At 54.2% G+C, this 114,679-nt stretch overlaps 10 protein-coding genes and 2 long non-coding RNA genes across 29 annotated transcripts in view; 5 read left to right on the top strand and 7 right to left on the bottom strand.

The window, feature by feature from the left end:
• Nucleotides 1-3,527: 3,527 nt before the first annotated feature.
• SAP25 (Sin3A associated protein 25) lies at nucleotides 3,528-5,205 on the bottom strand. The gene is made up of 6 exons (XM_008018533.3): nucleotides 4,903-5,205; nucleotides 4,603-4,706; nucleotides 4,414-4,520; nucleotides 4,162-4,315; nucleotides 3,956-4,053; nucleotides 3,528-3,873 (listed from the first exon to the last, which is right to left on the bottom strand). Exons 1-6 carry the CDS (start codon nucleotides 5,046-5,048, stop codon nucleotides 3,574-3,576), a joined length of 909 nt encoding a protein of 302 aa, XP_008016724.1. The 5' UTR covers nucleotides 5,049-5,205; the 3' UTR covers nucleotides 3,528-3,573.
• Nucleotides 5,206-5,334: 129 nt separating this feature from the next.
• LOC119621368 (uncharacterized) lies at nucleotides 5,335-5,932 on the bottom strand. The gene is given in 3 exon segments (XM_037990424.2): nucleotides 5,335-5,543; nucleotides 5,545-5,824; nucleotides 5,827-5,932. Coding segments are annotated over 3 exon segments (576 nt in total). The 3' UTR covers nucleotides 5,335-5,353.
• Nucleotides 5,933-5,953: 21 nt separating this feature from the next.
• LRCH4 (leucine rich repeats and calponin homology domain containing 4) lies at nucleotides 5,954-16,929 on the bottom strand. The gene is made up of 18 exons (XM_008018535.3): nucleotides 16,656-16,929; nucleotides 13,027-13,171; nucleotides 12,753-12,879; nucleotides 12,488-12,593; nucleotides 9,942-10,078; nucleotides 9,691-9,803; nucleotides 9,454-9,553; nucleotides 9,102-9,192; nucleotides 8,950-9,026; nucleotides 8,783-8,844; nucleotides 8,559-8,675; nucleotides 8,372-8,440; nucleotides 8,191-8,294; nucleotides 7,983-8,066; nucleotides 7,535-7,620; nucleotides 7,168-7,305; nucleotides 7,002-7,079; nucleotides 5,954-6,601 (listed from the first exon to the last, which is right to left on the bottom strand). Exons 1-18 carry the CDS (start codon nucleotides 16,873-16,875, stop codon nucleotides 6,404-6,406), a joined length of 2,052 nt encoding a protein of 683 aa, XP_008016726.3. The 5' UTR covers nucleotides 16,876-16,929; the 3' UTR covers nucleotides 5,954-6,403.
• FBXO24 (F-box protein 24) lies at nucleotides 13,179-33,033 on the top strand. Of its 6 annotated transcripts, none has more exons than XM_008018538.3 (10): nucleotides 17,001-17,437; nucleotides 20,750-20,848; nucleotides 20,948-21,131; nucleotides 22,758-22,993; nucleotides 23,892-24,126; nucleotides 25,882-26,040; nucleotides 26,596-26,717; nucleotides 27,078-27,209; nucleotides 31,931-32,101; nucleotides 32,434-33,033. In XM_008018538.3, the coding sequence occupies exons 1-10, from the start codon at nucleotides 17,399-17,401 to the stop codon at nucleotides 32,797-32,799; spliced, it is 1,743 nt and encodes a 580-aa protein (XP_008016729.2). In that variant the 5' UTR covers nucleotides 17,001-17,398; the 3' UTR covers nucleotides 32,800-33,033. The 6 variants fall into 6 exon arrangements, with proteins under 6 accessions (XP_008016730.2, XP_008016729.2, XP_008016731.2 ...); XM_037990421.2 differs by having other exon boundaries at nucleotides 17,430-17,522; XM_008018539.3 differs by lacking the exons at nucleotides 17,001-17,437; nucleotides 20,750-20,848 and adding an exon at nucleotides 13,179-13,507.
• LOC119621369 (uncharacterized) lies at nucleotides 20,997-35,904 on the bottom strand. 2 transcript variants are annotated; one of them, XR_012091711.1, is made up of 4 exons: nucleotides 27,875-27,945; nucleotides 26,627-26,757; nucleotides 23,934-24,180; nucleotides 20,997-21,105 (listed from the first exon to the last, which is right to left on the bottom strand). It is a non-coding gene; the product is annotated as an uncharacterized lncRNA (long non-coding RNA). The 2 variants fall into 2 exon arrangements; XR_012091710.1 differs by lacking the exons at nucleotides 26,627-26,757; nucleotides 27,875-27,945 and adding an exon at nucleotides 35,825-35,904 and having other exon boundaries at nucleotides 23,934-24,183.
• Nucleotides 34,207-40,410, top strand: PCOLCE (procollagen C-endopeptidase enhancer). The gene is made up of 9 exons (XM_008018542.3): nucleotides 34,207-34,426; nucleotides 35,306-35,414; nucleotides 35,843-36,101; nucleotides 36,978-37,102; nucleotides 37,559-37,695; nucleotides 38,640-38,854; nucleotides 39,679-39,756; nucleotides 39,871-40,041; nucleotides 40,175-40,410. The coding sequence occupies exons 1-9, from the start codon at nucleotides 34,332-34,334 to the stop codon at nucleotides 40,339-40,341; spliced, it is 1,356 nt and encodes a 451-aa protein (XP_008016733.2). The 5' UTR covers nucleotides 34,207-34,331; the 3' UTR covers nucleotides 40,342-40,410.
• A 3,710-nt stretch (nucleotides 40,411-44,120) lies between these two features.
• MOSPD3 (motile sperm domain containing 3) lies at nucleotides 44,121-47,641 on the top strand. Of its 3 annotated transcripts, none has more exons than XM_008018531.3 (6): nucleotides 44,121-44,301; nucleotides 44,671-44,938; nucleotides 45,147-45,222; nucleotides 45,438-45,667; nucleotides 47,126-47,290; nucleotides 47,411-47,641. In XM_008018531.3, the coding sequence occupies exons 2-6, from the start codon at nucleotides 44,734-44,736 to the stop codon at nucleotides 47,440-47,442; spliced, it is 708 nt and encodes a 235-aa protein (XP_008016722.1). In that variant the 5' UTR covers nucleotides 44,121-44,301; nucleotides 44,671-44,733; the 3' UTR covers nucleotides 47,443-47,641. The 3 variants fall into 3 exon arrangements, with proteins under 3 accessions (XP_008016722.1, XP_008016723.1, XP_072868842.1); XM_008018532.3 differs by lacking the exon at nucleotides 44,121-44,301 and adding an exon at nucleotides 44,374-44,442; XM_073012741.1 differs by lacking the exon at nucleotides 44,121-44,301 and adding an exon at nucleotides 44,457-44,474.
• A 5,295-nt stretch (nucleotides 47,642-52,936) lies between these two features.
• Nucleotides 52,937-75,515, bottom strand: TFR2 (transferrin receptor 2). The gene is given in 20 exon segments (XM_008018525.3): nucleotides 52,937-53,686; nucleotides 58,733-58,834; nucleotides 58,836-58,874; nucleotides 59,228-59,455; nucleotides 59,541-59,625; nucleotides 59,708-59,784; nucleotides 59,871-59,938; nucleotides 60,037-60,100; nucleotides 60,188-60,270; nucleotides 61,254-61,373; nucleotides 62,908-63,071; nucleotides 63,844-63,983; nucleotides 64,120-64,236; nucleotides 65,049-65,171; nucleotides 65,277-65,388; nucleotides 65,462-65,602; nucleotides 73,408-73,594; nucleotides 73,698-73,941; nucleotides 74,218-74,507; nucleotides 75,436-75,515. Coding segments are annotated over 19 exon segments (2,397 nt in total). The 5' UTR covers nucleotides 74,251-74,507; nucleotides 75,436-75,515; the 3' UTR covers nucleotides 52,937-53,416.
• A 311-nt stretch (nucleotides 75,516-75,826) lies between these two features.
• ACTL6B (actin like 6B) lies at nucleotides 75,827-88,107 on the bottom strand. Of its 2 annotated transcripts, none has more exons than XR_502539.3 (14): nucleotides 87,979-88,107; nucleotides 87,471-87,547; nucleotides 87,089-87,254; nucleotides 86,686-86,786; nucleotides 82,514-82,611; nucleotides 81,478-81,572; nucleotides 81,305-81,411; nucleotides 80,200-80,289; nucleotides 79,980-80,041; nucleotides 79,728-79,842; nucleotides 79,510-79,590; nucleotides 79,309-79,404; nucleotides 79,007-79,110; nucleotides 75,827-76,055 (listed from the first exon to the last, which is right to left on the bottom strand). XR_502539.3 is itself a non-coding variant. In XM_008018528.3 (14 exons), the coding sequence occupies exons 1-14, from the start codon at nucleotides 88,001-88,003 to the stop codon at nucleotides 75,975-75,977; spliced, it is 1,281 nt and encodes a 426-aa protein (XP_008016719.1). In that variant the 5' UTR covers nucleotides 88,004-88,106; the 3' UTR covers nucleotides 75,827-75,974. The 2 variants fall into 2 exon arrangements, 1 of the variants encoding a protein (XP_008016719.1); XM_008018528.3 differs by having other exon boundaries at nucleotides 79,007-79,093; nucleotides 87,979-88,106.
• Nucleotides 88,108-88,130: 23 nt separating this feature from the next.
• On the top strand, nucleotides 88,131-99,953 carry LOC140710610 (uncharacterized). The gene is made up of 4 exons (XR_012091709.1): nucleotides 88,131-88,341; nucleotides 91,311-91,385; nucleotides 99,132-99,410; nucleotides 99,451-99,953. It is a non-coding gene; the product is annotated as an uncharacterized lncRNA (long non-coding RNA).
• Nucleotides 99,954-107,919: 7,966 nt separating this feature from the next.
• GNB2 (G protein subunit beta 2) lies at nucleotides 107,920-113,326 on the top strand. Its single transcript, XM_008018524.3, has 10 exons — nucleotides 107,920-108,097; nucleotides 110,334-110,479; nucleotides 110,706-110,744; nucleotides 110,863-110,969; nucleotides 111,514-111,577; nucleotides 111,660-111,822; nucleotides 111,914-111,980; nucleotides 112,259-112,460; nucleotides 112,553-112,769; nucleotides 112,851-113,326. Exons 2-10 carry the CDS (start codon nucleotides 110,423-110,425, stop codon nucleotides 112,955-112,957), a joined length of 1,023 nt encoding a protein of 340 aa, XP_008016715.1. The 5' UTR covers nucleotides 107,920-108,097; nucleotides 110,334-110,422; the 3' UTR covers nucleotides 112,958-113,326.
• A 334-nt stretch (nucleotides 113,327-113,660) lies between these two features.
• Nucleotides 113,661-114,679, bottom strand: part of GIGYF1 (GRB10 interacting GYF protein 1) — a 14,779-nt gene continuing 13,760 nt past the window's right edge. For all 9 annotated transcript variants that reach the window (XM_037990427.2, XM_008018521.3, XM_008018522.3 and 6 more), the window contains one exon: nucleotides 113,661-114,679. This exon is cut by the window's right edge. The gene's annotated coding sequence lies outside the window, so the exon portion shown is untranslated.

Genomic DNA, 114,679 nt, shown 5'->3' with positions numbered 1-114,679 from the left:
GCCCTGCCCGCCCTGCTCAGGCTGCCCTGGCCCTTGCACTAGGTCTGGGTCCTTGCTTCTGTTCTCTTGTTATGTCTTTGTCATCTCTTGTCCCTTCCCTGAGGGAGCTCCTCCCTGAACGCCATCTTTATGGGGGCTGCACGTTGGCCTCTCCTCCCTGACTCTCAGCTTCCCCCTTTAGGCACCTTAGTCGCCTTGGGTGATATCTCAGGGTCCTCTAAGTTCCCACCAGGTGTCACCTGCTGGTTTGTCTTGTGCACCTTCACCCCCATCCCCCTGGGGGGGGGGCGGTCAGTGGTCCTTGGATCAGAACTGAGTGCAAAAATGTCCAGTCCCCAGCCCAATTGCAATTTTTTCAAGAAGCAAAGGGTACCTCCACCAGGAAGTCCACACATCCATGGTCAGAGCCTTCAGGTGGTCCTGGGGTGGCATTTTTGGGCAATGGTGGTGAGGAGGGGCCCAGAGCAATGGGGCAGCCCGAGGGGGTCTTCCTGAGAGATGGCCTCTTCCTCTGAGGTCTCCTTCAGTGGCCACCTGACTGGGTTCCAGTGGGTATGGTCTGTGCACAGGGAATACCCCCTGAACCTACTTATTCCAAGTCACCTCCTATCACCCCAAACCCTCAAGAAACTGAATCTCCAGCTCAGAAATAATCCAGCGTAGTGTTCAGTGACGGTGGCTCCTTGGGTTACTTGGAAGGGCACAAAACCACTCCTGGATGGGAATGGGTTACACACAGGAAGGACACCTATAGGCCGAGGGGGGCGCGGCAGGAGCCGGCAGGGTGCGTGGAGGCCCCGCTCCACCGCCCTCTAATCGCCAGCGCCACCACCGCTGCCACAAGTCCGATCACACTGGCCTCACACGGAGGCTTTCTCGGTTGCCCGGACGACGTGTCCGGACCGCAGTCAGCTGATCGGTAGAGACGCCCCCACGCTCCCTGCCCCTGTAAAGGCTCAGTCTTGGGGTCGAGGCCGCCTCTCTTGGACTTCCCTACTCAAATTCCAGCGCCCGGGCGACGTGAGGATTCGTCTCGTGGGGTGGGGGTTCCGGAGCGGTCGGCTGAGGGAGGGAGGTAGTGGGGAGCCCAGGCCACGGGCAGCAGCCACCGGGACACTCGCTGTGCGCAGAGCCCTTGCCCCAAACTTCCAGTCAGGAGCCCAGGAGAGACGCTGGACATTAAGACGCTGGACTCCCTGCCCGAGTTCACCAACTCACCCCCACCCCTGCTGGCCTCTCTCCGCGCTCAGGACACGAGACCCAGCCATGTCTGCCTCTCCTGCAGCCACTTTATTGCCTTCGGCCCTGAATGAAGCCCACGGGCGGCGGCCCCGGGGAGAGCCGGGAATGGCCGCCATGCCCCTCAGCCAGCCGCTGCCCTGGGCCTGCCTCTACTCTGCCGCCACCTGCGCGCAGACCCGCCGCGTCCCGTCTTCTGAGAGCGAGCAGAAGTTTCGCGCGGGCCGAGCGCGGCCCCAGCACAGCCTGAGCCTAGCGGGCGCGTCCACCATCAACAAGCGCGCAGACGCGCCAGCACCACCTGATCCTCCTCTACACCCACGACAACAGCCTGCGCGTGGCGGCGGCAGGCGAGGCGGAGCAGCAGGCGTGATACAACGCCCTGCTGGAGGCGCGCGGTGCCGCCCAAGCCCCGGCTTGCCAGGGACCCCGGGGGCTTGTGGCTGTGGTTTCTCCCTGGCTCGCCCCTGCCCCAGGTCACCGAAAGTTCAAGCATTAAAGGGTTTGCAGGTTTAGAGTTCTCCCGGCACAGGCCCGGCGCGGTAGCTCACGCCTGTAATCCCACTACTTTGGGAGGCCAAACGCGGGCGTATCGCCCGAGGTCAGGATCGCCTGAGGTGAGGAGTTCGAGACCAGCCTGGCCAACATGGTGAAACCCCCATCTCTACTAAAAATACAAAAATTAGCCGGGCGTGGTGGCACATGCCTGTAATCCCAGCTACTCAGGAGGCTGAGGCAGGAGAATCGCTTGAACCAGGGAATCGGAGGTTGCAGTGAGCCAAGATCAGCCACTGCACTCCTGGGTAACAGAGCTAGACTCCGTCTCAAAAAAAAAAAAAAAAAAAAAAAAGTTCTCCGGGCACAATGAGGCCCAGGCCCTCAGGGACCCTCCTATGAGCATCTTCAGACTCCCCATTCCTGAGACCCCAGCTTCTGCGGCCCAGTCAAGTGGCCTGAGCCATCAGGGGTGTCTGCAAGAGGGGATCGAGCAAGCAGCCCTCAAGACCTTGGCAAGGCTGGGGGCAGCAGCCTCCTACCCCAAGGGGCAGGGTGGGGGCTACATAACCAAGGGAGTGGGGAGTGACTATGAGCCCATGGGGACCATTCCTACAAGTCTGGGCTCAGGAGCCTGGACCCAGGCCAAGGAGCGCCCATCACAATGTGGGGGCTGGCTGGGGACGGGTAGGGGCTCAGCGCTGCTCCTGCCCCCCTCGGAGCTGGCTGGGGAGGAAGTGTGCATCAAGTTATCGGCCCGAGAGCCTCCGAACAGTCACTGCCAGGCCAGAGCCCCTGACGAGCTGCCTCAGCTATGTTGACCTGGACCTGGTCCTTTCTCTGGGGGCACTTGGTGGCGTCCCCAGGGCCTGCACGCTCCACCCGCGTAGCTACACGGGCATTGAGTTCTAGAACTCCCTGGAGGCGCCGGTGAGGAGACCTGAGACCCAGGCAGCTCTCTCCTGCTGACTGATTGGGGGGTGGCTGAGGCAGGGATAGGAGGGAGTGGTATTGTAATGCCCCCACCCTGCCTCCTAACCCCCCACCACGGGAGGGGCTTTAAGACCCAGATGCCACCTCGGACAAGTGACCTGCAGGGCAACAAGCTGGGGTCTCTGCCCGCTCTGTCCCTTCCAGCTGTGGCACCTAAGTCTTGAGTAGGAGGTTCTCCAAGAAGTTGGGCTATTTTATGGGAGAAAATTCTAGAACCCATCCCCGCCCAAACCACCAAAACTACACACTTTGGGCTTTCTCAGCTGAAGCCCTGATCCTCTGTTTCTCTGCAGAGTTCGTGCAAGAATCTCTAGAGTCTCAGGTCGGCTGTGGTGGGGCCACCTTTCCGTCAATGGTGACATTCATGTGGACTGGCATCCTCCCCCACACACCTGCAGTGCGTTCTGTGTCTCCTCTGAGCCAAACAACTACCCCACCCAGCCCAGAACTGAACTCCGGGAGCCCCAGCACAAGAGATGTGGGAGCACAAGAGATGTGGGAGCACCAGGGATCTTACCGCTAGTGCCCCCTAAAAGTGAGGTGCCCCTACTTACTCCCCCACCTGGCAGTTTATGGCTCCTTGTTTCCTATAAATTCAGCTCTGCACTGCCATGCAGACCACCCACTCACTCATTAAAGGGGCTCTGTCTGGTCAGCCCAGAAACGCCTTAGGTCATGGATACCCCCGTCCTCCGCCTAACACAGCAGGGGGCGATCTATAGTGGGACAGAAAGAGACCCCATTCCTGCCTCTATGCCCTACTCTGCTCCCAGCCACACGGAGCCTGTTTTGCAAACCAACACTGCTTTATTGTCAACACAACCAGCCCACTCTGCCCTGAGAAGGCTATGGACAATGGGTGTCTGGGGTCTGTGGGAGAGAGAGGTCAGCACCCTGAGAACTGCCGGGGCTACCACAGGGGCTTGGTGGGTCAGAGGTAGGGTCTGGGGGGCCAGCAGGGGGCGTGGCAACCACGGAGGAGCTGCGCCTGGGTTCCCCCTGGCTCATCTGCAGCAGGCCAGTGAGAGCGATCAGCTCCGGCCCACTGAGCCAGGCGGTGGAGGGGCCCCGGGAGGGTGACAGGCGGGGGAGGACCCAGGCAGACATAATGGGGGGCGGCGGCAGCAGTTTCAGGGAGCCCATCACCTGAGGAGAGAGAATGGGACGTGTTTCCTGCCAGGCACGCCTGGAGGCTGGTGTAAGGCCAGGGAGGGGGAAGAGCTCTCACCTGCTGGGGGGCCTTGGACAGGTACAGGGGGACACGCTGCCCCCGGGGCAGCAGAGGGTCCGAGAGGAAGACATCTTCACAGCACATCACCGGGAACCCTAGAAGGAAACACCACTAGGGTGGCAGGCTGTGGGCTCCCACCCCTGGGCACTGGTTCCGGGAGGAGTTGGGGCAGCCTTGCACCCCCAGAGGACCAAGGGAGGTACCTGCATCTGGGTGCACCTGCTGTCCATTCCAATGCCCTGTGGCAGGGGCCACGGGCCTGAGACCCCTGCCCGAGGCTGCCTCATACAGCGGCCAGAACGAGGGGTGACACAGCGTCCGGCCTGAGAACGAGGCTCCTGAGCTACAGTTGGCCCCCTAGGGTGAGGAGGACAGACCACTGGAGGGAGCCTCAGGCCACCGCGCAGCTCCCTGAACACCCCAGCCAGCCCCACAGGTTTGCCCTCACAACTCACCCACACTGGCTGAGGGCCCGCTTTCGCTTCGTACTTGGGGTCCCAGGGCGCTAGTGGAGTCATCCTCGAGGGGTCCACCTCCCAGGCCACCTGGGGGGAACGGGGAGCTGGGGGGACACTTGGGGATTAAAACAGGCTCAGAGTCAGAGAGGCTCTTGGCGGTAGTAGAGGCAGCAGGACCCGTCCTACCTGGGGCTCCCGGGGGCTGCTCAGTGGCTGGGCCTGGCGGGTGGTGGGGCAGCGGCAGCTGCTCTGTCCGGGTCCAGGAAGGGCTACGGGATGGGGGCCGTGGGCTGGAGGGGCAGGGACTGAGGCTGCAGTCACACTGCCCCCACGCACCTTCCCCTGGAGCCCAAGGGTGCCTGGTGCAAGGGAGGCCGAGGGACCCAAACTCCGGCAAGGACAATGGAGAAACCTCCGCAGAGCGCGTAGTGAAGGCATGGAGGTTCCCAGTCGTTGTCCCCCCGCGGCTCCGGCCGAGCCCCTCACCTGTCCCATGGGGATGTCCCCAGATCCCTGGGGGCGTCCGCTCCGGAGCTCCAGGGCTCGCCCTGGTCCTTGCCCGCCGCAAGGCCTGGTCCCTCGGGCGCCTCCTCCGGGCCCACGCCCCACCGTGGCGGCGACCAGGGCAACATTCCGCGTTCCGGAGCGCAGGGCTGCACCGCAGTGTCCCCGCCGCCCGGCCCGGCCCGCTCAGCCTCCCTCTAGGCGCGGCGCGAACCAGCCCTCCTGGCGAACCCACCCTAGAGGCCTCGCGGCGACGCCGGCGCCCTGTGCGTCTCCCGGCCACGTGGCGCGTGCCCCCGCCGGGCTCCCGCGGGCGCCCCCTGGCGACCGGGCGGTGAATTCCGGATACAGAGGCCCCCCCACAATCCCGCGACGCGCGTGTTCTCAGACACAGTTACACCTGAGGGCCACCCAGAGGGCTTCTGGCTTCTGTTTATTGCAGCTGACACGACACCTGCGACACCCGTGGTCCTTCCACCCAGACCCTCGGTCCCAGAGGCAGCCAGGCCCGAAGGCCAAGGGGGCCCAGGCCCAGGCCGCCCTCACCGAGTGCTTGTCTCAGAGCGTGCAGCCCAGGCGCGTCTTCTGCTCCCGGGGTCCCGGGCGGGGTGGGCCCTGTCCCCACCTTCACCCCTAAGGCCGGTCCAGCAGGGCGTGGACGACAGCAGCGATGTAGGGGAGGCCCCTTCCCGGGGCCCCCTCCTCTTCCAGGATGTGGTGGGGCTGGCACAGTGACTCCTGGGGGAAGGGGCCGGGTTAGCTTCCCCAGGGGGCCCCCCGTGGCTTCCGGCCTGCGGCAGGGGGTCGGGAGCAGACCCGAGCATCACCATGCGCTCAGGGTTCGGTGACAAATGAGACGCAAGAAAGCTGTCAGCGATAACAGAAGGGAGATGACACGGGGGGAGGCAGAGGCTCCGGGAGCATGAGAGGCTGGCATCTCAGAAGGGCGATGCTGGTGGGCACAGAGCCATGGCCACAGCCACCGCCACGCGGAGCAGACGCGCGCACACATACACACACACAGGCAAGGCGGTCACGGTCTGTACAGTTTATACACAGAGACAGGGACCCGGCCTGGGTCCCACACCCCTACAAATATAGATCCTCTCTACAAAATAGAGATAATTTAGCCCCCGCATAGCAGCCGTTGGGGGGGGAAGGGGAGGGCACAGGAGGAAAGGGGAGACTCTAGCTCCTGCCACCCCTCACGGGGCACAGAGGGCAGGGGCAGGGCTGGCGGGGACATGAAGGCACCGTCAGCACTGAGAGGTGGGGATTCATGGGGCTACCGGAGGGAGGCCAGAGGCTGGGGGCCCAGGGTCTGGGGGCACCAGAGTGGGGCCTCTGAGGTCAGTGTCTGTGAAGGGGGTGCACTAGTGTCTTTGGTTGGGGCTGAAGGCACCGAAGGTGGGGTTGGGTGGAGCAGGGGCCTTATAAATAGAAGAGGGGAGGGAAAGGGGTAAGGGAGGGCTGATTTTGGGTCCTAGGAACCCAGGAGCCGAGTGTAGGAGACATAGAGCAGCAGCATGAGGACCACGTAGAAGATGACGAAGCCGCCCAGACCAGAGGGGGGCCAGAGGGGCGGTAGGGCCTTGCCCCCCACCCGCTTCACGGCCTCCAGCACGGTCCGCAGCCCCCGGGCAGTGCCCTGGAGGAGATCCAAGGGCGAGCACAGGTCAGCCTGGGGGAGAGGAGAGCAGATGGACAAGGACAAGGGACAGATGTCAGCAGCAGCAGCAGGACAGTCCCTCCCACCCCTGCCCTCACGTGCTGGGGCCAGAACCACGCCCACATGCCGACGTGCTGGGCAGCGGGAGTGCAGGACAGGCAACATGCAGGGCAGGGGGCATGCAAAGCAGGTGACATGCAGGACAAGATGGGGCCTGCAGGGCAGGGGACGTGTAGGACAGGCGACATGCAGGGCAGGGGGCATGCAGGGCAGGGGGCATGCCGGGCAGGGCAGGGGCAGCCTGTGCCTCCATCTGAGAGCAGACACCCGCTGCGAATGGAAGCCCGCCATCCATGCCACACGCTTGGCTGAGCCCGGCATGCCACCACTCTTTAGAAAGCGGCCCCCATACCTCAGGCACTCCCATTTTTCGACAGGCTTCTAGGAAACTCTCCACATTCTTCCGAGCCTTGAGGGCACTGAGTTTTGGCTGGGGTGGGTGAAGGAAGAAAACGTGGTAAGGGAGAGGCCACAGGTGCCCCAGCCCATCCCCCACCTCCTCCCCGGCCCCAACTGACCACAGCAGGAGAGGGCACATGGATGAAGGGCACGGAGCGCGGCCGTAGCTGGTTGGCCAGTTGGCACAGGATGACCCCGCTGGCCAGAGCCTCGGCCAGGTCCTCGGGCAGGGGCCGCTGCAGCCGGGACTCAAGGACCTGGGAGTGTAGACCGCATAGAGCAGGGGTCAGGGAAGGAGAGGTATCTGGGAGGCAGGGAGAGTGGGGGGCTCAGGGCCAGCAGGGAACTTGTGCCTGTCCCCTTCTGTCCTCAGGGGAGGTGCCAGAGTGGGCACAGAGGATGTGGAGGGAGGCTGGTCCCAAGGACAGCAACACAAGGAGGTGCCCGGCCCAGGTCCCTGCCCACACAGCTCCCAGCTCTGCTCACCTGGCGCAGCTGAGTCATTAAGTCCTTCTCATCTGGAATCTGGGGGGACCGCCGAGGTCTCAGGACAGAGTCTGGTGAGGAAGGGCCTAGGAGAAAAAGGGGGGCATGGGGCCGCCTCCACTGCTCACCACTGACTCTGTAGCTGGGTCCCAGTGGCCTGGCACCCACACCTCCTGCCTCTGCTTGTGGGATTTTCTTTTACTTTTTCATGGAGATGGGGTCTCGCTATGTTGCCCAAGCGGGTCTTGAATTCCTGGGCTCAAGCAATCCTCCCACCTTGGCCTCCTAAAGTGCTGCAATTACAGGTGTGAGCCACCACACCCAGCTTATTTGTGGGATTTTCAACACAAAGGTACAACAGACCCAGAGGGCTCCCAGGGCAGAAGGGTGATGTAGCAGTTGCTGCTGGCAAGCACTGGGTCAGCACTGGGGAGGGCGGGACACCCACCTGAGCCACTCTGAGAGGAGGAACGGAAGAGGAAGCTGTTTGGTCTCTGAATGGAGCCAAGTGGCCTCGGAGCAGGTGCTGTTGCTGGGGCCAGAACCAGGGACACAGCGACAGGGACAGATGAGACAGGCATCCCCTCTGTGTCCCTCTCTCCCAACCAGCCCTCACCAACACAGGCCCCATCCTCCTCCCAAAGTCCCTGTCCCACCTGGTATAGCTATGGGAAGGGGCTCTTGGGAGGCGGGGGCAGGGGCGGGGGCTCCCTGCCCCACTGTAGCTCCCGCTTGGGAGGCACTGGACTTAGGCGGGCCACTGAGGAGAGACAGAAGGGAGTTAGAGGGATGGGCATGGGAAGAGGAGTGGGGACCGGATGCTGGCAGGAAACCTACTTGTGCGTGGCTTGAGTGCACATGGCGGTGGCTCCTCCCGCAGCAGACCTGAGCCCTGACTTCAAGAGGCTGGAACAAGGAGAGGTGAGGTCAGCTAGCCCCGAGGCAGAACGGCTTAGTGGGGCTCGGTGGCCCCATTTCCAGGGCTCAGTGTCTGGCAACAGCCCCAGGTGGCCCTGGGTCCCACCTGTCCTTCCTGGGGGCCCCCCATGCCCCACTCTGCTGCTGCTGCCGCCGTTCCCGCTCCTGCCACAGCTGCAAGGTGTCCGGGCGCCGCCGCTCCTCCCCTGCCGGCTCCTCCCGCCTGAGGGACCAAGACAGGGTGAGAGGGGCAGACCCTGGGGTCAGGGAAGGAGGGGTCTTGGGGGTGGGAGGATCAGGCAGTGGCGTCGGTTTCAGGGCTTGGGATACCTGCTGCTTGGTGCCCTCTCCCTGTCCCCTGCCCCGGGGCTTAATTCGGGTGGTCGCTGCTCCTAAGGAGAGAACAGCAGAGCAGCTGAGAGCAGGCCTGTGCCCACGCCTGCCCTGTCCCCTGATCTAGCTCCCCTCCCTTGGGAGAGGCACAGCTGGGCTCTCACCTCCACAGTGCCTCGCTCTTCATCCTCCCCCGGGACGTGGCTGTCGATGAAGTCAATCTGCTCAGGGTCTCCGTCCGCTGGGGAGGCCAGCATGTCAGCAAGTGAGTGGGGACCCTGGTCCAGCCCAGCTCCCAGCCAGCCCTGCTACTCACCTGAGCCGTCCTCCCTGCGTTCTCTGGGTCCCCGGGGCTCCCGGGCCAGCTCTGAGATCCGGAATGACAGCTCTGAAAATTCATCTGTTGACTGTAAAGGCAGAGGCAGAGATGGGAGATGGCCTCTCTGCACATGGGGGCATGGGGCCTGGGGGGTCCTGTGTGGGACTAAGCTCAGGGTCTTTGCTGAGCCAGCCCTTCCCTGGGACGCTGGGCAGAGGGAAGGAAGAGGACAGCTGCAGCCTCTGCCTGGTACCCTGCAATTTGGAGGTCCCCAGTTCGGAGGTCCCCAGTTCAGAGGTCCTCTCCCAGGGCTGACACCCCCAATTTCCCATGGACAGGAAGCCCTCACCTCATTTCCAGACCACCTCTTGCTGCCACTATCAACGCTGTGGAAGCCTGAGTCCAGCCCGCCATCATACCGATGTCCCGGAAACAGATCCTCTGCAGGACTGGGGCCAGCCAGGGACATCTGGTCAGCCTGATGCTGGACAGCAGCCCCCCATCCTCCCAGAAAGCAGGGGGTACCTGGGGCCAGGAAGGGGCATTCAGTATCCCAGGGCTTCCTTCCTCCCCACCTAGGACTTACCAGGGACTGAAACTCGGGGGCCGAGAAGGGGCCAGGTCCCCCAGGGCTGACCCACGCTGCCCAGCTTCTGTGGACAAGTACTTGAAGATGTGAAGTTTCCCCTTCAGGCAGACCTGTGTGCGCGGCAGCACACGCTGGGGAGCTGGCAGGGAGGGCAGCTCCCCGGATCCTGCTCGGCTGCCCAAGGGGACCAACCCCACTCCTGCCCAGCCACACCCCTGTCCCTGTGGCCCCCCGGGCCCCCGCCTCACCTGGGCAGGCGGGCTCTGCAGGGGGTTGCTGTCCAGCAGAATGACTTGCAGGTGCCTGAGGCGGCAGAAGGAGACCGGGATGCGGGAGATGCGGTTACAGGAGAAATCCAGGCGGACCAGAGGGAGGTCCCCCAGCTCTGGAGCAGGTGGGCAAGGGAAAAGTCAGGAGCGTGCTCAGGCCTGGGGCCTCATGCTCACTCCCTTGCCCTTGGCTCTGGCTGGCCAGTCACCCAGGGCCTAGCACAGCCTCTCCCCTGGGTGGCTCAAGTCATTCCCCGGAACAACCTCCCTGCTCCTCTTTCCACACGATTCTGGTCCACAGTCTAAGCGAGCTTCCCTGAGAGGGCCCATCCGGACATTGGCTTAGCCTCCAAGGGAAGGCCCATCGGATGTCAGGTCCCGCCCAGCCCTGTCTGACCCTCCTCGTCTCCTCGCCTGCCCACTCCACACTCGAACCCACCCTCCATTTTCAAATGATCAGCACAAGACACAAACCCTGCTCAAACGCCTTCTGTGACATGCAGCCAGGGCTGCCGATGTTGAGCAGGTTGTGCCTGCCCGGGAGTCCCCTCTCCCCAGCATGGGCCCAGCACTGCACCCTATGTGAAGCGCTGCCTGTCCACAGGGAAAGATGCCTTTTGCTCATCTTAAAAAGGCACAGTCTGGATTCATGGTGGCCCTAGGCACAGAATAAAAACCACAGCTCCCTAACCCAGCACGAGCAAGGCTTCCATGACCCGGCTCCACGCATGTTTCCCACCTCACTGCCCACCCCTCCGGGCCCTTGGCTTCTGAGCCTTCCCAGGTGCTGTTTGCTCAGTTGGGAGAACTCCATTTTCCCCATCCACGCATCTTTCAAGGTTCAGCTCAAGCGTCACCACCTCGGTGGATCTTTCCAGACATCCCAGATTCATGGAACTCATTGCTCTTGCCTCTGTCCCCAGGGCATCTTGCTGGGATTTTTTTATGGCCCAGAGAGAGCCCTTCCTACCACTTTTGACTGGGAAGGAAGAGGGCAGGTGCAGAAAGGGTCAAGGAGTGGGGAGACAGGGAAAGTGGATGACCACCTCACTCCCTCCTTGTTCTTCAAAACCAAGTTCACACTCGAGCACGGCACAGGCCTTCCTGCCATACCTGGCTCGCCTTCCTAACCCCATGCTTTGCACATGCTGGGTCCTCTGCCGGGATGCAGAAGGGTGGGGAATTCTCCTTCAATGGCTGGCTCCCACCGTGCCTGCACCTCCGGTGAAGTCTTCCCCAAGCCCCCCAAGCAGAGTCCAGTGCCACCTCCCCCTAGCCCCCGTCCGGGGAACCTGCCCACAAAACTTCCCTATGACTGTTTGTCTCTCCTCATGAAGCCATTAAATCCCTAAGAGATGGCCCCAGATCTTAGTCACATCACCCGCATCTACCTGGTCCCAACCTAAAACATAGGAATCATACACACACACACACACACACACACAGACACAAACACAACACAGACATAAACACACACAACACACACACATACACAGAGACAAACACACACATACACAGAGACAAACACACACAGACACAACACAGACACAAACACACACGCACAGACATAACACACACAACACAGACATAAACACACACAACAGACACACACACAACACACGCACACATACACATACACATGCACACAGACACACGCAAAACATAAACACACACAACACACACAGACACAAACATATGCTGCTGCCTGCTGAAAAGGCATGCCTGCTTTGGAGTGGCATTATAGTGAGCTCATTAAATCGGCCCCTTGGGCCCTGGCACTGGCCCCGGCATCTCCGGGCAGAGTGGCAGAGCATCCCCTGACTCAGGTGTTTGAGAGCCCCTGCTGGGGTGAGCAGGGCTGCTAGGTGACCTTGAAGGCCCCTTCTGACCTTGCCAGTCTACCTGGAGCTGATGCACCCACCAGCTCCCCTTCTGTGCCTGTGTCCACATTTCTAACAGAGCTGCTCATCTGCGCCCTGCCAGCCTCAGAGGGTCGCTAGGTCAAGATCAAATCAGATTGTTTATAGTTTGTTTTATATACTGCAAAAGGAGAACCTGGGCAATGAAAGTGTAATTCTCCTCTGAAGATTCCTGGCCTGTAACTTTTTCAAAGTACATACACTGTTGTGGACTGAATGTGTCCCCCAAAAAGTCCTGTGCTGAAATCCTAACCCCCAAAGTGATGGGATTAGGAAGCAAGGCCTTAGGGAAGGAATTGCGATCATGAGGGTGGAGCTCTCATCAGTGAGATTTGTGCTCCTTTATCAAAGGGGCTCCAGAAGGCTGTCTCTACTCTCCGCCATCGGGGAGTACCACGAGGAGCTGGCAGTCTGCAGCCAGGAAAAGCGCCCCGCCAGAAGCTGACCGTGGAAACACCCAGATCCTGAACTTCAACTTCCAGAACTGTGAGAAATGAATGCCTGCCATGTATAAGCCACCTGGCCTGCAGTGTTTTCGTTACCGCAGCCTGAGCCGACTGGGACGCACACGCAAACACCTCCTCTCCAGTTCTTCATTCTCCTCACCTTCGGGCAGTGTACTGAGCTGGTTCCTCCGGACATTGAGGTCCCGCAGGGAAGAGAGGCCACACAGCTCCGCAGGCAGGGACTGGAGCTCATTGCTGCTCACGTCCTGGTATCAGGAAGGCAGTGGGAAGGGGCCATGAGACCAGGCCCAGCAGAACCCACCCTCCTGTCTCTGTCTTTGCTCCAGGCCCTCCCCAACCTCCCCCTAGAAGGTTCCTGCTGCCTGGCTCAGGGGTCCCTTTCCTGGCCCTGTCCCCATCCTCACAAGCTGTCGCAGGCTTCCCAGGGTGCCGATGTCAGGGGGCAGGGCTCCCAGCTTGTTGTTGCTGACGATGAGGACCCTCAGGGGCAGCTGGCAGATGTAGGGTGGCAGCAATGACAGCTGGTTTCGGCTGTGGAAGGGAGAAAGGCAGCGGGCTGGCTCCCCAGGCATGGCATCCCAGCACTGCCATCCTCTCAGGGTCACCGAGAGGGTTACTCAGTAGTACTTGAGACTGAGAAAGACATGCTCCCACGCGACCCTGGCTCGGCCTCCCTACCTGAGGTTGAGGTAGGTGAGGGCTGTGAGATTCCCCAAGGCTGGGTTCAGGCATCTCAGGCAATTGTGGTAGAGGCTCAGGCCCTCCAGGGACACCAGCTGGCACGCCGCCTCGGGCACCTCGGGAAACCGGTTCCGGGACAGGTCTAGGGAAAGCAGGTGTCAGGGGAGAGTTGTGGAAAGGCCCAGCCCCGGACAGGACCTTGAGTCCCCCCTATAGCCGGCTGCCCACTCCCTAACGTCCACACCTAAAGATTCAAGGCCATCAGTGTGGCCTCCCGGGAGAGATAACAAAGCCTTCTGCCAATGGGAGCACATTCCAGGCATGACCAGAATGGCAAAGGGAAGGCAAAGGCCTTCATGTCACTGGGCTGGAGAAGCCTCAGACTTGGGGGTTGGGGAATGCTGCAGTGTCAATGGAGGGCTATCCTGGAGAGCAGCTGGAGTCTCTAACTCCTGCGGTTCCTGTTCGGAGATGCCAGGTGAGGTGAACAGAAGGTCAGAGGTGGGGTTGGTGATCATGGGAAAACAGTAAAGTGAGGGGCTGGGGGGCTCCCGGAGGGAATATGGGAAACCCCTGGGGCAACCTGCAGGGAGAGCCCATTCCTCCTCGGGGCCCTTCTTCCCTACTCCAGTGTGTTTTCAACAGGGGAGAAACCACAGGTCACTCTATCTCGGTTCTAGAGATTAAGTTCCCGACACCGAACGAGATTTTTGCCAGCCCCAAGGACCAGCAAGCCAGGTCCAAAGAACTACAAAGTTACCGATTCCCAAGGGCTGGGAGGGAAGGGCAAGAAGACCTGGTTGGAGATGGGAGCTGGAGTTCCCAGGTCCCTCCCATCTGGGCTCCCCTGGCCTGGGGCAGGCATCCTTACTACCCTCTGCCAGCCCTAGCAGCCCCGTTCTGCTTCCTCTCTTACTGACACAGACTTCAAAAGATCAGCAACTGTGTGAGCATCTCAGGCATGGCGAGGGTGGAGAGTGTGGGTGGGGGCTGGGGTCTACTATCGCTCTCTTATCTGGAGCACCGCCTTGCTATGCAGAGGCTGGCAGCCTTGGGATTCCCTCTAGCATGGAGCCACTAACGGCTTAGACCTGGAGAAGCCTGCCTTTCTGTTTCCTCAGCCCAGCCTGTCCTGGGAGGGGCCCAGGGCCCGCAAAGGGGAGTCCCAGGCCACAGACCTGGTGAGCTTCTCCGAGGGCCCTTCTCAGGGAGAGGCAGGCCAGCAAAAGCAAGCAGAGCAGAGGAGAAGCAGGGTATATCCCCCAAGGAAATGAGTCTTGTGACAGGAAATGAAGTAGAAACAATTTGTCAGGTTCTGTCCCTGGTAGGCCCCGTGTTTACCATGGTGGATGACAGCCTGATGCCCCAGGACCCCTCTCTCTTCCTCTCTGCCCAGCCCTGGTACACAGACAGAAGCCCTGGCCTGGGAGATAACCGTTCTGGAGAGGGTGGGGGGTCGGCATCTGCCTCTCCCAGCCTCGCCTCCACCTGCCCGCTTTCTCTGCTCTCTGCGTCGGCAAATGTGTTTGTGTGTGTGCATGTGGACGAAGGGGGTGGAGACCGAGTTCTCAGAGTTCTGATGGGGTAGGCGGTGGCGGGGACAAAAGCTAGGAGCGGAAGGGAGTTCAGGCAGGAGGCAGGGCACAGGGGGCACAGGATGTGGTCTGGGAGAGAATGAGCTGCACTTCTCTTTTGCAAGACGGCCCCTCCCCGCCACCTCAGGATTCTTCCTACTATCACCCCGGGGAGCCTACTCCAAGGGAGATCAGGGACCCAAGACATAGGAACCACACAAGGAAGACACTCAGAAAGAGATGGGAGACAAGAGGGAAAGGCTCAAGGCAGTCCGGGCAGCAAGGCACTGATGCTTTTCGTCTGCTTGGAGGGCGAGGAGAGATGGAGGGCAGGGTATGGGCAACTCTTATGTTTTTGTCACTTCCCCTTTCTGCCCCAGCCTGTAAGCACCCTGCTTGGGGAGAGGGTACAGAGGAGAGAGTTCTGGACAAGAGGGACCCCACTTGGCCTAGAACCTGGGCCCTGGAAGGACTGGGGATTCCTGCGTGGAGAGTGGGGCAGAGGAGGGTTCTCAGGAAACCGGGATTTTCCCCCACAAGCTCACAGGAGCATGGCTGCACCCTGAGCCGGAATGCTGGGGGAGGAGGGGGCAGGGGGTGGGAGCTGGGAGGAGCCGGGGAGCTCCGGGGAGCTCCGGGTAGTTTTCCCCAAGAGTCCACACAGGCAGAGACAGCCTAAGGAAGTAAAGAATAACATTTGGTCTTTGTCAAAAAACAACAAGGGGGGAGGGGAAGGGAACAGACAGTGAGTGTCACACAGCTGCTGAGGTCAATCTGGAGCGTGGGGTTAGGTGGGGGTGGGAGGGAATCGGGCTGTAAGGGGCAGGAACGGCTCCTGGAGCTCACTCATCACTCCTGATCTCACGAGTTGCAGAGCAGGCGAGATCAGTGGGGAGGTTTCGACTGGTTCTCCCCAGAAGAGGGGAGAGGGCGTGTGCCAGTGCTGGCCTGAGTGTTCCCAGGCGAGCGGGCACCTGCTTAGGGAGAAATACGCACTTTCCTCCAGCTCCGGTCCCCCACCTTGCCCATGAGAGGAGGAGGCCTGGGCTGGGGTGAGGCTTCGGGAATGCAGTCCTCCCTGATCCTGATCCCCACCCCCAGGTGTCGGCCCAAGGTCATAGGCTGCCTCCTGAGTAGCTGAGGCCTGACTCACCTGTCCCAGTTAAGTCCCCCACCCCCTACCGTCCACAGACACCAGGGTGGAGGGTGCATGGTTGGACAGATCCTGAGGGTTGAGGCGTGGAAGGACAGTCTCTAGCTGGCCAGCACTCCCAGCTAGGAGATAAGATTTCCTTCCCTCCAGCAACGGCCTCAAGTCCCTCCCCGGAAGAAAGCAGAAACTGAAATGGGAATTCTAGGATCCCTATGAGGTCACAGGCTCCACAGTGACCTCACAGGCTTAGGAAGGAGGAGGAGGAGTCTCAGATAAGGGGGTTGGGGATAATAGGCGGAAGAGCTCAGGGAGAAAAGAGTGAGGGGAGGTAGAGATTTGCTTCTTTCCCATAGGCTTTCCCATAGGCTGCGTGGACAGTGGAGAGGGCCAGGACTTCAGGGGGCGGGGTTGTGGCACAGAAAGCAGAAACCTTGGGCATAGGGACCAGTCACGGGAAGGGGGTGCCTGGGGCTCGGATCTCGGTGGGAAGGGGATTAAGAGGTGTAGACGAAGAGATGGGAGAAAAACAGTTATTAGAGGAGCTCGTGGGGACTGCTTCATAGACCGATTGGAGCTGAGGTTAAGAGGTCATGTAAATGAGACAACCAGGTGAGGGGCGGGACCATCCTACAGGTGCGCAGCTATGCAAATAAAGAGAAAGGAGGAATCTCTCTCAACGCTCGGAGGCGCCGGGCGTTCTGTGCAAACGAGAAGCACGTTCATTGTCCAGGGCTTTCTCAAAGATGGGACGGGGTGGCTGCAGGTTTACGGCAACCAGGAGGGGCAGCAACCCTGGCCGCCAGGTGAAAGGGCGGGCCCGACCCCCGGATTGGGCGGGGCCCGGGGTGGGGCTATGCAAATGAGGGTCCCGGTCAGGCCCGGGGCCCGGCTGCACTCACCAGCCTGGGTGATGTCTGACAGGTCGTAGCTACGGGCCGCGCCCCGGGGGAAGTGCTTCAAGCGCCGGTTAGACAGATTCAGGATCCCGGTGGCCACCGCCTCCTCTAGGGCCCGCTCTGCACTGCGGCTCCCTGGCAGACCCGGAGACCCGGGCACGGAGGTTGTGGCTGCCGCCTCCTCACCCCTAGCGGCGAGTGGAGCCGCTACGGCCGCCGCCATCCGCTCCCGGCGGCTCCCGCTGCCTGACTGACGGGACCCGCCGTCCCTCCTTCCCCCTCCCCCTCCTTGGAGCCGCCGTAGTTGCCTCAAGGGGGAGGGAGCTGTGTCCGGAACCCGACGGACCAATCGTGGCCCCGAGACGCGTCAGAAGTGACCAATCAGAACCCGCCAGTGGGGTGGAGCTCTGGCGCTGGAGTCTGACGAGAGAAGGGAGGGGAACGAGGATAGAGCGCTCGCCAACGGCTGGCGCTCCAGGCCGTCCCGCCCAGCGCAGCCGCACCCAATCACAATGCTTAGATCTGGAGGTGGAGCCAATCAGGTCCAACCAAGAGGAGGGGACACCGGCACTCAACTAGTAGCGAAAAGGGCCGAGGGACCGCAAGCAGGAGTGCCTAGTCCTCGTCCCCCAAAGACCAATCGTAAGCCAGATACAGGCGAGTGACTGTCAAGAAGGCCAATTAGAGCCTCTGAAGGGAATCTGGACCAGCCTCTTCTCTGAGGGACGGCTCTACCTTCCAATAGCATGGGCGAGAAGGCGGTCCCTTTGCTAAAGAGGAGGCGGGTGAGCTAGAACTTTAAGACTGAGATTAAGAATGAACGCGGAGCCCCGGGCCGGCCGGGAACGCAGTACGCGGCTGCAGTGGCGAGTGCGAGCTGGACGTGTTAGGGGGCTAGCCGGCGTCGAGGGCTGGAAGGGAGTCGGGCGACTGCTTGAGGCCAGTGCACTGGCGGTTGTCGCAGCTGAAGGGGCCAGCGGGGGAACCTCCGACTGTGAAGCCTCTGGCAGGGGTCTAGGGACCCCCGGGCTGGGGGCGGGCGGGGGGCTTCCCAGAGCCTGGGGACGCCCAGCTCGAGGAGGGAGGGTGTAGGTGCAGCGTTGCACGGTCTGCCGTCTCACCGGAGGAGCTCCCCTGGACAGGAATGGAGAGGGGACCAGACCTGGGGCTTTTAGAGGCTTAGAAAGGATCTCACCGTCTAGAAAACGCCCTTGATGCTACGAATGCAGAAACTGAGGCAGAGGGAAGTTGATGCGTTAGCAAGAACGAACAGCAAGTTCCTGACAGCTGGCTGTAGAAACTAGGTCTCTGGATCCTCCACGCACAGTCCTTTCCCTCTCCCTCAGTTTTCACAATGGATATTTTCATTCCCTCTCTTCCTCCCTCCCTCTCCCTTCCCTTCCCTTCCTCTTCTTCTTCTTCTTCTTTTTTTTTTTTAAAGAAGGTCTAGTTCTGTCGCCCAGGCTGGAGTGCAGTGGTGCAGTCATGGCTCACTGCAGCCTTGAATGCCTGGACTCAAGGGATCCTCCCGCCTCAGCCTCCCAAGTAGCTGGGACCACGGGCAGCACCACCGCGCCTGGCTAATTTATTTTTAATTTTTGTAGAGATGGGGTTTTGCTACGTTGCCCAGGCTGGTCTCAAACTCTTGACCTCAAGCGATCCTGCCTCTGCCTCCCGAAGTACTGGGACCACAGGTGTAAGCCACTGCACCCGGCCCACAGTGGACTTTTTCTTTCTTTTGAGAGGGTGTTGCCCTGTTGCCCAGGCTGGAGTGCAGTGGCTTGATCACGGCTCACTGCAGCCTCAACCTCCCACCTCAGCTTCCCGAGTAACTGTGACTACAGTCATGCACCACCATGCCAGCTAATTGTATTTTTTGTAGAGACAGGGTCGTACTATGTTGCCTAGGCTGGTCTCGAACTCCTGGGCTCAAGCAATCCTCCCACCTCGCCCTCCCAAAGTGCTGGGATTATAAGCGTGAGACACCAAGCCTGACCCACAGTGGACTTTTTCTTTTTTTTTTTTTTTTTTTTTTTTTGAGACGGAGTCTCGCTCTGTCGCCCAGGCTGGAGTGCAGTGGCGCAATCTCGGCTCACTGCAAGCTCCGCCTCCCGGGTTCACGCCATTCTCCTGCCTCAGCCTTCCGAGTAGCTGGGACTACAGGCGCCCGCCACTGCGCCCGGCTAATTTTTTTCTATTTTTTAGTAGAGACGGGGTTTCACCATGGTCTCGATCTCCTGACCTTGTGATCCGCCCGCCTCGGCCTCTCAAAGTGCTGGGATTACAGGCGTGAGCCACCGCGCCCGGCCACAGTGGACTTTTTCTATTCACAATGTCTCGTTTGCCTCCTGGGGTGAAATGGAGTGGATAAAGCTAGAGGAATGGAAAATACCTTTCTGTCTACTTGGAGATCTTAACTTCCTTTCTAGTGGCATAAGTCCTTAATGCAGTCCCCTTCCTATGTGGTAGGTTGCCCAGAAACAAGTCACTGAAGTTGCTTTCTCCTAAGTTCACATCTCAGAGGCTGATATTCCTGAATAGTTGTTGAAGTGTTAAGATTCCATCTTAGGCATCCCAGCCTAGCTGTGGCTAGGCACCATACATAAGGGAATTTGGGTGGTCAGTCTGGTGCAGTCAATTAACGGATCTGTGACACTGTGTGGTGAGAGCTGGTGGTCTGGCAGGATGGGACTCCTTTGAACCCCTGCAAGAGCCAGCCACTCCTTGGATTTCTTGGTGTAGGTCTCCCCTGATCGGGACAGACACAACCCTGACCCCTGCTGTTTCTCCTCATAAATGTCACCCCACATAAGACAAAGCTAATATCAGAGACCCTGGGAGAAATCCTAAGCTTTCAGAGGACATCCATCCCTTTCTCCCACCTTAATAGGTTGTCCTTTATACATGCAGTGATGTTACTGCCCCTCAGGAAAGCAAAAGCAGTCTTCTTTTTGGTGGTGGTTTTGTTTTGAAACTGGGTATCATGCTCACCCTGGCTGGAGTACAGTGGCAGGATCATAGCTCACTGCTGCCTCAAACTGGGCTCAAGCAATCTTCTGCCTCAGCCTTCTGAGTAGCTGGGACTACAGGGGTGCATCACCACGCCTGGGTAATTTTAAAGTTTTTTATATATATAGACACAGGGTCTCTCTATGTTGACCAGGCTGGTCTTGAACCCCTGGCCTCAAGCCATCCTTGCACCATGACCACCCAAAAGTGCTGGAATTTCAGGCATGAGCCACTGGCACCAGGCTGCAGTCTCCTTTTGGGTGTGTTTTTTCATGAGTCTAAAGAGTTTGCTGAATCATTTGTGAGCTAAACGATTATGAGCACAGTCACCTCTCCATCTCACCTGTCAAACTGAGTTTATAGTTTTTTGAGTCTATACTCTTGAGCTACCAATCCCTGGAGGCCTTGGCCTGCTGAAACGTGAAGAATTCACCAGTGTTTATCTACAGAGTTAGTGCTAAAAGGGCCTCAAGTGGAAAACCTCCTCCTGCTCCCTGAAATAAAGATGTCACCTACCAGTAATTCACACTTTATTTCTCCAGTAAAATGCATATCCCTTGAGCCATGTGATGGCTAGAACTGAGCTAGAACCCAGGAGCTGTCTGAGAGATGGGTCCTGGACAAGATTAAAGGGAACAGGTCACAGTGGCCAAACAGTGAGGTCACAGAGAGGTTTGTTAGCCCCAGACTCCATGGGGGAGGGGTCTAGGAGGCAGAGGGGCCCCAGAGGTCCCCCAAGCCTAGGCAGGGGACATGGTGTGGGAAAGCCAGCAGGAACGGGGGGCCAAGGGCCTAGGAGACAGGAGGGCAGGAGCAGGGAGGGGGCAATCAGGATGGTGAGGAGAAGCCAGAGACGGAAGCTGCAAAAATTCACCAGGCTGTGTGGACGGGAGGAGGGGCTCCGGGTGAGGGGGATTGGCCGCAGGAGATTGGGAGGAGTTATTTGGAGAAGTTAGGGATGGGTCTGGAGAGAGAGGGGAGGACATGACTGCACCCAGCTGGAGTCAGATGAGCCCCAAGATAGGCAGAGAGAAGGGAAAAAAGGATGTGGGACCCTCATGGGACCCTATGCATCCCTTCTTGGGTAGGTGAAGAGAAGCTGCCCTTCTTGTGGCCCGGAGCTTGGGGTTGAAGAGAAGAAGGGGAAAGGGAATCCGATTTCTATCCAGTTGTTCCCCCCAGAGCTGGTGAGTCCTTGGGGAGGGGGGTTAAGAATAATAGCATTGGGGGCCAGACCACCAAGGAGCCACCAATGACCCCCCCGCCTCTTCCCTCCTCCCTCCCAGGTGGAGCATATCATCTCATTCCTCCCAGTCAGAGACCTTGTCGCCCTCGGCCAGACCTGCCGCTACTTCCACGAAGTGTGCGACGCGGAAAGCGTGTGGAGACGCATCTGTCGCAGACTGAGTCCGCGCCTCCGAGATCAGGGTTCTGGAGTCCGGCCCTGGAAGAGAGCTGCCATTCTGAACTGTACACCTTCCCCAGAACCTCCTGTTCTCCTTGCCTCTTGTCCTGCCTTAGCCTTCCTGCTCTCTAAAGGCCCCTGATGACACCCACACTCCTAACAGTGCTTCCAGGGCCCCTTTCTCCGGAAGAAACGGGTCCAGTTCAAACATTCTCCCTGGAGTACTTCCTGCAAGTCTTCAGAATCCACCCACAGCCCCCATTAGCGGCCTCCCTGCCAAGTCTCCCTCTGTACACAGACACTTCCCGCTTTTTCCCTAGAGGCAGCCCTCACTCCCCAAACCTGGAGTTTTCCCTCCTCTAACCTAAGGATTCTGAACTTACTATTGATATTTTGGGCGAAATACTTCCTTGCTGTGGGGAGCTGTCCTCTGCATCATAGGATGTTTAAGCAGCAACCCTGGCCTCCACCTGCCAGATGGCCAGCAGCATCCCCTTAATTGTGACAACCAATGTCCCTGAAGGACAAAATCACCCCCAGCCTGAGAACCATGTCATAAACCCTCTTCCCCTCCAGGGATCCCCCAGAGTGTACTTGTTACACTCACTGGGAGATTAAAAGAGAAGGGGTATCCAGAATGCAGATCCAAAGCTAGGGGTGAGGGAAGATGAGCGGACTTCATTGATCATTCCTTTCCACTCCTGTTTTCTGTCTCTTTTTTCTTTTCTCTTTCCCCTTTTCTTTCTTTTTTTTTTTTTAGATAGGTTTTTGTTTGTTTGTTTGTTTTTGAGACGGAGTCTTGCTCTGTTGCCCAGGCTGGAGTGCAGTGGCCGGATCTCGGCTCACTGCAAGCTCCGCCTCCCGGGTTTACGCCATTCTCCTGCCTCCGCCTCCCGAGGAGCTGGGACTACAGGCGCCCGCCACCTCGCCCGGCTAGTTTTTTGTATTTTTTAGTAGAGATGGGGTTTCACCGTGTTAGCCAGGATGGTCTCGATCTCCTGACCTTGTGATCCGCCCGTCTCGGCCTCCCAAAGTGCTGGGATTACAGGCTTGAGCCACCGCGCCCGGCCTTGTTTTTTTTTTTTGAGAGAGGGTCTTGCTCTGTCACCGAGGCTGGAGCACAGTGGCACGATCTTGGCTTAATGCAACCTCCACCTCCCGAGTTCAAATATTCTTGTGCCTCAGCTTCCTGAGTAGCTGGGATTACAGGCTCCCGCCACCACACCCAGATAATTTTTGTATTTTTAGTAGAGATGGGGTTTTGCCACATTGCCCAGGCTGGTCTCAAACTCCTGGGCTCCTAAAGTGCTGGGATTACAGGCATGCAAAAATTCACTGGGCTGTGAATTGGAGGAGGGGCTCAGGGTGAGGGGGGTGGATGCCACGCCCGGCCTCTGTGTCTTTATTCTTAAGAGTTTTCCTCAACATCGCTGATGCAAGGTTGCACCAAAGACCTGCTCACTAAGAAGCACATGTTTGACCCTGGGCTGAGGTCGGCTGGAGACTAAAGTTCACATGTCGAGTATAATCTAAGCTTATTTTACACATCTCCTTCATAAGGGGTCTGTTCCCCTGTCTTGGGGATGGGGAGGAGCTACAAACTTGGGTGTCTGAGAAACCTACCCAAGCTCCATCTCATCTCCCTCGTGTCATCCCATCCCTTGAACCTTCTATCTCCTTCCCTCCTCCAGACACGAAGGGCCTGTATTTCCAGGCATTTGGAGGCCGCCGCCGATGTCTCAGCAAGAGTGTGGCCCCCTTGCTAGCCCATGGCTACCATCGCTTCTTGCCCACCAAGGATCATGTCTTCATTCTTGACTATGTGGGGACCCTCTTCTTCCTCAAAAATGCCCTGGTCTCCACCTTCGGCCAGATGCAGTGGAAGCGGGCCTGTCGCTATGTTGTGTTGTGTCGTGGAGCCAAAGATGTAAGTAGCAGAACCCTGGCAGCTGAGATCCCACCTGTGTTAGTCCATTTTCACGCTGCTATAAAGATGTACCTGAGGCCAGGTGCAGTGGCTTACACCTATAATCCTAGCACTTTGGAAGGCTGAGGCAGGTGGATCACCTGAGACCAGGAGTTCGAGACCAGCCTGGCCAACATGGCAAAACCCCTGTCTCTACTAAAAATACAAAAATTAGCTGGGTGTGGTGGCAGGTGCCTATAATCCCAGCTACCTGGGGGGCTGAGGCAGGAGAATCACTTGAACCTGGGAGGCAGAGGCTGCAGTGAGCCGAGATCGCACCCTTGCACTCAAGCCTGGGCAACAAGAGCGAGCCTCTCTCTCAAAAAAGAGAAAAGAAAAAAAAGAAAGACATACCTGAGACTGGGTAATTTATAAGGCAAAGAGGTTTGATTGACTCAGTTCCACATGGCTGGGGAGGCCTCAGGAAACTTACAATCATGGCAGAAGGGGAAGAGGCACATCTTACATGGCAGCAGGCAAGAACGCACAAGCAAGAGCAGGGAAAACTGCCTTATAAATCCATCAGACCTTGTGAGAACCCACTATCGCGAGAACAGCATGGGGGAAACCACCCCCATGATCCAATCACCTCTCACCTGGGGATTACAATCCGAGATGAGATTTGGGTGGGGGCACAGAGCCTAACCATATCGCCACCTCTCTTTTGAGGACCTAGACCCCCATTAGTCCTGAGGTGTCTTTCCTATGACTTCTGCCCTCCCACATAGGAACTTGAAATCAAGGGCTTATTTCCCAACCCTGGACCCAAACATTTCACCTCCCACCCCAGGATCCAGCTGCCCCAGCCCCATCCCATTTTGAAGCCCTAGATCTCAGATGCCCTCATCTTTTCCCCCAGTTTGCCTCAGACCCAAGGTGTGACACAGTTTACCGTAAATACCTGTACGTCTTGGCCACTCGGGAGCAGCAGGAAGTGGTGGGTACCACCAGCAGCCGGGCCTGCGACTGTGTTGAGGTCTATCTGCAGTCTAGCGGGCAGCGGGTCTTCAAGATGACATTCCACCACTCCATGACTTTCAAGCAGATCGTGCTGGTTGGTCAGGAGACCCAGCGGGCTCTACTGCTCCTCACAGGTGTGGCCCAAAGCAGTGGCTTTTGCAAACTGTTTCCTTCAGATTCCTCAGGCCCTGCTGCAGAGGAGGGGGAGGGAGGCCCCTCAGACTGGTTTCCATATGCCACCTTATCCTAGTCTCCATCTAAATAGCTCTGCCTTTCTCTGTCTCCTAGTCTAGGATTCTGCTTAATATTTTACATGAATAAAAGGTCCTGTCCGGGTGCAGTGGCTCACACCTGTAACCCCAGCACTTTGGGAGGCCGAGGTGAGCAGATCACCTGAGGTCTGGAGTTCGAGACCAGCCTGACCAACATGGCAAAACCCCATCTGTACTAAAAAATACAAAAATTAGGTCGGGCGCGGTGGCTCACACCTGTAATCCCAGTTGTTGGGAGGCCGAGGCGGGTGGATCATGAGGTCAAGAGATCGAGACCAACCTGGTGAAACCCTGACTCTACTAAAAAAAATACAAAATTAGCCAGGCATGGTGGCACACCTATAGTCTCAGCTACTCCAGAGACTGAGGCAGGAGAATCCCTTGAACCCGGGAGGCGGAGGTTGCAGTGAGCCAAGATCATGCCACTGCACTCCAGCCTGGTGACAGAGAAAAACTCCGTCTCAAAAAAAAAAAAAAAAAAAAAAAATAGCCAGGCCTGGTGGCGTGCATCTGTAGTCCCAGCTACTTGGGAGCCTGAGGCAGAAGAATCACTTGAACCCAGGAGGTGGAGGTTTCAGTGAGCCAAGATTGTACCACTGTACTCCAGCCTGGGCGACAGAGCGAGACTCCGTCTCAAAAAAAAAAAAAGAAAAAAAAAGGCCCTGCTGCCAAAAAACAGTTTGCAAACCACTATTAGTGAACACCTGATTTTAAAAGGTCTGATCTTGGCAGGGCGTGGTGGCTCACGCCTGTAATGCCAGCACTTTGGGAGGCCAAGATGGGCAGATCACTTGAAGTCAAGAGATCAAGACCATCTGGCCAACATGGTGAAACCCCGTCTCTACTAAAAATACAAAAGTTAGCTAATTGGCTGGGCATGGTGGCACGTGCCTATAGTCCCAGCTACTCAGGAGGCTGAGGCAGAAAAATTGCTTGAACCAGGAGGCAGAGGTTTCAGTGAGCCGAAGTCGCACCATTACACTCCAGCCTGACAACAGAGCGAGACTCTGTCTCAAAAAAAAAAAAAAAAAAAAAAAATCAGATCTCCCCAGCTTCCATGCCAAGCACCTCACTATACTCCAAACTGCTCCCTACTTTCCTAGTGTCCTTTATAGTTAACCACATCCCCAGGCCTGAAACCCTCTAGGCTTTTTCTTAATTTTTTTTTTTCTTTTTTGGAGCAGGGTAGGAGATGGGGTCTTGCTATGTTGCCCAGGCTGGTCTCGAACTCCTGGCCTCAAGTGATCCTCCTGCCCTGGCCTCCCAAAGTGCTGGGATTACAGGTGTGAGCCACCACACTTGATCACCTCTACATTTCTGAATGCCAGGCAGGGCTCTCAATCCCCAGACCTCTCACTCAAATCGGATTCTAACAAATCTGCTAGATTTTTCTCTCCGCTCATCTCTCATGCTGAAATACTTCCCTGATTTATGGTGGGAACTGGAGTCTGGGGGACTTGGGGTCACTCTTCCCTTATTTCTTTCTCACCCTTTCTTCCAGCCCCACTCTAGGGCAGTAAATGTGTCACCCATAGAGCCTAGGGAGTCTCTTGGGATGTTTACGTGGATATTGGAGAATCCCCTCCCCAACTAATTGTCTGCTTCCCCTGCCCCCAGAGGAAGGAAAGATCTACTCTTTGGTAGTGAATGAGACCCAGCTGGACCAGCCACGCTCCTACACGGTTCAGTTGGCCCTGAGGAAGGTGTCCCACTACCTGCCTCACCTGCGCGTGGCCTCCATGACTTCCAATCAGAGCAGCACCCTCTACGTCACGGGTATGGACCACCTCCCCCTAGCTCAAGCCCCCAGCCTTGGTTAGACCCTCCAAACACTGACAGCCCTCACCCTTACTCCAGTTGGATGGTCAACCCCTGAGGGCATCCTAGTGAAAAGATGTGTTTAGGGCCGGCATGGTGTCTCTTGCCTGTAATCCCATCACTTTGGGAAGGCAGGTGGATCACCTGGGGTCAGGAGTTCAAGACCAGCCTGGCCAACATGGCGAAAACCCATCTCTACTAAAAATACAAAAATTAGCTGGGTGTGGTGGCAGGCACCTGTAATCCCAGCTACGCCAGAGGCTGAGGCAGGAGAATCACTTGAACCAGGAGGTAGAGGTTGCAGTGACCTGAGATCGTGCCACTTGGCTCCAGCATGGGCGACCGAGTGAGACTCAGTCTCAAAAGATGTGTTTTCAGTTCCCAGGCATCATAGCTGATGCATTCCTAGTGGGTTTGAGACTCCTTGGATCTTGTAGCTTTCATCCCAGGTGGGGTCTTATCCCTAGAAATGGGTGCCCAAAGCTGCTGAGCTGAGGGCTCCTGACCCCCCAGACCAGGGGGGAGTGTATTTTGAGGTGCATACCCCAGGAGTGTATCGCGATCTCTTTGGGACTCTTCAAGCCTTTGACCCCCTGGACCAGCAGATGCCGCTTGCTCTCTCACTGCCTGCCAAGGTAGGCTCCTGGAGGGATGGGGCCAACCAGAGGGGTGGGGCTGTAGGGATTGAAAGGTCTGAAGTATTATAGGAATCAAATGATTGATCCAGAGGGGCAAGGGATCCCCAGGGAGAGGTATGCCAAAAGAGATCAGCTGAGGGCTGGGTGCAGAGGGAGGCTGAGGAAGGAGGATTGCTTGAGCTCAGGAGCTCTAGACCAGCCTGGGCAACATAGTGAGACCCCATCTCTAAAATATATATATATTATATATAGAAAGAGATCAGCTGGGGATGGCAGGTTAGTGGCTGGGAGACTCTGGAACTCAGAGTTCCTCTGGAGGGAATGGAATGCCTATCCCCTTTCTATCTTGCATGCTAGATCCTATTCTGTGCTCTTGGCTACAATCACCTTGGTCTGGTGGATGAATTTGGCCGAATCTTTATGCAAGGAAATAACAGATACGGGCAGTTAGGAACAGGGGACAAAATGGACCGAGGGGAACCCACACAGGTGAGACTGTTTCCCAGCAACTCTCATCCCAACCCCTTTCCTCCAATTCCCTAACCCCCAGATATGTCCACTTCTCCTGCTTCCATAGAATCCAGATTCTGCTCCTCTGGGAAGTTAAGCCAATCAACATGTCATGCCAGTGGTACTGCCCCAGGGTTGGCACTATGAGGTCCATTCTGTGCAGTGCAGATGCAGTAGGAATTTAGTGAAGGGGTAGAGTGGGTGACCTGGGCAGGCTAGAGTAACTTCTAGAAGAGGTAAGATGTGAGCAGGGGCCGGGTGCAGAGGCTCACCCCTGTAATCCCAGCACTTTGGGCGGCCAAGGTGGGCGGATCACTTGAGGTCAAGAGATCGAGACCAGCCTGGGCAATATGGTGAAACCCCGTCTCTACCAAAAATATAAAAAATTAGCTGGCTGTGGTGGCACATGCCTGCAATCCCAGCTACTCAGGAGGTTGAGGCAGGAGAATCTCTTGAACCCAGGAAGCTGAAGTTGCAGTGAGCTGAGATCGTGCTACTGAACTCCAGCTTGGGCAACCCAGCGAGACTCCATCTAAAAAAAAAAAGATGTGAGCAAGGCGTCGTGGGTTACATAAGACTTAGGTAGGGACAGAGAAGGCATTTTGTGTGATAAGGAGGGGGATAGGCACGAAACTTGCACATACCTGGGACAGTGACAAGACGGGTCTTACTAAAGCACAGAAGGCATCTTGGGAATCACTGAGGTATGAGGTGGTACAGGTGGGCACAAGCCTAGAGAGGTGTAGATCTGGGGAAGAGTCACTGCGGGTTCTGGAATGGGAGAAGGCAACCCCCAAGAGGTGACTGAGAACATGTCAGGAGCCTTGTGCAGAGGAGGCCGAGGCAGGGAACCCGCCAGGAGGCTGTTGAGTGATGGCAGCACTTGAGGGCCTGGCACTGCAGCGAGAATGGGAAGGAATGGATACATGAGCTATTTGATTTGGAAAGAAAATGAATATGGCCTCAAAACTGATGAGATAGATGTAGAAGAGAGGGGTATAAGACAGAGGTGGCAGGCCGGGCGCGGTGGCTCAAGCCTGTAATCCCAGCACTTTGGGAGGCCGAGACGGGCGGATCACGAGGTCAGGAGATCGAGACCATCCTGGCTAACACGGTGAAACCCCGTCTCTACTAAAAATACAAAAAACTAGCCGGGCGAGGTGGCGGGCGCCTGTAGTCCCAGCTACTCCGGAGGCTGAGGCAGGAGAATGGCGTAAACCCGGGAGGCGGAGCTTGCAGTGAGCTGAGATCCGGCCACTGCAGTCCAGCCCGGGCTACAGAGCAAGACTCCGTCTCAAAAAAAAAAAAAAAAAAAAAAAAAAGACAGAGGTGGCTCTGGAAGAAAGATGATATCTCACACCTGTAATCCCATGAGATCAGCCTGGACAACATGGAGAAACCCTGCCTCTAGAAAAAATACAAAAATTAGCCAGATGTGGTGGCAGGTGCCTGTAGTCCCAGCTACTCGGGAGTCTGAGGCACGAGAATTGCTTTAGCCTGGGAGGCGGAGGTTGCAGTGAGCCGAGATCGTGCCACTGCATTCCAGCCTGGGTGACAGAGAGAGACTCTCTCAAAACAAAACAAAACAAAAACCACACTCAATTGGAAATGTCTAGCTGGCAATTAGATACTACCTGGGAACATGGTTGAATGGACAGAAGTAGAGACTGAAAAGCAACTCTGAGAAGTAGGCCTCGTGGTAGGCAGGGGATGAAGAAGAGGTACCTCTAAAACAGGCCATGCACCCCTCTAACACTGTCCCAGAAGCCATGTGAGAAGGAAGTTCCAAATGGGGTGGGTGGCAGGGTTAATTGACAGTGTGACAATGTAAGATACGTTTACTACTGACATGGAAAAGATAGTCATGCCGTATTTTTAGGTGAAAAAAACTTTTATGAAATGGTTTATATAGTACCATTTATTTTTATTTTTATTTTATTTTCAAGATGGAGTCTTGCTGTGTCTCCCAGGCTGGAGTGCAATGGCACGATCTCGGCTCACTGCAACCTCTGCCTCCCAGGTTCAAGTGATTCTACTGCCTCAGTCTGCCAAGTAGATGAGATTACAGCGTCCACCACCATGCCCCGCTAACTTTTGTATTTTTAGTAGAGACGGAATTTTACCATGTTGGCCGGGCTGGTCTCGACTCCTGACCTCAGGTGATCTGCACACCTTGGCCTCCTAAAGTAGCTGGGATTACAGGCGTGAGCCACCACACCCAGCCTCTTTTATTTTTATTATTACTTTTTTGAGACAGGGTCTTGCTGCTTCCCAAGCTGGAGTGCAGTGGCACAATTGTAGCTCGCTGCAGCTTCCAACTCCAGGGCTCAAGAGATCCTCCTGCCTCAACCTCCCAAGCAGCTAGGACTACAGGAATGCGCCACTATGCCTAGATAATTTTTTTTTTTTGAAACAGGGTCTTGCTATGTTGCCCAGGCTTATACTGAACTCATGGCTTTAAGCAATCCTCCCACCTCAGACTCCTAAAGTGCTGGGATTACAGGTGTGACCCACCACACCTTGGCTCATCCCATTTTTTGTTTAAAAATACACAACTTGCCCATCATGGTGGCTGGCATCTGTAATCCCAGCTACTCAGGAGGCTGAGACAGGAGGATTGCTTGAGGTCAGGAGTTGGAGGCTGCAGTGATCACCACTGCACTCCAGCCTGGGTGACACTGAGACCTTATCTCTAAAAAATGAAAAATATACAACTTATGTGTATTTATTTGTTTAGCCAACAGTGAAGAATATCTAGCAAGATATTAATAGTAGATAGTGGGATTTCCAATGATTTTAAAATTAATGTTTTGCTTGCCAATGTTTCATAATTTTTCTAGAATGACCATAAATTACTTATCAGTGTCTTCAGAATTAAAGCGCTAACAGGCTCAGGAGAATGAGGGGGTAGAAGAGGCCCTGGGATTTAGCCGCTGAGAGGGCAAGTGCCTCTAGAAAGAGCATGTCAGTAATGTAGTAAAGAAAAAAGCCAGATCCCAGGGAGGTGCTGGAAAGACTGGCTGTGGGAAGGAACAGTAATGTGGTCAACCTCAGATTGGTCATGTAACCAACTGTGCTGCTTAAGAGAGAGAGGCAGGAAGCGGCAGGAAGCAAGTAGAAAAATTTTTTTTTTTTTTTTTCAAAAACAGGGTGGCCATTTTGGAAAAGAATTATGTGATAAGTTGAAAATGCTAGGCTGAGCACAGTGGCTCACACCTGTAATCCTAGCACTTTGGGAGGCCAAGGCAGGTGGATTTCCTGAGCCCAGGAGTTCGAGACCAGCCTGGGCAACACGGTGAAACCCCGTCTCTACTAAAATACAAAAGAAATTAGCCGGGCGTGGCGGCGTGCACCCATAGTCCCAGCTACTCGGGAGGCTGAGGCAGGAGAATTGCTTGAAGCGGAGAGACAGAGGCTCCAGTGAGCTGAGATCATGCCACTGCACTCCAGCTTGGGCAACAGAGTGAGACTCTGTCTCCACAAAAAAAAAAAAAAAAAGAAAACGGTAGAGGCCGAAGTGGGAGGCCAGGAGTTCAAGATCACCATGGGCAACATAGTGAGACACTATCTCTATAGACAATTTAAAAATTTAAAATTTAAAAATTATAGGCACATGCCGGGTGTGGTGGCACACGCCTGTAGTCCCAGCTACTCAGGAGGCTGAGGCAGAAGGATGGCTTGAGCCCAGGAGTTCAAGGCTGCAGTGAGCTATGATTGTACCACTGTACTTCAGGCTGGGCAACAGAATGAGACCCCATCTCTAAAAAAAGAAAATAGAAAATAAAAATACTAGAGTGGAGGTCAGGTGCAGTAGTTCACGCCTGTAATCCCGGCACTTTGGGAGGCCAAGGCAGGCAGATCACCTGAGGTCAGGAGTTCGAGACCAGCCTGGTCAACATGGCATAAACCCCGTCTCTACTAAAAATACAAAAATTAGATGGGCGTGGTGGCAGGGACCCGTAGTCCCGGCTACTTGGGAGGCTGAGGTGGGAGAATCGCTTGAACCCAGGAGGCAGAAGTTGTAGTGAGCCGAGATCGTACTACCGTACTCCAGCCTAAGCAACAGAGTCAGACTCTGTCTCAAAAAAAAAAAAAAAAAAAAAAGAAAAGAAAGAAGGAAGAAGGAAGGGAGGGAGGGAGGAAAAAGAAAGAAAGAAAGAGAAAGAAAGAAAAGAAAGGAAGGAAGGAAGGAAAAGAAAAAAAAGAAAAGGAGGGAGGGAGGGAGGGAGGGAAGGAGGGAAAGAAGGAAGGAAGAAAGGAAGAAAAAACAATAGTAGAGCAGGAAGGGAGGGATAGTGGAAGGAAAGTCCTTCCTCAGGGTGGTGTTGGAGGCTAAGCTGGAGTTGCACAAGGAGCAAGTCTCCCTGAGGCTGGCAGGCAGGATGAGAGGCTGGACTGGCACAGATAGGTGGGCTGAAAATGAGGGGTACACCACAGCAGGCCCTGGGCTCAGGCAAGGAGCTCATTTTCTGGGGGGCATAGATGAAGTACCAAGAGAAGTGCAAGACTCTATGTGACCACTTAGAGTATGGGGGCTGCAGGGGTCAGCAGGGCAGACCTGGGGCGTGGGGCAGTGCTGGCTCCCATTTCCTCCTCCCCAGTTCACATTCTGTCCCGAGCCTTCCAGTCAACCTTTTCCCACCCCAGCCCCCCAGTCCCTTGGTGTTCCCCGCTCAGGGCCCCTGGCCGTGTGTCCCCAGGTTCGTTACCTGCAGCGGCCCATCACCCTGTGGTGTGGTCTCAACCACTCTCTGGTGCTGAGCCAGAGCTCAGAGTTCAGCAAGGAGCTGCTGGGCTGCGGCTGTGGGGCTGGGGGCCGCCTCCCAGGCTGGCCCAAAGGGAGTGCCTCCTTCGTCAAGCTCCAAGTCAAGGTCAGAGCGGGGTCAGGGGAGGGGGCACCCAGGGAAGACGAGAGTCATGAGCCAGGAAGCCCACAAGGCTGTAGTTGGGGCTCCTGCAGGGACCCAGGGGGTCCCATTTCCCTAGCATCACCCCACCTCCCTCCTCTGCCTCACACCACACTCTCTGCTCTCTCCCTTAGCAGACTGTGCTGGCCTTGTCCAACCTCTCTCACCCCTGGGACTTAGCAGGCTCAGGGCTGGTGTGAGAGGGAAGAATGCAATAGGCAGATTAGCCCGGGCTCCCTGGGAACCCCTGCAAGGAAAGTACCACTCAGCCATGCCCCTTTCTCTCCTCCTCCAAGGTCCCTCTGTGTGCCTGTGCCCTCTGTGCCACCAGGGAGTGCCTATACATCCTGTCCAGCCACGACATCGAGCAGCACACCCCCTATCGTGACCTGCCGGCCAGCAGGGTGGTGGGGACTCCCGAGTCCAGCCTGGGGACCGGAGCACCCCAGGACCCCGGGGGGACGGCCCAGGCCTGTGAGGAGTACCTTAGCCAGATCCACAGTTGCCACACGTTGCAGGACCGCATGGAGAAGATGAAGGAGATCGTAGGGTGGATGCCCCTGATGGCCGCACAGAAGGACTTCTTCTGGGAGGCCCTGGACATGCTGCAGAAGGCTGAAGGAGGCGGGGGTGGTGTAGGGCCCCCAGCCTCTGAGACCTAATCCCCCTCATGCTAGCCTAGTCCCTGGAGGGAGTCTGGCCCCAGGCCAGGGACTAAGGAGCAATGACCACTGTGTGCATGCATGTGGGAAGGGGTTGCTAGGGGGTGGGGACCGCTAACCAGGGTAAGGCAGGGAATTGTTTTGTAAAATGTTCAGGGGGCTGCCCAGGAGGGGCCCCCAACCTGACTATCATGGACGAGAGATTTGATGGATAGAATAAAAGGCTGCAGTGAGGCCTGGTGTGGAGGCCTGGTGGAAGGCTGGCAGGGACGGGCAGGGATGGGGGTCTGCGGCCCAGCATGGTGGGTGCGGGAGGGCAGGAGCCCAGGCAGAGGCAGGCAACAGAAGCAGCTCCAGGTCTCAGGTGTGGCGGAGCTGATGGTGCCTGAACTCTTCACATTGCTGTCCACTCCCCGCTCCCAAGAGCCCACCCGGTCGTTTGGACTGGGAAGTCCTGGCCCCACTTTCTGGAACAACTCTATGCACAGATGCTCTTGGCTACCACCCTGGGGTCCCCTGTCTATTAGACTTGTCCCATCCTGAGGTAGCCAGTCCCTCTTGACCCCCAAGCTTCTCACCCATCTCAATTCAGCCTGAAGCCAGCCCCCTCCTCTCTTCCTTCTGTTTACCCCCCAGGTTTGGGCTCTGTTTTCTACTCCTTCCACCTCTTCCTCAGTAACAAGGACACTCCCTTCATCTATACCCCATGCCTCCTGCCTTGCTTCCTGTACCTTCAAGTAGTTGGAAGAGGCCATGGGTGAGAATTCCTTCTCCTTGGCCTAGTCTGGCCCAGGCCTGGAGAGAAGGCAATAGAGATTTGAAGTGGAGGCCAGGCTTGGTGGCTACGCTTATAATCCCAGCAGCTTGGGAGGCCAAGGCAGGTGGATCACCTGAGGCTAGGAGTTCGAGACCAGCCTGGACAGCATGCTGAAACCCTGTCTCTACTAAAAATAAAAAAATTAGCCAGGCATGGAGGTATGCGCCTGTAGTCCCAGCTACTTGGGAGGCTGAGGCACAAAAATCGCTTGAACCCGGGAGGCGAAGGTTGCAGTGAGCCGAGATGGTGCCACTGCACTCCAGCCTGGGTCACAGAATGAGACTCTGTCTCAAAAAAAAAAACTGGAAAATGGGCTGGCAGGGGGTGAGCAATGAGGGCTCCTGAGCTGAGGAAGCAGGGGCTGGGGGAGGATGGGGGCTAGTGAGTCCTCAGAAGGTCCTGGAGATACTCCCTCAGTGGACAGAGTGGGGTTCCCGATGACGTTATTTGAGGCCTGGGAGACGGCCTCTGCCCCTCACTGCTCCTCCCCCTTCTTAGGTCAACATTTATGTGTCCTAGACCTAGAGAGGTCCCAGGACACGCCACTGTCCCGCCTTCCCCACCGCCCGCCCCACTGGCCAGTCCCCACGCCCACACACCCGAGGCTGCCCCATCTGGCGCTGATTATCCTGCTGCTGCCGCCACCGCTGCTGCTGCTCTGCAAAATTCAGCTGCTGCCTCTGTCTTGAGGACCTCTGCCTCTTTCCCCCGGGCCATGCTGCCTGCAGCCACAGCCTCCCTCCTGGGGCCTCTCCTCACTGCCTGGGCCCTGCTGCCTTTTGCCCAGGGCCAGACCCCCAACTACACCAGGTAGGTCTCTTGGCATCTTCCAGACAGCTCCAGTGAACTTCAGACCCCTGATTCCTGGGGCATTATGCCTGGGGATATTTTGGGTTCCCTTGCTGACACACCACTCCCCAGATTTCCCACCGCCTCACCCTTCTCTGGCCCCCAAATCCTCCCCATCTGCTGTAAGACCTTGATCTCCTGCAGGCCACCACTGCTCCCATTCCCCCACCTTCGTCCTCTGGTCTCTTAAGTCTCCCCACCCACCCAGATCCTTGGCCCCCCCATAGAACCCAAGAGAGAGCCAAGCTCCTGAACTTGCCTGGTAGCTGGATTCCAGGAAGGAATTCGAGAGGGATTTAGAGGGAGGAGGGGCCAGCGAGTGGAGACTTGGGAGTCAGATTCTAAAGCAGTTTGGAACAGGGGCCAGGCTAAGGTGAGGAGCTCGGGGAGCCTGGCCTCCAGGTTCAATCAGAGGGCCATCACCACTGCAGCTCCCTCCATCTCTCCACTCCCTCCCCCGCACCGCCTCGTGGCTGTGTCCACATCTGGAAGTAGTTAGGCGGCTCCTGTCCCTGGACTGCCAGGCAGAGTGAGGGGGGAGTCAGGAAGGGGGGCCAAGGAGGATTCCGGGAATTCCTGTTGGGGTGGGGGGTGGGGACTCTGGGGGTTGGAGGGATGGTCGAGTTGCCAGGCCCACTTTTCCCTTATCTTTGTGGGAGTCTGGGACACCCCAGCCCTGTCCTGGCTGGTGGAAGCTGCCCCAGGTCTCTCAAGGCCTTTCCATTTCATCCCCCAGCTTCCCTCCTTGGAGTTTCATCCTCATCACCTCATCCCCATCTTGCCAGTGCTCCCCTGTCCCACCCGTCCCTGCTCTTTCCTGACCCCTTTTCTGTTCTCCAGACCCGTGTTCCTGTGCGGAGGGGATGTGAAGGGGGAATCAGGTTACGTGGCAAGTGAGGGGTTCCCCAACCTCTACCCCCCTAATAAGGAGTGCATCTGGACCATAACGGTGAGAAACCCCTCTGGGCACTACCCCTTGTCAAAGTCTCAGAGGCAAAGGCCTGACTGCGAAGGGACCGCCCCCAGGCCCCCACCCCCAGTCCCCAGCACCACCTTCTCAACCTGGGGCAGCTCCAAGTGTCTTCCCTCTGTCACTAAAGGCATCATTCCCACCGTAACAAGCACCCTCTTAACCCTTCCCTCAAATCCTCCTTCTCCAGTCCCCGGCCCTCCCTCCTCTTCCAAAGCCTCAGCTCTTGTCCCCTGCACAGGCCACCAGCAGAGCTGCAGAGACCAGGCCCTCTGCCCTACAATCGCATGGGGGCCTCTTCCCGTTTAGTCCGTTTCTGCAAGAAACGCTTGGGGCAGGGGGTTGCCCTCTGGCTGGGTTGTGTGGGGCCTGACTCTGTGGGTCCCCACCTCTGTCCCCGCTATCAGGTCCCCGAGGGTCAGACTGTGTCCCTCTCATTCCGAGTCTTCGACCTGGAGCTGCACCCCGCCTGCCGCTACGATGCACTGGAGGTCTTCGCTGGGTCTGGGACTTCTGGTCAGCGGCTCGGACGCTTTTGCGGGACCTTCCGGCCTGCGCCCCTAGTCGCCCCCGGCAACCAGGTGACCCTGAGGATGACGGCGGATGAGGGCACAGGAGGACGAGGCTTCCTGCTCTGGTACAGCGGGCGGGCCACCTCGGGCACTGGTGAGAACTCCCTCACCTCCGCTTTCCCCCCACTCCAGGCCCCGCCCCGGGCGCAGTCCCGCCCCCAGCCCTAACCTCTGCCCCGCCCACCCCGCGCCCCAGCGCCTAGGGCGCCTTACCTCCCTGACCAATTTTCCTCACTAACCGCCCCTTCAGTCCCTCCTCCCCGTCTTCTCTCCCCTCCTCCCGCACCCACCCATCCCCTCTTCCAGGGCCCCCCCCAGGCGCGAGGCGGAAATGGGTCACCGACCCGCGGGTGGAATGGGCGGCCTGGGGTTACTGGGACGGTGAGTAACTGCCCGCCCCCGTCCGCAATCGGGCTCCCTCCGACGGGCGCGAGGGGGCACCCCAGGGCTGGGGGGACTAGGTTCCTCCGACCCGGGGGGCCCCCCTACACTCAGCCCTGGGCTCCCGATTGCGGTCCCATCACCCCCTCCTGGCGGCAGAAGTCTCCCTTGCAATGTTTCAGGCGGGGACCTCCCTAAAGAGGGCCTCGGGGGCTGTGCCCCAAGTCGACGACACCCTCTCCAGCCTGAAAGGGGACTCTGCTGCAGGGCCGGGGAGATGGGATCTCCTAGGGGAAGAGGCGCGGTGCGGCCGCGGGTCGGGGAGGGGCCAGAAGGGGGCGTCCAGCCAGTTCCTCCTCCCGCTTCCACCGCCCGCCAGTGCGCCCTGCGGCCCCAGACTTCCCCGAGCCGCGCTCCTCCCGGCCGCTCTCTGCTAACCTGCCCCCGTCTTACCTCCCCTTCTTCTCGTCCCCTCATCCTGAGCCCCAGACATCCGAGCTGCCTGCCGGGGCTCCCAGCCTAGAACTCTCCTCGAGCTGACCGAGGGTCTCCACCGCCCCCCACCCCCGCTCCTCTCTCCCCTCCCCAGAGCACCAGTTTTGCGGGGGGCGGCTGGAGAAGGCCCAGGGAACCCTGACCACGCCCAACTGGCCCGAGTCTGATTACCCCCCGGGCATCAGCTGTTCCTGGCACATCATCGCACCCCGGGATCAGGTACCGACCCTCCTCCCCGGGCTGCCCTAGGGGACCCAGGCGGCGCCCTCCAGCTTGCAGCCAGCAAATATTTATTGAACATCTGCTGTGTCCCGAGCACTGCGCTTGCGCTGGTGGGCCCCCAAAACAGCCCCAACCCCTGCATGCACACAAACAAAAATGTAAAAATTGCAACTGAGACAAGTCTCAGGAGAGTGAGGTACAGGGTCCTGGTATTACACGCGGGTCTGTCACTTGTGAGTGTGCCAGGACTTGACCTTGCCAACGACGACTACCGACGCCCCTGCAGGGTCCCATGGGTGTGTGTGGTCCTGCGTGCTGTGGTGTGAACGCCTTCAGGAGGGGGCCCAGGGGACGCGGGAGGTGGGAGTAGGGGCTGCAGAAGGCACCCAGTAGATGAGGTGCAGGCGCCGAGAGGTGTCCCACCGCGCAGCCCCCGCCTCCACCCGCCACCAGGTCATCGCGCTGACCTTCGAGAAATTTGACCTGGAGCCAGACACCTACTGCCGCTACGACTCGGTCAGCGTGTTCAACGGAGCCGTGAGCGACGACTCCCGGAGGCTGGGGAAGTTCTGCGGCGACGCAGTCCCGGGGTGAGGGGCGGGACCTGGGCGAGTCCGGGTGAGAGAGTAGGGGGACCGCGCGCAAGTGGCTGTTTGTAAGGGCGGGGTTCAACTAAAGGGACGGGATCTGAACTCCAGGGCTCCAAACCAGGGAGGGGAGCAGGTTCCGGACCAGGCAAAGAGAAGATTTGGCCTTGGGTCTGGAGTCTGGGGATAGAGAGGCTAATGGGGCTCTGCGAAGTCGGGACGAAGTTAAAAGGCCACCGGACCAGGCGTAGTGGCTCATGCCTGTAATCATAGCACTTTGGGAGGCCGAAGCTGGAGGATCACCTGAGCTTAGGAGTTCGAGACCAGCCTGGGCAACATGGCGCAACCCTGTCTGTACTAAAAATACAAAATAATTAGCTGGGCATGGTGGCGTGCCTGTAGTCCCAGCAACTTGCCGGGCTGGGGCAGGAGGATTACTTGAACCCAGAAGGTCAAGGCTGCAGTGAGCCGAGATGGAGCCACTGCACTCAAGCCTGGGAGACAAAGTGAGACCCTGTCTCAAACAAACAAACAAACAAACAAACAAACAAACAAACAAACAAACAAGGTCACGGGGGGCCGGGTGCGGTGGCTCACGCCTGTAATCCCTGCACTTTGGGAGGCCGAGGCGGGCGGATCACGAGGTCAGGAGATCGAGACCATCCTAGCTAACACGGTGAAACCCCGTCTCTACTAAAAATACAAAAAAATTAGCCGGGCATGGTGGCAGGCGCCTGTAGTCCCAGATACTCGGGAGGCTTGAGACAGGAGAATGGCGTGAACCCCGGAGGCGGAGCTTGCAGTGAGCCGAGATGGCGCCACTGCACTCCAGCCTGGGCGGCAGAGTGAGGCTCCGTCTCAAAAAAAAAAAAAAAGTCACGGGGCTGAGACGAGTGTCGTGCACACCCGCCCTGACACTTCCCCCAATGCTCGGTGGCCACCCACAGCTCCATCTCCTCCGAAGGGAATGAACTCCTTGTCCAGTTCGTCTCAGATCTCAGCGTCACCGCTGACGGCTTCTCAGCCTCCTACAAGACCCTGCCGCGGGGCACTGCCAAAGAAGGGCAAGGGCCCAGCCCCAAACCAGGAACTGAGCCCAAAGTCAAGCCACCCCGCAAGTCCCAACCTCCGGAGAAAACAGAGGAAACTCCCTCAGCCCCCAGTGAGTCTGGGATGGGGGAGGAAAGGGAAACAGACTGAAGGGAGCCATTTCAAAAAGTTCTGACCTGCACTGTGGCTCACACCTGTAATCCCAGCATTTTGGGAGGCCCAGGCAGGAGGATCACTTAAGCCTAGGAGTTCAACATAGCAAGACCCTGTCTTTTCAAAAATAGAAAATTAGGCTGGGCTGGTGGCTCACGCCTGTAATCCCAGCACTTTGGGAGGCCAATCCAGCAGATCACCTGAGGTCAGGAGTTCAAGACCACCCTGGCTAACATGGCGAAACCCCATCTCTACTAAAAATACAAAAATTTGCCAGGTGTGGTGATGCACACCTGTAATCCCAGCTACTTGGGAAGCTGAGACAGGAGAATCGCTTGACCTGGGAGGTGGAGATTGTAGTGAGCTGAGATTGTGCCACTGCACTCCAGCTTGGGTTACAGAGTGAGATTCTGTCTCAAATAAATAAATAAATAAATAAATTAGCCAGGCATGTGGTCATAGCTACTTGGGAGGCTGAGGTGGGAGGATCACTTGAGCTGGGAAGGTCGAGGCTTCAATGAGCCTGACTGTGCCACTGCACTCCAGCCTGGGCAACAGAGCAAGACTCCATCTTAAACAAACAAAAAAGTTCTTCCTCGGCTACATTCACTCATTGATTCATCTGATAGTCACTGGTCCCTCCTTCCTGCCAATGACCCTTACTGGGTGCTGGGACCGGAAGCCGGACAGAGCTCTGAACAGTTCAAGTCAATGAGGCTGTTATGGGGACAATGCTCCCTCCTACCTGCTGAGCAGGTCACGCTCGACCCTCCTCCCTCCTAGATGCACCCGCTGTCACCTGCCCAAAGCAGTGCCGCCGGACAGGCACCTTGCAGAGCAACTTCTGTGCCAGCAGCCTGGGTAAGAACACCCCCAACCCCATCCAGCTCCTTGAACCACCTCCCACTTCTGGTTCCAGTCTTCTGCCATCTGGAACCTCCCATCTCCTCATCTCTCACTCCCATTCTCCCACAGTGGTGACTGCAACGGTGAAGTCCATGGTTCGGGAGCCAGGGGAGGGCCTCGCTGTCACTGTCAGTCTTATTGGTGCTTATAAAACTGGAGGACTGGACCTGCCTTCTCCACCCACTGGCACCTCCCTGAAGTTTTACGTGCCTTGCAAGCAGTGCCCCCCCTTGAAGAAAGGTAACAGAGATGTGGAGAAATGGGGATGGGGCGAGCTAAGCCACACTGAAATGATCAAGGTGTGGAATTTTGAGACCTGCTGACAGGTCTCAAGAATAAGAGATCTCAACCCCTCCCTCCCTCCTTCTTCCAGGAGTCAGTTATCTGCTGATGGGCCAGGTGGAAGAGAACAGAGGCCCCATCCTTCCTCCAGAGAGCTTTGTGGTTCTCCACCGGCCCAACCAGGACCAGATCCTCACCAACCTAAGCAAGAGGAAGTGCCCCTCCCAACCTGTGCGGGCTGCTGAGTCCCAGGACTGAGACCCAGGCCAGCCCCGGCCCCTAGCCCTCAGGCCTTCTTTCTTATCCAAATAAATGTTTCTTAACTGAGGAAGGGGTCAGATCTCCATGCTTATGGTATTGGGGTCCAGCTTGAGGATTTCTTTTCATTCATTCTTTCATTCAACACATATTTACTATACAGAATAATCTTTTAAGAATGTGACCAGGTGTGGTGGCTCACAGCTGTAATCCCAGCACTATGGGAGGCTGAGTCAGGAGGATTGCTGAGGCCAAGAGTTTAAGACTAGCCTGGGCAACATGGCAAAACCCCTTCCACAAAAAAAATACAAAAATTAGCCAGGCGTGGTGGTGGACACCTGTAGTCCCAGCTACTCAAATTGAGGTGGAAGGACCACTTGATCCAGGGAGGTAAGACTGCAGTGAGCTGTGACTATGCCACTGTACTCCACCTGGAGGAACACAGTGAGACCCTGTCTCAAAAAAAAAAAAAAAAGAATGTAAGTCACAGGCCAGGTGCAGCGACTGATGCCTGTAATCCCAGCGCTTTGAGAGGCTGAGGTGGGAGGATCACTTGAGGTCAGAAGTTTCAGATCAGCCTGGGCAACATAGCCAGATTCTGTCTTTACAAAAAATAATTACCTGAGCATGATGTTACTCATCTGTGGTCCCAGCTACTCAGGAGGCTGATGTGGGAGGCGTGCTTGAGCCCAGGACTCTGAGGCTGCAGTGAGCTATGATCACACCACTGTACTCCAGGCAACAGAGTAAGACTTTCTCCAAAAAGGTAAAAAGAAAATATGTCACGTCTTGGCCGGGCGCGGTGACTCACGCCTGTAGTCCCAGTACTTTGAGAGGCCGAGGCAGGCAGATCACTTGAGGTCAGGAGTTTGAGACCAGCCTGGCCAACATGGTGAAAGCCCATCTCTACTAAAAATAAAAAAAAAAATTAGCTGGGCATGGTTGCCGGCGCCTGTTACTCGGGAGACTGAGGCAAAAGAATTGCTTGAACTCGAGAGGTGGAGACTGCAGTGAGCTGAGATCACGCCATTGCACTCCAGCCTGGGCAACAGAGTGAGACTCCGTCTCAAAAAATAATATAACATAAAAAAGAAAAGAACATATGTCACTTTTTTTTTTTTTTTTTTTTTTTTTTTGAGACGGAGTTTCACTCTTGTTGCCCAGGCTGGAGTGCAATGATGCAATCTCGGCTCATTGCAAACTCTGCCTCCTGGGTTCAAGTGATTCGCCTGCCTTAGCCTCCCGACTAGCTGGAATTACAGGGGTGCATCACCACGCCTGGCTAATTTTGTATTTTTAGTAGAGACGGGGCTTCTCCACATTGGTAAGGCTGGTCTCGAACTCCCAACCTCAGGTGATTCACCCCACTTTGGCCTCCCAAAGTGCTAGAATTGCAGGCATGAACCACCACGCCTGGCCGATATGTCACATCTTGTCCCTCCTTTACTCAAAACTTTCCCATAGTTTCCCAAGTCTTACCAAGGGTTCAAGGCCCTATATCATCTGCATTCTCTCTCCTGCCTCACAGCTTCATGTCTACTGTCTCCCGTGTATCATCTGTTCCAGCCACATTCACAGTTTGTTGCCCCCCCCCCTTTTTTTTTTTTTTTTGAGACGGAGTCTCGTTCTGTCTCCCAGGCTGGAGTGCAGTGGCGCTATCTCGGCTCACTGCAACGTCCACCTCCCGAATTCAAACAATTCTCCTGCCTCAGCCTCCTGAGTAGCTGGGACTACAGGCACGTGCCACCACGCCCGGCTAATTTTGTATTTTTAGTTGAGACGGGGTTTTACTATGTTGGTCAGGCTGATCTCGAATTCCTGACCTCGTGATCTGCCTGCCTTGGCCTCCCAAAGTGCTGGAATTACAGGCATGAGCCACCACTCCCGGCCTTGTTGTCCATTTCTAGTACACTTCTGTTTTAGGCCTTTGCTGTTTCCTCTATCCAGAATTCTCTGCCATAGATATATCTCATGGCTCACTTCCTAAATCCAGTCAGATCTCTGCTCAAAGTTCATCCTAGTCACTCATTCATTTGTTCATTCCAAATAGCAGGCACTGTCATAAGTGCTAAAGATACAACAGAAAACTAAACAAAGTCCCTGCTCTTGTGGAAAGGGAAGAACATTCTACTGGAGGAGAAACAATAAAATAGGAGGTCATGTATCACTATAAGTGCTCTTAAAAAAAAAAAAACAAAAAAAACAAATGAAATTAGCCAGGTGTGGAGGCGCGCGCCTGTAGTCCCAGCTACTCAGAAGGCTGAGGCGGGAGGATCGGTTGAGCCCAACCAAGCAGGTGGAGACTGCAGGGAGCTATGACTGCACCACTGCCCTCCAGCCTGGGTGACAGAGCAAGACTGTCTTAAAAAAAAAAAGAAAGAAAGAAGAAAGAAAGAAAGAAAGAAAGAAAGAAAGAAAGAAAGAAAGAAAGAAAGAAAGAAAGAAAGAAAGAAAGAGAGAGAGAGAGAGAGAGAGAGAGAGAGAGAGAAAGAAAGAAAGAAAGAAAATGTAAAAGAGAACACGGGAATTCTACATAACATGTTCGGAGGAGACTTTCCATTAAGATCAATTTTGTCTTTGTTCCACCGCTAACTGGGTGCCCCGAGAGACCCAGATTCTTCACCTTATCCAGGCTGTAAAAGGAGTTGAAGATTCGATGCAATTAAAGTGGAAGGTTTAGCAAATCCTTTTTTTAAAATACATAATTACTCGAACAACATGGGTTTGAAATTAGCAAACCTTAATTCCCCGTGCAAATGTGAGTGATTTCCCACGTCCCTTACAGGAAGGTGAGAGACAGGAGGTGAGACTCAGGCTGGAGTCCCAGATGGGAGGAGCCTCCAACCAGTCCCATAGAAAACAGACTTTGGGCCTGGGGGAGGGACAGTGGCTCTCATGCACTTTGGGAGGCTTAAGTGGGAGGATCGCTTGGGCCCAGGAGTTCGAGACCTGCCTGCACAACATAGGGAGATCGTCTCTACAAAAAATTACAAAAAGTACCCGGGTGTGGTGGTGCGCACCCGTAATCCCACCTACTCGGAGGCTGGGGCAGGAGAATCCCTTGAACCCAGGAGTTGGAGGCTGCAGTGAGCAATGATCGCACCACTGCACTCAAGCCTGGGCGACAGAGTGAAACTCTCGTCTCTAAAAAAGCAAAAAAGAGGCCGGGCACGGTGGCTCATGCCTGTAATCGCAGCACTTTAGGTGACTGAGGCGAGTGGATCGCCTGAGGTCAGGAGTTCGAGACCAGCCTGACCAACATGGTGAAACCCCGTCTCTACTAAAAATACAAAGAATTACCCGGGCGTGGTGGCACACGCCTATAATCCCCGCTACTCTGGAGGCTGGGACAGGAGAATCGCTTGAACCCTGGAGGCGATGGTTGCAGTGAGCCGAGATTGCACTCTAGCCTGGGCGACAGCGCGAGACTTGGTCTCAAAAAAAAAGCAAAAAAGAAAACAGGCTTGATTCCTGCAGAGGCTTCTAAGGGGGCCTGGAATTGAAGAGGAGGAAAAAGGCTTCCCGGTGGGAGATTGACTTGGACTGTCTCAATAATAGGGAGGAAGAAACAAAGCCCAACTCGAAACCCCGCCCCCGGTTCCCTGAGTTACTTCAGGGCCAGGAAAACTGTTACGTCACCGGAATCTAGCCAATCGCAGACGACAGAAGGAGGGCGTTCTGTTTGGTCTTTCAGCACACCAATCGGCGTACAGTTACGGCAGAAACAAAGACGCCCTGGCCAATGACAGAGGCCGTACGGCGGAAGTGTACAAAAGGACTCCCGGGAACATGGCATCATTAGTCTGACCACAAGCTGACTGTCAGGTGCTTTGACCACAAAGCGGGCATCCTAGCGCGAGCGGCCGTTTTGAGGCAGAAGCCCGACGGGGCCCGTGTCCGAGCTTAGGGAGGGGCCGGAGACGCAAACACAGGTCTCCCAGGAAGCAGGAGGCGTCACAGGTAGCTCCGCGGGCGGCCGCTGCAGCGGGCGGAGTCTGGCCAGAGAGAGGAGGCGGGCGTCCGGGAACGCCCGGAAGGGGCGAGGCCAGCGGCGGGGCGGGGCTTATGGAGATCGCGAGCTGGGCCTGAGGAGAAGACCGGGTTGGGAGCTGCGAGGGGCCGGGTTTAGCGGGGTGGGCGTGGCCGTCGAGGTGGGGCTTGGCGGGTCCGAAGGAACCTGGGGCAGAGCTGGAAGAGGGAAGGTCTTGGGGGCCCTGGGCCTGGGTCTGCGGGAGTCCCATCTAGCGGGATTCCGAGGCGGCGGCGTCGTCAATCCAGGCCCTGCCCCGGGAGCTCATCTTGTCCCCTTTCGCCCCTCACGCCCCCCAGCTCTCGACTCTAGGCCCTGTCCGCTGAGCTCTGCCCTCGGATGTCCGACCGCCCAGAGCCTGCATGCGCCGTGGGGCGCCCCAGGACCAGGAGCTGGTGGGTCCGGGGCCCCCTGGGCGGGGGTCTCGGGGCGCCCCTCCTCCCTTGGGACCCGTTGTCCCGGTTCTGGTCTTTCCCCCGGATCTAGTATTCAGGGCGGACCAGCGGAGCGGACCCCGACAGCTGCTGACCCTCTATAACCCCACAGGAACTGCGCTTCGATTCCGAGGTAAAGGGATCGGCGCCTCGTGCAAGGGATCTGGGGGCTGGTGGCCGGACATTGGGGGGCTGTGTTGGCTGGAGGAGTCAGATGGGTAGGGTTGGACGTCCAGCTTTGGTGGACTGGGAAAGTCATGTCCAGCCTGCGGGGCAGAAGGCAGAGGGGACTCAAATGACCCACATGGCAGGGCTTGTCTGTGTGTGTCTCTGTCCCCCAGTCCTGTGCACAGCACCTGCCAAATACACGGTGTTTGACGCAGAGGGATATGTGAAGCCTCAGTCTTGCATTGACATGTGAGTGAGCTGGGAGGGTGGAGAGGCTTATGGAAGCCAGAGGTCGCTGCTACCTGTTGTCTGAGGTCTGAGACCTTGCCCTCTTTATCCTGTTTGCCCTACCCTCTGTCTGTGCCCCTAAAGGAGAGACTTCTGGGGGGGAGGCTCAGATTTCCTAGGATTACTGCCTCTCACTCATTTCACCCCAATGGACTTCTCTCCTACCTTGGGACCAGTGTGATTCGCCATGTGGCACCCATTCCCAGCCACTATGATGTCCAGGACCGCTTCCGTATTGAGCTGTCTGAGGAAGGAGCTGAGGGCCGCGTGGTGGGACGCAAGGACATTACCTCTGTTCTGAGAGCCCCAGCGTACCCCCTTGAGCTTCAGGGACAGCCGGATCCAGCGCCTCACCCAGGGCCTCCTGCTGGGACACCACCACCCACGGCCAGACACTTCCAGGAACGTGAGTTAGGAGACGGGAATCTTGAGTTCTGTGGGGAGGCAAGAACTAGCATCTCCCTAGAGATGAGATAAACTGTATTTGAAGAATAAGTCTTTTGGTTCAGTTTTTTGTCTTTTGGTGGAAACATTTCTCCGAGTTGAGATTTTATATCAGGTGAGAGGGAAAAAGACTTACAGCTTCCTCGGTTTCTAACTTCTACTTAGAGGAAAAAGTTCTTCCTTGACTGTAACCGCAGTACTTCCTATTGTGTGGTAGCTCAGTTCAGTTCAATAAGAAACCTGTATTGAGCAGTTAACCCTGTACCAACTTGTGTACTGGGTTTGAGATCAAGAGAGGTCCCTGCCTGTCAGGTCCACAGAAGAGAGAAAATGAATGCTAAGGGACTAGAGGAGAGAGTTTCTTGTGGTGGTGGGGACAGAGGCTCTAGGAAGGAGAGGACACTTGCAGTGTACCCTTGGAGGGCAGTAAAAAGTAGATACAAGCCGGGCGCGGTGGCTCAAGCCTGTAATCCCAGCACTTTGGGAGGCCGAGATGGGCAGATCATGAGGTCAGGAGATTGAGACCATCCTGGCTAACACGGTGAAACCCCGTCTCTACTAAAAAATACAAAAAACTAGCCGGGCGAGGTGGCGGGCGCCTGTAGTCCCAGCTACTCGGGAGGCTGAGGCAGGAGAAGGGCGTAAACCCGGGAGGCGGAGCTTGCAGTGAGCTGAGATCCGGCCACTGCACTCCAGCCTGGGCAACAGAGCGAGACTCCGCCTCAAAAAAAAAAAAGTAGATACAGGGCATGGTGGCTCACGCCTATAATCTCACTGCTTTGGGAGGCTGAGATGGGCTGATGACCTGAGGCCAGCAGTTTGAGACCAGCCTGGCCAACATGGTGGAACCCCGTTTCTACTAAAAACACACAAAAAATTAGCTGGGCATGGTGGCTCACAACTGTAATCCCAGCTACTCAGGAGGCTGAGGCAGGAGAATCACTTGAACCTAGGAGGCAGAGGCTGCAGTGAGTCAGGATTGTGTGGCTGCACTCCAGCCTGGGTGCAACAGAGCGAGACTCCGTCTCAAAAAAAAAAAAAGTAGATACAGGGTGTGGTGGCTCACACCTATAATCCCAGTGCTTTGGGAGGCTGAGGTGGTGGGAAGATTGCTTGAGGCCAGGAGTTCAAGATCAGCTTGGGCAACATAGCAAGACCCTCTACAAGCAACTGAAAAAGTAGCCAGGCATGGTAGCATGAACCCATAGTCCCAGCTACTCAGGAGGCTGAGGCAGGAGGATCACTTGAAGCCAAGAGTTCCAGACCAGCCTGGGCAACGTAATGAGACTCCATCTCTACAAAAAATAAAAGATAATTAAAAAAAAAAAGTAGATACATCTTCCTTGTTCAGGTTTCTCCCTGGAGGACCTGGGCTGGGCAGGAGTGGGGACTGCAGCATCTGACGAATCTTGTTTCTCAGACCCCCGCCAGCAACTGGCCACCAGCTCCTTCCTCCTCTTCTTGCTGACGGGGATTGTCTCCGTGGCCTTCCTGCTGCTCCCACTCCAGGACGAACTCAGCAGCCAGCTGCCTCAAGTCCTGCATGTATCCCTGGGACAAAAGTTGGTGGCCGCCTACGTCTTGGGTGAGGACAGTAGTGGCTGGGGACCCAGGACCCAGGAAAAAGGGAGAAGGGACGGGAGGAGCGCTAACAGAGTCCCAGGGCTGCCCATGCGACCCTGTTCTTTCTTTGTCCCCCCTCCAGGCCTCCTCACCATGGTGTTCCTCCGGACCTGAGCTCCCTGCTCAACCCCCAGCCCGCCCCACCTCACCGTCCCTGGGCAGGGTCTTAAGGCAGCCACTGTGATGCTCATACCTTGCCTTGCCTCCTACCCTCTTCTCTTTCCTGCCTACTCCCCCCTCCTCCCCCACAAAAAACACCCAGGGATTTGTACTCGTTTTCCAAGCTGAATAAAATACATTTTTAAAATGAAAATCAGAAATGTAAGGTACTTGCGCCTGTCTTCCCACTTCTTTTTTGGTACTCAGACATCCTTTAGTTCCTCCCACCCCTGTTCCCAGGGGACCTGGGCACTTGGGCAGTGATGAGGCCCAGCAAGGATTTAGAAGACTTGGGTCACTCCTGGTGCTTGCGTCGAAAAACTGTGACCATGAGCAAATCATTTAATTTCTCTGAGCTGCAGATTCTACCTACAAAATGAGGGTGTTGAGCAAGTTGATTCTCAAGATCCTCTTCAGCCCTGGAATAGGATCCTGTCCCTAAGCCAATGTACCTAACCTAAAAAGAAGTGAACGAAAATACCACCTAATCCTGTCTGCCACGGAACTCCTGTCCCACCATCTGGAGGCAACAAAGCCTCTCTCCAGGGTTACCTGGGTGTTTACAACCCCTAGAATCCTTTTCTGCCTTTTGGACCCTATATCTGTTTTCCTTTGTCCTTTAAGACTTCAGCGCCCTTGGCCGGGCGCAGTGGCTCAAGCTTGTAATCCCAGCACTTTGCAGGGCCGAGGCGGGTGGATCACTTGAGGCCAGGAGTTCGAGACCAGCCTAGCCAACATGGTGAAATCTTGTCTCTAAAAATACAAAAATTAGCCGGACATGGTGGTGGGTGCCTGTAATCCCAGCTACTCAGGAGACTGAGGTAAGATAATCATTTGAATCTGAGAGGTGGAGGCTGTAGTGAGCCGAGATTGTGCCATTGCGCTCCAGCCTGGGCAACAGAGCCAGACTCCGTCTCAAAAAAAAAAAAAAAAAAAGAAGACTTCAACTCACATGGATGACAAACACCAAAGTCCCTACCAATATGGGAGAAATAGTATTGCCTGACATAACCTCACCTTAACCAGGCAAAAAAAACCAAAAACAAAAACAAAAAAACAAACAAACAAAACTAGGGTACAGGAAAATAATAAGATTTACAAAAGGCAGGCTTCCAGCTCACCTGCCTTCCTTCAGGTGCAAGGTGAGGAGGAACAGAGGAAGAGGGAGAGTGGCCAGGCTCAGTGGTTCACATCTGTAATCCCAGTGCTTTTGAGAGGCCAAGGTGGGAGGATTGCCTGAGCCCAGGGGTTCAAGACCAGTCTGGACAACATAGCAAGACCCCGTTTCTACAAAAAAATAAAAAGAAGGAGGGGAGAACCAGTGACTCTGGGCAGATGGTTGACTGGGAACGAAGATCAGCAAGATAATATTATTAAGACCCAGGCTGTCAGAGCACTGGAAGGTGATCAGTTGTTCCAGCTTTAGTTTAGGGGCACTGGGACCTGCTCCACTACCCTGGGAGTCTTCTACCTCTCACACCCAGAGCTGGTTGCAGTGGGGTGTGGCCCTGATACTGCATGGAGAATGGGTGTGCCATTTGTGTCCAGGAGTCGGGACAGCTCTTGCCATAGCCCAGAAAACCTCTTTGCTAAATTACATGTGTATGGAAGATATCCATTCACAACAGCCTGGATGTGCCCAGGTCCCCAAAACACATTTGAGGTGCCACATAGGTTAATGGTCCTGTGAGTACTTGTGAAAAGACCTAGGCCGGGCGCGGTGGCTCAAGCCTGTAATCCCAGCACTTTGGGAGGCCGAGACGGGCGGATCACTAGGTCAGGAGATCGAGACCATCCTGACTAACACGGTGAAACCCCATCTCTACTAAAAAATACAAAAAACTAGCCGGGCGAAGTGGCAGGCGCCTGTAGTCCCAGCTACTCGGGAAGCTGAGGCAGGAGAATGGCGTAAACCTGGGAGGCGGAGCTTGCAGTGAGCTGAGATCCGGCCACTGCACCCCAGCCTGGGCGACAGAGCCAGACTCCGTCTCAAAAAAAAAAAAAAAAAAAAAAAGAAAAGACCTTGTTACTGGTGTGGTCAAGAAGGCTTTCTGAGGGACTGGGGGCAGGGGCTCCCGCCTGTAATCCCAGTGCTTTGAGAGGCCAGAGCAGGAGAAGAGCTTGAGGCCAGAAGTTCAACACTAGCCTGGACAATATAGCAAGATCCCATCTCTAAAAAATTTTTTTTTTTTTTGAGACAAAGTCTTGCTCTGTCACGCAGGCTGGAGTGCAGTGGTGCAATCTCGGCTCACTGCAACCTCTACCTCCTGGGTTCAAAGCAATTCTCCTGTCTCAGCCTCCCTGGTAGCTAGGAATACAGATGTGCACCACCACCCCTGACTTATTTTTGTATAATTAGTAGAGAGGGTTTCACCATGTTGGCCAGACTGATCTCAAACTCCTGACCTCAGGCCCGCCTCGGCCTCCCAAAGTGCTGGGATTACAGGCATGAGCAACCGTGCCTGGCATTTTTTTTTTTTTTTTTTTTTTAATTAGCCGGGCATGGTGGCTCACACTTGCAGTTGCAGTTATTCAGGAGGCTGAGATGGGAGGATCTCTTGAACCCAGGTGTTTGAGGCTGCAATAAGTTATGATTACAGCACTGCACTCCAGCCTGGACCACATAGCGAGACTCTATCTCTACAAAACAAAAACTTAGCTGGGCATGGTAACTCACATCTGCAGTCCCAGCTACTCTGGAGGCTGAATTCAAATTAAATATTTCCCATAAGTAAGGAAGCAAACAAACAAAAAGATCCTTAATTCACCCATCTCAAGATCACATCTGCAATGTCCGTTTTTGGGACTTCATTCACAGGTTTCAGGGATTAGGACGTGGACATTTTTGTCCAGATCATTATTCTGTCTACCACAGGAAGCAATGGACAAAGTGAAGAAGCGCTGAGAAAGTGCTTTGGGACACTTGTCTGGACTGTATGTCAGGGAAGCAAATAGCTCAGGAGGTCTCTGATCCTAATTCAGGGTTCTGAGAACCTAAGAAGTCAAGCTTAGGGGGCTAAGGAGGGGACGGTTGCATCCTGAAACCCAGAGCCCTGTGGCATCCCAAGCCTTAGACCAAGAGGCGTTTACTTCCCAGTGTCTTGAAGAGCTGTCAGGACCACAGCCTCCTGAAGCTGTGATTAAAGGTACACGGTGCCAGCACTTAGAATTTCCCGCCTCTGGTAGCTTACACTTCAATGTGTCCATCCTCAATGGACAAAGACTGGTCAATGGGGATCCTGACTAGGTACAGTGGCTCACACTTGTAATCCCAGCACTTTGGGAGGCCAAGGAGGGCAGATCACAAGGTCAGGAGTTCGAGGCCAGCCTGGCCAAGAAACCCCGTCTCTACTGAAAATAATTTTTTTTTTTTTTTTTGAGATGGAGTCTGGCTCTGTCGCCCAGGCTGGAGTGCAGTGGCCGGATCTCAGCTCACTGCAAGCTCCGCCTCCCGGGTTTACGCCATTCTCCTGCCTCAGCCTCCCGAGTAGCTGGGACTACAGGCGCCCGCCACCTCGCCCGGCTAGTTTTTTGTATTTTTTAGTAGAGACGGGGTTTCACCGTGTTAGCCAGGCTGGTCTCGATCTCCTGACCTCGTGATCCGCCCGTCTTGGCCTCCCAAAGTGCTGGGATTACAGGCTTGAGCCACCGCGCCCGGCCCTGAAAATAATTTTTTAAAAAATTAGCTGGGCATGGTGGCAGGTGCCTGTAATCCTAGCTACTAGGGAGGCTGAGGCAGGAGAATCGCTTGAACCTGGGGGTCAGAGGTGGTCATGAGCCCAGATCGCACCACTGTACTCTACCCTGGATGACAGTGCGAGACTCCGTCTAAAAGAAAAAGGGGGCGGGGAGATCCTGGAGGATGTTCCAGGGAGGGCCAGTCATCTAATGTGTGTAACCATTGTTGGAGTCTTACAGGGCCCCAAGCTCATAAGGGGGTGCTATGCTTGGGGTTTAATGCTCTGAGATTGTTATGTTGAAATTTTTTCTTTTTCCTTTTTTTTTTTTTTTTTGAGACAGGGTTCCACTCTCCCACTCTGTCGCCCAGGCTGGAGTGCAGTGGCATGATCTCAGCTCACTGCAACCTCCGCCTCCCAAGGTCAAGCAATTCTTCCACCTCAGCACCCTAGAGTAGCTGGGACTACAGGTGCATGCCACCACACCTGGCTATTTTTTTTACTTTTTGTAGAGAGAAGTTTTTGCCATATTGCCCAGGCAGCTCCAGAACTCCTAGGCTCAAGCAATCTGCCTACCTTGGCTTCCCAAAGTACTGAGATTACAGGTATGAGCCACTGTGCCAGCCTTGAAATTCTTAATAATTTTTGTTTCCCTGAGACAGAGTCTTGCTGTGTCGCCCAGGATGGAGTGCAGTGGCATGATCGCGGCTCACTGCAACCTCTGCCTCCCGGGTTCAAGAATGAATTTATGTTTTGAAAGTGTGTCCCCATGGCCAAGGGAGTGCAACATTAAATATCAAATAAGAGAATACCATGACAGGTTGAGAAATTGTAGAAAACAGAAACAAAAAAAAGCTTTGTTCCTTTTTTTTTTTTTTTTTTTTGAGACAAGGTCTCATTCTGTCACCCAGATTGGAGTGCAGTGACTTGATCATAGCTCACTGCAGCCTGAAATTCCTGGGCTCAAATTATCCCTGCCTTGCCTCAGCCTCCTGAGTAGCTGGAACTACAGATACACACCACTATGCCCCGCTAAAGTTTTTTATTTTTTTGTAGAGACAGGTTCTCCCCTATGTTGTCCAGGCTGGTCTTGAACTCCTGGCTTCAAATGACCTTCCTGCCTCAGCCTCCCAAAGCACTGGGATTACAGACATGAGCCACCATGCCCAGCTTCTTTCTGCTTTTGAGCAAGGGGTCCTGCATTTTCATTTTGCAGCAGGTCTTGCAAATTATGTAACCATTCCTCATCCCAGGACAAGATACTGGCCGGGTGTGGTGGCTCCTGCCTGTAATCCCAGCACTTTGGGAGGTTGAGGCAGGCAGATCGCCCGAGCTCAGGAGTTCAAGACTACCCTGGGCTACATGGTGGAACCCCCGTCTCTACTAAAATTAAAAAAAAATTTAGCCAGGCGTGGTGGTGCGCACCTGTAGTCCCAGCTGCTCGGGAGGATCGCTTGAGCCCAGGAGGCGGATGTTGCAGTGGGCCGAGATTGTGCCACTGCACTCCAGCTCGGGTTACAGAGTGAGACTGTGTCTCAAAAACAAAAAACGATACTGAAGGCCCCTTCTCCAAAGACCACCATAAAGCAGGTGGTCTGCTTTATGGTGGTCTTTGGAGAAAGGGCCTTCAATATTTCCTTAGGCAGTTTCCTTAAGTGATAGAAACAGCTCAGTTTTCCCCATGGAGACAGCATTCCTGTGTGCACCCTCTCTGGTCCCTTCTGCCTAATCCTTTCCTAGGTCTCCAGGAAGGGATGATGGGATGGGATGGGCATGAGGGTGAGGAAGAAACATGAAGGCACTTATCAATAACAGATGTCACCAGATGGTTTATTGACATCAGGTGGTTTATTGACATTGAAACTCCATGCCCCTTTCACCACAGACCACCTGTTGGCCATAAGGCTATGGTGCCAGCGATCTCTCCCACTAAGACAGCTGGCCAGGTCCCAAGGCCTAGTCTCTAGGTATGGAGGACCCCAGAAAGGGGAAGGGGTTGTGATTGAAGGGATACTGCTCTCTGATTAACCGACAGTATGACCATCACATTAGAGTCAGCTACACTGCAGGGCTGGGGTGTGTGGATATCTGTGCTGCAGTCTGGGCTCCGTGGAGAGACGTGTAGGGGTAATGAGAAATCGATCAGCAATGAGAGGTGGACTCTGAGCCACCTCCCTGACCCTGAATCATTGAAGCGAGGAGCAGAGGAGCTCTCGACAAGGGGACAGGGGGATCTGAGGATCCCCAGGGTCTCAGAAGTTGTTATCAATGTTCCAGACGTCCCCGCTAAGCGCATTGGCTGCCCCTTGCAGCGTCCAGGTGAGCAGGGCTAGCTGACGCCGGAAGCGACTCTCCTGGAAGACGGCGGAGGAGGTGGCCCCGGGGGTCCCGGAGCTGTTGGAGCGCAGCAGCCGCAGGTGGTCCAGCAGGGCGCCCAGCGTGTGGTCTCCGCGGCCCATGAAGATGTGGCGGAACGGGGAGTCGGCCGGCGACACGTACTGGGAAAGGAAGTAGAACTCCACCTGCGCAGAGTGGGGGATCAGGTCAGGGTGGGAGGCTCAGGCTCGGGAGCAAAGGCCCGAATCACCCTTCCCGCCAGCCAGCCTTTTTGGTTTTTTCTGTTTTCTTTTTTTTTTTTTTTTTTTTGAGACCGAGTCTCGCTCTGTCGCCCAGGCTGGAGTGCAGTGGCGCGATCTCAGCTCACTGCAACCTTCGGGGTTCAAGTGATTTTCCTGCCTCAGCCTCCAGAGTAGTTGGGATTAAAGGCGCCCGCCACCACGCCCGGCTAATTTTTGTGTTTTGAGTAGAGACGGGGTTTCGTCATGTTGGCCAGGCTGGTCTCGAACTCCTAACCTGAAGTGACCCGCCCGCCTCGGCCTCCCAAAATGCGGGGATTACAGGCGATTTTCTAATCCAGCCTGGGACTTACTACCTGCTGAATAAATACGAGTTGAAGGCTTCCTTAAGTCCCACCTCCCTTTGGCTGCCCAATCAGGAATAGCCATCCTGCGACGTCACCAGTGGCTAGGTAGGATATGTTCACCAGCTGGGCTTCTCTTTTTTCTTTTTCTTTTTGCTTTATTTGCATAATTACTATACCTGTAACAAAACTGCACCAGCTGTGCTTTTTCTTTTACTTGTTTTTTCTTTTCTTGTTTTTTTTTTTTGAGAGGGAGACTCGCTGTGTCGCCCAGGATGGAGTGCAGTAGCGCGATCTTGGCTTGCTGCAATCTCCACCTCCCGGGTTCAAGCGATCGTCACCACGCCCAGCTAATTTTTATGTTTTTAGTAGAGACGGGGGTTTCACCATGTTGGCCAGGTTGGTCTCGAACTCCCGACCTCACGTGATCCACCTGCCTCGGCCTCCCAAAGTGCTGGGATTACAGGCGTGAGCCGCCGAGCCAGGCCTCCCCTTCTTTCTATCTCTAGAACCCCTAAGCCTACATGTAGTTCTCCTTCGTCTTCCTTCCTCACCCAGTCGCTTGAATCCAAAAGGCGGAGCTTGCAGTGAGCCGAGATCGTGCCACTGCACTCCAGCCTGGGCAACAGAGCGAGACTCCGTCTCAAAAAAAAAAAAAAAAAGAAAAGAAAAACAGAAAAACAAAAACTCCCAGCCGGGCGCAGTAGCTCATGCCTGTAATCCCAGCACTTTGGGAGGCTGAGGTGAACAGATCACTTGAGGTCAGGAGTTTGAGACCAGCCTGGCCAACATGATGAAACCCCTTCTCTACCAAAAACAAAAAACAAAAAACAAAAAACAGCCAGGCATGGTTGTGCGTGCCTATAGTCCCAATTACTCAGGAGGCTGAAGTGGGAGAATTGCTTGAACCTAACAGGCAGAGATTGCAGCGAGCCGGAATCGCACCACTGCACTCCAGTCTGGACAGCAGTAAGACACTGTCTCCAAAAAACAAATAAAGGAAAATAAATAAAAATAAAAACTCCCCTTTGCTCACATCACCTCTCTGCTCAAAAACCTCCCTAATTTCCTTGATGTTAACACCCTTAACATCCAAACTTCTAATCCTGGTGTTCGAGGCTCCCCAGGGTTGATTGATAACCCCATTTGGTGCTCCCCTCCCCTCTGCCTCTCCATGGGGCCCCTGTTCTGGCTCTGCTGGTCCACACCCTGCTACCAAGTAAAACCAGACTGATTTCACCGTCACACCCAAATTCTGGGTCTCTCCACCCTGAAATGTCCTCTTTACTTTGCATCAACCCACGTCCTGCCTGTTCTTCAAGATCCAAGTCACAAGGCTGGGCGCGGTGGCTCAAGCCTGTAATCCCAGCACTTTGGGAGGCCGAGATGGGTGGATCACAAGGTCAGGAGATCGAGACCATCCTGGCTAACATGGTGAAACCCCGTCCCTACTAAAAAAATACAAAAAACTAGCCGGGCCCGTGGCGGGAGCCTGTAGTCCCAGCTACTCGGGAGGCTGAGGCAGGAGAATGGCGTGAACCCGGGAGGCGGAGCTTGCAGTGAGCTGAGATCCGGCCACAGCACTCCAACCTGGGCGACAGAGCGAGACTCCGTCTCAAAAAAAAAAAAAAAAAAAAAGATCCAAGTCACAGTCTAAAGCCGAGGTCAGCAAACTTTTTCTGCGAAATGCCAGATAGTAAATATTTTAGGCTTTGCTGGCCTAAATATGCTGCTTTTATTACAGCTACTTAACGTTGCTGCTATTACACAGAAGTAGCCATAGAGAGCATGAAAACCAATGAGTATGGCCATGTTTCAATAAAACTTTATAAAAACAGGCAGCAGAGGTTCACGCCTGTAATCCCAGCACTTTGGGAAGCTGAGGTGGGAGAGTGGCTTGAGCCCAGGATTTCGAGACCAGCCTGGACAATATCGTGAGATCCCATCTCTACAAAAAATTTAAAAATTAGCGGACTGTGGTGGTGTGTCCTCGCAGTCCCAGCTACTCAGGAGGCTGAGGTGAGGTGGGAGGATTGCTTGAGCCCGGGAGGCGGAGGTTGCAGTGAGCCCAGATCATGCTACTGTACTCCAGCCTGGGCAACAGAGTGAGACCTTGTCTCAGAAAAAGCAAAAAACAAAAAACAAAAAACAAGCAGCAGTTTTAATTTGGCCAATGGCAGTAGTTCACCACTCCCTGGTCTAGAGCCACAAAATTTACTGGGTCTGACCCAACCCTATTGCAGGCTCTGAAGTCCTGAGTCCTTTCCTCTCCATCCCTGAGCCTGGCCTGAGTAATGCATTTTTTTTTCTTTTTTTTTTTTTTTGAGACGGAGTCTCGCTGTGTCGCCCAGGCTGGGGTGCAGTGGCCGGATCTCAGCTCACTGCAAGCTCCACCTCCCGGGTTTACACCATTCTCCTGCCTCAGCCTCCCGAGTAGCTGGGACTACAGGCGCCCGCCGCCTCGCCCGGCTAGTTTTTTTTTTTTTTTTTTTGTATTTTTTAATAGAAACGGGGTTTCATTGTGTTAGCCAGGATGGTCTCGATCTCCTGACCTTGTGATCCACCTGTCTCGGCCTCCCAAAGTGCTGGGATTATAGGCTTGAGCCACCGCACCCGGCCTTTTTTTTTTTTTTTTTTGAGACGGAGTTTCGCTCTTGTTGCCCAGGCTGGAGTGCAATGGTGCGATCTCGGCTCACTGCAACCTATGTCTCCCGGGCTGAAGCGATTCTCCTGCCTCAGCCTCCTGAGTAGCTGGGATTACAGGCATGCACCACCAGGCCTGGCTAATTTTGTATTTTTAGTAGAGACAGGGTTTCTCCATGTTAGTCAGGCTGTTCTCGAACTCCTGACCTCAGATGATCCACCCACCTTGGCCTCCCAAAGTGCTGGGATTACAGACATAAGCCACTGTGCCTGGCCTAAGTCATGCGTCTAACACACAGGTCCTTTTTATCCCTGGTGGGGACAGGGGTATGGCAACTTTGAAAAGAGGGTGTCTTTTTGTCTGCTGGATGCTGACACAGCTGAGGTTAAACCAAGATCTGTGAATGAGAATGAACCATATCCAATCTATTGCCTCACCCCAGGGTCACCCGTGTCACAGTAGAGGAGACAAAGAGAAAAGAAGAGTGAATGGAGAGAGAGATATAAGAAGGAGAGGAGAAGGCCAGATGCAGTGGCTCACCGCCTGTAACCCCAGCAATTTGGGAGGCCAAGGTGGGAGGATCACTTGAGGCCAGGAGTTTGAGACCAGCCTGGGCAATACGGTAAAACCCTGTCTCTACAAAAAATACAAAAATTAGCCAGCCATCGTGGCATGTGCCTGTACTCCCAGCTACTAGGGAGGTTGAGGTGGGAGGATCGCTTGAGCCCAGGAGGTGGAGGTTGCAGTGAGCAGAGATGGTGCCACTGCACTCTAGTCTGGGCAAGGGAGACTAAGCAAGAGCAATAGGTTTGTAAACGGCCAAGGGGGACAGGCAGAGGGCACAAGCAGCAAAATGCAAGGAGGAGAGAGAACATGAGCCTCCAAGGGGTAGCCATGCTCACTCTGAAAACCGTGAGTGCATGTGCACACGTGACTCTGTGTACACTGCAGTTCCCAGCTCATCCCACACTCACTGAAGACTATCCTGTTTACTATTTTGCCCTGCAGACCTTTCCCCATGGCCACAGTCCCTACTCACCCATTTCTTTCTTTCTTTTTTTTTTTTTTTGAGACGGAGTCTCGCTCTGTCACCCAGGCTGGAGTCTGGAGTGCAGTGACCGGATCTCGGCTCACTGCAAGCCCCGCCTCCCGGGTTCACGCCATTCTCCTGCCTCAGCCTCCCGAGGAGCTGGGACTACAGGCGCCCGCCACCTCGCCCGGCTAGTTTTTTTGCACTTTTTAGTAGAGACGGAGTTTCACCGTGTTCGCCAGGATGGTCTCGATCTCCTGACCTCGTGATCTGCCCGTCTCGGCCTCCCAAAGTGCTGGGATTACAGGCTTGAGCCACCGCGCCCGGCCACTCACCCATTTCTTGAGATCAAAGGGTTGAGGGGTTGAGTTCTTGGAGTGAGGAAATGCAAGGAAGAGGAGGAGTTGGAACTGGAGGTGGGGTGCGGGCTGCAAAGGATTCAAAGCTAAGCAGAAGGGATTGGTGAAGGAATAAGCTCTTAACTTTCACCTGACACCTCCTCCAGGCAGCCTTTCTGGATTTCACCCATTTCATTGCCAGAAGGAAAACAACTCTCTATACTCTGAATATCTTTAGCGTTTTGCACTTCCCAGTCTGTAACCTTGTACTGTGGACAAGTGTGGACATGCTTTTTCTTTCCAGAAGGGTCGAGGAGGCAGTGGGAGCTATAGGAGGGGAGTCAGCGAGGAGAGGTGAGGGAGGGTAAGTTGTCCCAATTCTGCCAGGCGTAAACCAGGCTACTGTGCCTAAAGCGCTGGCCTTCCCTATCCATTTCATCACTTTGATCGCTCGGGTCCTCCAGCCTGACCGATCTATGAGCACTGCGCTTCCAGGACTGGGAAGAGAGCACCCAGAGGACCCGGACTGTGTAGGCGGGAAGAGAGAGGAGCGCGCAGTTCGGGCCAGGTCCGGGAGGCGGAGCCCCAGGGGAGGGGCAGGACACTGGGGGCGGGGCGAGAGGGGCGGGGCCTCACCCGCATTATGCGCACGTTGTACATGCGTGTCAGTCGCTCGTCTCTCTCCTCCGAGCTGTAGATCTCCTGCCGCAGCTTCTCCGCCGCCCGGATGTAGTCCCCCCCGCGCGGAGTACACCCACTGCAGAGTCAGCCCTCGGGCCTGGGGGCGGAGGCGCGGGCTGGGGCTGGCGGCAGGGGCCAGAACCCGCGCCTAGCGTGGTGACAAGGGCCCCCGCCTAGCATGGGGGAGGGGGCTAGACCTGGCAGGAGGGAGGAGGTAGACGAGGACAGAGTGCTGGGGGTGGGATGAAGGGAGTGGGGAGAAGATCCTGCACCTGCCAGGTTGGGAGATGGCACGTGCTGGGGGCTGGAAGACTGGAGGCAGGGGGTTAAAGGGCTGGATTGCCAGAGAGGACCTAGACCCCAGGGATTGCAGAGAGAAGGGGCCGGATCCCCTGGCCTGGGCAGTGCCTCCCACTCCCAGAGGCCAAGAGCAGGGTGGGCCTCTTGAACCTTGAGGTCCCCAGAGAACTCGTTGAGGTTCCCGATGTGCCTAAGGACGACGTCCCCGTAGCGGCCGAAGTCGAGGGGCAGCAGGCGATCGTGGCTGAGCCGGATGAGGAGCTGCCCTGCGAGCTGGGCCACGGCCTGGGCCACAGCGGGCAGGCGGCCTTGCAACACCTTATGCAGATTCTCATAAGTGTCCTCCTTTGTGTGCAGGAACGGGTAGGCCTGGTCGTCCTGCCAGGACAGGGTGGACACTGGGGCAGAGGCAGACAGGCTGAGAGACTAGCGCTGTGTCTGGGGCAGGGGGAGGACGTCTCACCTCCACGAAAGAGAACTCAATGGCAGGGACTCCCACAAAGGCCGTGAAGGAATAAGCACTGCTGTCCATGGGTAGCGGCCGAATCCTGGGGGCAGGCAGGTTGGAGGGATCTGTGGGTTCAGGCTCCCCCACATCTCTCCCCAGCTCTCCCTACCCCCACAACTTACACCTCAGCATCCCAGCTGGGATTGGTGAACACCACCTGTTCATAGAGAGTCTGCCCGCTGTGGTTGGGAGAATCCACCTGGGGTTGGGGGGAGGACACTGATCACGCTCTGCTCCTCCCCCCAACCTACTTCCCTTCACCCTCTATTCCTGGGGTGCTCTTGCCTGCTTCAGGACACTCTCAATGAGACTTGTCAGAAGGGGGCTGGTCTTGGCATGAAACTTGTCATTCCCTGGAAAAAGGGGAGGGGAGGGATGCCAGGCTCAGGGCTTAGCCCCAAAGGCAAGGGTGGACCCCAGGGGGCCAGGTGGTGGCACTGCCCCGGCTCACCCAGCACTGCGTTGTCCAGGCTCACGTACACTACGGCTTTGAGGTGCAGCACGCTGAGGTAGCCCTGTGGGTGGGTGACCAGTGTGGAGTGGGAATCCCCCGCCCCCACCTCTCCCCACTGCCTAACGACCTGCCCAGGACCCCACATCACCTCTAGCCACTCTGTGGAGCCCACGCTCCCAAAGTCACCGCCATCCCAGCTGATGAAGAGGAGACTTCTGCGGGGCCGGAAGCCTGGGGGCAAAGGGGAAGGAGGACAGGCTTAGCACAGGCCAAGCAAAGGCCCTCTCTTTGTCTTCTTCTGCCTTGATCTCCCAGGGTCTCTGCTTCTCTGTCTCTCTCTCTGAGATAAGGTCTTACTCTCTCGCTCAGGCTGGAGTGCAGTGGTGCGATCATGGCTCAATGAAGCCTTGACCTCTCAGGTTCAAGTGATCCTCTCGCCTCAGCCTCCTAAGTAGCTGGGATTACAGGCATGCACCACTAAGTCCAGCCAATTTTTAAAATTTTTTTTTGTAGAGATGCAGTCCCCCTATGTGGCCCAGGCTGGTTTTGAACTCCTGGCCTCCAGTGATTCTCCTGCGTTGACCTCCCAAAGTGCTGGGATTACAGGCATGAGCCATCATGTCCAGCCCAACATGCTTAATCTTGACACAGACCCATGGACTATGATTATCATTCGTATCACTTTTTTCTTTTCTTTGTTTTCTCTTTCTTTTCTCTCTCTCTCTCTTTCTCTCTCTCTCTCTCTTTCTTTCGGAGGCTCATTCGGTTGCCCAGGCTGGAGTGCAGTGGTGCGATCTTGGCTTACTGCAAACTCCACCTCCCAGGTTCAAGCGATTCTCCTGCCTCAGCCTCCCTGGTAGCTGGGATTACAGGCGCCCTCCACCACACCTGCCTAATTTTTGTATTTTTAGTAGAGGGCTTCACCATGTTGGCCAGGCTGGTCTCGAACTCCTGACCTCAGGTGATCCGTCTGCCTCGGCCTCCCAAAGTGCTGGGACTACAGACGTGAGCCACCATACCCAGCCTCACTTTCATTTTAGGTGAGGAAATATAGGTGAAGTGACTGGCCCAGGGCCACTCAGGTACAATGTGGATGCTGAGGTCCAACTGACCACTGGCCAGTCTGTGTCCCTCACTGCCTCTCTGTTCTATCCTCCTCGGGTCACAAGTCCACCGCTGCCTAGCCCAGGCCCAGGCCCTGACCCTGACCTTACCATTGCTCACCATGGAGGAAAAGGTCCGCACCAGCTCCAGGAGTATAGCTGTCCCCACAGCAGATTTAGCTGCTCCTGGGCCCCACGCATCCCTCTGGGCTCCGATGACAACATAGTGATCTGGGGAGGGGATGTTTGGGACACACTTCTGACACTGGCAGTACCCAAAGTCTACCCCCTGCACCCTGGGGGCATCCTCCATCAGCCTGTATCTCTCAGCCCATCACATTTGGGCAACCCCAGCCTTGTAGTCCCTCCAGTCCCTAAAGAGGACACCCCTCCCCTCTTGGCCCTCCCTGGATGGCGCACTCCTTCACCTGGGTGCCTGCAGTCATTCTGGACTTAGAGGGTTTCTGTCACCCAGGCTGGAGTGTGCAGTGATGCGATCATAGCTCACTGCAGCTTCAAACTCCCTGGTTCAAGCCATCCTCCTGCCTGAGCTTTCCAAGTAGCTGGGACCACAGATGTGTGCCACCATGCTCGGCTAAGTTCTTTTGTTTGTTTGTTTATTTTGAGACGGAGTCTCACTCTGTTTCCCAGGCTGGAGTGCAGTGGCGCGATCTTGGCTCATGGTAAGCTCCGCCTCCCGGGTTCACACCGTTCTCCTGCCTCAGCCTCCTGAGTAGCTGGGACTACAGGTGCCCACCACCACGCCCAGCTAATTTTTTTGTATTTTTAGTAGAGATGGGGTTTCACTGTGTTAGCCAGGATGGTCTCGATCTCCTGACCTCATGATCCACCTGCCTCAGCCTCTCAAAGTGCTGGATTACAGGCTCGAGCCACTGCACCCTGCCAATTTCTTTTATTTTTAAATATTTTGTGAAGACAGAGTCTTGGCTTTGTTGCCCCATCTTCAATTACCTACTTTGATTCTCCACTGCCATCCACGCCCAGCTACGCTTGAAAGGGCCATCTGTCCTATCTAAACTGATCTGATCTCTCTTTCATGCTTGAGTCCCTTCCTTCCTTCCTTCCTTCCTTCCTTCCTTCCTTCCTTCCTTCCTTCCTTCCTTCCTCTCTCTCTTTTTGTCTTTCTTTCTTTTTCTCTCTTTCTTCTTTCTTTTCTTTTTTTGAGACAAAGTCTTGCTCTGTTGCCCAGGTTGGAGTGCAATGGCACAATCTCGGCTCACTGCAACCTCTACCTCCAGGGTTCAAGCGATTGTCTTATCCAAGCCTCTGGAGTAGCTGAGATTACAGACACGTGCCACCACGCCCAGCTAATGTTTGTATTTTTAGTAGAGACGGGGTTTCACCATGTTGGCCAAACTGGTCTCGAACTCCTGACCTTAAGTGATCCACCCGCCTCAGCCTCCCAAAGTGCTGGGATTAAAGGCGTGAGCTACCACACCCGGCCTTTGCTTGAGTTTCTATTACAACATCATCCAACTTAGGCTTGCTCACTTCCAGTGCTGGGGAGCTCACTACTGGGCAACAACCCCCATTCCATCACTAGACAGGCTGGAAGGTGAGGTCTCTTCACTGCTGCCACCATCAGACCCAGTTCAGCCTCAACTTGCCAGCTTCCCTCCTCTGGGCATCACTCCTGTCCCTGCTTGGGGCCTCCTGCACCAGCCCCCTATCTTGCCAGGATGTATGGGCAGAAATTCCCCCCAGCCCACCACAAGCTGTGAGTGATACTGGATACACAGCATACCTGGCTCTGAGCGGCCTTCGATGCAGCCAAAGATGTTGTTGATGGGGGTGGAGGTCCTGTGGTTGTTAACCGCTAGCCGCAGTCCTGGCCCGGGGCCCAGGTGATAAGTGGAGCCTAGGAGGCTCCCCTGCCATTCCTGGGGGGCCACAGGGCCTTTGAGCTTCCTGGAGAGGAGGAAGGCAGAAAGGGTTGGAAGTTGTAGAGAGACCCAGAAGAGTTCAAATCACTCTCTTCCTTCTTTCTTTCCTTCCCACCCTTTCTGGCTCCAGATTGCTGCCTCTGGACCCTGCCTAGGCAGGGTGCAGTCAGGGCTGCCTTGGACGGTTCTCAGCTGAGGTAGGTGTGCAATCCAGTGGGAACTTCAGTTGCCAGACAGTGAACCCTGGAGAAAGGCCGTGTCTGTCCAGAAGAGTCACTTTTTTTTTTTCTTAAGAGTCAGGGTCTCGGCCAGGCGTGGTGGCTCACACCTGTAATCCCAGCATTTTGGGAGGCCGAAGTGAGCGGATCACTAGGTCAGGAGTTTGAGACCAGTCTGGCCAGCATGGTGAAATTCTCTACTAAAAGTACAAAAATTAGCCGGGTGTGGTGGTGCACGCCTGTAATCCCAGCTACTCGGGAGGCTGACGCAGGAGAATCAGTTGAACCCGGGAAGTGGAGGTTGCAGTGAGCCAAGATTGCACCACTATACTCCAGCCTGGATGACAGAGCAAGACTCCACCTCAAAAAAAAAAAAAAAAGAAGAAGAAGGAGAAGAAGAAGAAGAAGAAGGTCAGGGTCTCTCTGTCTCCCAGGCTGGAGTGCAGTGGTGTAATAATGGTTCACTGCAGCCTTAAACAAGAGTCACCTTTTTCTGGTTCACCCACAGTCACCCTGTGGCCTCGCTGCAGCCTCCCTCTCTCTGCCTCCTCCTCTCCTGGTCCCCAATACTCCCCTCACCTCAGCAGGCGGGAGGCAATGTCTGCACTGATGGGCTGGGCTGGGATGCTGGGAAGGCCCGATGATGCAACTGGAGGGAACTGAGTTTGATTGAAGGAAGGGAAGCCAGGCGTGTAGGGGTCTCCAGTTCCCAGGTGCACCTGCGGGGAAAGGGGTGCCCACGCAAAGCTGTGAGTTGGGCTTTCAGGAAAAATGAAAAACATGCCAGCCCCATTCTGAGCAAGAAGGTGTGGCCTCGGGACCCAGGAACGGCAGGGCCAGCCTCCGCAGACTCACATGTCCATACACAGCCTGCTGGCTGGACAGGCTTGGCTTGTGTGGGTCCTGGGAGAAGTCCGCTGGCTCTGGGTATATGAGCACTCCTTGAGCCCCAAAGTCCTGAGCATTGGTCACCTGGGGAGGAAGGTGACTAGAGGACTCCTTCTCCCAGAAAAAAACCCGATTCATAAGGGCAGGAGAAACCAGCAAATGGCAAGGCTTTTGCTTGCAACTGTCCATCCCACGGAGAGGGTGTGGGGCCACCACCTGGCCTGTGTTTTCCCAACCTCAGCAGCTCCTGGGCAGCCCTCCAACCCCACCGGGCCCCATGGACCCCATATTCCTGTTCCCTTCCCCATCTGATTTCCCCCAACCCCCAATTTGTTCCCAGTCAACATTTTCTTGTTTCCTTCTGATTCAGTTCCCAGACCAGCCAACATTTTCCTTCTTTCCTTCCTCCGTCCCTCCCTCCCTCCCTTCTCTGTTTCCCTTTCTTTTTTTTTTTCTTTTTGAGACAGAATCCTTTCTGTTGCCCAGACTGGAGTGCAGTGGTGCGATCATAGCTCACTGCAGCCTGGAACTCCTGGGCTCAAGCGATCCTCCCACCCGAGCCTCCAGAGTAGCTGGGACCACAGGCACATGCCACCAGCCCAGCTACATAAAATAAAATAAAATAAAATAAAGATTTTTTTTTTTTTTTTTTTTTTTAAGTAGAGCGGGGGATCTCACTGTGTTGCCCTTGAACTCCTGGCCTCAAGCGATCCTCCTGTCTTGGCCTCCTAAAGTGCTGGGATTGCAGGTGAGAACCATTGTGCCCAGCTTATATTTTCTTACCATCCACATGTTTCTTTCCTGTTTCCCTCTCACAGCACCCTGAACCATTCTCACTGGCAGTCCGACCCTCCGGTTCCCAAGCCCACGCCCTCCCTCTGTCCAGGGGCACTTACCTTCTGGGCGAAGCTGATCACCCCCACGCGCACTAGCAGCAGGCGGCCCGCTGGGTCCACGCCCCTGGTCCGCAGGTCCTGCAGGTCTTCGGGCCGCCCGTAGTGGGCGTACACCAGCTCTCCCTGGGGACAAGAGGACGGTGAGGCACGCTCTCCGCGTCCCAACTCCGAGACCCAGGAAAGGGCTCGTGCCGCGCCCCATCCTAGGAGCGGGCAAGAGGGGCTCACCGTGACGTTGCCGATGGCGCTGTAAGGGCAGTAGACGTCAGGGTCCTCCATCGGCAGCTGCTCTCCGACCTTCCCGGCCTCATCGACCCAGTGCAGGGTGTTGGGGTGAGCCCTGGGGAGCGGGGCTGGTGAGCGCCCCAAGCCGCGTCTCCCTCCCCGCGCGGCCCCTGCCCGCGCCCACTCACGGGTCCGGGAATTGCAGCCCCACGTAGTGCGTGTCGGTCCACACGTGGTCCAGCTTCTGGCGGGAGAGCGCCGCGCGGATATCCTGAGTCAGAGCAGCCATCCCGGCCGAGCCTGCCACCCGTTCCCGAAGGCTGGTTTGCCTAAGCGGGGAGAGGTGGGGACTTTTCTGAGTGCCCGGAGGAGAGGGAGGGAAGAGGGAAGGATGCCAGAGACGTGGGGTCTCCAGGATCAGGGGCAGCGAGGGGTTCCTGAGTTTAGGAAAAGAGCGCTCCCTGTGGACGCTATTTTTTTTTTTTTTTTTTTTGAGTCTAAGTCTCCCTCTGTGGCCCAGGCTGGAATGCAGTGGTCCACTCTTGCTCTCTGCAACCTCTGCCTTCTTGGCTCAAGCCATTTTCCTGCCTCGGCCTCCCTCCTATCTGGGATTACAGGCAGGTGCCATCACGCCCGGCTAATTTTTATATTTTTAGTACAGACGGGTTTCACCATGTTGACCAGGCTGGTCTCGAACTCCTGACCTCAGGTGATCTGCCCGGCTCGGCCTCCCAAAGTGCTGGCATTACAGGCGTGAGCCACCATGCAGGGCCCTCTGCCGACCCATTTTCTCCCATCACCACCAGGGCGGCCCCCGAGAATCTCAGGACCTCCCTCTGCTTAAAACCTGGAGGGGGGAGGGATTGCATTGGGAGTTATACCTGATGTAAATGACGAGTTGATGGGTGCAGCACACCAACATGGCACAAGTATACATATGTAGCAAACCTGCACGTTGTGCACATGTACCCTACAACTTGAAGTTTAATAATAATAAATAAATTAAAAAAAAAAAAAAAAAAAAAAAAACCTGACTTCCCATAGCTAGGAGTCCTGCCCGTCATCCTGTAGGTTCTTCCCGGCTCAAGCCAAACTCTCTCCCCCTAACCCCGTTCCCTCTCACGTCAACACACACACACACACACACACACACACACACACCAGGCACCCAAACACTTTTCTTCAAAAAAGCTAACTGGGCAGGCAGAGACCCTCCTCATCTCCCCCGCCCTCCAAGTGGGCCTCATGGAGACACTTTACACCAAGGTACCCAGGGGAATCACCGGTTCCTGGGCTCAAGCCATCCTCCTGCCTCAGCCTCCTTGAGCAGCTGGGACTACAGGTGTACGCCACCAACCACTGATTTTTAAAAATTTTTTTGTAGATAGGAAGTCTCGCTATGTTTCCCAAGCTGGTCTTGAACTCCTGGCCTCAAATGATCCTCCCAAAGTGTTGGGACTACAGGCATGAACCACGGCGACCCGCCTCATATGTATATTTAAAGGCACACATCAAAAGCATGAGATGAGGTGCTTATGGGGAGGGGAGTGGGGAGGATCACTCAGAGATGAGGCAGGAAAATTAATGGGAAAGGAAGGTCCTTTCACCGACCAATGAGTACACTGTATTATGGTCTCATGAGTACAATCAACTCCATTCTTTACACCCAACCTTAAAAAAAATCCCCCCAATCTAATCATGATACTATATTGTTCAAAACACTCCAGTTCTCTCTCTTTCCTCTTAGAATGAAATTCAAAACAGTTAAAGTAGCCAGTAAGGCCCTTTAGGGCCTGAGCTACATCCACCTCACCGGCCACGTGGACTGTCTTTCCCTTCCTCCAAGAGGCCACCATCTTCCATTTCAGACCCTTTGCAAGTGGTAACTCTTGACCTTAATGTTTTCTCCGCAGTCTCTTTGCCTGGCAAATTACTCATCCTGTCAGTTTGGACTCGTCAGTTCCTCAAGGAAGCCTTCCCTGAACTGCAGTCTAAATCAGGACCCTGGTTATAGTCTTTCCTTACACCCTTTTCTCTCTTTCTCTCTTTCTTTCTTTCTCTCTTTCTTTCTTTCTTTCCTTTCTCTCTCTCTCTCCCTCCCTCCTTCCTTCCTTCCTTCCTTCCTTCCTTCCTTCCTTCCTTCCTTCCCTCCTTCCCTCCCTCTCTCTCTCTTTCTTTCTTTTTCTTTTTTTTTTTTTGAGGCAGAGTCTCGCTCTGTCGCCCAGGCTGGAGTGTAATGGTGCAATCTCGGCTCACTGCAACCTCTGTCTCCTGGGTTCAAGTGATTCTCCTGCCTCAGCCTCCTGAGTAGCTAGGACCACAGGCACCACTACCACACTCAGCTAGTTTTGTATTTTTTTAGTAGAGGCAGGATTTTGGCATGTTGGCCAGGCTGGTCTTGAACTCCTGGCCTCAGGCGATCAGCCCACCTTCACCTCCCAAAATGCTGGGATTACAGGTGTGAGCTACAGCGCCCGGCCCCTTTTCTTTTCTTTTTTTGGAGATAGGGTCTTGCTCTGTCACCCAACCTGGAGTGCAGTGGCATGACCACAGCTCACTGCAACCTTGAACTCCCAAGCTCAAGTCATCCTCCTGCTTCAGCCTCCTGAATAGCCGGGACTCTAGGCATGCACCACCACACCGGGCTAATTTTTTATTTTTTAAAATCATTATTATTATTATTATTGACATGGAGTTTCACTCTTGTTGCCCAAGCTAGAGTGCAATGGCACAATCTCAGCTCACTGCAACCTCCACCTCCCAGGTTCAAGCGATTCTCCTGCCTTAGCTTCCCAAGTACCTGAGATTATAGGTGCCCGCCAACATGCCCAGCTAATTTTTTTTGTAGTTTTAGTAGAGACTAGAAAGGGTGAAACAGGGTTTCACCATGTTGGCCAGGTTGGTCTCAAACTCCTGTCCTCAGGAGATCCACCTGCCTTGGCCTCCCAAAGTGCTGGGATTACCGTGCCCGGCCAAATTATTATTATTTTTTTAAGAGACAGGATGTCTCTATGTTGCTCAGGCTGGTCTCAAACTGGGCTCAGGCGATCTTCCCACCTCAGCCTCCAAAAGTGCTAGGCTTACAGATGTGAGCCACCACACTGAGCCTCACATCCTTTGCTTTTCTTTCAAAGCAATGATTTCAGTCGTAATTATGTAGTCGTGAATGATTGTTAGTTTAGTATTGGTTTTCTTCAGTGGATTGTAAGCACCATGAGAACAAAGTTAAACTGTTTTAGTCTCTGTTATCTTACCACCACCTGCTTAGCTTAGCACCTGCCACATAGTAGATCCCCCAAAATATTTGTTGGATAAATGAATTAATTATCTCATCATTGTCACCTCCAGTCCAGGCACTCCACTTCCCTGGTCACACCCTGCATCTTTTCTTTTTTTTTCAGATGGAGTCTCGCTCTGTCGCACCAGCTGGAGTGCACTGGTGCGATCTCAGCTCACTGCAACCTCCGCCTCCCAGGTTCAAGCGATTCTCCTGCCTCAGGCTCCCAAGTAGCTGGGATTACAGGCATGCACCACCACGCCCAGTTAATTTTTGTATTTTTAGTAGAGACAAGATTTCACTATGTTGGCCAGGCTGGTCTCGAACTCCTGACCGCAGATGATCCACCTGCTTTGGCCTCCCAAAGTGCTGGGATTACAGGTGTGAGCCACTGCGCCTGGACTGCATCCTGCATCTTGTCATTACCCACACTCCATCTCTGGAATACTTATCCATTGAGGATCTAATGCACATCTAGTAAGTGCCAGGCACTGTGGTAGGTGCTGGAGACTCTGAGATACATAGGACATATTGTATCAGGAAGTTTTCAAGGTTCCAGAATCCTACTCTCTGAGTAGACTTTGTCAGGTTCCAACTCCCCCAGTTACCCTCGCTGTACCTGCTCTTCAACCCCATTGAACATGACAAACGTCCTGTAACTCCACGCCTATCATCTCGCCCCGCTGTCTCTTCCCTCTCCATCCCACCCACAGCCATGTTTCACTCTTGTTGCCCAGGCTGGAGTGCAATGGCGCGATCTCGGCTCACCACAACATCCTTGCTCTCTCCCCAAAACTGCTACCCGTCTTTTACCTCAGTGCCGCACCCCGCTTCTAGACCTGTCAAACTATCTACCTGCTCAGCCTGTACCCAGACAACCAAACACTGCTCAAAAAAAAAAAAAAAAAAAAAAAAAAGCCCTGAACAGGCTGGGCACCATGGCTCATGCCTGTAATCCAAGAAATTTGGAGGCCAAGGTAGGAGGATTGCTTGAGTCCAGGAGTTTGAGACCGGCCTGGCCAACATGGTGAAACCCTGTCTCTAAGAAAAATACATAAATTGCCGGGCACAGTGGCTCACACCTGTAATCCCAGCATTTTGGGAGGCCGAGGCAGGCGGATCACCTGAGGTCAGGAGTTTGAGACCAGCCTGACCAACATGGAGAAACCCCATCTCCACAAAAAATACAAAATTAGCTGGGTGTGATGGCGCATGACTGTAGTCCCAGCTACTCGGGAGGCTGAGCCAGAAGAATCGCTTGAACCCAGGAGGTGGAGGTTGCAGTGAGCCGAGAACGCACCATTGCACTCCAGCCTTGGCAGCAAGAGTGAAACTCTGTCTCAAAACAAACAAACAAACAAACCAACCATAAATTAGCTGGGCGTGGTGTCTCACGCCTGTAGTCCCAGCTACTTGGGAAGCTGAGGCACAAAACTCACTTGAAACCGGGAGGCAGAGGTTGCAGTGAGCTAAGATCATGCCACTGTATTCCAGCTTGGGCAAAAGAGTGAGAATCCATTGCAAAAAAAAAAAGATAAAAATAAATAAATCCTGTCTCTAAAAAACATAATAATTTTGAAAAAATAAAAATGAAAAATTAAATGGGCGTTGTGGCCCCCCCATAGTCCCAGCTACTCAGGAGGCTGAGATGGGACAGTCACCTGAGCTTGGGAAATCGAGGCTGCAGTGAGCCCAGATTGCACTCAAAAAAAAAATTAATATAATTTAATTTAATTTTTTTTTTTTTTTTTTTTTGAGACAGAGTTTCACTCTTGTTGCCCAGGCTGGAGTGCAATGGCACGATCTTGGCTCAACGCAACCTCTGCCTCCTGGGTTTAAGCGATTCTCCTGCCTCAGCCTCCCAAGTAGCTGGGATAACAGGCATGCGCCACTACACCCGGCTAATTTTGTATTTGTTTTGTTTAGCTTTTTTGAGACAGAGTCTTGCTCTGTCGCCCAGGCTGGAGTGCAGTAGCGCGATCTCAGCTCACTGCAAACTCCACCTCCTGGGTTCATGCCATTCTCCTTCCTCGGCCTCCTGAGTAGCTGGGACTACAGGTGCCTGCCACCACGCCCAGCTAATTTTTTGTATTTTTAGTAGAGATGGGGTTTCACTGTGTTAGCTAGGATGGTCTCGATCTCCTGACCTTGTGATCCGCCCACTTCGGCCTCCCAAAGTGCTGGGATTACAGGCCTAAGCCACCGCACCCAGCCTGTAATTTAATTTTAAAGCTCTGAGCAGGCTGGGTGCAGTGCCTCATGCCTATAATCCCAGCATTTTGGGAGACTGAGGTGGGAGGATTGTTTGAGGCCAGGAGTTTGAGACCATCCTGGGCAACATAGGGAGACCTCATTTCTACTAAAAAAATTAAAAATTAGGCTGGGCTCAGTGGCTCACACCTGTAATCCCTGCACTTTGGGAGGCCGGGATGGGTAGATCACCTGAGGTCAAGAGTTTGAGACCAGTCTGGCCAGCATGGTGAAATCCTCTACTAAAAATACAAAAATCAGCCGGGTGTGGTGGCAGGTGCCTGTAACCCAGCTACTCGGGAGGCTAAGGCAGGATAATTGCTTGAACCCGGGAGGTAGAGGTTGCTGTGAGCCGAGATCACACCACTGCACTCCAGCCTGGGCAACAGCGAAACTCTGTCTCAAAAAAAGAAAAAATAAATTAGCTGGGCATAGTGGCACACATCTGAAAAAATAAAGCCCTGAACATTGTTGATTCCACAGACTTAAGGTCTTTCAGCAGGTGAAGCCAGCAACATATCAAAAGAGTAATCATACACCTTGATCAAGGTTAGCATTGAGCTCATGAAGATAAGGAAATCTATTAACACAAATTACTATATAAACATTAAAAAAGAGGCTGGCGCGGTGGCTCACGCCTGTAATCGCAGCACTTTGGGAAGCCGAAGTGCTCTGGCAGATCGCTTGAGCTTACGAGTTGAAGACCAGCCTGGGCAACATGGCAAAACCCTGTCTCTACTAAAAATACAAAAGTTAGCCAAGCGTGATGGCACGCACCTGTAATCCCAGCTACTCAGGAGGCTGAGGCATGAGAATCGCGTGAACCTGGGAGGCAGAGGCTGTAGTGAGCCAAGACTGCACCACTGCACTCCAGCCTGGGTGACAAGAGCGAGACTCTGTCTCAAAAAATAAATAAATTAAATAAATAAATAAATAAATAAATAAATAAATAAATAAATGTCTCAGTGAGCTAGGAGTAAAAGGAAACTTCCTTAATTTATTTTCAAAAGCTGTCTGGAGCACAGCAAAGTTCATTCTTAATGGCAAAATATTATAAAAGCATTGCTATTAAAGTCAGGAAATAGGAAAAGATACCTTTAACTGCCACTGTTACCTTAAATTAATGTCCTCTCCAATGCAATGAGAAATGAAAAAAAAAAAAAACACCTTAGAAGGTATAAGCATTGGAAAACAGAACCTCCATCTTCTACTATTTGTAGCTCAGCTGATCACCTACTTAGAAAATTCAGGCGAGGCCGGGCGCGGTGGCTCAAACCTGTAATCCCAGCACTTTGGGAGGCCGAGACGGGCGGATCACGAGGTCAGGAGATCGAGACCATCCTGGCTAACACGGTGAAACCCCGTCTCTACTAAAAAAAAAAAACAAAAAACAGCCGGGCGAGGTGGCCGGCGCCTGTAGTCCCAGCTACTCGGGAGGCTGAGGCAGGAGAATGGCGGGAACCCGGGAGGCGGAGCTTGCAGTGAGCCGAGATTGCGCCACTGCACTCCAGCCTGGGCGACAGAGCCAGACTCCGTCTCAAAAAAAAAAAAAAAAGAAAATTCAGGCGAATCCGCTGAAAAATTTCTCCCCTCCCAAAAGAGGACTATGGGTAGACCTAGCTTCTGAATCTGCACCCACACATGCATTTGCTTGCTTGTTTTTTTCTTTTGTTTTTTTTTTGTTGTTGTTATTGTTGCTTGTTTGTTTTTGTTTTGTTTGTTTTGAGACGGAAGTCTCGCTCTGTTGCCCAGGTTGGAGTGCGGTGGCGCGATCTCAAGCTCTGCCTCCTGGGTTCACGCCATTCTCCTGCCTCAGCCTCCCCAAGTAGCTGGGACTATAGGCGCCTGCCACTATGCCCGGCTAATATGTTGTATTTTTAGTAGAATCGGGGTTTCACCGCGTTAGCCAAGGTGGTGTCGATATCCTGACCTAGTGATCCACCTGCCTCAGCCTCCCTAAGTGCTGGGATTACAGGCGTGAGCCACTGTGCCGCGCCGTTATTTTGTTTTTGAAACAGAGTCTCGCTCTGTCTCCCAGGCTGGAGTGCAGTGGTGCAATCTCGGCTCACTGCAACCTCTGCCTCCCCAGCTCAGGCGATCCTCCACCTCCAAGCTCCCAAGTAACTGGGACTACAGTCACTCGCCATCATCCCCAGCTAATTTTTGTATTTTCTTTAGTAGAGACGGGGTTTCGCCATATTGTCCAGGCTTGCTTGCTTGTTTTTCTGATTCCCTAGAATGCGCCTTCTCAGAACCCCTCAGCGCTCCCTGCTGCTGCCCCAGGTCCAAATCTAGGTGCCTGTGTTAGGCTTTCAAGGCTTTTCTAGGTCTGTCAGGTCTGATATTGGATGCTGGACCCCTCTGATCTCAGTCAGCTCCCTCACCTCCCAAATATGCCACCCTCAGAGCCTCAGTCCCCTGGAACCTCAGCTCCGAATGCCTGCCATCCTTCCCAGGACCGCTGAACAGGGGGACCAGGAAGGCAGATGGGAGGACTCAGGAGGGGGACCCAGACACCAGAGGCCTGGGCGAGGACGCAGGGAGGCCCAGTCTGAGCAGATGAGGGGAGGGACACTCTAGAACAGGATGGGGCAGGGTCATCCCTACCTGATGGTGTCCTCCAGGCGCCCCTCCCCCAGGAACTGCAGGAACATGGCCTGGAGGTCGCTCCAGTACAGTGTGCCCCGGTGGAAATCCAGGTCAGGCTCATAGTTGACATCTTCACTGACCACCAACACGGAGTCTCCGCATGTCTGGCAGGACCCTCGGAAGGCGACGTAGCCCAGAAGGAAGGCTGGTGGGTGGCAAGATGGGGATTCTCTTTGTGCCCACCTCTGGACCCCAGAAATCTCCCCCAGCCCAGGCCCTTGACTTCAGGGGAGGGGGACGACTCTCACCCCCAGTGAAGATCAATAGAGCCGTCAGGACCAGGTAGGGGGCAGCCCTCCGTCCCGCTGCTGCCCAGGGAATGCGGTTTGGCTGCCTGGGTCTAGAGCCCAGGGGCTCAGGGCCCTTCAACTCCATGGGGCAGAAGTGGGCCAGTGTCTCCTCCCCGTCTTCCTCTTCCTCCTCCAGGTGCCCTTTCTGGGGGCCTTCCACACGCTGGTAGACGGTCTGAGAGGATCTTGGGGACAGTTGTTGCTGTGCAGGCGAGGTGGGCATAAGATTGGGGCAGGAGGCCGGGGGGGTGGGGAGGCATCTGGCAATAATGAGGTCAGTGACTTAAGGGTGTCAAATGAGCATGGTGGTGGGGGCGTGGGGGAGGGACTGAGGGGAGTAGGCTAGAAAGGAGGGGCAGGGGTGGGAAGAAGCGAGGTCAGGACACAGGCCAGGAGGGGCCAGCGTCAGGGCCTTGAGAGGGGGCCGAGGGATGTAGAGAGAAGGCCTAAGGGGTCTTCCCAATCCCACTGGTCTTACCGCTCTCTGGAGTAGACCCCAAAGCCGCTCCATGCTTGTGCCCCCTCCTGAAGCCTGCAGGCTGTCCCCCAGCGATAAACCGATAAACCGTTTGTGGGAGCCCCAGGAGGGCCCCTTATCAGCCCTGGCAGAAAGCCTGAGCCAAGGCTGCTCCTTACCACCCCCAAGGGTGGGGGCACAGTCCTGGCCTCAGTCCAACCTTCCAGACGTGGCCCCTCCGTCCAGGCCAGAGCACAAGCGGCTGTGTTCTCCCCTGCCAATCTCTCTGCAGCCCCACACCTGCCTGCTCCCTGCAAAACAATCAATTGTTTGACCTTGGGGCGGACTTTGGCCTCCTAGTTCCCATCAGGGGTGGGGGAAGGGGGCCGATAGTGGGGGAGGGGAGAGACATGGCTGCCCCTCCCCTCTCCTGCTTTTACCCCTCCCTGGATCCTGGGGACCCCTTCCTAAGCCCCGCCATGCCCAGGTGGAAGATTCACCCCTAAGACATCTGCCCCTTCCTTATCTGGCTTTCAGGGTCCCCCAGTGCCCAGGTTCTATGACATATCAGCTGTCCTCCCTGCCCTGACACTTGCCCCGGTGGCATTCTAAGCTGGAGTCACCACGGTGGTGTGACTTGGGGGTTTAGTCTGGTGGTGTGCGTGTGTGTCTCTTTTGAAAGGTGGTTCTCAGACTCCCTCTGGCTGCTGGAAAAGGAGGGGCACAGGTGGGAGCACATGGTCAGATAAGACCAGCGAGAGCTCCCAGATGGGGATCCTGGGGTCATGGATCTGTGGGTCAGTGGGGAGGAGTGATCAGAGTCTCTGTCAAGGTGTGGGCAGAGCTGAGTGACCCTGGACCAGTCATGGCCCTCCCTGGGCACCAGCCCTTGTTTGGTCACCAAAGGACTTGGATCACGTGGGTTTCTACCTCTCTGGGTTCTGAGGCTGATGAAAGGCCAGTTAGCCTCACTCCAGAAACACATCACAGGCAGGCACAAACTGCTAAACAGGCAGGGGCGCAGGTCCCCAAGCCCTTCCGAGGGCCCCAGGACAAGTAGCTCTCAAGAGGAAGGCTCAGGGTCCCACCAAGTTTCCCTTTGGGGTCTCCTCTGGGAAACATCAACTCCTACTCAGGTCCAGAGAAGTTCCGAGCTGCTGGGATGCACCAGCGCCCTAGGCCCCGCCCCATGTCTGTCACCACCAAGAGCCCCAGGAAGGAAGGCATAGCGCAGCTCACCTGAGCGCAGGTCCTGGGGTGCTCAGGCGCGCTGCTCCCCTGAGACCTGAGGCCTACGCTGAGGCCCCGCCCACCAGGCCCCACCTCCTGCTCCGCTCCCCCAGGCTTCACCTCCTGCTCCACCCGCCTCTTGCCACACTCACTCCAGGCCCCGCCCCTCCGCTGCAGCCTGCAGCCCCTCCCACCTCCCACCACAACTGTTACCCCCCAGCAACACCCCCGACCCTCAGTCTTCGTCGCGTGGCCTCCCCTCGGAAACCTGAGGAATCCATGGCCCCTGGGGCTGTGTCCCAGCGCCCATTGTGGGATCATCATGGGTGTAGCAGTGACCCTCCCTCCCCTCACTTCCCTCCAGACCCCTCCACCCACTCCCCACCCCATGGAGGCCAAACTTTTTTTTTCTTAAAACATTTTTACTTCGTTCAACCCAGAAACATCACCATTTACGAAGACAAGAGGGAAAGAGGAGGGGGCGATGTGGCATGGGGTTAAGGGACTTCCATCTGAGCTTGGGAGCAGGTGCATGGGGAGGAGCGCCGTCAGGGACACTTTCGCTCCACGCACTGCTTCCCGCCCTCCTCATATTCCTGCTTGGAGATCCACATCTGCTGGAAAGTGCCCTGGGTGGAGGGGGCAATATCAGGGTCAGGGTGGCCTTGGAGGGAGGTGTGGACGGGCAGGTGCAACCCCTGGGAACCCTCCAACAGGCCCCGACCACCCCTTGGGTTCACATCCCTCTGAAACCCCTCCCCACCGCATCCTCCCCTCCTCTGTCTGTCCCCTTTCATATTCAGAGGGAGAGTATCCTCTTCATATCATTCAATCAATAATTCATTCATTCAGCAAGTATTTATTGAACAGCAGTCTCTGCCCTGAGCTAGGCCCTGCTCCTGAGCTGGGGGGATGGCACGCACAGCCCCGGGCAAGCCAGCCTACACCCAGCACTCAACACCCCCTACACACACACAGTCCTTTCCCACCAGGTGTCCTCTCCTCACTCCATCAGGGCTTTGGAACACCACTAGTCTCCCTCTTTCCCAAGGAAGATATTCCCTCCACCTCACCATTCCAACACTGTGGCACCCCATCTGAAGCCTTCAGCGTTACAACTTACCCCATGAGGGTTCCTGCGATGAGGATCTCAGAGTGTCCCTTCTCTCTCTATTTTTTAATTTTAATTTTAATTTTTTAATTTTTAATTTTTTTTTTTTTTTTGAGATGGAGTTGCCCAGGCTGGAGTGCAGTGGTGTGATCTTGGCTCACTGCAGCCTCTGCCTCCCAAGTTCCAGCGATTCTCCTGCCTCAGGCTCCTGGGTAGCTGGGATTACAGGCACCTGCCACCACACCCGGCTAATTTTTGTATTTTTAGTAGAGACAGGGTCTCACCATGTTGGCCAGGCTGGTCTCAAACTCCTGACCTTAGATGATCTGCCCGCCTTGACCTCCTAAAGTGCTGGGATTATAGGCGTAAGCCACCATGCCCAGCCTAATTTTTATTTTTTGTAGAGATGGGGTCTCACTGTGTTGCCCAGGCTGGTCTGAAACTACTGGGCTCAAGTAATCATTCCACCTCAGCCTCCCATAATGTTGGGATTACAGGTGTGAGCTACTATGCCTGGGGTTCTTTGATCTTTCTCACCCTACACACATGTGCTATCCAAGGCAGTGGCCACTAGCCTCCTGTGGCTCACCAGCCCTGGTCCAAATTGAGACATGCTCCAAGTGGAAAATACGCACCCAATTTTTTTTTTTTTTTTTTTTTTTTTTTTTTTTTTTTTTGACAGGATCTCACTCTGTTACCCAGGTTGGAGTGTAGTGGCACAGCTCACTGCAGCCTCAACCTTCCAGGTTCAAGTGATCCTCCAACCTTGGCCTCCCAAGTAGGTGGGACTACAGTTATGTGCCACATTGCCAGCTGCTTTTTAAATTTTTTGTAGAGATGAGGTCTCACTTTATTGACCAGGCTGGTCTAGAAATTTTGGGCTCAAGTGATCCTCCCGCCTTGGCCTCTCAAAGTGCTGGGATTACAGGCGTGAGCCACTCCACTTGGCCAGGATATATTATTAATACTTAATTTTGGGCCAGGCACAGTGGCTCACACCTGTAATCCCAGCACTTCGGGAGGCCAAGATGGGCAGATCACTTGAGGTCAGGAGTTTGAGACAAGCTTGGCCAACATGGTGAAACCCCGTCTCTACTAATAATCCAAAAATCAGCCAGGCGTGGTGGTGCACGCGTGTAATCCCAGCTACTTGGGAGGCTGAGGCAGAAGAATCGCTTGAACCCAGGAGGCGGAAGTTGCAGTGAGCCAAGATTGCTCCACTGCACTCCAGCCTGGGCGACAGAGTGAGACTCTGTCTCAAAAAAAAAAAAAAAAAAGGAAAAAAACAGAAGAACTGTGTGGCTGACATGCTCCAGCCCTAAGCTAAGTTCAGACTGCCAGCCTCTGTCTTTCTGACCCTAGTTTCTGTCTCCCTAGGGGACTTCCTTTCTCATGGATGTCCTCCTTGTCTGTCATGGCCTCACTGTGCCCTCTGTGTGACTGATACCCTACAGATGCAGGTTGCAACTCCAGCTCCCTGCTCAGTACCTTCCTTCCACCCCAGCAGCAGGTCCAGACTGAACTTACCACCTCCTGCTCCAGAACCAATCTGCCTGCCTCCTTTGCTAGTTGCCCCTTGCTGTCCACCCCATCCCCACTGCTACCCATGCTATGACTCCAGGACAATTGAAACAGCCTCCTTGCAAGGTCCTGTTGACCCCAGCTCACACCTCGACCCCAAAGACTCATGCCTGGCAGTCTTTCCAATCATGCCTGCATTGCCACATCACTCCCTTGCCCCAAACCATCAGGGTCTCCCCTCCGCTGACTGAGCACAGGGGGTGTCTCACCAAAATCTCATCCTGACCAATCTCTCCAACTACCTGTCCCTCTACTCCTTTTTTTTTTTTTTTTTTTTTTTTTTTTTGAGAGAGAGTCTCACTGTGTCACCCAGGTTGGAGTGCAGTGGCACGATTTCAGCTTACTGCAATCTCCGTCTCCTGGGTTCAAGAGATTCTCCTGCCTCAGCCTTCTGAATAGCTGGGATTACAGGCATACACCACCACGCCCGGCTATTTTTTGTATTTTTAGTAAAGACAAGGTTTCATCGTATTGGCCAGGCTGGTCTCGAACTCCTGACCTCAAGTGATTCGCCCGCCTCGGCCTCCCAAAGTGCAGGGATTACAGGCATGAGCCACCGTGCGCAGCCTCTTCTCCCCAATTTGTAAAAGTAGAGATGGGTCTTGCTATGTTCCCCTGCTGGGTCTTGAACTCCTAGCCTCAAGCCATCCTCCCACTTCAGCCTCCCAAAGTGCTGGGATGACAGGTGTGGGTCACTGTACTGGGCCCCTGCCCCCAATCTGTGTCCTGTTCACCCTTCTGGGAACATTCATTGACCGACATTCCTCAAAAATAAATGTTCGTTGAATGAATGAATGAATGAATGAAGAGGCAGGCAAAGTGGCGGGCGCTGTCTGGGTCTCCCCTCTCCCCCCCAGTCAGTGCTAGGCCAGGTACCCTTCCTCTCACCAGTGAGGCCAGGATGGAACCCCCAATCCAGGGGCTGAACTTGCGCTCCATGGTGCTGTTGCTGGCAATGAGTTTCAGTCGCATGCTCTGGGGGTAAAAAGGGGCTGGGGGAAGCAGACACCTAGGTTCTGGGAAGGGACAGGGCTTGGGGGGCAGGGGGAAGACTTGGGAAGCCGCAGGGGCAGGGGTTCTGCTCTGGTGGACAGAACAGAAGGAAGGATATGGGAAGAATGGGGGACTCAGTCCTGGACAGCTGAGCCAGGACGGGCATCTGGGGCACTGGGTCAGGGGTGGGCTCCTACCGGTGGGGTCTTCTGGGAAAGCTCTCGATTGAGCCTGTCAGTGAAGCCCTGCAGCAGTGTATTCCCGCCGGTGACAATGACACTCCCATACAGGCCCTGAGAGCAGGAAGAAGGAGTGAACCACGGGGGACAGCCCCCCAACCCTGCCTTCCCACTTCCCCTGGGCCCCTTTGCCCAGCCTCAGCTCCGGCCTGGCCTCACCGGGCGAATGTCAATGTCACACATGCCGATGCTGGTGGTCACCACGTGGCCCACACCCAACATGGTGTTCCCCGACAGGCCCTGCGGAGAGAGGTGACTGGGGCTGTGGGCCCTCTCCCCCTTCCCCCAGTCCCTGCAATCCTTCCCAGCCTCCCCCACGCCCCAGGATCCAAGGACTGCAGCCAGCACCCACCCCAGTCCTTGCCACACAGCCAAACCTTGACGTTCGAGGGATCAAAGAGGCCCTCGGGGATGCGGAGTCGCTCGGCGCCATAGTCTGTGTTATAGCCATTGGGCATCTCGTAGTGCACTGTGGGCATTTGTGCAGCCACCCTGCCCAGAAGGGAGCAGGACTCTGCCTGGGGTGCTCAAGAAGGATCAGTGGGTGGACAGCACCAGAGTCCCCCAGCCCACCCCAGGAGTCCCAGTTCTGCCCTTTCTCACACCCCCCAGCCCTGAGCCACACTCACTGTTCATCGTAGGGGGAGTCTGAGACCTGCAACACGGAGGCCTGGAAGTCCTGGATCACCTCCTGAAATCCCAGTGAGGGTGATGAGGGCCTGGGTTCCTCCTGAGCAACACCCCCCCGCCCAGCTCCCCCTCCCTGCTCCACCTCCCATGCAAGGCCCCTGCCTCGCCCCCATTCACGGCAGGGGAGGGGGCTTCAGGGGACCCTCTCCAGAGGCTCACATTACACATGTAGTTATGCCAGGACTTGGAGACCTGGGGGAGCTTCTCCTTCTTCTTCCAGTTTGGGGGGGCGCCCTCCCGGACAGGCTCCTGTGGGGGCACAGCGTAGGAACACCCTTTCTTAGCCCACCCTGACCCCTACCCCACCTTCCTGGCACTGTTCCCAGCTCTGCAGCTAACTGGCACTGGAGGCTCTGCTGTGCTGCCTGCAAGAGGGGTTTCTCACCCTTTCCTGATGGAGAGGAGAGAGAATGGGGCATGCCTGTCTCTCCGTGTGTGCCCTTCATGCAGTGGGTACAGCTGACCTGGAGAACACCAGGAATACAGCAGTGACAGAATCTCCAGAGAATGGCCTCCTAGGGGGCCGCGATCCACGTGAGGGCACAGGATGGAGCTAAGCACACAGTGTCACTTCATACAGCACCCTGGCTACTGCCTACTACTGTTCCACTTTACAGAAGAGGAAACTGAGGCCCAGGGAACTTTGATATCATGCTATTGGTCACACAGCTCTTTTTTTTTTTTTTTTTTCAGAGTCTCACTCTGTCGCCCAGGCTGGAGTACAGTGGCGCGATCTCGGCTCACTGCAACCTCTGCTTCCAGGGTTCAGGTGATTCTTCAGTCTCAGCCTCCTGAGTAGCTGGGACTACAGGCATATGCCACCATGCTTGGCTAGGTTTTGTAGTTTTAGTAGAGACGTGGTTTCACCATGTTGCCCAGGCTGGTCTCGAAGTGAGTTCAAAGCGATCTGCCTGCCTCAGCCTCCCGAAGTGCTGGGATTACAGGCATGAGCTACCATGCCCGGCCGGTCCCACAGCTCTTGCACAGCAGAGGCAGAACTTGAACCTGGGTTTATATTGAACCCTAGAACCCACCACACTGGCCCTCACACATCCTGCTGTCTGCTAGCTGATTCCATCACCTCAGCGTATCCCTCAGCCTGTCTGGATTTCAGATGCCTCACTTATAAAAGGAGAAACTGGAGCCAGGACCCACTGGGGAGCCTGCTGCTTTCTGCTCTGATATCTCGTGTGTCAGCGGGTTGACGGCCATGGGGCGAGTGGCCAGGACTCTAGTGGCAGCTCTGTGTCCCCAGAGGCCCCACCTTGGCTGCGATCATGTAAGGTGGGATGATGTCAATGGCCATCTCCTGGAACAGCTCCCGGCACTGCATGGAGATGAAGTCCCCTGCCAGAGGGGACTTGACGATGCCTGGAAGGAAGGCAGTGTCAGGATCTGGTCCTCCCGGGGCACCCCTGCCCCATGCCGAAGCCCCACCTTGCTGCAGGACGTAGCCGTCATGTACTGGAATGGCCGTGGTGTGGGTGGCCCCACTGTCCAGCACAAGGCCCGTGGACCGCCCGTTTGCAAAGCTGGCATCGGATGGGTAAGTCAAAGAGACAGCAGTGGCAAATGAGGGGCTTGGGCCCAGATCTGGTCTGGTTACTCTCTGCTCTGCCAGCGTCCAGTTCATCCCCAGTGTGCAAATCTGTCCTCCTGGTGATGACTCATCTCCTGGAGAAAGGTTCTGAGACCCCAGTTACTTCTTTACTTATTGTTTGTTTGTTTATTTATTTATTTATTTATTTTTGAGACTGAGTCTTGCTCTGTCATCCACGCTGGAGTGCAATCACTCACTGCAACCTCTGCCTCCGGGTTCAAGAGATTCTCCTGCCTCAGCCTCCCAAGTAGCTGGGACTACAGGTGCCCACCACTATGCCTGGCTAATTTTTGCATTTTTAGTAGACACAGGGTTTTGCCATGTTGGCCGGACTGGTCTCGAACTCCTGACCTCAAGTGATCTGCCTGCCTCGGCCTCCCAAAGTGCTGGGATTACAGGCGTGAGCCACTGTGCCTGGCCAGCCACATCGCCCAGCCCCTTTATTTTTGGTTGTGTCCTATAGATTCCCTAAAATTAGGGTCACTATCACCCCAGTGCATAGCACAGGGTTCAATGTAAGGCAGATCCTAAAAAAAGTCAGTGTTGAAGGAGTTCTTGGGACGGGACTGCCACAGTGTTCTACATATCTCCCTCCTCTGTCCAGTTCCAGTGCCTGCTCTCTCCAGGGCCCAGCTCGCTGTCTGCTCAGCCTGATCCAGGGAACAGAAAGGGGCCGCTGATCTGGCCACCCTAGGCTCAGATGTGCTCAGTCCACTGGGCCTTCTGCACTAGTGGGGCGGAGAGAGGTGTCTGCCCATTGGGACACTGATCTTCAGAGAACCAGGCCTGATCCCCCAGCTCATCTCAGCTGAGCTCAGCACAGGCCCCACCCCTGCCCTCCACCCAGTCAGAGCAGCTCAGTCCAGAGGATACGCGGTGAGCACGGCCGTCTTGCATAAGAAGAAGGCAGGAATGTTGTACTGCTCGAACATCAGCTCTGTCAGCTTCTCCCGCTTGGCCCGTGTGTTCCACTGTGGAGAAAGTGCAGGAGGGGAGGATTCAAGAAGGGAGAGGCACAGACCCACATCCACGCACATGCAACCCAAACACTCACACATACACTCACGATCACACACACACGCATTCAAACACTGGCACACACACACACGACCTAAACACTCACACATACACTCACGGTCATACACACATGCATTCATTTGTGCGCACACACACTCAAACACACATACACTCACACTCACAGATACACACACATAAATACACACACATGCATTCACACTATACATACTCTCACAGTTACACATGCATTCAAACACACTTGCACACAGTCAAACACACGTATACACTCGCATTCACACACACAAACTCACACGCACTCGCACATACACATATATTCACACACACACGCATTCAAAACATTTGCACAGGCCAGACACGGTGGCTTACACCTGTAATCCCAGCACTTTGAGAGGCCAAGGCAGGAGGATTGCTTGAACCCAGGAGTTCGAAACTAGCCTGGACAACATAGTGAGATGCTGTCTCATTTAAAAAAAATTTTTTTAAAGTAAAGAGCTTGTGGGAATTAAAACTACATGAACAGAAATGAAAAACTCAATAGAAGGATTGGAACATAAAGTGGAGGGAATATCTTGGAAACCAAAGGAAAAAGGTAAACAGATGGAAAATATAAGAGAAAAGGGAATTAAATTAGAGGACCAATTCAGGGGGCAACAAAATCCAAATAACAGAAGATCCCAGGAGAGAAAATGGAGAGAAAGAAATAACTAAATAAATAATTTTTTCACTGAATTGAAAGACATAGGTTTTCAGAGTGAAGAGACGTACTAAGTGCCTAGAGCCATGAATGAAAATATGCCACATTGAGGATAAAGTAAAAACTCTATAAACTTTCAGAAACAAAAACATTACATCAGAGGATCAGAAATCAGATGGTTTCATCCTTCTTAATGGCAACAATATATGCTGGAAGAAGGACAATGGAAAAGTGCCTTCAAGATTCTGAAGAATAATGATTTCCAACCTGGCATGTGATACCTAGCTGAGCTATCAACTCAAGGTGAGACACACAAAGTCTCAAAAAATATACTTCCCATGACCTTTCTTTAAAAAATTTTTTTTAGATGCCGGGCGCAGTGGCTCATGCCTGTAATCCCAGCACTTTGGGAGGCCGAGGCAGGCAGATCACTTGAGGTCAGGAGTTTGAGACCAGCCTGGCCAACATGGTGAAACCCTGTCACTACTAAAAATACAAAAATTAGCCAGGCGTGGTGGGAGGTGCCTGTAATCCCAGCTACTTGGGATGCTGAGGCAGGAGAATCGCTTGAACCCAGGAAGTGGAGGTTACAGTGAGCCCAGATCACGCCATTGCACTCCAGCCTGGGGAACAAGAGCGAGACTTCGTCTCAAAAAAAAAAATTTTTTTTTTAGATTATTAATTTTTTTTTTCTTTTAGACAGAGTCTCACCCTGTCGCCCAGGCTGGAGTGCAGTGGCATGATCTAGGCTGACTGCAACCTCTGCCTCCTGGATACAAGCGATTCTCTTACCTCAGCCTTCCGAGTAGCTGGGACTACAGGCATGCACCACCATGGCCAGCTAATTTTTATATTTTTAGTAGAAATAAGATCTCAGTATATTGCACAGGCTGGTCTCAAACTCCTGGGCTCAAGTGATCCTCCCACCTTGGGCTCCCAAAGTGCTGGGATTACAGGAGTGAGCCACCGTGTCTGGTCTCTCATGACTTTTCTAAGGCAGTTACTGAAGGACCTGCTCCATGAAAACAAAGGAGTGAGTCAAGAAAAGGAGTCAAGTACAGGAAACAGAACTTCTGACCAGGACAGAGGCAAAAGGATTCTATGAGATGATGGTGAAGGGAAATACCAGCACAACAGGTTTATCCCTGGGCAGAGGGCTACTAGCGCAAACTGGACCAGGTCAGTGGGCTTCTGAAGAAATTTCTTCAAGAAGATGAAATTGATAAAATGTCTAATGAAACTGATGTCTTGACAAAAGATATAATTGATGAATAATTTAGGGTTCACACTGTTAAGTAGATAGAAAACCAGACCAAATATAATCAAACACAGGGCTGGGGGTGGTGGCCTGCCTGTAATCCCAGCACTTTGGGAGGCCGAGGTGGGTGAATCACGAGGTCAAGAGATCGAGAGCATCCTGGCCAACATGGTGAAACCCTGTCTCTAGTAAAAATACACAAATTAGCTGGGCGTGGTGGCGCACACCTGTAGTCCCAGCTACTTGGGAGGCTGAGGCAGGAGAGTCGCTTGAACCTGGGAGGTGGAGCTTGCAGTAAGCCGAGATTGCACCACTGCACTCCAGCCTGGTGACAGAGCAAGACTCCCTCTCAAAAAAAAAAAAAAAAAAAAAAAAAAAAAAAGAACACTTTTTTTTCCAGTTCTAGGAAAACAAGAAGTCGCACAAGAAAGTAAAAGTGATCATAGTGTATTGCCTGTCTCAGTCCTGATTAGCATACATAGTAATAAGAATGTAAATCTTGGGCTGGGCACAGTGACTCATGCCTGTAATCCCAGCACTTTGTAAGCTGAGGTAGAAGGATTGCTTAAGCACAGGAGTTTGAAGCCAGCCTGGGCAATATAATGAGACCCCATCTCTACAAAAGATTCTCTTAAAATTATTTCTAACTTAAAAAGAGTGTAAATACTGAATATTGATTTCTTTTAAAGTCTAAAATACAACTGGGCTGGGTGCGGTGGATCCCACCTGTAATCCCAGCATTTTGGGTGGCCGACGCGGGCGGAACGCTTGAGCCCAGGAATTCAAGACCAGCCTGGAAAATGTGGTGAAACCCTGTCTCTACAAAAAATTTAAAAATCAGCTGGGCTTGGTGGCTCATGCCTGTAGTTCCAGCTACTCCGGAGGCTGAAATGAGAGGATCACTTGAGCCCAGGAGACCAAGGCTGCAGAATTGTGCCACTGCAATCCAACTTGGGTGACAAACTGAGCGGAGCCCCTGTGTTTGAGACAAAATCTCAAAAACAAACAAACAACAAACAAAATCCCAAACAACAACGACAACAACAACAACAACAAAACCCATTGTACTTAAATGAGGGTAATAGAAATATGTTGTGGCCTAGGCTGGGGAGGAAAAGAGAGCTAAGTGATCATTTTCTAAAGTGGAAAATTCATTGATAATATCTAAAACTAAAAACTCCACAGGCAGCAATTTAAGTGTAATATTAGAGATATGGAAGAAAATACCCCCAAAATTAGCTAAAAAGGAGAAAAACAGTTGCTTTTATAAAGAGGAATCTATAAGGATGTGGGTAAGAACATTTTTAAAAATGCAGTTTAAAAATTTTTTAAATTGTTATTGTTTTGATAAAAGAGATGGGTCTTGCCATATTGCCCAGCGTGGTCTCGAACTCCTGGGCTCAAGTGATCCTCTCGCCTTGGCTTCCCAAAGTGCTGGGATTACAGGTGTGAGCCGACATCCCCAGCTCACCAATGTTGACCAAAATAATAATAATAAGTTAAAAGGTCTAAAAAGTACTTGGAGGCTGGGCGTGGTGGCTCATGCCTGTAATCCCAACACTTTGGGAGACCAAGGCGGGTGGATCACCTGAGGTCAGGAGTTCGAGACCAGCCTGGACAACATGGCGAAACCCCATTTCTACTAAAAATACAAAAAGTTAGCCAGGCATGATGGCAGGTGCCTGTAATCCTAGCTACTCGGGAGGCTGAGGCAGGAGAATCCCTTGAACTCGGGAGGCAGAGGCTGAGATCTCACCATTGCACTCCAGCCTGGGTGACAGAGTGAGACTCTGTGTCAAAAAAAAAAAAAAAAAAAAAAAAATTAAAAAAGGACTTGGAGATGGAGAAGGGCAGCAGAGTAGATAGAACAAGAAAAGAGCAGGAGGGATGGAGACTTAGGAAGGAAGGAAAGTGGTTGGGATGGGTGAGGGGAGTCTGAAAAGGGAAGGGAAGTGGCTGACATCGGTGGCTTGAGGGGAGAGGAGGAGAGGTGGATGGCGGGAAGCAGGTGCAGTGGAGATCGGGGTTGGACATGGGAATGGAGGAAGCACTCACCGGGGCCTCGGACATGAGCACGGGGTGCAAGTTTGGCTCAGACTTGACGTGTTTGCTGTAGGTATGATCCAGGATGGCTCTGAAGCACTCCCAGTCCTCGACTGGGGCCAGAAGAGCAGAGTGGAGAAAGGCAAGAGGGCAGGCAGGGGTCAGGGACAGGGAGAAAAGGAGGGAGAAAGGCCAAGCCCAAAGGAGGGTCAGTGAGTCCAGGTCCAGGGGAACGTCCCCCCTTCCCAGAAACCTGGTGGGCCCCTGGGAAGGGAACCCAGCGAGAAGAACCCTGGCAGCGAGAAGAACCCTGGGGCTGCAAGGAAGACTCCTTGGGGAGTGGGGGCTGCTATGTTCCAGATCGTGGGGAGTGGGCTCCCTATCTGTCAGGAGGTGATGGGTGGGGGCCCCTTACTCATGCCATTCTTGAGGGGCGACATGACCTCCGCTCCATCCCGAGGCACGTGCAGGGCATTGGTGTCGATGTGGAAGATCTTCCCTTTCTTCTCTTTGTCCCCCTCCAGCTCCAGCCCGCCCCCCTCCTCCGCGGCCAGCAGCCCCACCGTGGTGGGGAAATCAGCCTGGTGGGGAAGGGTTGGGGGAGGATCGGCAGGGAGAGGGGTCACCCTCTTGCCCCTGTCCAGCCCCACGGCAGGGTCCTCAGCCCGCCCCTGGGTTTATTCCCACATTCCCGCTCAGCAGAGCTTCTGGGCGATCTGGGAGAGCCCTGGGTCACTGGAAAGCCTGAAGAAGGGTCAGGAGCCCCTAGGATTTAGAGAGGAGACTGGAAGGCTCACCTTGGGACAGTCCTCCCCAGCGTAGCCAGCGCGGACTGAGAAGGAGCCAATGTCAAAGACCAGCGCCCCCACCTCATCTGTGAGGGGAGACAGGCCTGTAAGGGGACCTCCCCTGAACTCTCTCCCGCTAGGTAGTTCCGAGAGAAAGTCAGGGCAGAGCCACAGTCTCGCCACTTTCAACACCAGTCTGGAGCCGGTGGGAACTGGGCCTGGAGTCCGAGGTCCTGGCACTGGGGGTGGGGGCATCATACCGCCAGGGTCCCTTCTTGCCCACTGGCCTTGCTCAGGCCACCCTCCCGACGGAAAAGGAAGGGGCCGGGGCCAGGTTGAGGTGGGTTGCAAGGTAGAGAGGTCGGGCCCGGTGCGCTCGAGGACGGAGAGCAGGGGAGGCGGGAGACACGAGCCTGGGACTGGACCCGTTCATGCGCGGAAGTGACAGGCCCCGGGGTGCCCAGAGCTCGGATGGATGGCGCGGGTTCGGAACGCAGGGGGCCGGAGGCTCGCTCACCTCCGCCGTAGACGCCCCCGCTCATAGTGCCCTCTGCGCTGCTAGCGGCCCGTGGGCGGCGGCGGGATCAGCACCGAGGCGACCGGACAGCTCCCGGGATCCCTGGCGGGGCGGGGCGCGCGGCGACCAATTAGGAGGCCGGATCCCCCGCCCCCAACGGCGCCGCCGATTGGCTGCCAGGCGAGACAATGACCGGACCGGGGGCCGCTGATTTAAAGGGGAAGATACCCTCCGTTAGGCGACCAGGAGGAGATGGGGCAGGGGGCGCCTAGCAGGTACTTAGAGACCGTCGCTAAGGAACGGGTGGCAGAGAGGAGAGCAGGGAAGAGGCGGAGACCAGGACTCTGCAGGACGACTGATGAGGTCCCTACCCCCTTGCTTTTTGTTTTTATTAATTTTTTTGGTGGAAACGGAGGTCTTGTTACGTTGCCCAGGCTGGTCTCGAACTCCAGAGCTCAAGTGATCCTCCTCAGCCTCTCAGATAGCAGGGATTACAGGCAGGTGCCAGCACGCCTGGCTAATTAAAAAAAATTTTTTTATGGAGACTGGGTCTTGCTCAGGTTGATCTTGAACTCCTGGCCTCAAGCGATCCTCCCACCTCAGCCCCTCAAAGTGCTGTGTCCGACCTCTACCCCCTTACTTTTTAAAGCAACACTGGGGAGAGAGCTCCACTCCCCAGAAGGGTCATCTATCTTCAGGCTGCTCTGAGCCCGGTTCTGCCACACCCAGGCCTAAATGGAATCCCCGGGAGAGGGAGGGAAGGGAAGATTAAGAGAGGGACCAGAGGGGGTGGGGGTGTGTCTCCATCTCTCTCTGTTTTTTCCTTTTCCTTTTTTTTTTTTTTTTTTTTTTAGAGACTGGGTCTTGCTAGCTTGCCCAGGCTGGTCTTGAACTCCTGGCCTCAATGTCCCAAAGTGCTGGGATTAAAAGCATGAGCCACCATGTCCAACTTCCCTCCTTTGTCTTTCGCTGGCCCCTCTTTTCCTTGCCTTGCTCTGCCCTCACCCCCACCCCCCCAGTACTTGGGCCTTATACATGTGTACACATGCTTACGCATGTATACATACGTTCACACACAGGCAGTCAGCCCACCTGGCTTTAGCTTCTTTTCTCCATCTCTCTCTCTCTTCAGTGACTGTTTTCCTAAGGAGGCATTTATCAACAAGAGGGTTTTTGTTTCTTTTCTTGTTGAATTGGGGTCTTCTGTCACCCAGGCTGGAGTGCAGTGGCACGCTCACAGCTCACCGTAACTTTGAACTCCTGGGTTCAAGTGATCCTCTCGCCTCAGCCTCCTGAGTAGCTGGGACTTACAGGTGCATACCACCACACCTGGCTTTTTTTGTTTGTTTGCTTGTTTTAGAGAAGGGCCCTCATTATGTTGCTCAGTCTGGTCTCGAACTCCTGGCCTCAAGCGATCCTCCCACCTTGGCTTCCTGAGTCATTGGGATTACAGGTGTCAGCTGCAGTGCTGGACTAACAACAGGGTTTTCTACTGCTTGGGTCCCAGGTTCTTCTGGGCTCCTGGCACCACAGTTTTGGTAGCAAAGGCAAAGGAGCAGCTCTGACAACTTGGGGTAGCTGAGGGACTCTTATGTGAGGGTGCGTGTATCTGTATGTATGTATCTATGTGTGTTGGCATATGGGTGCATGTGTGTACATATGCACATATGAATGCTTGCGTGTGTTGAGTATGTGCCCATCTACTTTTCTGGGGGCGAGGGAGCTTTGAGACCAGAGATAGCACAGGAAGAGGATACCATGTGAGGTCCGCATGCCCCTGAAGGTTCTCTACTCACCACATGCCCACCCTGGAAGAGACTCCACCCCTCCCCGGCCAAAGGACAGATGGCTTGAGCTGGCTCATGGATTACCTACTGATGATGGTGGCATTTCAATGCCTAGGGTTGGTTCCAAGTTCAGACTTGGCTTCTAAGACTCAAAGGGTCCAGGTTTCAGCAGGAGTGGTGAGCTGTAGGGGAGAGGGCTGACTCAGGAACTGAGAGAGTGAGATTTTTCCAGAGTGACCCTAGGTCAGTCCATTGAGGCCTCGAGGAATTGAGTGGATCTCTTAAAGTGCTTACATTTCTTTTTTTCTTTTTAAGCCGGGGTCTCACTCTGTCGCCCAGGTTGGAGTGCAATGGTGCAATCTCGACTCACTGCAACATCTCCCTCCCGGGTTTAAACAATCCTTCTGCCTCAGCCTCCCAAGTAGATGGGGTTATAGGTGCGTGCCACCACTCCTGGCTTTTTTTTTTTTTGTATTATTTTTAGTAGAGACAGGGTTTCACCATGTCGGCCAGGTTGGTCTCGAGCTCCTGACCTCAAATGAACGACCCACCTCTGCCTCCCAAAGTGCTGGGATTACAGGCGTGAGTCACCATGCCCAGCCAAGTGCTTGCATTTCTTATCGTTTTAAAATGTTGAGGTGAGGATGAAAGGAATGTTGGGATGGAAAGTGATTCTGTTCATCTTATCCCTCTCCTTTTGTTGACATTTAATGATGTTGCCTCACTTACTCTGAAGTTCACCTTGCCAATTCCTACTATCCCTTCTGTCCTCCCCACCACCCTAACCATCTCAGATTTAGAAACTTGCTCAGGCAGGGCATGAGGGGGCTCATGCCTGTAATCCTGGCACTTTGGGAGGCCGAGGTGGGAAGATTGCTTGAGGCCAGGAGTTTGAGACCAGCCTGGGCAACACAGAAACCCCATCTCTCAAAAAAAAAAAAAAAAAAAAAAGAAGAAGAAGAAGAAGAAGAAGAGGAATAAAAAGAAGAAAAGAAACTTCCCCATTCTTGACTGGGAATGGTGGCTCACACCTGTAATCCCAGCACTGTGGGAGGCCAAGGCAGGCGTAACACTTGAGGTGAGGAGTTCAAGACCAGCCTGGCCAACATTGTGAAATCTCATCTCTACTAAAAATAAAAAAAAAATAGCTGGGTGTGGTGGTGCACGCCTGTAGTCCCAGCTGCTCAGGAGGCTGAAGCAGGAGAGTCACTTGAACCTGGGAGGTGGAGGTTGCAGTGAGCCAAGATCGCACCATTGCACTCCAGCCTGGGTGACAGAGCAAGACTCCATCTAAAAAGAATAATAAACAACAAAAGGAAACTTGTCCAATCTGGCCAGGCATGGTGGTGTGTGCCTGTAGGGGTTTTACAGGTTTTGTTTTGTTTTGCTTTTTCCAGCTAGAATCTGAGCTCTGTCCTGGATCAGACAGTCTGCTGGGATCAGAGTCAGGATTAGAACCCACAGCTCTTATCAGCCAGTTGAGATATGCCTTTGTTTCCTAACATCTCTGTGTTTCTCACCAAGCTGTGCTGTCTCTATCTGTAGAACAGCTGGCAGTGAGGCCCCCATCTGATTCTGGAGTCAGTGTCTAACTGAAAGCTGGGCACACAGGACTATTCAGTAAGTGTCCCTGTGGATGTGTTGAGGCCTTAATATTATTACGCATAACTTGGAAATCTGCAGTCTATTTGGTAATGAGTGGTGAATTTTCTTCTCATGGCTGGGGGGAAGCTACAGTTGGCTAACTACAGGGCAGTACTTGATTTAACTCCCAGTCAACTGTGACCAATTTTCTTTTGTCATGGGATCTGATAGATTCTAGTGTATTATGGAAGTGGTTAGGGTAAAGCAATTAATACATTTCACTTGTCCATTCATTGATTCAACAAATATCCTTTTTTTTTTTAAGAGACAAGTGCTGGACGTGGTGGCTTATGTCTGTAAACCCAGCACTTTGGGAGACCAAGGCAGGAAGATGGCTTGAACCCTGGAGTTAGAGACCAGCTTGAGCAACATATCAAGAACCCGTCTCTACAAAAAGTTTTCTAAAAAATTAGCCAGGCACGTTGGTGTGATCCTGTAGTCCCAGGTACTCGGGAAGATGAAGTGAGAGGATCCCTTGAGTCCGAGAGGTTGAGGCTATAGTGAACCATGATCGTGCTACTGCACTCCAGCCTGGGTGACAGAGCAAGACCATGTCTCAAGAAATAAAATAAAGAGACAGGGTCTTGCTTTATTGCTCAGCTGGAGTGGAGTGGTATGGTCACAGATCAGTGCAGCCTCGAACTCCCAGGTTCAAGATCTTCCTGCCTTGGCCTTCCAAAATGCTGGGATTACAAGCATGAGCCCTGTGCCTGGCCAAGAAACATCTTTGATGCCTACTGTGTAGCAGGCACCATGCTATGCATAGGAGGGATACTGAGATGGGTGAGATACAGGATATCCTTGCTCTCAAGGAGCTTGGGTGCAGTGGGGAGCTCAGATATGCACAGAAGAGAGGTGAAACGGAGGACAGGGCCGGTTGTGGTGGCTCACGTCTGTAATCCCAGCACTTTGGGAGGCCGAGGCGAGCGGATCATTTGAGGTGAGGATTTCAAGACCAGCCTGACCAATATGGTGAAATCCTGTCTCTACTAAAAATACAAAAAATTAGCTGGGCATGGTGGCACACACCTGTAATCCCAGCTACTCAGGAGGCTGAGGCAGGAGAATGGCTTGAAACCAGGAAGCGGAGGGTGCAGTGGGCCGAGATTGTACCACTGCACTCCAGCCTGGGTGACAGAGTGAGACTTTACCTCAATAAAAAAAAATAAAAAATAAATAAATAAATAAATAATGTAATCCCAGCACTTTGGGAGACCAAGGCGGGCGCATCATGAGGTCAGATGGAGACCATCCTGGCTAACATGGTAAAACCCTGTCTGTACTAAAAAAAAGAAAATACAAAAAATTAGCCGGGTGTGGTGGTGGGAGCCTGTAGTTCCAGCTACTCAGGAGGCTGAGGCAAGAGAATGGCATGAACCCGGGAGGCGGAGTTTGCAGTGAGCGGAGATCATGCACTGCACTCCAGCCTGGGCAACAGAGCAAGACTCTGTCTCAAAAAAAAAAAAAAAAAAAAATAGAGGCCCAGAGGAGGGAGGGGCTACCTATCTCTGAGAATCCAGGAAATCTTCTAAAAGTGAAGTTGGAGCTAAATTGTGAAGGATGAGGCCATGTACTGTGGCTCATGCCTGTAATCGCAGCACTTTGGGAGGCTGAGGCAGGTGGATCACCTGAGGTCAGGAGTTTGAGACCAGCCTGACCAACATGGCAAAACCCCATCTCTACTAAAAATACAAAAAGTTAGCTGGGTGTCATGGTGGGCACCTGTAGTCCCAGCTACCTGGGAGACTGAGACAGAAGAATCACTTCAACCTGGGAGACGGAGGTTGCAGTGAGCTGAGATTGTACCACTGTATTCCAGCCTCAGCAACAAGAGTGAAACTTCATCTCAAAAACGAACAAACAAACAAACAAACAAAAATGGTGAAGGATGAATAGAAGCTCATAGGTGAAGAAGGTGGGAAAGATATCCCACAAAGAGAACAGCATGGACAGAGGTCTAAGGACATGAAAACTTCTGGAATATGTAGAAATAGGAGTTCAGTCTAGAAGGAGGGTTGGATGTGAGCCGCTGACAGAGGTCAGTGTCAGGAGGAGATGAGACGAAGTAATTAATGACCAACTGGAGGAGGTCGAGGCTGCAGTGAGCTATGATCACACCATTGCAGCCTGGGTGACAGAGTGAGATATTGTCTCTTAAAATAAAATAAAATAAAATAAAATAAAATAAAATAAAACCAATGGGTTCATGCCTACAACTGTTTCTGTTTGTTTATTTTTCTTTCTCTCTTTCTTTTTTTTTTTTTTTGAGACTGAGTCTCACTCTGTCGCCCAGGCTGGAGTGCAGTGGCGCCATCTCAGCTCACTGCAACCTTCACCTCCTGGGTTCAAGCAATTGTCTGCCTCAGCCTCCCGAGTAGCTGGGATTACAGGCGCCCGACACCACATCTGGCCAGTTTTCGTATTTTAGGTAGAGATGGGGTTTCACCATCTTGGCCAGGCTGGTCTTCAACTCATGACCTTGTGATCCACCTGCCTCAGCCTCCCAAAGTGCTGGGATTACAGGCATGAGCCACTGCACTGGGCCTTCTCTTTTTCATTTTAGAGAGAGAGTCTTGCTTTGTCACCCAGGCTAGAGTGCAGTCATGCACCACTGCAGCCTCAAACTCCTGTGCTCAAATGATCCTCCCACTTTGGCCTCCTGAGTAGCTGGGACCACAGGCAAGCACCACCATGCCTGGATTTTTTTTCTTTTTCTTTTTTTCTTTTTTTTTTTTTTTTTTTTGGTAGAAACAGGGTCTTGCTATGTTTCCCAGGCTGGCTTTTGTGTGTGTGTGTGTGTGTGTGTGTGTGTGTGTGTGTGTGTGTGTGAGAGACGGAGTCTCGCTCTGTCGCCCAGGCCGGAGTGAAGTGGTACGATCTCAGCTCACTGCAAGCTCCGCCTTTTGGATTCAAGTGATTCTCCTGCTTCAGCCTCCTGAGTAGCTGGGATTACAGGTGTGCATCACCAGGTCCAGCTAATTTTTTTGTATTTTAAGTAGAGACAGAGTTTCACCATGTTGGCCAGGCTGGTCTTGAACTCCTGACCTCAAGCGATTCACCCACCTTGGCTTCCCAAAGTGTTGGGATTACAGGCGTGAGCCACCGCGCTCTGCCAAACTTTTTTTTTTTTTTTTAAACCAGACCCAAAGTGTCTGCTGTGTGCCAGGCATTGTTATGAATGCTTTACATACATCACATCACTTAGTCCCCATAACAACCAGACTGTTTTCCCCATTTTGCAGGGGAAACAAAGACACAGAGAGGTTGAGGAATTTGCCCAAAGTCACTCAGCTGGTAAGTGACAGAGCTGAGGTCTGAACCAAAGTATGTGAAAAGTGCTGATCCTGGAGCAAATGCCAAGTTTTCATTCATTCCATAAATATTCTCTATTTGCCTGATAGACACTGGGAATAAAAATGGCTCATAGGAAGATGGATAATTAAACAAATCATTCAATAAAGTGATCTGCAGAGCCTCACATTCCATGGCCACGTTCAGGTTGGCCAAACTTGAGCCTGGTGATGATGTCCGAGGTGCTAGGGCCAGGCCTAGGCACCACAGACCCCACATCTTGGAAATGATTTGGCATTTTGTGAGGGTCTGTTCTTTGTTCCTGAGCTCTCACCCAGGATTCTATTTTTTCGTTTTGTTGTTTTGTTTTGTCTTTTTTGAGACAGGATTTCATTCTGTCACCCAGGCTGGAGTGCAGTGGCGTGATCACAGCTCACTGCAGCCTCAGTCTCCCGGAGTCAAGCAAACCTTTTGCTTCAGTCTCCCAAGCAGCTGGGACAACAGGCACATGCCACTACACCCAACTGATTTTTTTTTTTTTTCTTGAGACGGAGTCTTGCTCTGTTCCCAGGCTGGAGTTCAGTGGCATGATCTTGGCTCACTGCAATCACTGCCTCCCAAGTTCAAGTGATTCTCCTGTCTCAGCCTCCCGAGTAGCTGGGACTACAGGAACGTACCACCACACCTGGCTAATTTTTGTATTTTTAGTAGACACAGGGCTTTGCCATGTTGGCCAGGCTGGTCTCAAACTCGTGACCTCAGATGATCTACCTGCCTTGGCCTCCCAAAGTGCTGGGATTACAGGTGTGAGCCACCGTGGCCGGCCTGACTTTTGCATTTTTTGCAGGGATGAGGTTTTGCCATGTTGCTCAGGCTGGTCTCGAACTCCCGACCTCAAGCAATCCACCTGCCTCAGCCTCGAAAGGTGCTGAGATTACAGGTCTGAGCCACTGTACCTGGCCTTCACCCAGCCTTTGGCCAGATAAACCAAGTGCCTTGGCTTCACAGGGAGCCCCGGTTCCAAGACGGATGGCAAGTACCCAGAAATATACAGTCCAGTAAAGGCTTCAACACGAATGGAGCCAGCATTGCAATAGCATACAAACAGCATTGTGGTGAAGGAAGCAATATTTAAACTAAGCCCCAGGAAATGGCCTGGGTTTTTCTGGCAGACAAGGAAGTGGAGCTGGAGGAGGGGTGAAAGGCATTCTGAGTTGAGGGGACAAGACCTGGCCTTTGTGTCATGTAAAGAAGTTGACTCTTCTCCTGGAATCCCCTGGGAACTACTGCAAGATTTTGAGGCTGGGCACGGTGGCTCAAGCCTGTAATCCCAGCACTTTGGGAGGCCGAGACGGGCGGATCACGAGGTCAGGAGATCAAGACCATCCTGGCTAACACGGTGAAACCCCGTTTCTACTAAAAAGTACAAAAAACTAGCCGGGCGAGGTGGCGGGCGCCTGTAATCCCAGCTACTCCGGAGGCTGAGGCAGGAGAATGGTGTAAACCTGGGAGGCGGAGCTTGCAGTGAGCTGAGATCCGGCCACTGCACTCCAGCCTGGGTGACAGAGCCAGACTCCATCTCAAAAAAAAAAAAAAAAAAAAAAAAGATTTTGAACAGGAGGGTTATTGATCCAACTGGCAATTTAGAAAGATATCTCTGGCAGCCATTTGGTAGATTGATTAGAGAGGTACTAAGCTAGAGGCCAGGAGATGGGTAGAAATCAAGGTAATAGCAATTGGCACACCGTAGAAGGGATGGATTTAAGCAGTACTCAAGAGATAGCATTGGGCTGGGCACAGTGGCTCATGCCTGTAATCTGAACACTTTGGGAGGCTGAGGCAGGAGGATCACTTGAGGCCAGTGTTGGAGACCACTTTAGGCAACATATCGAGACCCCATCTCTACAGAAAAAATTTTTTTTAAAAAATTAGCCTGTTGTGGTGGTGTGTGCCTGTAGTTCTAGCTACTCAGGAGGCTGAGGCAAGAGTATCACTTGAGCCCAGGAGGTTGAGGCTACCAAAAAAACAAAAAAGAGAGAGAGAGAGTGATAACATTGACATGATAGATCCACTAGGCATAGACTGCTACTCTTATACCATTTCCCATTGCCCTTCTTTATTATGATTATCATCAATTATTGTTTTTTTGAGACAGGGTCTCAGTCTGTCACCCAGGCTGGAATGCAGTGGTGCGATCATAGCTCACTGCAGCCTCAATCCCCTGGGCTCACAGGATCCTCCCACCTCAGCCTCATGAGTTGCTGGGACTACAGGCACAAATGCCACCACATCCGGTTAATTTATTTATTTTTATCTTTAGTAAACACGAAGTCTCACTGTGTTGCCCAGGCTGGTTTCAAATTCCTGAGCTCAAGCAATCTTTCTCCTTCGGCCCCCAAAGTGCTGAGATTACAGGTGCGAGTCACCATCCCCAGACTATTTTATTATTCATTATTTTTTATAGAGACACTATCTCACTATGTTGCCCAGGCTGGTCTCGAACCCCTGGGCTCAAGTAATCCTCCTGCCTCGGCCTCCTAAATTGCCTTCTTTGTTAATAATGTTTTAGCTGGGTACATGGATAGAGACTACATGTCCCAGCCTTCCTTGCATCTGACCAACTTCTTTTTTTCATTTTAATTAATTTTTATTAATTAACTTATTTTTTTGAGATAGAGTCTCGCTCTGTTGCCCAGGCTGGAGTGCAGTGGCACAATCTCAGCTCACTGCTCTGCCTCCCAGGTTCACACCGTTCTCCTGCCTCAGCCTCCCTAGTAGCTGGGATCACAAGCGCACGCTGCCACGACTGGCTCCTTTTTTTATATTTTTAGTAGAGACGGCGTTTCACAGTGTTAGCCAGGATGGTCTCGATCTCCTGACCTCGTGATCTGCCCGCCTCAGCCTCCCAAAGTGCTGGGATTACAGGCGTGACCCACAGCACCCGGCCGTTTTAATTTATTTTTTATTAGAAATGTAAATAATAGAGATGGGGGTCTTCCTATGTTAACCAGGCTGGTCTTGAACTCCTGGCCTCAAGCGAACCTTCTTCTGGCCTCCCAAAGTACTGGGATTACAGGCGCTGTGTCCAGCTGCATCTGGACAACTTCTGAGCGGGTTAGTGGTGTCCTTAATCAGGAGAGGACCTGTGCTTCCCACTTTACCCCCCTTCCCACATTCAGATATGATGGTGATTTCTGCCTAGGCCCCATGGAACAGAGAGATAGAAGCCACATGTTTAAGACGGCAGAGACTGGCCGGGTGCCATGGCTTATGCCTGTAATCCTAGCACTTTGGGAGCCCGAGGCAGGCAGAATTGAGGTCAGGAGTTCAAGACCAGTCTGGTCAACATGGCGAAACGCCATCTCCACTAAAAATACAAAACTTAGCTGGGTGTGGTGGCACGTACCTGTAATCCTAGCTACTCGGGGGCTGAGACAGGAGAATCACTTGAACCCGGGAGGTGGAGGTTGCAGTGAGGCAAGATTGCACCACTGCACTTCAACTCGGGTGACAGACCGAGACTCCATCTCAAAAAAAACACTAAAAACAAAAAACAAAAGACAAAACAAAACAAAAAACAGAAAAGAAAAAAAAAAGATGGCAGAGATGTCCCCCCAGTCCTGGAGTGTCTATTTTGAGGTTAAGTCACTGAATTTTGGGGAATTCTTTGTTATAGCCGCCTCGACTATACCTTAATTGACCATCCTTTGGATATGGGGAGGGAGGGCCTGGGAAATATCGGAGTGGGTGCTGGTGCCGTCAACTGGGCCAGAAGATTCAGGGAAGGGATAAGGTTGGGCATGGTGGGGCTCAGGGGAAGATGATTAACTTAGTTTTGAATATGTTGAATGTGAGACGTCTGCAAACAGTGGTGTATAGTACATGGTTTTGTTTGTTTGTTTTCAGACAGGATGTTGCTCTGTCACTCAGGCTGGAGTGCAGTGGTGTGATCAGAGCTTACTGCAGCCTCCAACTCCTGGGCTCAAGCAATCCTCTCACCTTAGCCTCCTGAGTAGCGGGACTACAGGCATGCCACCATGCCTGGATAATTTTTAATTTTTTTAAAGATGAGGTCTCACTGTGTTGCCCAGGCTAGTCTCAAACTCCTGGTGATGAGCCACCATGCCTAACAACCAGCTCTTCAGAAAGGGGGAGCCCTGATCGGAAGCATTTGCCAATGTCCATGATGTAAATAGAACCACTTTGGCTGAGTTCAAGTTCCTACTATCTTATTTTATTTAATTTTAATTTTATTTTTTTGAGATGGAGTTTCGCTCTTGTCGCCCAGGCTAGAGTGCAATGGCGCTATCTTGGCTCACTGCAACCTCCGCCTCTCGGGATCAAGTGGTTCTCCTGCCTCAGCCTCCCGAGTAGCTGGGATTACAGATACCCGCCGCCACGCCCAGCTAATTTTTTTGTATTTTTTAGTAGAGATGGAGCTTCACCATGTTGACCTCAGGTGATCCACCCACCTGGGCCTCCCAAAGTGCTGGGATTACAGGTCTGAGCCACCGCGCCCGGCTCTTCAAGTTTCTACTACCAAGATGACTTCACTGAATGAGGAGCCGGGTGTACAATGGGCACTTGTGACCTGGCATGAGCGGATGCCAGCATGCCACCGTCCATGGGCATCTAAGTGGGAATATTCAGTCAGCCGTTGAATGTACACCAAGTCGGCACATGGGGAGGAGACATCTGGGCCGGAAACATGTTTGAGAGTGTTATGAGCAACTAGCAGGTAAAGTCACAGTAGTGGATGAAGTCACCAATGAATAACATGGAGAGTGAGAAGAGGAGGCCACAGTTAGGATTCTGGGAAAAACAATGTTTGCAGAGTGCCCTGAGCGGGAGGAGAGGCTAAGAAGCCAGAACAGGTAGAGGAAGGAGGCCCTGTGACCCATCAGAGCCACATCCGCCACTTGCTCTCGAGGGTCCTACCTTCTCAGACAAGGTGGCCACTCATTGGTCATCACCTGGCAACTCTGTCCTTCCTTGCATCTGGCCAACTTCTTTTTCCTCTCTCTTTCCTCCTGTCCTTCTCATTACCATCTAAATTAGCTCCAGTAGCTCCCATCAAAAATCAAATAACGGCGGGGCGCTGTGGCTCATGCCTGTAATCCCAGCACTTTGGGAGGCTGGGGCGAGTGGATTACCGGAGGTCTGGAGTTTGAGACCAGCCTGGCCAACATGGTGAAACCCCGTCTCTACTAAAAATATCAGAATGAGTTGGGCGTGGTGACGCATGCCTGTAAACCCAGCTACTTGGGAGACTGAGGCAGGAGAATCGCTTGAACACGGGAAGTGGAAGTCGCAGTGAACCAAGATTGCAGCACCACTGTACTCCAGCCTGGGTGACAGAGCAAGACTCTGTTTCAAAAGAAAAAAAAAAAGAAAAAAAAAATATATAAAATTTTCCTGTGGAGACAGGGTCTCTACAATTTTTTTTGTAGAAATGGGATCTTGCTATGTTGCCCAAGCTGGCCTCAAGCAATCCTCTTGCCTCAGCCTCCCACAGTGCTGGGATGACAGGCATGAGCCACCATGCCCAGCCTAAAAAATATATATATCTTTTTTTTTTTTTTTTTTTTTGAGACGGAGTCTGGCTCTGCCGCCCAGGCTGGAGTGCAGTGGCCAGATCTCAGCTCACTGCAAGCTCCGCCTCCCGGGTTCACGCCATTCTCCTGCCTCAGCCTTCCGAGTAGCTGGGACTACAGGCACCCGCCACCTCGCCCGGCTAGTTTTTTGTATTTTTTTTAGTAGAGACGAGGTTTCACCGGGTTAGCCAGGATGGTCTCGATCTCCTGACCTTGTGATCCGCCCGTCTCGGCCTCCCAAAGTGCTGGGATTACAGGCTTGAGCCACCGCGCCCGGCCTTTTTTTTTTTTTTTGATGGAGTTTCACTCTTGTTGCCCAGGCTGGAGTGCAGTGGTGCAATCTCTGCTCCCTGCAACCTGAGTTCAAGCAATTCTCCTGCCTCAGCCTCCTGAGTAACCGGAATTACAGACACATGCCACCACATCTGACTAAGTTTTTGTATTTTTAGTAGGTGTCACTATGTTGGCCTGGCTGGTCTCGAACTCCTGACCTCAAGCGATCCTCCTGCCTCTGCCTCCCAAAAACATTGGGATGACAGGCATGAGCCACCACGCCTGGCCTAAAAAACCGCAACTATCTTGATTCCATTTCCTCTTCTCACAGCTGCACCAGCTTTGTACATGGTCCCCTACCAAGCTGAGATACCCAAAGTCTGGTCCACATTGTTGTTCTCCACTGCCTCATTTCTCACTCACCCATTGCAAATGCCCTACGCAAAGCTACAGCGGCTTCTACCCAGTCCTCTGCACACTTCTCAGTGCAGGCTTGCTTCACGTCTCTGCAGCATTCAGCACAGTTTCCGATTCCTTTTTTGGAACCCTCTTTTCTTTTGGGTTCCAGAAGTCCGCATCCTCCTGATTTTCTTCTTAGTTCGCCGGCTTCTCCTTTGGCAATTTGTTCTCCACTTGACCTCTAAATGTCAGAGTTCCTCAGAGCTTGGTCTTAGGCCATCTTGTCTTTTCCCTGCACCTCTTTATGACGTCATCTGCTAGAATGTGCCACTCACTCCTGGGGCTCTGTTCCAACCCAGATTTCTCTGCTGAACTCCAGGACTGTGTCTACAGCCACGTATTAAACATTTCTCCTGGATTTCTCAAAGAGCTAAAAATAGAACTACAGTTTGACCCAGCAATCTCATTACTGGGTATTTACCCAAAAGAAAAAACTCCTTCTACCAGAAAGAAATATGCACTCATATGTTCCTTGCAGCACCATTCATAAGAGCAAAGACATAGAATCAGTTTAGGTGCCCATCAACGGTGGACTGGATAAAGAAAATGGTACATACATGTTATGGAATACTATGCAGCCACAAAAATAAACGAAATGAAGAAACAAACATGTTTTTTTGCAGCAACATGGATGCAGCTGGAATCCATTCTCTTAAGTGAATTTAGAGCAGGAACAGAAAACCAAATACCATATGTTCTCATTTGTAAATGGGAACTAAACATTGGGTACTCATGGACATAAAGATGGCAGCAATAGACACTGGGGACTACTAGGGGGAAGAGGGAAGAAGAGGGGGCAAGGGTTGAAAACTATTAATACCTATTGGGCTGGGCACGGTGGCTCACACCTGTAATCCCAGCACTTTGGGAGGCCGAGGCAGGCAGATCACTTGAGGCCAGGAGTTCAAGACCAGCCTGGCTATCCTGGTGAAATCCCGTCTCTACTGAAAATACAAAAATTAGCCGGGCGTGGTGGTGCACACTTGTAATCCTAGCTACTTGGGAGGCTGAGGCAGAAGAACCACTTGAACCCAGGAGGTGGAGGTTGCAGTGAGCCGAGATCATGCCATTGCACTCCAGCCTGGGCAACGGAGCGAGACCCTGTCTCAAAGAAAAAAAAGAAAAACTACCTATTGGGTACTGTGCTGACTACATGGGTGATGGGATCAATTGTATTCCAAACCTCAGTGTCACACAATTTACCCATATAACAAACCTGCACATGTAACCCGTGAATCTAAAATAAAAGTTAAAAAAAAAAAAAAAAAAAAGAGGCCGAGCGTAGTGGCTCATGCCTGTAATCCCACTACTTTGGGAGGCTGAGGTGGGCGGTTCACGAGGTCAGGAGATCGAGACCATCCTGGCTAACTCGGTGAAACCTCGTCTCTACTAAAAATACAAAAAGTTAGCCAGGCCTGGTGGCGCTTGCCTGTAGTCCCAGCTACTCAGGAGGCTGAGGTAGGAGAATCACTTGAACCCAGGAGGCGGAGGTTGCAGTGGGCCGAGATCGTGCCACTGTGCTCCAGCTTGGGCAACAGAGTGAGACTCCGGCCGAGTGCGGTGGCTCACACCAGTAATCCCAGCACTTTGGGAGGCTGAGGCTGGTGGATCGCTTGAGGCCAAGGGTTCGAGATCAGCTTGGGCAACATGCCAAAACCCTGTCTCTACAAAAAACAATACAAAAAAATTAGCCAGGCATGGTGGTGCGCACCAATAGTTCCAGCTACTGGGGAGGCTGAGCTGAGAGGATCATCTGAGCCCAGGAGGTTGAGGCTGCAGCAAGCTGTGATCACGCCACTGCACTCCAGCCTTGGTGTCAGACTGAGACCTTGTCTCAAAAATTTCAAAACCAAAAACACCAAAAAAAAAATTTTCTCCACAAGCACCTCAAACCTGAAACTTCCCAATCTTAAACTCTTGATCTTCCTCCCAGAATATGTTCCATCTCAAATGTTCTGCTCGAAGTAAACAGTAACTCCAGCCATCAGTACTAATTGTTATGTTTTTGTTTTTGTTTTTTTGAGACAGAGTCTCGCTCTGTCTCCCAGGCTGGAGTGCAGTGGCACAATCTCGGCTCACTGCAAGCTCCGCCTCCCGGGTTCATGCCATTCTCCTGCCTCAGCCTCCCGAGTAGCTGGGACTACTGGCGCACGCCGCCACGCCCAGCTAATTTTTTTGTATTTTTAGTAGAGACGGGGTTTCACCATGTTAGCCAGGATGGTCTCGAACTCCTGACCTCGTGATCCGCCCACCTCAGCCTCCCAAAGTGCTGGATTACAGACGTGAGCCACCGCGCCCAGCCTTGTTTTGTTTTGAGACAGGGCCTGGCTCTATCACCCAGGCTGGAGTGCAGTGGCACAAATTCAGCTCACTGTAACCTCTGCCTCAGGAGTTCAAGTCATCTTCCCACCTCAGCCTTCCGAGTAGCTGGGACTACAGGCGCACGCCACCATGTATTCTTTTTTTTTTTGTAACGACGAAATCTTGCTATGTTGCCCAGGCTGGTCTCGAACTCCTGGACTCAAGTGATCTGCCCACTTCAGCCTCCCAAAATGCTGGGATTACAGGTGTGATCCACCATACCTGACCCTAATCCATATTTCAATGTCCATCTGCCTCCTCTATAGACTGCAGGCTCCATGAGGAGGGTGCACCTGTTATTCACAGTTGCATCCTCATTGCCTAGGGCAGTGCCTGATACATCATCAGTATACTGTATATATACATCAGTGTATATATGTACAACAGTGATGTATACTGACATATACATCAGTAAATATCAACAGAATGAGTTAAAACAGGAAAGCTTATTAGCACAGAAACCAAAGCAGAGGCAGCAGCACACATGCCCTCTTGAGATTGACAAAATTGTGCTGTAGTCCTAGGCTGCTGGTTGTTAAGTGACTTTAGGGAAGTCACCGTGGCCATCTGCAGATTGAGGAAATTGACGTAATTATCTCTGAGGTCCCTCCCAAATTCTCATGTGTAGTGGACATCTATTATCTATTGCTTATATGTCTCTGAATTGGCAGGTATGCATAAATAGAATTTGCCCCTAATTACGAATGTGATTGTGTTGTGTATATTTTCTTTAAAAAAAATTGGGCTTTTGTTTCTCATATTAAGAACTCTGTTACGCCATTGTTGAATTTCTCGCAGATTTCCCCCCACCCACCTTCAAACTCTACTTCCTTAGACAGATTTGGCAATAGCTTTGTAAGTGATATGGACATAATTGCCTACAATAATGAAAACCTACAGGATTCTTTTTTCATTTTCCCTTTGGCATGTTTACTATTCCCTGCCCCACCAGGCAGGGAATTCTGTGTGAGTGTGTGCACACCTTACAAAGACAACTACTATGTTACTAACATATTCGATTTGGAAAAAACAATTGTAGGCTGGGCTCGGTGGCTGACGTCGGTAATCCCAGCACTTTTGGAGGCTGAGGTGGGCGGATCACGAGGTCAGGAGTTCAAGACCAACCTGGCCAACATGAAACCCCATCTCTACTAAAAATGCAAAAATTAGCCAGGCGTGGTGGCACGCTCCTGTAATCCCAGCTACTCGGGAGGCTGAGACAGGAGATTCGCTTGAACCCAGGAGGCAGAGGGTGTAGTGAGCTGAGACTGTGCCATTGCACTCCAGTTCTGGGTGACAGAGCAAGACCCCATCTCGGGGGAAAAAAAAAGAAAAAGAAAAAACAATTGTTTTTGAAAAACGATTTGTAATGTCTTTCACAGAGACTAAATGAAGGGTATGTTTTGATACTTTTTAAAAAATAATTTTGTCTTTTTAGATTCCGATTCATGTGCACATGAATGTACCCATGTACATGGTTATATCTCATGATGCTGCAGTTTGGGGTACAACTGATCCCATCACCCAGGGTACAGTACCCAATAGGTAGTTTTTCAACCCTTCCCACCTCTAGTAATCCCCCGTGTCTACTGTTCCCATCTTTATGTTCATGAGTACCCAATGTTTAGCTCCTACTTATAAGTGAGAACATGCAGTATTTGGTTTTCTGTTCCTGCATTAATCCACTTAGGATAAAAGCCTCTAGCTGCATCCATGTTGCTGCAAAGGACATGATTTCTTCTTTCTTTTGTTTTCTTTTCTTTTGCCTTGCCTCCCCTCCCGTCCCCTCCCATCCCCTCCCGTCCCCTCTCTCCCCCTCCCTTCCCTCCCTCCCCCCTTCTTTTCTTTCTTTCCTTCTTTCTTCCTTCCTTCCCTTTCTTCCCTTCCCTCCCTCCCGTCTTTCTTTCTCTCTTTCTTTTCTTTCTTTGTTCTTTCTTTCTCTTCCTTCCTTTCTTTCCTTTCCCTCCCTCCCTCTTTCTTTCTTTCTTTTCTGCATCCATGTTGCTGCAGAGGACATGATTTCTTCTTTTTACTCTTTCTTTTCTTTTTTTCTTTCCTTCCCTTCCTTCCTTTTCTTTTCTTTCTTTTACTTCCTTTTCTCCTTTCATCTTTCTTTCTTCTTTTTTCTTGAGTCAAAGTCTTGCTGTGTTGCCCAGGGTGGAGTGCAGTGAGTGGTGTGATTTTGGCTCACTGCAACCTCCGCCTCCCGTGTTCAAGCAATTATCCTGCCTCAGCCTCCCCCAGTAGCTGGGATTACAGGCGCGCGCCACCACACCCGGCTAATGTTTGTATTTTTAGTAGAGACGGGGTTTCACCATATTGGCCAGGCTCATCTCAAACTCCTGACCTCAAGTGATCTGCCCACCTTGGCCTCTCACAGTGTTAGGATTACAGGTGTGAGCCTCATCTCGTTCTTTCTTATGGCTGCGTGTTTTTATACTTTCAAATTACAAGGACTCAGTGAAGGCTATTCGTTGCCTTGAACTTCCCAAAGTATTTCCACAATCAGTCGGGTTCTCAGTAAGAATCCGAGACTTGCAGGGAAAATGCTGTCAGTACCCCCATTTAACAGATGTGGAAACTGAGGCCTAGACCTACATTCTTGTCCCTTTACAGACAAAGTCCCTGGAGGAGGGGGTTCATCTAGAGGCTCGTACAGATGTACTGGAATGTAAAGTTTTGGCTGCCTGGGTTCATACCTAAACTCTGCAGCCTCAGATCTCTTTCCACTGCTAGAAGATGGGGAGAAGGCTGGGTGCTGTAGCTCACGCTTGTAATCTCAGCATTTTGGGAGGCTGAGGCGGGCACATCACCTGAGGTCAGGAGTTTGAGAGCAGCCTGGCCGACATGGTGAAACCTCGTCTCTACTAAAAATACAAAAAAAAAAAAAAAAAAAAAGCCAGGCAGGGTGGCGGGCACTGTAATCCCAGCTACTCCAGAGGCTGAGGCAAGAGAATTGCCTGAACCCAGGAGGCAGAGGTTGCAGTGAGCCGAGATCATGCCACTGCACTGCAGCCTGGGCGATAGAGTGAGACCCTGTCTCCAAAAAAATAAAAAAGAAGGCTGGGCGCAGTGACTCACGCCTGTAATCCCAGCACTTTGGGAAGCAGAGGCGGACGGATCACCTGAGGTCAGGAGTTCGAGATCAGCCAGGACAATACGGTGAAACCCCGTCTCTATTAAAAATACAAAATTAGCCAGGCGTGGTGGCACATGCCTGTAGTCCCAGCTACTCGGGAGGCTGAGGCAGGAGAATCGCTTGAATCTGGGAGGCGGAGGATGCAGCTAGCCAGCTAGCCGAGATCGTGTCATTGCACTCCAGCCTGGGCAACAAGAATAAATCGAAAGAAAAAGAAAAAGAAAAAGAAAAAGAAAGAAAAAAGAAAGAAGAAAGAAAGAAAAAATGGAAAGAATGTTAGCACTTAATTTCCCAGCATTGTGAGACTTAACATATGTCAGCCTGGGCAGCATAGGGAGACCCCACCTCTACCAAAAATTTAAAAATTAGCCGGGCATGGTGGCTGGGGCATGCCTGTGGTCCCAGGTACTAGGGAAGCTGAGGCAGGAAGATCACTTGAGCCCAGGAGATTGAGGTGGCAGTGACCTACCATCACGTCACTGTACTCCAATTAAAAAATAAGTGTGGGGCCAGGCGCGGTGGCTCACGCCTGTAATCCCAGCACTTTGGGAGGCCGAGACAGACGGATCACGACGTCAGGAGATGGAGACCATCCTGGCTAACACGGTGAAACCCCGTCTCTACTAAAAATACAAAAAATTAGCCGGGTGTGGTGGCACACGCCTGTAGTCCCAGCTACTTGGGAGGCTGAGGCAGAAGAATCGCTTGAACCCGGAAGGCGGAGGTTGTAGTGAGTAGAGATCGCACTCCAGCCTGGGAGACAGACTCCTTCTCAAAAAAAAAGTGTGGAACTCAATAAATATGAGGTGTTATTACAGTGGCAAGCCCTGAAAGGGGGTCTACAAAAGCCCAATGGGCGAGGCTGAGGAAATGCCTGGGCACGACCCTTCTCATGGCATTCCCGGGGCGCCCGCATAAGCCCGTACCCACTCACGCTCGGGGACTTTCTCGGAATCGCGCTTCTTCTTCGAGCCGCCTCGAGGCGCGCCCCGTCCAGGTCTCTTTAGCTCCGCCCCCTGATGAGGGGGCGTGGCCTCCTCAGGGCCGGGGCGTGGCCCAACCGGGAAATGGGCGTCGAACTCCCCTTCCCAGTCTGGAGCCACCCAATCAAGGCGGGGCGGGAGACCGATCACGTGACCCGCAAGCGGTCTCACCCTCCTCATGTGCCAGTACCACCTCCTCCAGTCCCAGAGGGGGGATGTCTTACTCCTTTCCAGGAAGCAAACCCTTTATTTGAGTACGGTTTGCGTCCACATAGCGTGAGGGTGAGATCTTTGGGAGCCACTGGGACCGTCTTTGCCCCCTCGGTGGGGTTTTGTCTCCTGGCTTCCCCTAAGTGCGAGGCAGTTGGTCTCGCCCAGCCGGGTCTTGGGCGCGGCGGCGGCAGCCGCGTCACTGGCGGGCGGGATCCCTCCGCTCTGGGGAGGCAGCGCTGGCGGCGGGGTTGGGGCCACTGAGGAAATCCATCCGCGCCGCCGCCGCCGCCGCCGCCGCCGCCGCCTCCGCCGCGGAGGAAGACAGCGCCGCCCGCGCGCCGCCAGCGACCCCGCCGCAGAGTCCCACCGCCACAGGTACCTCCGCTGGCAAAAGGAGTCCTCGCGCCCCCCAGCCCCAATTTCCCGCAGGGGAACCTCTCTTCCTTCGGTCTTCCCGGGCTGGCCTCCTGGGAGCGGACGTAACTCCCCAGACCTCCCCTCCCTTCCTATCTGGCCCCGTCGCTCCCAAACCCGGAAGGGGAACCGGGGGGACCCTCGCCCCCCACGGTGCGTGCACTTCCCCGCACCATCAGCGAAGTTTTTGCCCGACCCCAGACCCCAGCCCAGCCCCGACTGCCTCTTGCTCCCTTGGAAGTTGGGGGGCTAAATTCAGGGCTTCCTCTAGGCCCCGCCCCGCCCCCTTTCCCCACCGCCACCCTCCCGCCTGCCCCCGGGGAGCACCCCTCGTGTCCTCCACTGTCGCACCCCTGCCGGCCCTCGCCTTGCACAACCCCCAAATCGGGGAGAAGCAGGCAAGGCCGCGCGCCACCCTTCCTTTAGTCTCCACCCTACCCCCGATTTGGGTTCTGCTCGTGGTTTCTGGCCCCACTCCCCGAAACTGGAGCCCTCGGCGCCCTATTCCCTTTACAGATCCCCACCCGAAGCCCAGCTCCCAGGCACCCGCCCCCCGCCCAGCTTTCTTTTGGGCAAAATGGAGGTCGTGGGGGCTGGAGGGCCAGGCCCACTGCGCTTCGCAGCGCCGCACCAGCCCGCGCCTTCCAGCTGCCAGATCCAGGGACCCTCCCGTCACCTCTCCTGGGCCCCGCCAGACCTGCGGAGGCGGTGGCACCCCCATTTATCTATGAGACCCTGGCTGCTATATCCCTAGAATCTGGGGGCTGCTGAGGGCCCTGCGGGGTGATGGGGACCGAGGGCTGAGAGCGTCGCCCCCGCCCCCAGTTTCTTCCTCCAGCCCTGCTTCCTTCTGCCCTGGGCCTCCGGCGGTGCCGCCAGGCCTGGGCTGCTAGTAGCTGGAAGAGGCTTTGTGCGGGCCTGGGGGTTGGGTGGAGTAAGGAGTTCTGCCTGCGCCCCCCACACCCCGATTTTGAGGGTCACCCCCTGGCACTGGCGTAGAAAGCTGAACTTACAAGGAGGGGAAATGTCAGTGGGGAATAGGAACGCCCTGTGCCTGGGGGAAGTGGGAGCTGGGTGGGGGACGCCTGGGTCGGCCGAGTGCAGTGTGTACGGCCGGATCGCACAGGTGTCCCGCGGGTGGGGAAGGACTCAGGCGCCCGGAGCGGAGCCAGCCAAGCCTCTGGGGCCCGGGCGCGAGCCCGCTGGCTGGGCCCCCCAGGTGTCCAGGGCGCCGGGGCCGGGCCGCCTGGGGCCTCCTGCCCGCGCCTGGGAGAGAGCAGCTCCGCGCCTCGGGGCCGGGGACCTCGTTGCGGAGCCGTAATTACTCGAGAGCGGCTCCCACGGGCTTTCTGCGGGCGCGGCGGGGCGGGCGGTCTCTGCGCTGGAGGGAAGCAGCGGCTCGGGGCTGCCTTCCCCGCCGTTGTCACCCCCACCCGCGGCGGAAGGCTAATGGGGCGCAGCCGGACCAGGGATTATCCGGGGTGAGCTGTCCAGAACCTATTAGCTCCCAATCGGCTTTTCCCAAATCCTGTAAACAGCCACCCGGGCCGGTTCTGGGGAGGGGCGGGAGCCTGGGTCGGGCGGGGGCGATGGGGCCGGGGGTGGGGTCACCCACCCTACAGGTCTCAGCCGTGGATGCGGTTGCCTTGGCAACGGGGCTAGGGTGGGGGCATTTCACCAATGAGGTGCTCTCGGTCCGGGTGACGGTTGCCTAGGCAACCCCACGAACAGCCCAGCTTCCCCCTCTGGTCGCTCCCCCCCACCCGCCACCGTCGAAGCTGGGGGTGTGTGTGGAGGGTGTGCGCCTTGTGGGGTGAATTTCAAGAGGCACCTCCCCTTTTAAAATTAGGTGCTTGGAGGGCGGTGCCGGTGCGGGCTGGGGCAGACGCCAGGTCTGTTTTCGAAGGGACACCCCCCCCCCCCCGAGTTCCTGCCGCGGGTGTCCCGCCCGGGCTGTGTCCGAGGGAGGGGTTTCCCCTGCGCTTCCTCTTGCACTTCCCGCTCCGTTTCCGGGGGGCGGGAGGAAGATTGGGGAAGTCGGCTCTTACTCGGCGACGTCTCCGTTGCCGGAGACCCTGGTTGTGCCGCCGCCCCTCCCCCCTCCCCTTGCTTACCCCTTCCGGGCCGTGCTGCAACCCCGCCTTTCCCCCCACTTCCCCGGCGGCCTCGGGCCTGACGTCAGCCCTGCATCCCCCAGGCCTCGGGCCAGCGGCCAGGAGCTGCCTCCCCCAGCCCCCGTCCCGCGGCCCCCAGCCGCCCCCAACCCCGCCCCACGGGCCCGGCGCCATGAGTGAGCTGGAGCAACTGAGACAGGAGGCCGAGCAGCTCCGGAACCAGATCCGGGTGAGGGCCTGGTGCGGTATGGGCCTGGTGCGGTATGGGCCGGGAGGTGTGTACACCTCCCGGTGCCCTGGACCGGGCTGGGTGAGGGTGTTGGTGGGGGAAGGGGGAAGGGGGAGGGAGGGCTCCTTAGTGGCTCAGAATCTGATTTTGTCCACTCCTGTCTTCTCGCCCTCTCCTACCCGTTCTACCTTCTCTTGCATCTCTCTGGCTCTGCCATTCCCTATAGGATGCCCGAAAAGCATGTGGGGACTCAACACTGACCCAGGTGAGGGCACTCGGTGGTCAGGAGGTGACTGGGGTTGGAGGGGCAAGGATCGGAGGCTGCTGCTTACTGCAGTCCTGCTACCTGGGCCTCCCCGAGCCCATTCTGTCTCTACCTCCAGATCACAGCTGGGCTGGACCCAGTGGGGAGAATCCAGATGAGGACCCGGAGGACCCTCCGTGGGCACCTGGCAAAGATCTATGCCATGCACTGGGGGACCGACTCAAGGTGTGTGTGTGTGCGGGCTGGCGCTGTGGGCCGACTTTCTAGCAGGCTGTGGGAGCAGCCTCTGATCTGGTGGGGTGAGTAGGCCACCAGAATACCCAGAGTATGTCTGGAAATAAGATGACTCCCAGACATGCCCGCCAGACCTGGACAGGCAGGACCATGCTGGTGAGAACTTGTGGGCTGCAGCTGGAGACTGTCTCTCAGGTGGCTCATACCTGTAATCCCAGCATGTGGTGAGGCCAGGGCAGGATCACTTGAGCTCAGGAGTTTTGAGACCAGCCTGGGCAACATAGTGAGACCCTGTCTCTACTAAAAATTGAAAAATGAGCCGGGTGTGGTGCTTGCCTTGTAGTCCCAGCTATGTGGGGGAGGCTGAGGTGGGAGGATCACTTGAGCCTGGGAATTCCAGGCTGCAGTGAGCTGTGATGGTGCCACTGCACTCCAGCCTGGACAACAGAGACCCTACCTTCTCCTACCCAGTGGGAAGGGGGTGTGTCTTGCTTTCATGCCATCCTTCTGCTCTCCCTGCACCGTTCCCCACCAGGCTGCTGGTCAGCGCCTCCCAGGATGGGAAGCTCATCATCTGGGACAGCTACACCACCAACAAGGTAGGGTGGCACGGGCTGGGGGGTGGGGCAGGGTCACAGGGCCCTGACTGGCTCTGACCCTGGCGCTGCCCCTGCTCCACAGGTTCACGCCATCCCGCTGCGCTCCTCCTGGGTCATGACCTGTGCCTATGCGCCCTCAGGGAACTTTGTGGCCTGTGGGGGGCTGGACAACATCTGCTCCATCTACAGCCTCAAGACCCGCGAGGGCAACGTCAGGGTCAGCCGGGAGCTGCCTGGCCACACTGGTGAGGGGCCTGGCCCGGCTAGCACCCTTTTTGGGGTCGGGAGGTGCACTGCCCTCCGTGTGGAGACCTGGCTGACCAGCTCCTTCCCCAGGGTACCTGTCGTGCTGCCGCTTCCTGGATGACAACCAAATCATCACCAGCTCTGGGGATACCACCTGGTGAGGCTCTGCCAGGGCTGAACAGTCTGGGCGAACTCACACTTCCTGCCTCAGGGGCCACTGTCCCAGTGCTCAGCACGCAGTGTGCACCGTAGTCTCCCTCTCCTGGTGGGCACTAAGGGGTCAGGGAGGGATGCATCCCCTCCCCACCTAAGGCTCTGACAAGAACCTCCCTGAACCCTTTCACAGGGTTGGGCTCACGTGGTGGGGCGGGGAAGGCAGGGACTCTGTTCTTTGCCCCGTCTCTTATCTTTTCCTTCTTCCTGTCACCTCTCCAGTGCCCTGTGGGACATTGAGACAGGCCAGCAAACAGTGGGTTTTGCTGGACACAGTGGGGATGTGATGTCCCTGTCCCTGGCCCCCGATGGCCGCACGTTTGTGTCAGGCGCCTGTGATGCCTCTATCAAGTTGTGGGATGTACGGGATTCCATGTGCCGACAGACCTTCATCGGCCACGAATCTGACATCAACGCGGTGGCTGTGAGTTCTGGGGCGAGTTGGGCCAGGTCCTCTCTACCAGGCTCCTGGCCCTGCCCCTCGCCCTCACCCCATCCCGGTCCCGTGTCCTGCAGTTCTTCCCCAACGGCTATGCCTTCACCACCGGCTCTGATGACGCCACGTGCCGCCTCTTCGACCTGCGGGCCGATCAGGAGCTCCTCATGTACTCCCATGACAACATCATCTGTGGCATCACCTCTGTTGCCTTCTCGCGCAGCGGCCGGCTGCTGCTCGCTGGCTACGACGACTTCAACTGCAACATCTGGGATGCCATGAAGGGCGACCGTGCAGGTGAGAGCTGGGGGCCCAGGCTGGGCGGGTGGGGACCTGGAGCCTAGGCCAAATGAGTTCTGACTTCTCCCTTCCTCACAGGGGTCCTCGCTGGCCACGACAACCGTGTGAGCTGCCTTGGGGTCACCGACGATGGCATGGCTGTGGCCACTGGCTCCTGGGACTCCTTCCTCAAGATCTGGAACTAACGGCCCCACCCCTGCTGGGCCCAGGCCGGGAGGGGCCCTGCCCACGCCCACACTACAGGCCAGGGCTGAGGGGCTGGGCGCACTCCCAGCCCCCTTCCCTGGGCCACGGGGCCTTGGGTCCCTGCCCTCCCACCCAGGTTTGGTTCCTCCCGGGGCCCCCACTGTGGAGATAAAAAGGGGATGGAATGGGGGAAAAGGAGGGGCAGGAGGCCCTCATCCTTCTGCTGCCCTGGGGTTGGGGCCTCACCCCTCTGGAGGGCCAGAGGCAGGAGGTGGAAACCCCAGGGGCTGGCTTTTTTAAAACTGGTTTTATTTTAATTTTTATTATATTTTCAGTTTTTCCATAAAGGAGCCAATTCCAACTCTGTACCTGGTCTCTGCCCTTGCTGTGTCCTTGTTTCTGAACTTTGCTGCCTGAGGGCTGCTGGGGGTGTGGGTGGCCGGGAGGGTATGGGGCCCACCAGGCAGCTGGGGCTGGGGACGGGGTCTGCACTCTCCCTCAGAGCAAAGCCGAAACCCCAGCCCAAAGCCGTCCATCCAGAGGTTGTTGGATAAGCAGCCCCCCGCCGTGGTCTCCCCCATCAGGCTGCTGACCAGAGCCAGCCTGACCAGACGGACCCTGCTTGGAGCTCCTAGTTCCCAACTCTGCGCAGAGCCACTCATCCCCATGGCTCTCCCCAGATAACGAGCAGTGGGGGCGGAACAGGAGAACACACACCAAGTTTTATTGGGAGAAGGGAGTATTTACAGGAGCAGGTAAAGAGGGAAGTCACACAGGGTGGAGAGGGGGTGGGGAGATTGTGGGTACAAGGCAGACAGGGAACACAGCGACCCCTGCACCCACCCCAACCCCAGGAAGGGCAGGGGAGCAGCTAGGGCCCAGGAAGACCGGGGCCGGGGGAAGGACAGCAACAGGGTCTGAGTCCCTGGGCAGGGGGGCTCAGGGGCTTGTAAACATTGACCACTCTCAGAAAGGGATGGGGGTGGGAGAGGGCTCCCCCTATACTTCCTCACAGGGTTAAGGCCTCTCCAGGCTCATGGGCCCCCTAAATCCAAAGTCTCTTTAGCTGGGGAGAAGGGGCAGGAAGAGACAGGAAGAGTGTCCCCCTTCCCCTGCATTGGCTGCAGCAGGGGTGGGGGGTTACATTCAGTCACAACAGGAGTCTCCCCCACACCTGGCGAGAGGGAAGGGGAGCTGGGGGCCAGCAGCAGCAAACACTCCCCCCGGCCCGTCACCCCTTATTGCTTTAGAGAGAATATTGTCTTTTCAGGGACGCTAACACTGTGGGAACCAGGGAGAAGCAGGTGGGGGCCCCCCACCCCGAGGCCAGCTTGATCCCCCAACACTGACCTAGTTGCCACTTTGGTGCAAAAAAAAAAAAAAAAAAAAAACCCTAACAACAAAAAACCAAACACCATCTTTCTGGGGCTAGATGGGGAAAGAAAGGGGCCACTCCCCACGTCCCCAGGGCAGGAGGGAGAAATACATTCATGGAGGGAGGCAGTGGCGGAGCCTTGCCCTAATACTGCACTCTGAGCAATGAGGTCAATGGGAGGAGCTGGATGAGAAACCCAAAAGACAAAACTGTTACAAAACCCAAAATGGGTGGAGACGAACGCAAGTAGGGGACTGGGAATAAGAAGTGGGTGAGCAATAGAAGGGGCAGTCTCCCCTAACCCAGGAGCCGCACGCTTCTCTTCACCCCAACCTTACCCAACGGT

Source organism: Chlorocebus sabaeus, chromosome 28 (assembly GCF_047675955.1).
Source record: "Chlorocebus sabaeus isolate Y175 chromosome 28, mChlSab1.0.hap1, whole genome shotgun sequence".
Classification (NCBI taxonomy): domain Eukaryota; kingdom Metazoa; phylum Chordata; class Mammalia; order Primates; family Cercopithecidae; genus Chlorocebus; species Chlorocebus sabaeus.
This window is presented reverse-complemented; position numbering and strand designations above follow the sequence as displayed.

Bases quoted from the DNA above. Each gene is read 5' to 3' on its own strand.
- SAP25 (XM_008018533.3), bottom strand. From the start codon at position 5,048: ATGTTGCCCTGGTCGCCGCCACGGTGGGGCGTGGGCCCGGAGGAGGCG. The intron at 4,707-4,902 runs GTGAGGGGCTCG...CTGCCCCTCCAG, and splicing joins GGGACATCCCCATGGGACAG to CCCACGGCCCCCATCCCGTA. The intron at 4,316-4,413 runs GTGAGTTGTGAG...TCCTCACCCTAG, and splicing joins CGGGCCCTCAGCCAGTGTGG to GGGGCCAACTGTAGCTCAGG.
- LRCH4 (XM_008018535.3), bottom strand. From the start codon at position 16,875: ATGGCGGCGGCCGTAGCGGCTCCACTCGCCGCTAGGGGTGAGGAGGCG. The intron at 9,193-9,453 runs GTGAGGGCTTCC...CTGCCTTTACAG, and splicing joins AGAGGTGGTCTGGAAATGAG to TCAACAGATGAATTTTCAGA. The intron at 6,602-7,001 runs GTATGGGGGCCG...CCTCTCCCCCAG, and splicing joins GAAAAATGGGAGTGCCTGAG to GCTGACCTGTGCTCGCCCTT.
- FBXO24 (XM_037990421.2), top strand. From the start codon at position 17,469: ATGAACGCGGAGCCCCGGGCCGGCCGGGAACGCAGTACGCGGCTGCAG. The intron at 20,849-20,947 runs GTGAGTCCTTGG...CCTCCCTCCCAG, and splicing joins AGTTGTTCCCCCCAGAGCTG to GTGGAGCATATCATCTCATT. The intron at 27,210-31,930 runs GTGAGACTGTTT...GTGTGTCCCCAG, and splicing joins ACCGAGGGGAACCCACACAG to GTTCGTTACCTGCAGCGGCC.
- PCOLCE (XM_008018542.3), top strand. From the start codon at position 34,332: ATGCTGCCTGCAGCCACAGCCTCCCTCCTGGGGCCTCTCCTCACTGCC. The intron at 36,102-36,977 runs GTGAGAACTCCC...TCCCCTCCCCAG, and splicing joins GCGGGCCACCTCGGGCACTG to AGCACCAGTTTTGCGGGGGG. The intron at 40,042-40,174 runs GTAACAGAGATG...TCCTTCTTCCAG, and splicing joins GTGCCCCCCCTTGAAGAAAG to GAGTCAGTTATCTGCTGATG.
- MOSPD3 (XM_008018531.3), top strand. From the start codon at position 44,734: ATGCGCCGTGGGGCGCCCCAGGACCAGGAGCTGGTGGGTCCGGGGCCC. The intron at 45,223-45,437 runs GTGAGTGAGCTG...CCTTGGGACCAG, and splicing joins CCTCAGTCTTGCATTGACAT to TGTGATTCGCCATGTGGCAC. The intron at 45,668-47,125 runs GTGAGTTAGGAG...CTTGTTTCTCAG, and splicing joins GGCCAGACACTTCCAGGAAC to ACCCCCGCCAGCAACTGGCC.
- ACTL6B (XM_008018528.3), bottom strand. From the start codon at position 88,003: ATGAGCGGGGGCGTCTACGGCGGAG. The intron at 81,412-81,477 runs GTGGGGCTTCGG...CCTTCCTTCCAG, and splicing joins CGGCTACGTCCTGCAGCAAG to GCATCGTCAAGTCCCCTCTG. The intron at 80,290-81,304 runs GTGGGGCCTCTG...GTGCCCCCACAG, and splicing joins CTTACATGATCGCAGCCAAG to GAGCCTGTCCGGGAGGGCGC.
- GNB2 (XM_008018524.3), top strand. From the start codon at position 110,423: ATGAGTGAGCTGGAGCAACTGAGACAGGAGGCCGAGCAGCTCCGGAAC. The intron at 110,970-111,513 runs GTGTGTGTGTGT...GTTCCCCACCAG, and splicing joins CACTGGGGGACCGACTCAAG to GCTGCTGGTCAGCGCCTCCC. The intron at 111,981-112,258 runs GTGAGGCTCTGC...TCACCTCTCCAG, and splicing joins AGCTCTGGGGATACCACCTG to TGCCCTGTGGGACATTGAGA.